This window comes from Taudactylus pleione, unplaced genomic scaffold (assembly GCF_031769625.1).
Source record: "Taudactylus pleione unplaced genomic scaffold, aTauple2 ptg000043l, whole genome shotgun sequence".
Taxonomy (NCBI): Eukaryota; Metazoa; Chordata; class Amphibia; order Anura; family Myobatrachidae; genus Taudactylus; species Taudactylus pleione.
The window spans coordinates 14,893,641-15,033,709 of record NW_028284445.1 but is presented as its reverse complement, the minus strand read 5'-3'; the positions used below and the strand labels follow the sequence as shown (position 1 = coordinate 15,033,709).

Sequence of the window (140,069 nt, the reverse complement as noted above, 5' to 3'; positions counted from 1 at the left end):
AAAATATACCGCTCGCAAATTTACCAAGAATCGAGATGACAATCTCGGGTGAAATGACAGCAAACTCTCTGCCAAATTGAAGTTTTAAACACCCACCTCCAGAGTTGCGAGTTTGCCAGAAACATACACAGATCAGAGTGATTTGTACATATTTCTGTCTGTAAATATTAAAAATAGGGTTAATTTTAAAAAAAAAAAAATGATGTAGGGTCCCCCCCAAAAGCATAACCAGCCCCGGACTTGTCAGCCAGTCCTGGTTCCAAAAATGACAGGGAACAAAACGAGTTTCTGTTCCACCGTAATTTAGGAACCAGCACCTGGCTGCAGGGTCAGTGCTGGCTTTAAATATAGGGGGGGGGATTGCATAGGTGTCCCCCTATATTTAAAACCAGCACCGGACCGGGGTGTACTGCCACAGCCAGGAAACCCTATCACCGGGGCTCCATGGCCAAAGCATTAACATCCCAAGCCGGGCAGGCCAAGCTGGGGATCTCAGGGGAGGTGGGGACCCCCAAGAAGGGGTCCCCCCTCTCACAATACACCAGGCTTGGTCTGAAGCCCGGGGCTCTTCCCCGCTCATCTGGGCTGTGGGTATGGGGGTAATAAAGTGTTAAATAGTAGTATACTATTGTATTTTACAGTGGAACTACAGGTGCCAGCATGCCTGCCCTTTTGCACTTGTGAAACTACAAGTACCAGCACGAGGCTGGCATTCGTACCTCCACTGTAAGATAAATAGTTAAACACACACACCGTATACAGTTAAAGTTTATTACATACACCTATCCCACTCACACATACTTACCTGCTGCCAGATATTCACGTCCCCTTGTCCCATGTAGAAATCTGTTTGGATGTACCTAAAAAAAAAGATCCTATACTCACCTCCATCTTGGCGACGCTCTCCGTGGATGCTACGGAGAGCGGTGCCAGGATGGAGGTGAGTATGGGATCTTTTTTCCAGGGAAATCCGTGAATTCTACATGGGAGAGAAGGACCGAGCGGCTGGTACAGGTAAGTATGAGTGAATGGGTTAGGTGTATGGAATAAAGTTTTATGAGATACGGTGTGTGTATACTGTGGGTTTTTAACTATTTATTTTACAGTGGGGGTACGGGTGCTGGCCGCCAGCTGGCACTGTAGTTCCACAAGTGCAAAAGGGCAGGCATGCTGGCACCTGTAGTTCCACTGTAAAATACAATAGTTTACTACTATTTAACACTTTATTACCCCCTTAACCATAGCCCAGGGGTGCGGGGAAGAGCCCCAAGCCTGGTGATTTGTGAGAGGGGGGACCCCTTCTTGGGGGTCCCACCTCCCCTGAGATCACCAGCTTGGCCTGCCCGGCTTGGGGTGTTAATGCTTTAGCCATGGAGCCCCGGTGATAGGGTTTCCTGGCTGTGGCAGTACACCCCGGTCGGTTTGGGTCCGGTGCTGGTTTTAAATATAGGGGGACCCCTATGCAATTCCCCCCTATATTTAAAACCAGCACTGACCCTGCAGCCAGGTGCTGGTTCCTAAATTACGGTGGAACCCTACTCGCTTTTTTCCCCGTAATTTTTGGAACCAGGACTGGCTGACCAGTCCGGTGCTGGGGATGCTTTTGGAGGGGGACCCTACGTCATCTTTAATAAAAATTAACCCCTCTTTTACAGGTCTAACACACAAGCAGCCTTCACATATCTCACTTATATGTGCAGGCTGCTAGCTCGGGAGAGTTTTGCAGAGAGAAAACACTGCAATCTCGGGTGAGTAATCTCATCTTAACTTGCAACTCGGGAGATATCTCGATCTGCATCACCATCGGAAAACTCACTTTCAGCTACTCACTTCTTAGTAAATTTGCGAGATGAAAAACGGGAAAATCGTCGATGAAAATCGAGATTAAAAAAAACAACGCTTGATCAAACTCAAATCTTAGTAAATTTACCCCTAGGACTCAGTACTGGTCAATAAGTCACATCATTACTACATAGGTATTAAACTGCTCACACACACACAGCAATTTTAGTTCATTTAGGCTGGTCACACACTGGCAACAAGAAATTGCCAGTGACGCTGCATGTGAAATGCAGCCATGTTTAACGTGTGGTGGTAAGCGTACTTGCACTTCAAGTTGGAGGAGATGGATCAATAGGTTAAACCACAAATACAAAACTTTGCCACCACTCTTGACCTCATTTGAATATATGGTCATTGGAGCTAATAGGTTCCATTCCCCAACAATTTACTCGCTTTTATTAGTATTAAATACAAATCCAATAAAAGCATTATTTTTGGAAAGTGTGGACTGAGAGCTCATTGGCATCAAATGTGTTTGCCCTACTTTCTGTAGTTAATCCTATAATTACCCGGATTCCGTCTACTTTTTCAATAACTGTACAAGCTGTTCATATATAAAACAAGAGTGTTTAAGCCTGTTACTTCTCAGTATTGCAGTGATTCTTTCCATCAAGGCATTAGATATAGGGCCTTTAAGGGGTGTGGAAGAGGTGGGCTGGAGGCAAAGTGAAAGGGGCTTCTGTTGGCTGCTGCGCGCGTGTGCACCTACCATTACTGTTTTCACTCTGCATTTTGGAATTATGTGATTTGTCCTGTATATGTATATGGGTTACGGGGATGATTGATTCTGTATGATCTGAATGGTTGATCCGCTTGTTAGTGATTCTGGAGATCAGCTTGCTGTAAAATGCCTGGGAATATGTAAGGTGCCATAGTGAGCTGGGGAAGAAAATCTGTGTTTATGTTAATATTTTATTGAAAAAAAATTTCTATACAATACACATAAACAGTGGCGTAACTAGGGCGGGGCAACCGGGGCATGTGCCCTGGGCAGGCCCACCAAAGGGGTGCACCGCTGACCAGGTCAGTGTACTCGGCGGGGAGTCCACTACTGAACATCCCGCCGGGTGTTTACTTACTTTGCTTTCATTGCTCCGGACCATTCAGAGGTGGGTGGAGAGCGTGGGACAGGTAGCCGGACATCACTAGGAGGTGTGGAGGTTTAGTCTGGTATCGTGCCTCCAGCTCCCTCCATAGTAAGTAGTGCTGGCGCCAGAATGGGGCTGACAGGTGGCATGACAAACGCTCCAAACTGGCCATGTGATGTAACGCGGACCGCAGTGAAGAGGACTCTGACGAACTGGATCTTTCCTGCAATTTTATTGTGCACTGCATTCAGGAAATCTTATCTCCCGACCGAGAAGATGAATGCCGCCCAAAAGGAGAAGCTGTGCCCCTGACAGTTGCCCAAAAAAGGACAGGACAGTGGAATGCAGAGTAGCAATGTAAGTGAAGAGGAAAGGGGTGAAGGTAGTTGGGGAAAGTGGCAAGAATTAATTAAATATTTAAATATTTCTATATGGGGGGCAGGTGGCATAGATTATTTGCAGGGTGGCAGGTGGCCCAGATTAATTATACGGGTGAAGGCAGTAGGCAGATTTATGCAGGTGGCACAGATTAATTATATGGGGGGAGGCAGGTGGCACAGATTAGTTTTACGAGAGAGGTAGACAGGTGGCCCAGCACTGCAGCACCCTGGAGACTACGGAGAGGTAAGTAATAAGTATAAATATATATTGGTGCAGGGTTTGCAGTGTAGGACCCCCTGGACTAAGGGGCCCGTGTGCACCGCACACCCATTTTAGATATGTCATTGCTACTACAGGTTGAGTCTCCTATATCCAAAATGCTGGGGGTAGGGCCGTAGCTAGTGTGGTGCGGTCGGTGCCTCCATCCCTGCAATTATGGTAATCATGTCTCCTGTATGCATTACTTATCCGAGCTGCATTGTACAACGCAGCATCGGATAATCTGCGGGAACATCGGCCGGATATGTGACCCGTGGGGTCACACAAGCTGGCTGCCGCAGATGAGAGAAAGAGGCCAGGAAATGTCCGTCAGCCAACAGAGATCCTGGTTTCTTCCCTCCCCCTCCCCCCCAATGGCGGTGACATGTCTCCCTTTCAGGAACAGAGGCTATCGCCGCCCCCTCCCCCCACAAATTGCAGCAGACTGCCAATCACTTACAGTCTGCTGCCGCTATGCGTGCGAACATGCAGGACCCGTACTGCACATGTGCAGTGCAGGTCAGGCGCCTGCGCAGATAGCGTGCACTGCTGAATCAGGCCCTCAGGGTGTGTTTATTTGCCTAAAAATGTAAGAGTTTTTTAAGAAGTTTTCAAGGGGCTCCATTTTGTTTTATTTGCCCTGGGCGCCTTCAACCCTAGTCATACCTCTGCGCATAAAATACAAAGACTTTGGCTTCACAACATCTTTTTGAAGTACAGTTTACAGCTGGTGCAGGATACAAAGATGCTTTTGCCTTGTGACAATATTCTGTGGCGCACTGTGACAAATGTATTAACAGTGTTTAGTTTGCTTGGTTTAATGCTCTTATGAATATTCATGATTAGCACCTACTATTGATATTGAATTTATTCATGTTAACATTGTGAAAACGTACTAAATTTAAGTCGCCCTTTTTCCTGTAACACAAATATTAAAGATCTAATCGTTAGGGGTGAGCGGGTTCGGATTTCTGAAATCCGAACCCCCCCGATCCGAGGCCGATCCGAGTCAGGCTCGACTTTTCCCGCCTGACTCAGATCTGAAATCGAGGCAAAACTTCATCATCCCGCCTTCCGAGACTCACGGGTTTTGGATCCTATATAAGGTACCTGCGTCAGCGCCATTTTCTCACTCGGCTGTGGACAGTGAAGAGGGAGGGTGGGAGTTAGGGCTGGCTGGGCTGTGTAGCGTAGTGCAGAGTAGTGTTCTGCTGTGCTGTGCTGCGCTGCTGTTGTCCACTACTTCAAAGTCCATAGGGGCTGGCTGTGTTGTGCTGTACTGCTGTTGTTAATAGGGGCTGTGTCCACTACTTCAAAGTCCATAGGGGCTGGCTGGACTGTGTTGTGCAGTCAGTACTCCATAGGGGCTGTGTCCACTCCAAAGTCCTGTGCAGTGTCCCAGTCCTAAAGGGGTGCTGTAGTGTTGTCCAGGGGGTGCTCTGTCCATCAGGGGTGCTCCCCCCAAGTGCTAAAAAAAGAATATTTTTTGTGTGTTTGTGAATTGTGTGCGCAGTAGCCGCACGTGCATCAACAAAGTAGTGCCAAGCGTGCGCCTGTGTCATAAGTAAAGGGCCGGCTGGCTTGACCATTAAAGGGTGCTGTAACCCCCAAAGTACACTCCAGTCCAAACCAAAAAAAAAATTATTTTCTGTGTTTGTGAATTGTGTGCGCAGTAGCCGCACATGCATCAACAAAGTAGTGCCAAGCGTGCGCCTGTGTCATAAGTAAAGGGCCGGCTGGCTTGACCGTTAAAGGGTGCTGTAACCCCCAAAGTACACTCCAGTCCAAACCAAAAAAAAAATTATTTTCTGTGTTTGTGAAATGTGTGCGCAGTAGCCGCACGTGCATCAACAAAGTAGTGCCAAGCGTGCGCCTGTGTCATAAGTAAAGGGCCGGCTGGCTTGACCGTTAAAGGGTGCTGTAACCCCCAAAGTACACTCCATTCCAAACCAAAAAAAAAATTATTTTCTGTGTTTGTGAATTGTGTGCGCAGTAGCCGCACGTGCATCAACAAAGTAGTGCCAAGCGTGCGCCTGTGTCATAAGTAAAGGGCCGGCTGGCTTGACCGTTAAAGGGTGCTGTAACCCCCAAAGTACACTCCAGTCCAAACCAAAACAAAAATTATTTTCTGTGTTTGTGAATTGTGTGCGCAGTAGCCGCACGTGCATCAACAAAGTAGTGCCAAGCATGCGCCTGTGTCATAAATAAAGGGCCGGCTGGCTTGACCATTAAAGGGTGCTGTAATCCCCAAAGTACACTCCAGTCCAAACCAAAAAAAAAATTATTTTCTGTGTTTGTGAATTGTGTGCACTGTGGCTGCACGTGCATCAACAAAGGAGCAGCGCCAAGCGTGCGCCTGTATCCCATAAGTAAAGAGCCGGCTGGCTCATTTCTTAAAGGGTGGTGTAACCCACAAAGTGCACTAATCTCCAGCGAAAATGAAAAAATATTTTCTGTGTTTGCGTGCGCTTTAGCCGCACGTATATATCAATATAACATAAATGGAGGACCAAACTTTCTCCGATAAAAATAAAATAGGGAAAGATCAAGAACCACTTCCTCCTAGTGCTGTTGCTGCTGCTGGGAGTTGTTCATCATCCAAGAGAGGAAGTAGGAACATCACTACTTTTACTAAACAATTGACCCTCCAACAGTCCCTAGCGATGAGGATGAAGTACGACAGCAGTCATCCTGAAGCAAAACGTATAACTGAGGCCTTGACTGCTATGTTGGTGTTAGACGTGCGTCCGGTATCCGCCATTAGTGCAGTGGGATTTAGACAATTGATGGAGGTAGTGTGTCCCCGGTTCCAAATCCCGTCTAGATTCCACCTGCATCCTCAAAGCAGCAGCGACAAGCGTGCGTCTGTCTGTTAAAGGGTGGTGACACCCTCAAAGTGTGCTACACAAACAATTAAAATATTGTTCTTTTTTTTTCGGTCTTTGTGAAATGTGTGGGCTGTAGCCGCACCTGCATCCTTAAAGCAGCAGCGACAAGCGTGCGTCTGTCTGTTAAAGGGTGGTGACACCCTCAAAGTGTGCTACACAAACAATAAAAATATTGTTCTTTTTTTTTCTGTCTTTGTGAATTGTGTGGGCTGTAGCCGCACTTGCATCCTCAAAGCAGCAGCGACAAGCGTGCGTCTGTCTGTTAAAGGGTGGTGTAACTCTCAAAGTGCTCCAAAAAATAAAAAACTATTTTTTTAATGTGTTTGTGACTTGTGTGCGATGTAGCCGCACTTGCATCCTCAAAGCAGCAGCGACAAGCGTGCGTCTGTCTGTTAAAGGGTGGTGACACCCTCAAAGTGTGCTACACAAACAATAAAAATATTGTTCTTTTTTTTTCTGTCTTTGTGAATTGTGTGGGCTGTAGCCGCACTTGCATCCTCAATGCAGCAGCGACAAGCGTGCGTCTGTCTGTTAAAGGGTGGTGACACCCTCAAAGTGTGCTACACAAACAATAAAAATATTGTTCTTTTTTTTTCTGTCTTTGTGAATTGTGTGGGCTGTAGCCGCACTTGCATCCTCAAAGCAGCAGCGACAAGCGTGCGTCTGTCTGTTAAAGGGTGGTGTAACTCTCAAAGTACTCCAAAAAATAAAAAACTATTTTTTTAATGTGTTTGTGACTTGTGTGCGATGTAGCCGCACTTGCATCCTCAAAGCAGCAGCGACAAGCGTGCGTCTGTCTGTTAAAGGATTACATCGGTGACAGCATCCAAGTAGGCATGTCAGACAGTCCATACCTGTACTGGCAGGAAAAAGAAGCAATTTGGAGGTCCCTGTACAAACTGGCTCTATTTTAGTTGCCCCCCCTCCAGTGTGTACTCCGAAAGAGTGTTTAGTGCAGCCGGGAACCTTGTCAGCGAAAGGCGTAGGAGGTTGCTTCCACAAAATGTGGAGAAGATGATGTTCATAAAATTAATTATCAACTCTTCCAGGGAGACCAGCCTCCAGAACGTACAGAGGGACCTGTGGTTGTGGATTCCAGCGGGGACGAATTAATACTCTGTGAGGATGAGGATGTACACAACACTGAAGAGGGTGAGGAGTCGGTGGATGAGGACGACATCTTGCCTCCGTAGAGCCAGTTTGTGCAGGGACAGATTAATTGCCAGCTTGTTTTGTGGGGGCCCAAACGAACCAATCATTTCAGCCACAGTCGTGTGGCAGACCCTGGCGCTGAAATGTTTGGTTTGTTAAAGTGTGCATGTCCTGTTTATACAACATAAGGGTGGGTGGGAGGGCCCAAGGACAATTCCATCTTGCACCTCTTTTTTTTCTTTGCATTATGTATAGTTTGGGGCCTAGTTTTTCAAACTGCCATCCTGTCTGCCACTGCAGTGCCACTCCTAGATGGACCACGTGTTTGTGCCGCCCACTCGTATCTCTTAGCATAGTCATCCAGCTACCTCGATGCAACCTTTTGGACATAAAAACACTATTGTGAGGTGTGAGGTGTTCAGAATAGACTGGAAATGAGTGGAAATTAAGGTTATTGAGGTTATTAATAGCATAGGAGCAGAAAAACCCACAAATTCTGTGATTTTAGCTGTTTTTATGCTTTTTTTCAAAAAAATACAGATCCAAAACACAAAACCCAGAACCCAAAACACGGAAGGGTGGTTTTGGCAAAACCAATCCAGATCCAAAACACGAAGAAAGATCCAGATCCAAAACACGAAAAGTGGCCGGTGCACACCCCTACTAATCGTACATTCATCCTTAGCCAGCACGATTACTGAAAAGTCAATGCCTCACCATTACTCACCTTCTTCAAGGAACTCACCATAAATTGTACCGCAGGCGTCTTCTCTGGGACTTACACTGCAACTAGTTGTGACCGCTATTAATGCTTCTGAAGAGCGTGTGTTCATACCTCCCAACTGTTCCGATGTACTGTAGGTGACAGTCCAGTTTGGAGGCTATGTGTCCCTCCATCCCGATCGAAACAGCTTTGTTCAACTCTTTATCGGCCTCTTAACTTTTCACAAAACTAATTTTTCGTAAACGCAGTTAATTGATATATAGAGATTAAGAATTCTGTATTTAATGGAATATTCTTGCCATATTCCATGTCTCACTGTACCTATCCCTGATATCTCATAGTTAGTTGTTAGATAGTTGTTATGGACTGGGATTTTTGTGGACCTGGGGTGGAAACAGAAGTGGAAGCAGGAACAGATTTAAATTGGAAAGTTGGTTGTTTTATATGGATCTTAGTAGACATGAAAATATACAGATAGTAACTAGAGTCCCAATGTAAATAAATTTAGAACCGGGGTATGTGGATGATATGTCACTGTAGTGGGAGAGAACAAAGTCAATGTCCAGAAAAGTGGCAGAGATGTTTGTAGTGAGATCCAGAAATTATGCAAATATGGCTGAATGAGATATCCTGATATCCTGTAGAATGACTTGAATGAGATATCCTGATATGCTGTAGAATGACTTGAATGAGATATCCTGTTGAATGGCTGAACGAGGGGTTAACGACAGGTTCAGGACACAGGAGCGGGTGACAGAGCAGTCACCACCAGACTGGAGGCTGTGGGACTGGTCAGAGCGGTGCTGGGAGATCTGTGGTAGCCGATTAGCTGACAGGAGGCAAAGGTAGCACCGGAGCAAGAACAAGGCTTAGGAGCACAGGGAACTCTCTCACAGCAAGCTGTAAAACTCGTTGCACTAGCAACTACAGGGAGCTCCAAACCCCCTATAGTACCCAACAGCAGAGCATGAGTGGCTGGGAGAGATCACCTGATGCATCAAGATAGGCTCACTATGTCACATGCCCTGAGGCAAGATGGCTGCACCCAGACACCCGCAGCAGGATATTGCTGATAGCCTTACCCCTGCCAGCAGGATCCACAGACATCAGATCCCCGCGCGCACCCAGCACCAGTCTCCAAGTACCAGCTCCCCCGCCGGAAGGGCCATGCCCCAGCGTCTGCACTGGTAAGCACCGCAGGCTCCTGGGAAGAGATAACCTGGTCGTGACAGTGGTGCCCTATGTTGTGTGATGTATCCCTGTACAGGCATTTCAGACCGCCTCCAATAACCATAAGTTATACTTGCCGGGAGAAGCCTGGAGAAGAGACACTGCTGGCCACTTAGGGGGGAGGGGACTGGTCCCTTAGTCATTAGGCACTGCCCCTTCACGGCAAACTTCCACAAATCGCGGGACCATAAGGGGGCGGGGGCTAAATGATGCATTTTCGCTTCATTTAGCCCCATCCCCTCCATACGGAGCCACGATTTCCGGCAATTATCTCCACATCCTGCCCACACTTTTCCGGGGTTGCGGGGGGGCTACCCGAAAATTCGGGAGCCTCCTGTAACTTCCGGGAGAGTAGGTAAGTATGCCATAACTATTAATGTGAGATATCCTGCTACGATTGTAGAGATTTCACAAAACGGATTTGAGCGCAACTCTAAATTGGCCCCAATTTGTCCATTTTAACATTGAATTACTGATTATCTTAAAATTAAAAAACCACTCCTGAAATAAGCTACCCCTCACTCTGCATATCTTCGCAGTGAGACTGCGTGCGTAATCGCTATTGCAATCGCAGTTGCGATCCGTACTGAATCAGGCCCTCTGTACGGACACAATCGGGACGCATGGGGGTTGCACATTAGACGCATGTGCAGTAGCAAAAAATCGCCACATGCATCCGACATCGGCAGTGCGTCCGACTCAGGACCAGCCGCTTAGCTCAGTGCACGCAATGCAGGGGTAATTATGTCTAACTTGCATTAAGCGTCGCGTCTGCCACTTTTAATTAGGAGTAAACCCAGCTAGGAGGTGCAATCTTCCACCTGTTTTGTGTTTAAAGCTGTCCAGTATTTCTGTGATACATGTAAGGGCAGCCAGCATTTTCTCTGCATGCAAAAAATATTGCATTTGCACCATACTTGCAAACTCTCCCTGATTGTCAGGGAGACTCCCTGAAATAGTAGCAATCTCCCTGATTCTACCTTACCCCAATTGCTGAATCACATCATTGTGGCCACACCCCGTGCCTCATAATGCCGGTAACCTCGGCATTATGTAGCGAGAGCGTGGCCTTGGTGATGCAATCATGCCCCCCGCTCCGCCTCTAATAAAACATGACGTCAACACCACGCCTTCCCCACCCACTATGCAAACCTGGCTGGCCCAGCTGGAATGTGGGCAAGCTTGGGTAGATTGCATAGTGTGTATGCACTATATAGTTTGTCTGGGAGGTCAAGGGAAATCAGGACGATAATTGCATTGTTTGCTGATCGTCTTGTGTACCCAGCTTAACTGAGCCACAACTGCTGCTTTGGGCTCCTTTACATTTGGATGTAAGTTAACTTTATGACACACCTCTCAGGCAGAACAGTACAAGTCTATTTTAAAGCTGTGCTTATAGGCATTGCATTCACAATCTCCCTGAAATGCTTTTTCAAAAGTAGGCATGTATGAGTTGCACTCCTTGGGACATATTCAATTGGGCGCAAGGTGAAAAACCCAATTTTGGATTACCGCGGGTATGCAAGCTCCCGATACCCGTGGTATCCAATAAAAAGAAAGTGGTCACGGGGTTTTCAGCTCTGAAAACCCTGCGTCGCGTAAAACATAAAATAAAAAATATACACTTACCTGCCCGAGGGTCTCAAGTGGCCTCCACGGCTTCTCAGGTGGCCTCCCTTCTATCTTCTCACTGGGAAGAGGGCTGCTGGGAGTCCCGGGGGCTGCTGGGAGGCTCCAGTGGCTGCATTGAGGCACAAGGTCTGCTGAGAGATGTAGTTCATCCAACGCCTGTTACAGTGGAGCATACTTACACTGGGTGGTCTCACACACGCACTCATGCACACTTACAAATATTCACAAACACTCATATAACAAATAAGTTGAAATCTGGCGCAATAAACTGTGTCAGCCCAATCCTATTCCTTTAAGCCTGCCCAATCAGGTAAGATAGTGATATATATAGGTTTAGGGATAAGGTCTAAGGCGATACAGACATATACATCGAATAAAACAAAGCAATTCAAACCAAAAGGTTGTCAAGACGACTTCTCCCTTTTATTCAGATCAACTCCAATATGCGAAATATGAAAAAATAAACAAACAAAAAGGAAACATATGTGAAGTACTGCTAAAAATACACAGATGGATATATTCCCCTTGTGTTTGAGGAAGATGAAGATATTGAAGATATTCCTTCAATCTAGGGATGTGCAGGCTCGGATTTACTCGGTTCTTATCGCCACTTTACCGCAAATTCGGATTTATTATATTGGCTATCCAAAACACATGATAGGCGATAGCCAATAAAATGCCGTTTTGAGATCCGAGTAAAACCGAGCCTGCACATCCCTGCTTCAATCCAAAGTGTATATCGATCAGAACAGAAAAGGACCTCACCACCACTAATTCTATAGATAGGCGTACCATAAACTCACTTAAGGAGTGTGTGGGAAATGTGTGTAAAGGTTTCTTTCCATATATTTCACCGTGTAACACTAAAGGACGTAATAATAGAACGTACCCCAACTCATGTAAATAGCGGTTGGGATCCACATGTAAAGGTATCTTTAAACTTCTTGATATGATTATTTAACATAATCAATGTAGAAAATCAACAATACTTTATTCCAAGCAGCATATATTAAAAACATAAAACTGATAGGCACAATCAAAAGAGGATGTCAATATCCACATCAGGAGTCCAAAGTCAGTTATAAACCTTTCAGACATGCCGAGAATCCCGAGAATATGGCCTGCCTCAGCCAAATTCCCGGGTTGCCGCTATGAATACCGTTTAGTCACTATTTAGTGCTGCAAGTCGCTTAATGGTGCATACACACGGTCAGATTTTTCCTTCAGATATGAACGATAACGATTTAAAAATCGTTCAGTCGTTCATATCTGAAGGAAAATCTGACATATCTGACATGCCTGAACGATGGACGATCAACGATGCGCGTTCCCGAATGTCAGATAACGATATCTGACATCTGATGTGTTTGCAGTCAGACTTGGACGATTCCATTCATTTTAATGCAGTCAAAAATCGTTTAATCGTTCAAATCGTTCAAAACTTTGGTAAAATCGTTCAAATCGTTCAATCGTTCATCTGACAAATCTGACAAATCTGACCGTGTGTATGCTCCATAACAAAGAATTGCTTTCCAATCCAATCGTGTGGTTCCAAAGCACAAAAAAGTAATTTATGTAAAAAGGGGTAACACAATGTAAGATTTAACAATTAGAGTAAAAAGCAATAAAATAGCAAAGCCGATACATACGTGTGCGCACTGGTCCCGGTATACAGTCATCAGTCCTGAAGTCTGTGGGAGCAAGAAGATGTGTGTACACTGAGGTCAGGACACAGCCTATATACTTTACAGGTTTCAGAGTTAACAAAGGGACAAATTGACAGGTTCTCATTGGTTCTTGCTTTTGGTCAATTTGGTCATTGGTCAGTTCATACGGTGTCATCAGGAGTATGGCTCAATTCTCCAATGGTCACATTGTGTAGCTTTCCGCCGAACAACTGGTTAAAACTGGCTACAACACTGCATACAAGTTATAACATTCTATTCAATAACTCCCTATCATTCATTACCAGCGGACGCATGATGCGACTTCTTTGCCAATAGAAACGGATGTCTGCAAATAAACAGGGATTTAGGGCCTGATTCAGAGCTGAACGCTCTGACCAGAGCGCTCGCTCTGAATCAGGGCCCTCCTACCTTATTTTGGAGCGTCCTCATGGACGCTCGCATAGCTGTGGGTTACCACCCACAGCTATAGCGAGCGTCCATGATGATGGTCGCGATGGTCTTGACCATCGGGCTTGCGACGGAGAACCTGCGGTAGGGTCTTGCTGCCACAAGCCCTGGAGTGATTTTGGCTCTATCAGAGCCAAAATCACTCCCACTGACATCACTAGTGATGTTAGTGGGGCCGGCTTGAGACGGTAGGCGTTCCCATGGGAACGCCTCCGTCTGGCAGGCACGCCCCCGGCACGCCCACCAAAGGGGGCGTGCTGTCAATCAACATCGACAGCACGCCCCCTTTGGTGCGAGAACCGGAGCGATGGAGAACCCGTCGCTCTCCGGGTCTCGCGCATGCGCACGACGGAGCTCCCTCCGTCGTGCGCATGCGCAGTGGGGGACATCGACCCACTTGCGAGCGTACTGTCGCTCACGAGCGGGTCTGAATGACCCCCTTAGTACGATACCAAACATGACATGTGCACTGTATTCTGAACCTTAGATCTCTTTTAAGTACATCTTACACCATAATTATTAGCTAACAAATACCTTTAATAACACTGATTATTATCTATAATGTGTGGGAACCATTTTATATGTATGCGTTCGCATATGTACGTCTGTGTATTGAAATAGCAAATGTGCGTCTATGTGAATGTGCATATGAGCGTCTGTGTGTATATATGTATATGTTATGTGCGTCAGTATATGTGTTGTGAATTTGCATTTGTGCGCATTGGATTGCACCAACGCAAAGTAGCGTCCTAGTAATACGTCATCAGACCATAAACGACTATATCGTCAGATAATAATTGTAAAGCGATCGTATCCAATTATTTGACTTTGACACCACGTATGTCTGAAAGGTACCTACCCGGGAACACGTTCCCGGGTAGCGAATCCTTCAATCGACCAGGAAATTACCCTGCTTATATCTGAATGGTACTACCCGGGAATTTACTACTCCCGGGCTGCACCAAGCAGCTTTTACATTGATTTGGCAGCGCAGAGCGTCCTATAGGACGCTCATCGCTGCTGCTAACCAGCCCCAGCGCCGGACACCGGGGACACCCGCCAGCGGGTCTCTGCCACAGCGGGCCGCCCGCACTCCCGCTGGACCACCAGGGCACATTTAAATAGTTTAATAAAAAGATAAAATGCCTGTAGTGATTGCTCGGCTGCCTGCATGATGATGATGACATCATCAGCGGTAGCCGGAGAGGGGATAGGCTAGGAAGGGCAGAGGAGAGGCAGGTAATATTAAAAACTAAAAAACCCGGCTTATGTCTGAAAGGGGTCTACCTGGGAATTTCCCCAGGTAGACGCTGTAGTGTGAAAGGGGGGTCTCGACCAAATACCCGGGAATTTGCACAGGAGAATTTCTCCTGTGCAAATTCCCGGGTCTGAGCAGTAAATTTCCCGGGTCGTATGTCTGAAAGGGGTATTACAGATGGAAAAATGAGGCAATAATAGCAATATGTCCACTTCATACATGCCTACTCTCCCGATTTGGTCAGGAGCATTCCCAAAATCGGGTGCTGCTCCCGGCCCACCGGAAAAGTCGGCATGTCTTCCGGCCCCTCCAGTCCTGCCCGCAATACTTACCCAAACACCCGCAGCGGGGGGGCTGATGACACGATTCTCACATGAATCGCGTCATCATGACCCTGCCCCCTGCTCCACAATGTCGGAAATCTCTGCATTGTGTAATGGGGGCGGGGCCAAAATGATGTAAGTGGCTCCGCCCCTAGCCCCACCCCAAACGGCACGTCTTGTCTCGGCCCCGCCTCCCTGCTAAGCCGACCTGGCTGCTCTCTCCCGGAAGGGGCAGCCAGGATATCGGCAAGTATGGTCCACTTGCAGGTAAACAGGTCCAGACTTAAACCTGCATCAGATTTATTGCATACCTCCAAAATAAAAGTCCAAGGGGTCTATTTACTAAGCAGTGTTAGGAGAAGTGAAAACTGAAGAGTGATAAGGTGTCAGCCAATCAGCTCCCAACTGCTATTTTTCAAACACAGCCTGTGAGATGGCAGTTGGGAGCTGATTGGCTGGCACCTTATCTCATTTTACTCTTCACTTTTCACTTCTCCTAACACTGCTTAGTAAATAGACCCCCAAGTCTCTGTGATTGTCATAAGGCAGCCCACAGTTCTCAGCACCAACGCCGTTTCGATCCTCAGTGGATCTTTATCAATGTGTGATTAGAGAGTGGGCTAATACTGATATTTATACCTCATAACCGGAAGTGATGTAACAAGACCATATCTGCAACGCATTGTGGAAAAAATGAATTAAAATAAACAATACCTTTTTTAAGAACTTCTTTTAAAGAACATGCACTCACAAATAAAACATAATATCCCTATAAAGCATCCACCAAGGGACCTACAGTTGGGCGCATAAAAAGGGACTGAAGTAGGGTATACGGGAATACGAACTGGAAGTTCTGCGTTCCATGTGCTTTCCAGAGCTTCCGGAAATGTACACACTCTATTGATAGCCGCACAAGCAGCATTCACAGTGGGAACTGTAATTCAGCCCCACCTTAAGGACACGGACAGGAAACCATGCGTTCCACACGCATTCCGCCTACCGGAAGTGTACTAAGCTAGGACACTCCTGTATCTACAAGACGTGAACCGGAAATTACGCATTCCATATGCGTTCCACCTACTGGAAGTGTGCTGCATTTTAGTACTCTGGTGGTTATGATCAACAAGAGTAAAGTTCTGCCATAATTAAAACTAGACTGGATAGGTTCATTATAGTTGGGCAGAGCAAATAACCGCATATAGGGGTATTCAATATGGGAGCGAAAACTCAGTTTTTGCGTTAATATCGCACCTATGACGTCATTAACGCAGGTTTTGCTTTTACACTGTATTCAATTTCAAAGACTTTTCGCAGGTTCGAAAAGTCTTTGAAAAAAAACGGGGATGACTTTTCACAACTGAATAGGTGGCGAAAAAAAGTGTACAAATGGGGGATTAGGGGTGCAGGCTTAAAAAAAATAGCCTGCACCCCTGGGAATGACATTTTAAAAATAACTGTCCAAAAAAAATAGGGACACCCCAAAAAATGTATTTAAAAATTGGGGTAAAAAAAAAAATGGGAAAAAAGTGTTTAAAAATAGGGAAGTAGGTTCAGGGCTATTCTGCAAGTATGCGGCAGGTGTATTGTAGAATAGGCTATTAGCGGCAGGTGCATAGTTGCAAAATTTTTAAAAACTTACTTTAGGGACATAAAAATATGCTAGTACCCATTTTCATGTACCCCAAATTTAATGGGACCACTTAAAAAAACGAAAAAAATAACCAAAGTGTTCTTCTGCAACACTTCTTGAATGTCGTGAAAAAAACACCTGCTGCGGCTATTTAAATCCCCGACTTTCATTTGCAGGCTAAAACGAGGGGTACCCATAGTGATCCCCCATGTTTTTACAACTTTAGGGGGGGTCCTACAATTTTTTTAAGGAATATTTCGTAACTTTATGCAAATCCCACTTCGCAGGCTCCCGTTTTCGTTAGTTTCATATTTAATACGGGGATAAGCGGGCGCGCGCCCGATACTTTATCCCAGGTAAAAGCTCCGATATGAAACGTAAACTTCGACAGCGAAGTTTACGTTTCATATTGAATTCCCCTCATAGTGTATATACCAAATTAGAATTACTTTATAAAGTGCATGCGTGCAATTAAAATCCATATCTAAATAAATACAATAGTAAAATTCAAAACCGATGTACAAATAAAAATACATTCATAAAATAATGAATTGCATAATTTATATAAAAGGTAATAAAATGTATAAATAAAATTCTAATTTAAAATCCATTTTAAATCAAAGTCTGAATTAAGACCTTTCCGGTATCAAACTCTTCAATTTAAAAATCCACTGCATTTCACACCTAGCTAAGTTCCCTTCCACATCACGATCTCTCCAGTTGGATTTAACTTGTTGTATAGCTATAAATTTCACAATATTAGATGTGGAGCACAGTGTTCTGATAAGGTATGTGTAGTAAGGCCTTTTTTAATATTTCGTATGTGCTCTGCTATTCGTGTTTTTAAAGCTCTAGCTGTTCTACCGATATATACCAGGCCACAGTCACATTCTATAAGGTATATTACATTTGTTGTATGACATGTAATAAAGTATTTTATCTCACACACTGACATACTCACCGCTGCTGCAGGAGACCGGGTCCCGACGCTGGATGCAGAAGACAGCTCTTCAGAAGGTGAGTATTACTGACTAATTAAGCTAATGGGAAACTTCCAATTGCTTAATTAGTCATTAGGAGGGGTGCCGCTGGGGTCTCTGAGCATTTTACCTAAAATTATGGATTTTAGGAAAAATTGGTCGTGCTCTGGAGGTGCTAAAAAAAACCAAAACCTCCCGGTGCTCAAAAAATCAAAAACCCTGCACGGAATTGAATAGCAAAAATCCAGCACCTGCAGGCAAAACGGGGTGCGGAGTTTTTGCTATTCTCGCCCCCAATTGAATATGCCCCCTTGCATCGCTACATGGTTAGACCAGGTGCAAATTGGCTGAATTTGAACTCTAAATGAAGCCCCATAGTAAATAAATATCATTACATATGTTGGCACCTTTAAAGGACAACCTCCAGCAAACGCACCCAGGTGATTTTATACCTAGTATAATGTTACACACTTGTGTGATTCTTATTGTATTGTCCTTGTGTAACAGGATAGGGGATATGCCTTACATACTCTAGGGCTGTGCACTTCATGGACACTGCCAATCTGATACACTCAATTGTAGGGACAGAGGAAAACACAATCATCCAGTGACAGGAAGTTCCAAACAAGTACATGAACTGCTACATTCAGGTAACTGCAAAAAAAGGAGAAAATACATAGGACGCGAGTTTATCACGGCACCTATGTCTTTTCAGGAGAACTATCCTATTATTTCAATCGAAATAATAGGATAGGGTGAAAAAAAACATCAGCGAAAATCGGCGAAAAATCCCCGATCGCGGGGATCAATTAGCGCCTGAACAATGTTCGGGGCTAATTGGATACCGCTCTTATTCCTTTTGATTTAATAGATGGGAGAAAAAAGGAAATCCTGCACTTAATTATTGTGCTTTGTTTAATAGAAGAGCAGGTGATACAGTGTAACATTACTAATTCCTATACAGACAATGGCAATGTATCCAGTGGTAAGCCGCACATTCACTAGGCGACGGCGGCATGACAGTACGATTACAACATTGTAATCGTACCGTCGTTGCTATTCCAGAGGAGTGCCTACACTGAATGATTGATGGTTCAGTGTAGGCACATCAATCATCTCTGAACACAATGCGATATTTTACCCGATTCCAACACATTGGCTGATTGTGAGCACATCGCTATGTCTGTGGCCAATAGCGATGTGTTCACGATCAGCCGATGTGTACGATTTGTGTACGATTTCCCTTGAAACTCTCCCCGGCAGCTCTGCACACGATCTCCACACGATCTGCACACAATTTGGTGTCCAATCTTCATACGATCTCTCCTGCAGTCAGACTTTCACAGTGCATCGCCTCCTAGATTGTCAGATCTGCCCTACTGCACGGCAGATCTGATGATGCGATGTACGACCAGCGGGGACTCACGATTTACTCAGGATTTGCCCATATTTTACACGATCTGTCGTTCCAATGTGTTGGAATCGGCCAGATTGGGTAAAATATCACTATGTGTGTGGCCAGCATGAGTCTGCACATGGGCCCTCTTCTCTCTTCAAAGTGCCCATGGTGTCTGTGTTTATTTTTTTCTTTTACACTATATTTACTAACTTTTCTTTGTTAATCTTTAACACCATATATACCCCCTCCCCCAAATAAGTGTTTCAATTCTGACATTTTAAATGCACAAGTGCAATACTAAAGCTGGGTACACACGTAAACATTTTCTGTCCAACCATCCAACTAGTTGATTGGTTGGAATGAAAATCTGGTAATGTGTGGGAGTAAATGATGATCAGTAATTTGCTCCGAAATGCCAGAAAACAGATGAAAATGGTCGTTCAGACAAGTTTGTTAAATGTTCGATCTAAATAATTTGTTCAAACAACAGTTTTTGTCCATTTTCCGGCGTTTGGGGAGCAAATTGCTGATTGTCATTTGCTTTCATCCCTTACCAGATTTTCACTCCCATCAACTAGTTGGATAGTTGGGACAGAAAATCTTTACGTGTGTATGCACCTTTACACTGTATGGAGTGACCCCAGTACTTACACTGTATGGAGTGACCCCAGTACTTACACTGTATGGAGTGACCCCAGTACTTACACTGTATGGAGTGACCCCAGCACTTATGGTGCATACACACGGTCAGATTTTTCTTCAGATCTGAACTATAACTATTTTAAAAATCGTTCATATCTGAAAGAAAAATCCGACATGTGTGCAACAATGAACGATGAGCATTCCCGTTTGTCAGATAATGATATCTGACATCAGATGTGTTTGCAGTCAGTTTTGTATGATTTCCATTAATTTTAATAATGGAGCATACACACGGTCAGATTTGTCAGAAGAACGACTGAACGATTTTACCAAAGTTTTGGACGATTTTAACGATTTTTGACTGCATTAAAATGAATGGAATCGTCCAAGTCTGACTGCAAACCCATCAGATGTCAGATATCGTTATCTGACAAACGGGAACGCGCATCGTTGATCGTCCATCGTTCAGGCATGTCAGATATGAACGATTTTCCTTCAGATATGAACGACTGAACGATTTTTAAATCGTTATCGTTCATATCTGAAGGAAAAATCTGATCGTGTGTATGCACCATATGGAGCGTACACACGGTCAGATTTGTCAGACTTACGACTGAACGATTAAACGATTTGGACGATTTGACCAAAGTTTTGAACGATTTGGACGATTTGAACGATTGAACGATTTTTACCTGCATTAAAATGAATGGAATCGTCCAAGTCTGACTGCAAACCCATCAGATGTCAGATATCGTTATCTGACAAACGGGAACGCGCATCGTTGATCGTCCATCGTTCAGGCATGTCAGATATGAACGATTTTTCATCAGATATGAACGACTGAACGATTTTTAAATCGTTATCGTCCATATCTGAAGAAAAAATCTGATCGTGTGTATGCACCAATAGGCTGAAATCGTTCAATCGTGTGCAGATCGTTCAATCGTCCAGTTGTTCATCTGACATATTTGACCGTGTGTATGTACCTTTACACTGTCTGGAGTGACCCCAGGGACAGAAGCCTAAATATACTTCCCTGCACTTACATGTATGGAGTGGCCCGTGCGCTTAAGTTGTATTAAGTGGCCTCATCACTTACACTTTATGAAGTGAGTGGCTCCTGCACTTACATGTGTGGAGTGGCACCAGGGCTTTCACTTTATAGTGGCCCCAACGCTTATACTTTATGAAGTGAGTGGCCCCTGCACTTACATGTGTGGAGTAGCCCCAACGGTTACATTACCCAGATATGCCCGAGCACACACAGTTCATGGAGTGGCCCCAGCCAGCGTTTACACTGTATGGAGCGAGTGAGTGTCCCCAGCACTTGCACTGAATGGAGTGAGGGGCCCCAGCACATACATGTGTAATGAGGACAGGTGTCTGTGCCCTGCACGTGAAACGCATGTTGGTCATTTCTGACACCACTGTGTCTCATTCATGTGACAATACTAAAACGACTCTACAGATGCTGCCGGTGACGCCAGAGCAGCCTTTATGACGTCAGAATAAGTGACTGTTCGAAGCGAACGGGGAGGAGGTGACAGGAGAGGCGGACGCTGAGGGCAGCAGGCTCCCCGCGCGGCACCGCCTGTTACTTGTTGTTGCCGGAAAACCCCCGCAGCGCAGCGCAGATAAGTGAGGACTGACAGTGAGAGCTGTTGTTGACTGGAGCGAGCAGGAGGAGGCCGCAGCTCCCAGCATTCCCCGGGCCGCGCAGGCGCAGAAGAACTCAGCGACCTCAGGAAGAGGAACATAGGAAAACAGCAGCAGGGACTGTGCTGCCTGCCTGGGAGAGCCGGAGCACAGGAGGGGGCGCACAGACAGCAGCAGCCCGGGCCCTCCTCCTTCTCCTCCCGCTGGTGACCAGTGCATAGGCCCGGGGCCGGACTGCCCCTGTCACACGGGAGCCTCCCCCCATGCTGGCGCCCAGCACCGAGGCAGGAACAGCTGTACCGCGGCCATGAACACTGGTCTGACCCCGAACCCCACGGTAGTGGCGGCGGCCCCGCTGGGTCCCGTGGGGGTGCCCGGGGTGAAGCTGAAGTTCTGCCGCTACTACGCCAAGGATAAGACCTGCTTCTACGGGGACGAGTGCCAGTTCCTGCACGAGGATCCGCTGGGCATCCATGGCAGCAGCAGCCTGTCCGGGTACCCGCCGCCCGTGCTGCCAATCACCCCTGTGGGCAAGAAGGTGGAGCTGGGGGGGCTGGTGGACGGCCAGCGCCTGACCAGTAAGTATGGGGAGGCCCTGGCAAGGGGGGGGTCTCTGCCACTGTCTCGGTTACATAACAGCCTGGCATCTCCAGGTGCATGCACAGTAACACTCCTGTCCTATGCATCAGGTGGCAGGGCACGCTGGGACTTGTAGTTCCTCACAGCTCCTGACAGTCACTGCACCTGTTTCTTGTCACTAGTGTCAGCCAGCTCTCCTCCTGAGTGTTTATATATACAGGGAGGGCAGGCAGGGGAAGTGGGGAATGGGAGTGTCTTCTCGCATATATAGGCTCTATGTAACTTGTGCTAATGTTACCAAGGCCAGTGTTGCCATTTGTGTCAGCAATGCTAGGATAATAGAAGGACTTCTAAAATAAAAGAACACCGTTTTAATGCTCACAGCGGAAAATATGGTGGAGGGGTTTGTGAGATGCTCCTGCTATAGATGACAGTGGGGTAGATAGTCATACGTGCACTTATTAATGTGACCTGAGTTGGGATGGTAAGTCACTGGATATACTATACTGGTGGTCCCGGGGTCCGAACCCGTCCTTAGAGCCTTCACTTGAAGCCCACAGCTCTCCCTGATATTTGTTTGTTATGGATGGTAAAACTAGTTTGAAAGGACATCTGATTATGGTACAAACCTCTTTCCTTGATTAAATATATTAACTTAACTTGCTAGTGAGATGAAAAGTAATGTACTGCCCTTTTAAAAGGTTAGTGGGCCGCATGTTTCACTTAGTAGATCTGTGAATGGTAAGTTGCAAGCTCTCCAGAAGCTTTTCTCTGAAGAATAGCACCAAGCTTATGTAAAACATTGAGTACAAGCAATGAGACGTTATGAATTATATTTCAGGGTATGTGTGTGTGTATGTGTGTGTGTGTGTATATATATATATATATATATATATATATATATATATATACTCACAGCACGGCAGTGTGACATTAGAGATGTTTGGTTCTACTCAATACTTTTTGACAAATTACCTCAAGTTTGGAATTACTTTATTGGCTATCCAAAACACATGGAAGCCTGATAGCCAATTAGATGCCATTTTTCAGATTCAAAAGTAACAAAGTAGAACCAAACTGCTCATTTCTACTTTTAATGCTCTATAAAACAAACTCCCCACAGACTTTGTAGTCTTAAGGTGCCCATCTACTAGCAGACATGAAAACGACTGCACGATTACAATATTGTAATCGTACAGTCGTTTGGCAGTCTGTGATAAGCCAAAACTGAACAAGCATGCGTTCAGTGCAGGCTCATCAATCATCTGGAAACATGCTTATCCTGACGATATCGTCAGATTGTCCAGCATGTTTGCACGATGATAGATGTCTTAAATGACCAGCGGGCACGTGCATCGCTGGTCGTTTAAGACATTTTTGCAAGTGATTTGCAAACTATTTATTAACGATATCGTTATCGTTCAATCGCTCACATAGTCTAGTGGATGGGCACCTTTACACCTAGTTCCACTGTAGAGATCTTCCCATCACTATACATTCTGGCTTGGGTCTCTTTGGCAACCCTGGTTCGTGTAGAGCCAGCAACCTATCTGTCTGTGACTAGCAGAGTGATAGGTTAAAAGTTAAAAACCTGAAAAGCAGTAAAAGGCCCCATGTGATAGTCCAGATGCAATCACAACAAGCTGAGGACTAAGATAAGCTTGTGGTGTACAGAAGCTCCAGTTGGGAACCTGTGTATTCTTTAAAAATAATATTTTCTTGCATTTGATTGCACATATAGGGTCTCATTCAGACCCGGTCGCAAGCGCTGAGCGCTCGCAACCGGGTCGATGGTTAGGCCCTGGGCACGCACAGCGGCCACACTGCGCGTGCACAAGCCCTGGAGCGAGAGAGAAACTCTCTCGCTCCGGAGCTCACTACAAAAGGGCCGGCTGTCGATGTTACTCGACAGCTCGGCCCGTTTTGTAGGCAGGGTGGGGGGGGGTGGTTTCACAAACTGAGGCGTTTCTTAAGGAACGCCTTCCGTTCAGTGGGCGGCCGCATTGACATAACCAGTGATGTTAGTGGGGAGCTTCCTGCTGGGGCTTGCGGTTGCCGAGACCCAACCTTAGGGTCTCGTCGCAAGCCACGATGGTCTTGACCATCACCCTGGTCGGTCGCTAAGCCATGGGTGGTAACCCACAGCTTAGCTAGCGACCAGGAGGCCGCACTGCTCCGTACAAGCGGCCACACTCATTCAGAGCGACTGCTTGCATTTTGCGACCGCCTCTGAATGAGGGCCATAGTCCTACATCCGCCTGTGTATTCTCAGTTTTCATTGGATGCCATGTAACTTACAGCCAATCGCAAGATATCTCTTGTGGTCCCTCATTTCTGACTTGTTGAAAGCGCTTAGCCAGTCATAGTTTAGCTTGAATGTGTTAAATAAAAATACAACAGACAAATCTCCTATATAATCTGTAAACTGAATTTCTCCTTTGTAATTGCAAGTAGTCTCCTAGGAGCAACAACTACAGACTACAAAGGAGCCCCATAGGTCTTCACTCAAGCTAGTTTTAATGGCAAAAGTTAGATTTACTAAGCTATGGTTTCAAGCCTGTAATAATAAATGCAAGGCCTACCATGTTTTGCATTTAAACTTTTTTTTTATTCAATTTTAAATGACTGTGTTCAAACCAGAGAATCGGTGGCTTGCAAAAGCCGCTGCCTAAGTAATTCTTATCCCAAGCGTTAAGCCGCATTTCGCAACTATAGATTAACAAAATTTCAACTGTGCCATATTCTGCAGTTTACTGTGGAATTTTGGGCTTTTGTGTATCCGGTCCTACCTTAGCCCCATCAGATAACAATTTATTAACATTTATCTATAAATTCTCTTTACATTTCAGAACAAACACCTTAATAAAACTAAACTGTAATAACAGACAGGAAAAGTGGTAAGAGGGCCCTACTTGCAAGTTTACAATCTACAGGGAAATAGGCGTTTGGTAAATTAAGTGCCATATATTGCAAGGAGGAAACTTATCAAATCTTCCAAAGGGTGCAGAAGTTGCCAATAGCAATTAGTCAAAGTTTACCTATCATTTTATAGAATGTAATTGATAAAGGCTTGCTAAAAACTGATTTGGGCAACAGTAATTCTCCACTCTTAATAAGGTTTGATGCATCTGTCTCCTAAGTGAGACATATTGCTTGCACCCACAACAATGGAGGAAAAGGCGTAGGCTGGGGACACACCTAAACGACCGGCAATCGTGCCGATGTTCAGGGCGATTTGCCTTCACCCTGGACATCGCATGATTGCCGGTACACACTGCACAATTTAATGAACGACAGAACGATTACTTGTTCCGTCCTTCATTAATATGTATGGCACCGCCTGCGATATCGCGTGATTGGCTGTGATGCACAGTCAAATCACACAATAACGCATGCGACCAGCGGGAGCTTTCAGTTGTACATACACACTAGGCGATATACAGCATTTGTCGTGCCGATACGCCAAATCGTACTGATATCGTCCTGGTGTGTATGCACCCTTAGTGGGGCTGTGTGATTCACTTGGAGGATTTTTGAATATAGAGGGAGAGTAAATGTTGTGGGTACTGTGTAGTAATAATTTGGTTTCTGTAATTTGCAAAGCTTGCCTAAAGAGCTGAGGTTTCATGGACCGATTGGAGGAAAGTGCTGTACTAGAAAGGGAATTCAACAGAGTGGGTGCTGCCTACAGTAATCCCTGTAATTGGGAATTAAGAGCAGGTAATGAGTGTGGGTGTGCAGTGCTTTGGCAGAACGGAGTGATTAAGTCGGGAGATGTTTGGAGAAGAGATGTATGTTGATGCAGTTTGGTTCCTGTCTTTGGGCCTGATTCAGAGATGGAAGCAGATCACATAGCCGCTGCGTCTTTGTACACTGCGGCTGCGAGATAATATGCTAATGCCGCATTAGGCGTCTTGTGTGAATAGATGCCTCCCACTGGCTTCTCTGATCTGTTGCTGCGTCCTCGGACGCAGCATCGGATCATCTGCGTGAATATCGGTCCTCCGAGTAATTTTCGGGTTACTCCAGATGGCCGCGATATTCATGCTGCTGGAACCAGTGAAGCTGTCTCCAAGGACGTCCAGAAAATGGCCCCGTTTTCTGTAATGCTACCTGTCGCCACCCTCCAACGCCAGCAGCATGTCACTCATGTTGCAGCTTTTGGGGCACTGCGATTGACCTCTCTGCCCTGAATCTGCACATGCGCAGATCTAAAAACATCGGAGATGTACGTAAACCTGATGTTTGGCCCTTGGTATGTTGGAAGTATTTTTATTTTGTGTTAATCAAATACAGACAATCAATGCAGGGTCTTGCGGGGAAGCTCTAGAAGAATGTTTTGCAGGGGAAATTGATCAGCTGCGTTCAGAATTGGAAGGATCGCAATCCCAGGTTTCAAGACCTGGCAATTTTGGCCTCAAATCCCGGGGTTCCACCGATCCCAATCCCAGGAATGGCCTTGCTAGTGCCAAAGTTTTGGGCCACTTTTAGGGCTGTATAATATATATTTTATATAGTTATGTTCTCTACCACATAGTGAAATAAATGTAACTATAAAAAATACTAAGTTTCTGAGACAGAAGAGCTCTAAGATCCATACTCACAGCTTGCTTGTGAGATTGTCACACCCCACTTGTGATATACAATGATTACTCCAGTTGTCTTCCAAGCAATGTGTCTAATTTTTTCATTCTAAAGGGCCTATCCATTTATCTCCATTTATCTCTAATGGGACGTTACACATGCGGAAACTCTAGGGCCCATTCATTATTAGGGACTCGATGGAGCTGCCTAATATTGAGCAAACTCTGAAAACTGAAAGTTTGTGGAGTTTGTCTGCAGTAATCATGGGTTCTCGTAGCTACGCTCCTTCCTAAGGGAAGGAGCTCCAGGTTGCAAAGAGGTATCCCATCAGATTCCTTTGGCCGTGCACATGTGTGACCTCAGGTCTCGAATGCACACTGGGCAGGATTGGCAGAGAAGTGTCATTCCCTATGTAGCAGTGTTAGGGATTGTGGGGACAACTGATTTTCACATCAACTGTCCCTGCACCCGAGCAATGATGAATTGGTCCGGTAGTTAAGTATCTACCGCCACAACTCGCGGCGTGTTGGGCACTTAATTATCGGTGCCTGATAATGAATAGGCCCCTAAGTGATGATCAGCATTGTACACTGTAGTTAAATAGTTAATTATTATCACGGAGACTTGTTAGTCCGTAGGCTGACAGTGGTCATCATCTGCATGTCTTACCATAGCCGCTGTTGATGATGTGATTGGTTTTGTTCAGATTGCCAGGCAGCTATAGAATATATTTTCATCATAGATGTAAAGGACGCGTTAAACTCACTTTTTTTTTTTTTTTTTACAACGTGTACTAGGGTGCGAGAGCATACAAAATCGCATGTTCCTTGTGTTCCTACAACTCGCACTGTACAAACTCGCATCCAGATGTTTCCCCATGGAAAACGTACAACTCGGCCATTGTATTAGTGTGAGTTTTTAACTCACACAAAATTACATAACTAAAACTCGCAAAATAATAGACCTGCTTCAGGCTATCGAGTTTGGCCTGAGCAGGTGCGAGTTAAGCTACCTACACACTCTACAATTATTGGGCCGAGAACTAAAATCTCGGCTTCAAATTCCCAATATGGAGCAGTGTGCGCATTCTCAATAATCTGCTCATATTTCCTATGTTCTCCTGTCACCTTGTCATCATCCTCGTGGGTGAACATATGCAATATCAGTGTGGTGTGGTGAAAACTCGCTAGCTCCTGTGGAAAAATTGCATAAAGTGTAGCACAGATATTGGGGCTTTCAATTTTCCGAAAAATTGTCCCGTTCCTTGTCCCGATCTGACAGTGTGTAGCTAGCTTTAGGCAGAAGCATGCACAGATCAGTGAGATCCCCCCCCTTTCATTATGTGCTGCATGGATGGTGTAATAGGGAGGCCAATCCTGGGATTGGGATCGGCGGGATCCTGGGATTTTGGCCTAAAAATGGCCGGGATTGAATCCCTGGGTTGGAAGCTTACTTTCCCGATCCCTGAATTGGCTATAAAGGTTTTTTTTTAGATGCCTGGCAGTACTGAGCACCTCCAGTAGAGTACTCAGACGCTGCATGGCTCCCCCTTTCCCCGGCTGTGCGCACTGCTCAGCGTGGTGTGAGGACACTGGTCACGCTGCGCAGCCCTGGCCCAGCTGGACCGCCCACCAACCTCTCTACAGGACGCCGCCGCTGCTGCCAAAACCCCTGACGGTAAGTCACTGTGAGGGCTAGGCGGGGGAAATTTTTTTTTTTTTTTTTTTATTAACCAACCCAATCCCGGGATTAAGGTGTGGTTTTTTTTTTTTTTTGTTTTCTATCTTGAATCCCGGGATTGAAAAAAAGCCTCGGGATTGGCCTCCCCATGTTGTAATGATTAGCACTACTGCCTTACAGCTCTAAGGTCTTGGGTTCAACTTCCACCACGGCCCTAACTCTGTGGAGGTTATATATTTTCCCCATGCTTGCATGGTTTTCCTCCAGGTACTCCAATTTCTTCCAACAATGCAAAAATATACTGAAAGGCTAATTGGCTCCTTACAAAAATTAACCGTAGTGTGTGAACATGTGGTAGGGAATATAGATTGTAAGCTCCACTACTGGGCCAGGGACTGATGTCACTGGCCAAATATTCTCTGTAAAGCGCTGCGGGAATATATATGCACTATATAAGTAACTGGTAACAAATTTATGGTGGTAAATTTTGGATAAAGCAGGTATGGATCTAACACAGAGACATTTATGTTCGTAGTAATCTGACTCAAGAACATGTAGCATACCTCCTAACATCGAGCAATAGTAATTTGGGGGCATGGCCATGTCCTAGTAGGTGTGGCCACAGTAGCCATTTTATCGCGTAAAAACTTTTTTTTTTTTTTAAGGGAATTCCTGATCGTAGAACAGTTTCTTGAAATTGGTTGTGAGGTACAATATAGTTAGGTGCTAGAATGGATCTAACCTCAAAGTGTCAGAACATTTATTTGAATGGAATTCTTTAAAAACAGAGCAGAAACAATCGATTTTACATTGCCTACAAAGTCCCAACCAATCAGCTCCTAACTGCCATGTCACAGGCTGTTTGAAAAATGACAGGAGCTGATTGGTTGGGACTTTATCTCCGTTCATTTTATATCCATCCAAGGCTAAAGCTGCCCATACACGGTGCAATTTTTATTTTTTATATTTTTTTTGTACGATTGCGATCGATTGTTACGATCAAGTCGTGCACATCGTGCGTTTTTTATGTCCGTTGCCGATGCTCGTCCCTGCCATCGTTGAGCTGGATCTTAGATCTTATGGCAAAATCGTAAGATTGTGATCTATCATGTACAATGTGGTACATATGCATATGGGGATCGTAACAATCAATCGTACACCATTTTCACCACATTGTATGTAGAATTTCAAGGGAAGAAGTTCAAGGGCAATCGTACAACACATCTTAACAGCAACTCGCACAGTGTATGGCCGGCATTAGTAAATAGACCCCTAACTATCATTTACATGGAGGGCAAAGCACTCCGTATTTATCTGTATCAGCAGTGAACTGGCAGTAAAGGTAAACTCCACTTTACTCGTGTCTCTATTCCAGGGGTTCCCAACCACGGTCCTCAAGGCACACTAACAGTCAAGGTTTTAGGGATAGCCATACTTGAACACAAGTGACTTAATTAGTACCTCAGTTATATTGATTTAACCATCTGTGCACATCCATGGATATCACTAAATCCAGGACTGTTATACCCCTTTTACACCAAAGCAAAAACCTGGGTTTTTGCAGGGTCTACCCGGGTTGCAGCTCAGTGTAAAAGGGTCCCTGAAAAATAACCTGGGTCAAGTGACCCTGCAATCCAACCCAGGTAGCTACCAGGGTTGGACCCAGGATGGACCCAGGTAATGGTGCAGTGTAAACGGTGCAACCCAGGTTATCTGATCTGGATCATGCCTAAAATGAGCGGATTGGTGGTTGCGGAGCATTCACCTCCCACTTTTTATGACCTCACAGGTTTAGCAGGGCAGACCTGAGTTCAGTGTGAACAGAGCTGACCTGGGAGTAACCCAGATCAAAGATGCAGTGTAAATGGGGTCTGACCAGGGTTGGAACCATGTCCAAAAACCCAGGTTGGACCTGGGTTTTTGGTGGAAAAGAGGTATAAGTGTGCCTTGAGGACCGAGGTTGGGAATCACTGCTCTATTCAGTAGCTTATGATCACTAACACAATACATTTTGAGGCTCTATTTTTTTTTTAAGAGGACCTATTGTTTCTGAGGCAAAGTGCCTTGAGCAGTTGTCATGCTCGCACTCGGCAGCTTCTTCCTATGTCAGTTTCCTGCCGGGAATGAGGATAAGTTAGTCTTTAGCTGGGTACACGCCAGGCCCACGAGGCGGCCATTTGGTCGACCACTCTTAATGATTGGTATGTGCATACACACTTGTCAATCGTTCGGCCGATGTGTTTGCACTGACATCACAACTGGGCTGGCATTTAAATTTGCCCCCCCCAGGTGAGGTGTCAGTCATAAGCGGTCCCTGCAACAAGTGTACGGGCGGTCGACAGTTCACCCGTACACACAGCCAGACGTGCCGATATATCCATGATATTTCTGCTGTGCTGCAGGGCAGATGCAATATGTTTGTGTACACCCCCGCTGATGCTCTACAGATCTATCACCCGTTCAATGGAATGGGCGATATATCTGTCAGTGTGTACCCAGCATTAAGTTGACATACAGCATAGACATAGAAAATTGAGATCTCTCATGCTGTCTCCCTATTAGAGGCAGCAATGGGGAAGTCTTTTAAGGTCACGTAGTGTTCACTCTAGCTCCGGCGGCAGACAGTGCGCCGGAACTAGAGAGGGCACTTCCGCGTGACAAAGTTGGTGTCTATAAGACTCGTTCCCTTTTCGTCTCTCTTGGGGGCGTACCTGGCACTTACGGACATGCCGGGCAGCCCCAAGCGCTGCTGACAGGTAGAATAGATGCCAGGCGCCTGCGCCCAGCGTCTATTCACCGGCGGTGACCGGGTCACCACACATTTCCCCACCCGCGGGACACTGCAACCCGCGGTTGTAGACAGCGCCTGCAGGCTGTCTTAGCGGGGCACTACGCGGTGAGGGCAGGGCGCAGCGCCCCGCTAAAACAGCCTAGCGGGAACGCTATCATGCATAGTGCTCATGGTACTATGTTGAACAGTCTTTATAATCCAAATGATAGATCCTCTTTAATCGATAATGAAATGTCTCAAATAAAAAAAAAAAATGCAGAAGTATTTTTCTTGATTGGCTTATTAGTAATGTTTGTATTTGTGCTTCCTTAATTTTTACATTTCCTTTTGGCTTTCATTTCCTTTACACTTCTTATATGTAGACTATGCGCAATATATATTCATAAAACGAGGGGCAAATAATATTATCCACAGATTGAGCCATGTGGTCTGTTCTCCTGAGTGAAGTGCCCAGAGATATTCAATTACAGGTCCACATTCAACCCAAGAGCAGCCACCAGTCAGCAATTAACTCTTATCACCTCTGGAGGCTTCTCATTGGTTGGGTGTGGATAATTTAATCTTCCTCCACCCACTTTCTAGTGTTAAACTAAAGCTGGGCATCCATTATACAAATTTTTGTCAGATAGCTGCCCAATCTGGCTGGTTGGAATGAAAACCTGGTAATGTATGGGAGCAAATGACAATCGTCCATGTGCTCACAAACACTGGAAAATAGCCAAAACTGGTTGTTCAGAAAAATTGGTTAAAGCACACACATGTAACCAATTTGAAATTCTTTTTTTTTTTTTTGTCCTTTTTTTCAGTGTTTAAAACCATATGATCAACTGTCATTTGCTCCCATAGATTACCAGGTTTTCATTCCAACCGGACAGATATCTGACAGAAAATTGTGTAGTGGATGGCCAGCTTTAAGGGGCCTATCCATTAGCAGATAAATTTGAACGATTAAAAATGCGCACTCCCGCGGCCGACAAATTGGGTCTTTTGTCTCTCCAACATGTTGGTCAATTATCGTTTATCGCTGACAGATATTAGAAATATCTGTCGCGGTGAACGACAAACAAATTTTTAATGAAAATGAATAGAAACATTAAAAAAAATCCACTCCCAGAATGTCATGCAATATCGTTCGTAAAAATCTGTCATGTACATGACAGATATCTGTCACAGCAGCCCCAGGAATTTTCAAAAGATAAAGCTTTTGTCTTTCAGAAAGATCTGCTAATGGATAGGCCCCTTTACTTATTGTTATGTACATTAGTTAATTTCAATTTGCAGGGTTTTTTTTTTTTTTTTACTGACTTGTTGCACTTTTTGTGCTCAGATAGCAGGAGTTATTTAATTAGCCCGTTAAGGTAAGACTCAATCTCGGACAATGTCTGAAAAGTGGGCAACCGCACCTTGCTGCCACTAAAAAGGTAATCTTGTGCTCACACCCCATTTCGTTGAATAATTACTAATGTTGGGTTTGAGTGATTCCTGGGGAGGTGCGCAGCCGTACCTCGCAGCGGCACATTGCAGAGAATTTTACTCCTCATCTGTGTTTTAAACTTGGATGGACTTCCTCATTTAGGGCGACATTTACAGATGTATAAACTAAATTGTGTCCATGATACATTTATATTATATTTTCCTTTTTTATTTATTTTTAAATAATGAAGTTTTAGATTTTTAAGTTAAGATATATAAATAGAAAGACAAAAGATAAAGAGAAAATATTTTCAAAATTAAAAAAGTTCCATTGAGCATTGAATCAGTATGTTTTGACCGCTGGATGCGAGCCCGGCTGTTCAAATCCCGACGCCGGCAGCCCGACGGAGGAGATCCTGACGGCGGAGGTACGTTTACTATTCCTAACCCTCTTTCCATCCTTGGCATCTAAGGGGGAATTCAGTTACTGTGCCGCTGAGCATTGCCGCGATGCTTCACTGAACACACAGGCCAGATTCAGTACTGCCCTCATGAAGCGTTTTCCTGCTTGTCTCTATGGGGTGCGAGGCAAAACTGGCGATGTCCTCATCTGGGATGGCACACCGTGGGCCTGAATCAAACCCGCTCGCGAGCGCTGAGCGTCACAAGCGGGTCGATGGCGACCCAGTCCACATGCACGAGACCCGGATAGTGACGGGCAAACCGTCGCTTCGGGTCTCGTACCAAAGGGGGCATGCTGTCGATGATGAGTGACAGCACGCCCCCTTTGGTGGGCGTGCCGGGGGCATGGCTGCCCAGACGGATTCGTTCCCATGGTAACGCCTAATGTCTGGGGTCGGCCCCACTGACATCACAAGTGATGTCAGTGGGAGTGCTTTCGGCTCTGTTTGAGCCGAAAGCACTCTAGGGCTTGCGGCAACGAGACCCTACCACAAGGGTCTCGTCGCAAGCCCGATGGTCTTGACCATCGCGACTATCTTCCTGGCCGCTCGCTATAGCTGTGGGTGGTCACCCACAGCTATGCGAGCGGCCAGGAGGCCGCTCTGTCAGAGTGTCCGGCTCTGAATCAGGCCCCGTGTCCATTGTGTTGTATTGAATTATGCCACTAAAGTTATTTCCAAATAGTCCCAGTGTATTTAGCAAAAGTGTCATTTATTTAAATGTATTAGAATACAATTGGCAAAGCAAATGGTTATGAAGTTTGTCTCTAGGTGAGTCGTTTCTGATATAACGTGGATATCTAATTCTATGATTCCCATGACAGGTGTATTATTTTGTTTGCATGGAATTTGAATAAAACAAACTTTATTGGCTGTACGGTTGCTGTGATTTTGGCAGTATCTAGCTATTGATTAGCAGCCACATATTTGAAAACCTTGATCAGTTAAAATAAGTGATCTCTTCCAAGTTACTTGATAAGAGATTATTGTCATTTATGAAATTTAGAGCTCTGGGTATTTTTGTTGTACATTTAATTGTACACACAGAGATTTGTATTGCCTTTGTGAAGCCCCTGATAACTGTACAGAAATTTGACTTCACTAATAAGCTTGCAAAGCAATGTTGGTTTACAAGCCATGTTTTCACTTATTAATTTTTGTTTGTGTATGATATTAACTACTTTCATTTTGGAGCAGATGTTACAACAGAAATGTGCTACAGAAATTGTACAAATTGCACTTAGATGAGTCGGAGTGCATATTAATAGACTTTAATGTATATGGCTGTCTCTTTGCATGTGAGGAAAAGCATTGTACACTAATTTGGTAATGACATCGCAATCTTCCCTGTAAAAAATGAAAAAGGTAATTGCAATATTATTGCATTGTACTAGTGTGAGTATTGTCACAATAATTGCATGACTAATGTCATGCAATCATGTACATTCACACGGTCTAGTATGTGATTTTAGAAATGGTCAAGCAGCAAATTGTTTAAAGGGACGTAATGTCAAATATGCTTCACTATGATTGACCTTGGACACGTCTTGTCTAAAGCAGGGGTGAACATTTTAAAGGATATTTTTTTTTTTTTTTACTTAACCAACCCTTACCACAGTTATACTCTGTAATTTAAACTAGAATTTGATTGTGTTACATAGTATAGTTTGTAATCAGTGGACCCCAACAATTAGATTCTCCTAAGAACCATGCTAAATACTGTATAGTCTCACAATGGGTTGGGTATGGGATGCCGTCAGTCAGAATCCCGATGCCAGCATGCCGACAGGATTATGATGCCGACACTTGTCTGTCAGCATCCAAACCCTCCCCACTCACCCTGTCCCTAACCCTCCTTCCCTGGTGCCTAAACCTAACCTCCCCCTCCCCACACAATAAACCTAACTCTTCCCCCTTAGTGCCTAAGCCCAGTACTTTCCATAGGGATTCCGGCGCTGGCATTCCGACTTGTCAGTATTTTCACCGGATCCCTTCATAATGCATAAAAGAATATTTGCACCTTAGCTATACAAAGCAAATCCCTGTGCAATCCCATGTTTTCATGATTCTTTGCCATGGGTCCACTGTTCATTATAAATACATTTAATGTTCCTCTCTGCAAACCAAGCAGCTTGGCAGCTTCCATTAATTATGTGAATGTGCAAAAGAATACAGTTCTCATCACAAAATAATCCCCTGATCATCAGGATTCCTAGAAATGACCTCTTTTTTCTTCTGAAGCAGGCTTCATAATGGTCATCTCCCTGTACTAAGAGAAATGAAGCAAAGAAAATTTGTAAGGAGGATGATTCAGTAAAACTAATTTATTTAGGTAAAATGTGTAGTTCTAAAGGTGCGTACACACACAACGATGTAAGTAATGAACGATTTTCGTTCAGTTTTTACCTTGAAAAAGTGAACGAAAATCGTTTTACAAAGTAGTTGGTTTTACTGTACATAATAAACTATTTTCTGTGTGTTTGAAGGAAAAAAGTTGCAACTTCTATTGAAAATCGTTCAGTTGGCCAGTCTGACTGAACTACAAACGTGAACGCACATGAAGGATAATCGTTCATAGTTTATCGTTTTACACTGAAAGATTTTTTCAACGATTGAACGATAACGACGTCGTTATAGTTAAATCGTTAAAAAAATCGTTACATGTGTATGCACCTTAATGACTTTATCCCAAATTGGATGTATATAGATGTGTACACATAACGCGTGAGTGCCTTGCGACTGTAGAGATGAGCGTCCTTTCCTGCAGCTTTGTTCCCTAAAATGCGTCTCTTTCGCAAAGTGATAGGAATAGGACACACAAGCGGCTTCTGGTGATTACAATAATATGCGGCATACCTATATTCTGTGTGCGACTGAGGGTGTATCTGCATGCGAAATGCTACGTTAGATTGTCAGCGGCTGTGACACTGTAATGTAGCCTGTTGCATGCAGATACAGTTGCACACAGAATATAGGCATGCTGCATTTAATTGAAATCAATAGAAGCTGCTTGTGTGTACTATTCGCATCGCTTTGCCAATAAGATGCATTTTAATGGAAAAAAGTTGCACGAAAAGAAGCTCAGTGCTACTGAGTCGCTGAAGGGCCGTTTCTAGCACAAGGAGGTTAGATGTATACGGACACATCTGTATTAAAATAAGTTTTCTAAAATGAGTTGGGTTCTGTAACCCCTATGTGTAGAGGTTTGCCTTATTGGGGGTTCTACACCTCTCCTGGCATCTCCCACCATCTATGCTTACTCCTCCTTTATCCTGCCTGTTGCAATTAGAAAGCAGTCAATGGTCATTGCCCAGCAAGTCTTTCCATTTTGTTAGATGAAGGGTCTGTTTGGAATTTAAAAATAAGAGCCCAGGTTGTGGATAATTCCAGCAGCCATTCTTTGTAGGCCACAGCTGGGTACTGGTCTTCACCTCTTGTAGTTCTTGGTGCTTGTCCTGCTTTATGGAACTTACATGGTGGATGCTGAGAACAGGAGGCTGATACTGTGGTTATGTGACACATGACTTGATGTCAAACCTCCGCCCATGGACTGGTAGGGGTGACCATAACTGTATCCGATGACCGCCTCAAATCAGTATATTTGCCATAGAATTCAAAGAGCCTAATAGCGGCTGACAGCAACAGAATGACGGCAGAGCGGGTTTCATCACTTTCAGTTGGGACATAGTTAATGCAGACTGGACAACCTCCTGTAACTACGTTGTGCTTATTTTATTTCCTGTTCTTGTTTCCTTCTCCAGTTCCTGGAATAGATGGAGGTGCTTTATCCGATACCAGCCTAACCGATTCCTACTTCAGCACCAGTTTTATTGGAATGAATGGGTTTGGAAGCCCTGCAGAAGCAAGCTATCCTCGGATGCAGGTAACCCTATGATAAAGTGCGATATTATCCCTAATGGGTTCCTGGCTTTATATGGTATATTTTTATTTTCATTAAAGTACGTTCTATTGGAGGAATGGTTTTAGAGAGAACTTTTGGAATTTCCTCCTAATCCTGCATCATTTTCACCTAAATAAAATGTATATAATAATATAATATTTTTAAGAAATTTTAACTGAAAATTCCATAAATCATGATGTAAAATAAATAGCGTGTGTTCTCTGTAATACTACTTCCCATGTGACTATTCCTATAGTCACAGTGCAGATATAGGAAATGCAATGGGACAGTGTTGGAAAAGATTAGCCTATTATTTGAAATAAAGTATTTATTACATAGGGGGGAATTCCATTCTGCGTTAAGGATGTAATGTCCCGTTCCAGAACGATAGATCGCGTCCGCCAGCTTTGAATGTTTCCCTCTTACACTATAGAGATGCAAGGAAATACTTGCGATGTCGGCAGTACAGCTAATGGCCGATATGTGCGTGATGCCCGGCTTCACATCACTTTGAATTGAATCTGACCCATAGTGTATTTTATGCATGGTCGTCCAAATGATGGATAACCGTATGTAACAATCAAATGACATACAGAACTTATGCCTGTAAGTAAATGTTATGTAGCTTAGTACAATGATCGTTATTGACCGGAAGAGATACTTGCTGTTTGTCTGTACAATGATACTCCGAGGGTAGAAATTGGCAAAAACGCAGCAAAATGTTGCACATGCCAAGTTCCGGCGACACAATCTTGAGTGAAGTAATGACATTCCGCACTGTAGTTGTAAATTAGCATTTTATGGTGTTTATAGTATATTAGGTGTGATAGCGATAGTGTCAGTTCATTCTGCTCTGTGTTTTGCCGTTGGTGTGTAGTTTTGGAAATGTTTGTGTGGCACAAAATATTCTAGGAAGTACGCTTAACGAAATACTTCATATTCCTCCGTCAAAATGTAAAGGGGAAAAAGAAAAAATCTCATGCCTATATAAGGAACAAATGATTTTGCACACATTATCATCCAAACTAGCAATAATTCAGATATAAACGTCTACGTTTTATTCCGTTCAACACATCCAAGTGTATATTCTATATAACCTTTATCATTTGAACCAAAATTTATCTTAAAATGAATGGGAAAAAATTGGCTGTTGACCCTTCCATATGTTGGTGTGTGTAATGTAGACACGTAACCCAAGTGGCTTGTGATTTATGAGCATGATTAAAGGCCGGATTCTATCAGGTTTGAAAAGTCGTGTTTGGCGAAAAGCAGTCAGTGATGCGATCTTTATGCTCATACCAGCGTATCGCGCTATTCAGTTCCCGGAGTATTGCGAAAACTCCATAGGCAGAAACCGGCGAAAAGTTTTCTCCACCTCCCAGAGAGTGAAAAAAATTAGCAAAATCCCTATTTTCGGCTAAAATGTGGGGACTTGGTTCAGAACCCTTTATACATAAACCCCCCCCCCCAATGACTAATTGGGCTAATAAAAAAAGTATTAGCTTATTTCCCCCTATTATTGACATTTCATTTTTGGGTTGAAAAGGTGTAGGGAAATTAGTTTGAAGTACTGGGTCAGGTATTTTGGGGTCTGTATAGATGGGACAGATGTTTTTAGGATTACAGGTGGCCGCAGCAGGTGTATTTTATCATTTTTTAAAGCTGCACTTTATAGACACACAAATATACTAGCACCCATTTTATTGTACCCCCGATTTAACTACAACTGTTTTTTTCCAAAATAAATTGCTTTATATCTCTTTTCAGCACTTATATGTATATTTGCATAACAGCCATTTCACACAATTTAAGAACCTAAAATACTTTTATTAGGGCTATTAATACACTTCTATATTGATTTCCAGTGTCAGTTAGGCTTTTTATGGAGTACAGACTGATTTCCCCAAAATATGCCGCACTTTTCACTAGATCCGCAGTTTTCGCGCACATGCGTTTTCACCTGTTTTGCAATTGAATAGGGGAAAAACGGGAGCACGCATTGAGGAAGTACGCGAAAAGATCGCATCAAAACTGGCGAATGAGGCGATTTTCGCCGATCGCACCTAATTGAATTAGGCCCTTAGTCGTCAAACAGGTTTGTGTGTGTTATGCTGGATGTAAATTGGTGTTACATTGAAAACTATCTAACCCACCCACAACTGGTGTAAAAGCGGATGAATTTTTATATAAGATGGAATTGGTTTACAATAATTTATCCTAGCGCTCTTTAAGAGCGGTATCCATTTAGCCCCGAACGTATGTGTAAATGGTTAATCCGAAACTAAACTGATCAAAGTGTGGTAGAAAGCAACAAGGAAACTACTTTCCAGTGACTATCCACGCTTATTTGGTACATAATGGCCCTAGTTAGAATTTTTGTTCTTCATGGCAAATGTAAAAGGTTTAAAAATTTTACTCCTATTATCTAATCTTAAAATGAATGTTTGAAAGCATAAAACATTGATTTGTTCCACACCTACAAACTTGTATCTTTATGGTGTGTTATGTTTTGCATACAACTTATGCTGCCCATCCACTAGGCGATTATACCTAGCGATGGAGTGATAACGGCTGTCGTTATCGCTTGGTAATCGCCTGCAAATCGGGCAGTAAAAGGTTAAAAACGACCAGCGATGCGCGCGCCCGCTGGTCATTTTTAAAATCTATCATCGCCCGAACATGACTGTCAACCTGACCGCCGTCAGGTTGCCATGTTCGGGGACGATTGATCTGCATACACCGAACGTCTGAGCGTTCAGTGTATGCACTTCACCCCGCGGTAGATGATGGCGACGTAATCGTGCCGTCGTCCCCCGTTAAATGGATGGGCAGCATTAGAAATTAACATTGTATTATAGAAAATCCCACAAGAGTGGTTTCTTTATTAGCTGGCGGTAGCTGTCATTTTAATTGTCTGCTTATGAAAGACAGTGACGCATAAATTAAGTCTTTTAAGCAGTGACCATTCCCAGCTTGGCCTTAGTCTCCGTGCTTTGGTTTTTCTCTGATAAAAGTGTAATTCTGACTGCTTTACAGTATATTTATGGTACATACCGTTATATACAACTTTATAAATAAATAGTAAAATATTTTGAATATGGGCCAGGAAATGAAATCAATTTGCCTGGAAAGGTGGACGTTAGTCTCTTGCGAGCGCAAAATATCAGACACCATGACTGCACCTGTTGTTATGTCTAAATGTATTTCTGAAACAATAAAAATGTAAATGTATCTATAACCAGAGATGTGTACTAGTGCCCGCTACTAAATGTAGATAGGAGTTTCTAGTAAGGGAAGGTAATCATCAATACATAATGTATTTGTGGACACAGGATGCTATTTCTTCATTATAATGCACCGTTGTGCCTGGTGGTTGAAAATAATATATATTCATGAAATTGTATCGGCATTTGTCATTTCAAAATAGAATCTATTGGGTTACAAAACTTCTAATCTGGGTCATTTCTTGCTGTGCACAGTTTGCTGCTGTTTATATAGTGTATAGCACACGCTTCCCAACTGTATTGAGTTTAGTGCGATCGACTTAACTTGCGAGCCTCTAAAGAGGCAGAGTTTGGCCCCATAGTGCGCAGGTTTGGGTGGAGTTTGGTTGATCAGATGAACCTACTAAACCTAAAATTATACTGAATTTAGTTGTGGTTTGATGAAGTTGTTTAATGAATAGAGGGGAATGTGCACAGAGCAGTTACAATTGCCTTTGCAGGGCATCACTGAACTTCTGCTTGCTGCTCATTGTAGTGTCTAGCAATTGGTTGGTTTCTGAATGAGAAATTAGAATGGACATTTCATGGACCAGTTTTGAAAATGTATTTACCTTTCTTCCATATTCTGCTGCAAGTGTTGCACACGTCACTGACCTAATCTGGCTTCAAGTGTTTCCAGCCCTACCCCAAATACATCACCCCGCAGAATAACCAGATCACAATCGTCGTCTGTGCATATCATAAAAATGCTATTAGATGTGAAGCGAATGCAGAACTCGAAGGGTGAGCTGCAGGAGCTTTGCCCTCTATTTGCCCAAAATTTAATCTCCAACCTCAGTGCCATTGTGCTCTTCTTGGATGCAGGTTGTATCTACTTAAAACTAGTTTAAATACTGATGGAGCTGGGTCACCGCTGGGAAATGGTTAAAAGTATCAAAGGTCACAGAACTGTGCCCAGGATTTGCTCAGGAGGCCGATCATGAGAGCCCAGTATAGCATCTTTCCCAGCTCACTCTGTACAGACTGGCAGAATCCTGCAGCAGAAAATGACAAATGTCTAATTTACAGCACAGATGGTGTAATGGTTAGCATTACTGCCTCACAGCACTGAGGTCATGGGTTCGATTCCCACCATGGCCCTACCTGTGCAGAGTTTCTATATTCTCCCTGTGCTTGCGTGGGTTTCCTTCGTGTACTCCGGTTTCCTCCCACACTCCAAAAATATACTGGTAGGTTAATTGGCTCCCAATACAAATTAACCCTAGTGTGTAAGTGCATGTACATTTGTTAGGGAACATAGATTGTAAGCTCCACTGGGGTGGGGACTGATGTGAATGGTCAAATATTCTATGCAAAGCGCTGCAGAATGTGTGCGCTATACAAATAACTGGTAATAAATAAATTTTAGTTTTTTTGTAACCATGAATAAGTGTGATTTTGACAATTGTTTGGTATAAATAAAATATACAGAAGTTTTTTTTTTTTTTTTTTTTTCATTTTGTTGTAAATGTTTTAATATATTGTAACCATCCTTTTAAATTTATTTTTTTATTTTTTATTTTTTTGTAGCGTATGACAAACAGCAGCAGTTCCCCAAGCCTTCTGAATGACAGTGCCAAGCCATACACAGGCCACGGTGAGAGAGAATGTAGCTGCTTGGGTCGAAGTAATGTTAAAACTAGAGTAATAGAAAATACCAGAGGCCTACTGAGCATAGGGTTACGCTATGAAGCGTTATAGTGGTAAAGTTTTTATGTATATGATAATTTGATGCTTTTGGGATGTCACCTCCTTCTTTTTTTATTTATTTGATACTAAAAATGGACCTTGTTCAGATGACTTACTCACACTGTGCTTTCCATGTGTCTGTGGCACATTCGATGCAAGCTGTAACCTTCCCTTGATGAACATAACTTAATTGGCTGTAGGAATCTAAGAACCGTGTAAAGAATTTACCAACAAAACAGAGGAACATTCAGAGTGAGAGCTGGACTTGCCACACAGTGAGATAACAGGACCTGCTGCATCCATGGTCCATACAGAATTTACCCAGGATGCTCCCGTGCTGTTGACATGTTTCTTAATTTCTGCCATGTCAGTTATGCTGCACTTAAAGCGAAAATGAAACCGATCATGAGAAAATGGAAAGCACCTATATATACAAGGACTTAGAGGTTTCGTGACATTCGCTAAACGCACACCTAAACATAATGCATTAGTGAATGAAGGTTTACACAGATAATGAAAAAAGGGGTTTCACAGAGGGATGTGTTGTACTAGTATACAGGTGATCTCATCTGGGTTGTAAATGAGTAAATTGGTACCATAGCATGATACTGATTCAGGTTTTGGACACTACCATTGTGTTTCTTTCTCCTAGTTCAGTCAAGAGGAAGGAATATTAAATTCTCTTTTTTTTATTCAGGTTCCATAGGGTCCACAGGAACTACCTTGGGGTATGTGGTTGGAGTGATCCAGGCACCAAACGGTCAAAGCTTTAGCTCCTAGAATGCACTGGTCCTCCTCCATATATACCCCGCCCCTAGCCACAGGCATTGTTTTTTTTATATTATTATATATTAAATTGTATTGTTGTTATTTACTACTACTTCAGTTCATACAATTTGGATACCTTTTTTATTGTACAATTTTTGATGCCACAACTGCAAAGCCATCTGCAGGTGCTCCTCCAAGCCCCCCATACTTGTCAGCGGGTCTTTTCTCTGACCGTGTGCCATGACTGTGCCTGTAGGAATGGATACCAACTCAACCTAACTCTTTTTAGAGCTAGATAGGGCTGAGACTTTCTTTTACATAACAGGGACAAAGTGTACACTCTAACGAAGGACAATTTGCTAGAGATTTGTGTGTGGCTCCAAAGAAGTTGGCATGTCAAGAATGATTGATTCGAGGTCTGTTATATTTTCGGTTTTTCCCAGAAATCCATTTGGCAGGTGACTGCATTCAGCCCTGTCTGCTGACTTCTACACTCCATGTTTGTGGCTGTGTTGGAAACACTTAATTTAGAGCAGGTTTATACCATTTATGTTCAATATTTGACTATTGTTCACACCTCTTATGTAACGGTGTGGCGGTGCCCTTCATGTTCAGATGTAATTGAAACTAAGACGGTTATGAAAGAAGAGACCTGTTGCTGTAACACCGCCTAAGCAGGAGATTTATCAATGTTTGGAGAGAGCTTTATGGGATATTTACTAAAGCTTAGAGAGATAAATTGCCAACCAATCAGCTACAAGCTGTCATCTTAAAGGCTGTGTGTTAAAAATTACAGTTAGGAGCTGATTGGTTGGTACTTCATCTCTTTCTGAGTTTTAGTATATATCTCCTTAAATGTTTCAAATGGTTATTTGCACACGTGATTAAACTTTGCAATGTTGTAACCATATAATTTTGTACTTTTTTAGATCCTTTAGGCTCTCCAGCCTCCAATCTCTTTAATGACTTTGCTGGCCTCAGCATTTCTCAAAGACGAAAGGTAGGCTACATTCATCATTATTTCTTTTTATATCATATGTTTGGTTTTAGTGTTCTGGCTAGAACACAGGTTCTCAAATTCGGTCCTCAGGACCCCAAACAGTGTGTGTTTATAAGGTCTCCTTACAGAATCACAAGTGAAATAATTAGCTCCACCTGTGGACCTTATAAAATGTGTCAGTGAGTAATGACTACACCTGTGCACCTACTAAGTTAACTGGAAAATGTGAACTGTGTGGGGTCCTGAGGACTGAGTTTGAGAAGCACTATTCTAATGTATTCCATTGTGAGATTATTAATAGAATCTTTATAGAAGAGGACTACTTATTTAATACGATTACATATGTAATATGAAAATATGCTGTTTAATGTTTTACGAATGTATTGCATTTTATAAAAAAAAAAAAGGCCAATAGCTCATTGCCACTATTTATATACACTATACACATGGACAGGTCATGTATGTTGAACAAACGTATAGCTATAGTTTTGTAGACTGCAGATTGCAAGAAAAAGCACAGCCTTACACCTTGTATACAGAATCATTGTGGTGGCCATTGTAGTCCCTTTTTTAAAGAGAGTAAGTAAAAGTGGTTACCTCCAGAATGCAGAACCATAGAGTGCCATAATGAAATGATGGGTGGATATGTCCACATCCCTTTTGGCTCCTTGGCTTTTTCAATATAAAATAAGAAACTGGTAGGTGTGAGCTGGGAGTCTGTAACTACCTGTTACTGGGTTTGTGAAATGAGTCCTATGAAGGAGATATCTTTTGTTTTTAGCTTGGTATAATGTAAGAGGTGACATCACCAATACGTGTGGGTTTTAAAAACATGACTGGATTTGAATAGCCTCTGCTCTCGAAAGCTGGCCCCGCATGCTGTGAAAGTGCAGGTGTGGTGGTCTACAGAGCATCTTCAGTGATCTATAATGAGCCATCGTGATCAGTAGGATCTTTTTTGGACATGATGGATTCAGATGCGGTTGGTGGATGATCTTTTAACTGCACTAACAGGCTGTATGAAGGCAAAGTTATCCAGCTACAAAACTCCAAGAGTTCGACAAAAATAATCTGATGTGGTCAAACTGAATGCTCCCGATCCTGTCACTAAGGTCACGGCCGGTGTCTGGTCACCTTAAGTTTCCCTGGCGTAGGCACCAAATGTATTGGGAAACTCCAAGCCACCAGCTCAGTTGGGGGAGGGGTATTAAACACTGCTCCTGCTTGGATTAGCCACTTGTTCTGACTATATTCTATACCAGTTTGAATCTGCAACTTCTTTTTTGCTGCTGTCGCAGATCTCTCTGTCTGTCTCTCCTTGCAGATGGTGTGTAGCAAATGTATGCCTTATGGAACTATTGTCTTCTCTCTTATGAAAATAAGACATTGACACTGAAGTCATTTGTGAACTGTTCAGCTTCACATTAGTGCAGCAGCGCAGAGGAGTCAGAACAGAATAGCAGTCAATGTCAGATCTAGTAATTGTAATTTGCAGTGATCGTGGGTTGAAAGCTCTGACAATCCTTCCTCAGAAGGAGCCACCAGTTGGAGAGCGCAGATCTGAGGGGGGTGTTTTGCTCTTCATAAACTTACATTAAAAAAAAAAGGAATATTGGATTTTAGAAAGTATATATTATTGTTATATAGCAGGTTAACTAGACTCCTTCCCGTGTGTATACATCATTTGTAATTGAACATTTAAAATGCCTATTTAATGACCTAATACAAGTAATTTTACTGTGATGCAACCAAACTGCCACTGTTAGCGTTGATCAGTAGAATATATGATCATATTATTGTTTCTCTGATGTTCTGTATTAATATTACCGGAACACACATGATAACGTGTGCAGAGGATGTAAGTGTTGTAACCTTTTCTAGTGATTGTTTGCTATGGGTTATAGCAGTTTCCTGTGTGGCAGTTGTCAGCAATGCCCTGGTTAGTGTTCCCAGCTCAGAAAGCAGAATTCACCAATAGCATAATATGTACTAAGGGCTTGATTCAGATTTGGGAATAGGGTAAGAGAGAGCACGTAACTCTCTACCTGGAAAAACAATGTTGCGATGCAAGAAGTGCAAATACATACATTTTATTTTTCCCAAATCTGAATCTGGCCTAAAATGTGACTTACAGTAAACAATGTAAAACATGCAGACACCGAGCGCTTAACCACATGCCCAATTCCTCTTGTTTTGTCTGCTTAGCTCATTCATAGGTGCAGGCTGGCATCCCAGTTTCCTGAATTGTCCCTAGAAAATCCATCTGCTCATAGTATGGTAGGATTGCTGGGCTGAATGGAAGTGCACATGGTGGGAAGCTGGATACTGTCACTGCAAAGTACCCCTCTCCCACCACTTTTACACTTTTACACCCAGTGCTTTTTATTTTCTGTGTAAGTGAGGGGACATCAGGAATGTCGTTATTACATGGGTCCCTTTTGTGGTTTTGAAAGTCTTCATTACATTGGTAAAAATGCTGTTTGTCTTATTACATGCACATGACAGGAGCAAGATGTGTCCACTAATTGAGGACAATTCTCTTTGCATGGAGAAAAATACTCTGTGGTCCTGCAAAATAAGGATTGTGCAGTGAAATGAAATATCTGCTTCTTTTGAATCGCATTTAAATTATCTATTCCACACCACCTGACTATTGCATGTTATACAGTCAGGTGCATAAATATTGGGACATTGACAGAATTTTCATATTTTGGCCTCTATTCACCACCACAATGGCTTTGAAATGAAACAAACAAGATGTGCTTTAACTGCAGACTTTCAGATTTAATTTGAGGGTAATTACCTCCACATGGCACTATAAGGATCAGCACCTCCTCATAATGCTGACTCCCTTCATGCCTCCAAACTGCAAGCAAAAAATATGGTAGTTGCTCAATCAGCTTAATGACATACTACAGGTGCTTTTAAAGGGCGGGGTTTACACTGAACTACAGAAAAAAGGAATTTGCCCTCCAGCTGCTGATCCTTATAGTGCCATATGGTGGTTTTTTGGGGTACCTCCAAGGTAAGTTTGCTCTCAGTTCATACATGTACTGTTATCATGCAGTACACCAATTTTGTAATTATATGACTCAGTGGGTGCTACTATTATGTAGCAATTATTTTGGGGTGAGCGTTTGGGAGTGGGGTCCTCGGGGTTGTTCTGGCTGGACCTTTCTCATGGCATCACCACTTAATTCACATAGAATATTATTTCACTTCTCTAATCGTTTGTATATTATTTATGTAATTTTAATTCTTTTACATTTCATTAACACTTATTGATTTATCTTTACACATCTATCCTTTACACTTAACTATCACCTTTTTTTCCCCTTTTCGTGTGATACCCTGGGGATGGTCCTTGGCTGGAATTTTTTTGGGGTGCCTTGCTTCTCGAACGTGAACCCCTTAATGTTAGGGACGCTGGTATAGAGAAGCCTTGACGTTGGCCCAGCGCTTATTCATATATTTGCAAATGTATGTAACCAATACCTCTGAATTTCTATTATTATGTAGGATTCAAGTATTTTTGATTTAGCTGCAGTGTGCTGGAGGACAAATTACTTGTTTCTGTAACGCATGGACATCACCAGACGCTTGGTTTCATCCCTGGTGATGCTCTGCCAGGCTTCTACTGCAAATGTCTTCAGTTCCTGCTTGTTCTTGGGGCATTTTCCCTTCAGTTTTGTCTTCTTCATCAAGTGAAATGCATGCTCAATCAGATTCAGGTCAGGGGATTGACTTGGCCATTGCATAACATTCCACTTTTTAGCCTTAAACTCTTTGGTTGCTTTTGCAGTATGCTTCGGGTCATTGTCCATCTGCACTGTGAAGCGCCGTCCAACGAGTTCTGAAGCATTTGACTGAATATGAGCATATAATATTGCCCGAAACACTTCAGAATTCATTCTGCTGCTTTTGTCAGCAGTCACACCATCAATAAATACAAGGCAACCAGTTCCATTGGCAGCCATACATGCCCACGCCATGACACTACCACCACCATGCTTCACTGATGAGGTGGTATGTTTTGGATCATGAGCAGTTCCTTTCCTTCTCCATACTCTTCTCTTCCCATCACTCTGGTACAAGTTGATCTTTGTCTCATCTGTCCATAGGATGTTGTTCCAGAACTGTAATGGCTTTTTTAGATATTGTTTGGCAAACTCTAATCTGGTCTTCCTGTTTTTGAGGCTCACCAATGGTTTACATCTTGTGGTGAACCCTCTTTATTCAGTCTTGTGAAGTCTTCTCTTGATTGTTGACTTTGACACATATACACCTACCTCCTGGAGAGTGTTCTTGATTTGGCCAACTGTTGTGAAGGGATTTTTCTTCACCAGGGAAATAATTCTTCTGTCATCCACCACAGTTGTTTTCCGTGGTCTTTTGGTGTTGCTGAGCTCTCCGGTGCGTTTTTTCTTTCTTTTTAAGAATGTTCCGAACAGTTGATTTGGCCACACCTAATGTTTTTGCTATCTCTCTGATTTGTTTGTTTTGATTTTTCAGCCTAATGATGGCTTGCTTCACTAATAGTGTCAGCTCTTTGGATCTCATATTGAGAGTCGACAGCAACTGATTCCAAATGCAAATGTCACACCTAGAAACAACTCCAGACCTTTTACCTGCTTAATTGATAATGAAATAACGAGGGAATAGCCCACACCTGTCCATGAAATAGCTTTTGAGTTGATAGTCCCATTACTTTTGGCCCCTTAAAAAGTGGGAGGCACATATAGAAACGGTTGTAATTCCTACACCGTTCACCTGATTTGGATGTAATTACCCTCAAATTAAATCTGAAAGTGCAGTTAAAGCACATCTTGTTTGTTTAATTTCAAAGCCATTGTGGTGGTGAATAGAGGCCAAAATATGAAAATTCTGTCAATGTCCCAATATTTATGCACCTGACTATACTGTGCTCCATTATTCACCTTGGGGTCATTCCATGCCAAATCCTCACAGCTTCCAACCCTATCGTCTTAGATTTTCATGAAATTTGGTAAGGTGATAGACGGCACAAAGTAATGTTCATATGTAAAATTTTAGCCCTCAGTGATGCACTGTGTTCATGCAACAAAAAATTTAAAATTTATGCTTGTAAGGTCAACTAAAACGAATAGTAACTTTGCTTTTAATTGCAGTAGAACTTTCATGTCGGTCTTGTTTTAAAGTTAAGGGACCATAGTTTTCATAAAAAAATTAGTTTTTTATTTAAATATTGACTTTTACATTTCAATGTCACATGATTTGACCTTCAATATCTAAAAAAAACAAAGTTTGTATTTGAGTGTACAGCATACTTTATGTTTAAAAAAATTAATCTCTTTGGTTTCATTTTGGGAACAGGAGTAAAAAAAATATTAAGTTACAGCAGTTGAACACTTCCTGCAATAACCATGCAACTGCCAAGTTCAGACTAGTCTTATAGTTAGTGGTGGGTAGTTCACAAATGATTAGTTAAAAATGAAGTAATCTTCAACGTGAACTAGCTGATATATAGTTCACAGCTCTGGCAAAGATTAGTTCATCAGGAATTAAAACAAGTGGGAGGAGTTAGACACAGTGAGAGCGAGAGAAAACAGCGGCTCCATTAGGCATGAGTCAGTATTGCTAAACGACCACAGGTGGCAATGCTGTACTCAGACTTTGTGAGGACTCTGTTGAACTAGTTTGTCATGGTGACATAGGAGTCATTCTCCTGGCATATTGCTCAGTACTTCATTTAGGCCAGTGGATCATGTAGTTCAAAAGTCACATGATACATTTCGGTCAGCTGAGTGCTGCATGCTATATACTGTAGTTCTGTTTATTCCACAAGACACAGGGGCATATTCAATTAGCCGCGGGAGTTGGCCCGTGACTAATTGCCAGCCAAAAGTCCCACGGCATGGGGAATAGTTATTCAATTAATAGCTTTTTCCCTGCATCTTTAAATCGGGACTTGCGTGGGTGCACGCAGACTTCTGGCCTTGCAAGCTGCCTGGACCTGGCCAGGCTGCGGGAAGCTTTAGCACCTGCAACCTGGCCGAAGGGACTACCATTGCGACTGGTGGTCGCAATTGTTCGGTTGGCGACTCCAGACTGCAACCATGCAGATTGCAGCGCTGGGATCACGCAGATGCAGCAAGGAGGTGTGTGACACCTCCTTCTGCATTTGCATTTTAAATGAACAGAATTGCACAGTTGTTTGTGTGCGTCTGTGCAATTCCGTCCATCTCTGAATCAGGCCCCTAGTCCCCAATCCACCCAAGGTCAGTCCATGCCCCCCACCCTTGGTTTGTCCCCACAAATCCTTGTGCTGCTTCATAAAACACCAATGCATTAGTGTATATTGTATAAGCACTGCACTTGGTATATGTCATGAATTTTTACCTTTGTTAGGTGCTTATGTAATCGGGTGCGTGCTATATTTTTAAAGGCGAAAACTGCTTGGTTTTGCCTTTAAAAATTGATTATAATGTGTCAGCGCTTAGCATGAGTGGTAACCCCTATTAAGATGTTATGTCAGTGAACCAATCACTCTACAGATGTGGCATGTAATAGTCTCAACAGGTAGTGGAAGAAAATAATGTGTATTTATTACCTTTTAAAACAATGGAGTCACAATGCTCCTAGGTAAGTGATATTGATCAGTGTTATGCTACTGATGTATATCAAGAAAAATGTCTCTTATACAAAAAAAATAAAATAAATCATCACGTCCCTGAGGAAGGCAGCAGAGGCCGCGACGCATTGGACCATTCATATGCATACCCTGCATCATATTTATTGTTCCCTATACTTCACCTCAGGCCCTGTATCACATCACCTGATACCGCACCTAATCTCGCGGTACCACGCTACCCGGAAGTGACTGGTGTCACTCACAGCATACCGCACAGCAGACAGAGTGTGTAACCAGGCACACACTCTGCCTTCTATCACTGGCAGCCCTACCGCACACACATACCATCCACGGGCAGACCAGAGTGACCAGCGGCAGATGGCCGGGGACCACACGATTGGACGAGAGCACGGGACCCAGAAGTCTCGCAGCCACTGGGGATTAACACCAAGGCCAACACAGGAGTGTGTAACGAGGCACCCACTCCCTGGCAGAAAGAGGAGCAACCTACTGCAGGGTCCACGGTCCTCAAGGCACACTAACAGTCCAGGTTTTAAGGATAGCCACAGTTGAGCACAGGTGACTTAATTAGTACCTTAGTTTTTTTTATTTAACCATCTGTGCTTTAGCATGGATATCACTAAAACCAGGACTGTTGGTGTGCCTTGAGGACCGAGGTTGGGAATCGCTGACTTACTGGCTAAAACCCACCGAGTCACACAGAGACCACAGCACCAGCGCCTTAGGACTGAATATTGTAAGCAAACGGACCGGAGGGCTCGGGACGCCGCCCCTCCAGAGCGTTTCACCCCCTTAATTTGACACTGGACTAATTTATATTATACCTTCCCTATTGGATTTCCTTTCTCATGGACTGCAATTTATTATTATTTTTTCCTTTTTTTTATACTTCTTTTTTTTTTGTTTTCTTTTTGTATGAGATTTTTTTTTTTCTTGATATATATCAGTAGCATAACACTGATCAGTATCACTTACCCAGGAGCATAGTGACTCCATTGTTTTAAAGGTAATAAATACACATTATTTTCTTCCACTACCTGTGTGAGACTTACATGCCACATCTGTAGAGTGATTGGTTCACTGACATAACATCTTAATAGGGGTTACTATTCATGCGAAGCGCAGACACATTATAATCAATTTCTAAGCACTACAAGAGGTTTGGGTCATCTCTGGTGTCAGCAGCTAACAAGCACATATCCAAGAGAGAGCGCAGGTTCTTAGTCTAGCTTTTCCCTTTAAAATGATTACTGCTTTAAAAATACAGGAAGATTTGCAGGAGTTCCTGCAGCGGTTGCAGCTAGCACCCTATTACATAAGCCCTATTAGTGTCTCATTATAAATCTATGACCGTGTGATATTGTACAGGCATAGAGTGGAATAAGTGCAGGTGAAATGCCACTACTGTTGCATATATAAGGTAATATAATAATAAAGTAAATTATAGTCTTATTTTAAAGTAGTATGCTTGGTTAATCTAATGTTACAGCTTTTGTGTGATATTGTGAAGAGTCAGAAGAGGCTGACATTATACTCTACAAGGTTACCGCGCTCCTTTTTACTTCTCTGTACGGTTCTGTTCACTCTTGAAGAGATAACTTGAACATTTGGCTGGAGAACAAAGTGTTATTGTCAGAATGTACTTCTCTCTGTGAAATGACTAGTTTTACCCATATACAAGATACCGCAACGCATCCTTGGCGATATTGGACTTGAAATAAATAAAATTTGTAAAATTTTGTGTTGATTAGTTTTATTAGGGAAATGTTTGTGTATGGGTTTGGACAGTGGAAAGTTACCTGCAGTTAGGGCTTCTTAATATTGTTTAATAAATTTATCTCGAGAGATCAAGCATACTTATGCAGAAAAGGAGACCTATAGTATGGCACCTGTATTAGAGAGAGAGAGAGAGGAAATCACTTAATTAATACTGTCGGGACTTGGTTCAGAACCCCTGGAACATGCACCCCCCCCATCCTAATGATTAATTAGGCCATTATTCATTATTAGCTGTATTTGTCCAATAGTTACATATCCTATTTCGGGTGTTTTTCTGCAAAGTGCAGTTTAATGTGTTAAAATATGGAGGGCAGGTATATGGGGGCATTGTACCGTAGGGACTGGTGTTTTTAACCTTGCAGACAGGGGAGTTACAAGTATTTTTTCACAATTTTTTTAAAAATGGCTTCAAATGACACATTCAATTTATAGGGATTTTTATGAACTACAAATTAAACTGCAGCATTTATTTGCTTGAAAACAATATGCCAACATCAGCCATTTAAACCATTTTAAGAGCCCCAAATATTTTTCTCTTGCCCTCTAATAGACATCTATACTATTATCCGATAATGTGTTTTGGAATACAGGTTGATTTCCCCCTTATATATATTTTTTGTTTCCCACACTTCTCACTGCTATTAACTGTCAAAATCACTGCGCGTGGATTTTCCATTTGAATGAGAAGCGGGAGCACGCATCGACGCGGTAATTGGAATTACCGCGCAATAGGTGCGTTCATTCCATCCGCAGTAAAAAAAATAAATTAATTCAATCATTAGGCCTATTTTGGATAATTGAATATGCCCCTATATGTCCAGTGGGAACTTTGAACTTGAATGTTTTTCCTTCTTGCAAGACTTAAAAAAACAAAACAAAACCAAAACAACCAAGAACAAACTATTAGTATGTCTAATGGAGCATACACAAGGCCAGATTTGTCAATTTGTCAGATGAACGATTTTACCAAAGATTTGAATGATTTTTGACTGCATTAAAACGAATGGAATCGTCCAAGTCTGACTGCAAACACATCAGATGTCAGATATCGTTATCTGACCATCGAGAACGCGCATCCTTCAAATCGTTCATCTGACAGATATGTCAGATTTTCCTTCAGATATGAACGATTGAATTATTTTTGAAATCGTTATCGTTCAGATCTGAAGAAAAATCTGACCGTGGGTATGCACCGTAAGGTGTGTACCCACTAGGCGATAGAGGAATGACCGTCTGATTACAACATTGTAATCGTACAGTCGTTCCTCATAATGTGCAGTGCCTACACTAAACTATGTCGTTCAGTGCAGGCACCCTCCCTCATCCCCGAACATGCCCAATCTGTTACTATCGGCCGATTGACCAGCATGTTGAAGCGATGATTGATGTCGGAAACGACCAGCGGGAGCGCACATCGCTGTTCGTTTCCGACATTATAGTGCACGACTAATGAGCGATTGACCGATTACGATGTCCTAATCGTTCAGTCGCTCATTTAAATCGCCCAGTTGATACATGGCGTAACACTCCTAGCTGGAATCTTTAATACATGTCTTCTATTTTCAGGCTCCAAATCCTACTGCCAGCGAGTTTATTCCCAAAGGAGGATCCACTTCACGATTGAGTAATATGTCCCAGTCCAACATGTCTGCCTTCTCTCAAGCGTTATTCTCCCATCCATCTATGGGAGGTCCTGCTGCAGCTGGTCTTGCTCCAGGTAACAATACCCACTGTTTGTTTGGGCAAATTGATGGCGCAATAGAATGAAACAGGTTGGCTTTGTTGCACCATATGCAGCATCTGTTTTTATGAAAGTAAACCGTATTTTAATGTGTAAATTGACCACTTATTATTATTTAAGCTTTGTATTTAATTTGTTCTTCACTAAAGCACATTTTATTCTTTATCTTTTATCTGATCTTTTATCGCTCCCGGTCACTGTAGGACAACTATGGAGGGGGAATATATAATTTATGCCTTGTTAGTTAATGGGCCGTCATCAGCTCCTCCTTCTGCTGTGGGAGAGGTTATCCGGTTGTCTGATCGACAATACGTACATCGACTCCATTGAGGTCGACAAACTATAGATTGACCGCACCTCTATATCGACAAACACGAGATCGATACGGACACTACATATGATCGAAACATAGCATACCGACAATATGAAGATCGACAGCACACATGAAAGACATAATAAAAGATCGAAACTAAATAGGTCATCAGTTAATACATATAAATAGGTTGACAGTTAATAGATCGACTAATCCAAGTTTGACACCAAATAGTTCGACAGTTGATCGACAGATAAAAGATTGACACTTTTCTTTTAGACAAAAAGGTATACATATCCTACACGCTGCCCGCTAATAGCGCATCCCCGACGCTACTTTCAACCGTGGCACTACAGGTCCCAGCCAGCCCTTTCACCCATGCAAGTGCTCCTGGCAATGCTAGCCCCAACTTACACCTTGCAGGCCTTGTCCCTAATAGGTCTCAATAGGAGCTCTGCACCCTTTGTACACCCCCCTTGATGCTAACTGTGTCAAAAACCGATAAAAAAAAAAAAACACAACAGACACCACAAAAAGCACTTTGAAAAAGTGGGTGAAAAATTTCAAAGTAGGGGTACAACTTCAAAAACTAGCGAAATAGTCTTTGGAGGGGTCTGCAAGTATGGGGGAGGTGTGTTTATTTATTTTTTTAATTTATATTGCAGGTGCTTGCTGCGTTTTTTTGGTGCACTTTAAAGCTTGATTTTAGTGATTTTGAGCTATGCTTGCACCCATTTTCATGTACCCCAAATTTTGATAGATTTGATTTCGATCTGTTATGTCTATTTGTGTGGTGTCGATCTATTAACTGTCAATCTATTATATGTCTACCTATTTGGTTTCGAACTTGGAACATTGTCTAACTATTGTCGGTCTACGTTGTGTCGCCCTTATATACCTTTCATTCTTACATCACTATATAAAAGCGAAAATTTGTCCTTCTGTCTTTCTATACCAGGGATGGGGAACCTCCTGCCGGGGGGCCTTATAAGGCCCTCGGAATCATTTGGTCTGGCCCTCTGAACTTTTTTCTGCTAGCCTCATTTGGCTAGCAGGGTGCCCAGAATGGCACACTGCAGCCAGAATTTATGCTGCAGTGCCACCTGGAGCATCCTTAGGATGCTTCAGACGGTCACACCGCTGCCCTTACAGCTCCCTGGAGCATCCGGGCATTGCTGTAATCACCAGAGATTGTGGACCCGTCTCCTTGTGAGGTCTCGCGGAGGGGACATGGCCTGAACCAGTCCCGCAAATATGGTATTTATGTATATATGTGTGTCTGTGTCTCTTTCTTTCTTTCTTTCTTTCTTTCTTTCTTTCTTTCTTTCTTTCCTTCCTTCCTTCCTTCCTTCCTTCCTTCCTTCCTTCCTTCCTTCCTTTCCTTCCTTTCCTTCCTTTCCTTCCTTTCCTTCCTTTCCTTCCTTTCCTTCCTTTCCTTCCTTTCCTTTCCTTCCTTTCCTTCCTTTCCTTCCTTTCCTTCCTTTCCTTCCTTCCTTCCTTCCTTCCTTCCTTCCTTCCTTCCTTCCTTCCTTCCTTCCTTCCTTCCTTCCTTCCTTCCTTCCTTCCTTCCTTCCTTCCTTCCTTCCTTCCCTCCCTCCCGCAGAAAAAAGGTTCCCCACACCTGTTCTATACAAATCCACAGTTTACAAGCGAAGATTGTGAAATTTTACATACGAGCGTATTAATACACGGCGGAGGCAACTAAAAAATGTTTAAATACAAATTAATTACTGTTAATTTCTAATTAAAAAAACACAATTTTTGCTGTACGCTCATTGTGGGGCCTCACGGCATATGGGTAGGGCCTCTGAGCAAGCGTTTTGTGTTGTCATGTTTTGTCATGATCTTAATGTTTATTATCGAAGACAGTTTTAGCAGGCTTTGCCAGCATTCTCTGCTATCTAACTATACCAAATTACGCAACAACATTGACTTCTTTCTTCGAACTGTGTCAAAATGATGACTTTGCAAGGACCCTGCTGTACTGTGAGCTGCCAAAATATTACACATGGAATGCTTCTCAAAGTTTTTATGCGCAGAAAACGGGGAGTCGCTGTAGATGGTCATCCTGCAACAGAAGCTCTTGCCCGTATTTACACTGTACATCTGACAAATTTTGAATGCTTCTATCTCCGAAGTTTGCTTTACACCGTTACAGGTCCTACTTCCTTCGAAGACCTTAGGACTGTTGATGGGGAAGTTTGTCACACTTTTCGTGCGGCCTGGATAGGAGAGGTTTGTTGAGGGATGATGTCTAAACAAACATTCTTAAAATCCTGGGCAACAACAGGTACTCCAGCTAGTATTCGATATATTCAAGGAAAACACAAATGCATATATACATCCGCACACTCCATATAGTTTTACATTATAGGCCCCATTAAGGTATTATCATTAAATTATAATCACATTGGGGGTGCTGCCAAATGACCAGAATAAGTAGCAAATGTATTAGAGGAAAAGAAAAAAAGGCTTGTCTTCTATATGGGGCACATTGGATGTATGAAAAATAAAGTCAAATTCCCTACCGCGTGTCTTCGTTCATAAATTGTTTAATTAAAACATTCCATATGGAACCAGTATATTTTATTTGAACCCTGTATTCAGTAGTAGAGGGAGGGGGAGTTGGACCAGGAAAAAAAAAAAAAGGGGAGGGGGGGGAGAGAAATGTGGATTGGTGATTATTAGAATCACCTCCAAATCACTAGCTGCTATATTGAAGAGACACACTCTAGATTGGATAAGATGCAGGGGGCTCCCTCCTTTCACTTCAAGTGCGTTCTATATCACTCCTAGCCTGCAATGGATTGGAAATTGTCATAGGTATACACATCAGTATCAAAACACCTGTTCAGTTAAATAGTAATATCCTTTAAATGGACCCCGCAATGTCCTGTAGCTGGACCTATACCCCCAAGGAAGTTTTGATATGGCTATTGTTGGTAGTTACAATATTGAAATGGGCTCTCAAGCCCCACAGCATCCAGTCCAAAATAGATTAGACATTTTCAGCGGTATAAACCCCGATATCAACACCTCGTTAACCCTTCCCACCTAGGTAATTGTTATGGGGTGGTGATAGTAAGTAATCTGTATCCTCAGTTATGTGTGGGCAATGTTCAGACTCTGGTTGCTATCTGTTCTTATTGAGCTAAAAACTGAGAGTTCATACATAATATAACATCATGTTGCCAATCACAGTGAATTAGAAACTCTATGGCACATATACTATCTCACTCTGCAGCGTCCTATTATTTAATGTGTTTCAACAGAGATTTAAGTGTAACTCATTGAATACATTGTAACATGAGCCTCACATTCAGTAGCGTCCTGTAACTGGACATATTCCCCTAGCAATAAATTAGCACCTACTCAGTTACATCCTTGGTGTGGATGAACTCTCATACTCTAGTGTCCCGTAACTAGACATGAGCTCCCAAAATAATTATTGTATTATATATGAGGCTTTTACTGCCAATCATAATATACGATGGGCTCTCATGCCCTGCAGTGTTCCGATTCTGAACGTGTACCACAGAAAATGTATTGGTTGCACTTGTACAAATTGATTTACAGCATCATTATTTGAAATGAAAAGCGCACACGGTGGGCGTGCCGACGCGTGTTTCGCTTGTAGCTTTTTCAAGGCAAAAGCAATAAAAGCCCCATAATACAATTATTTTGGGAGCTCGTGTCCAGTTACAGGACACTGTAGAGTATGCGAGTTCATCCAATCTAGAGTGCATCTGTTCAATATAGCCGCTAGTGATTTGGAGATGATTCCAATAATCCCCATTTCTTCCCCCCCCCCACCACACACTTTTTTTTTTTTTTTTTTTCCCTAGTCCAACTCCCCGTCCCTTCTCACTCTACTCTACTACTGAATACAGGGTTCAAATAAAACATACTGTTCTATATGGAATGTTTCAATGAATAAATTTAATGAATGAAGACACGCAGGGAATTTCTTTGATTTTTATTTTTTACCTTTTCATAGTAATGTCAAACATAAGCACTCTAACTATATCTTAACATATATTTTGCTGTATTAGGTTCCAATAGGAACAATTTTAATGCATATCAAATAATTATTTTTTAATATTCATAAATCCAATGTGCGCCATATAGACAAGCCTTTTTTCTTTTCCTCTAATATTCGATATATTACATATCGTTCTAATGTCCCATTCGACTATATTACTGTCTGACTATACTGCCGATCTATACTTTGTCTATCTAAACTACACGTCGAAATAACGTTGTCGACCATTTAATCTAATGATCCACACCCGTGGGAGCGTTAGAATGACCACACACAGAGAGGAATAATGGATCTTGATGATCCACATCCTGCACAGGATGCACATTAATGTTTGTACAGTGGCAGGAACTGTAGCATCCATGGTACTCAAAAAATGTGCCCTGCCCTTTTTCAAAGTTTATAAAATGGACTAGTCTATACACTAGTGGTTCCCAAAGCTCGTCCTCAAGGCCAGGAGTGTAGCGAGGGTGGCTCCAGTGGACCACCGGCTCCGGCCAGGGCGCTGGAGATTATCCATCCAATGAAGTGCTGAGCGTGAAACACAAGAGATCGGTGCTTCCAGACGGGGGCCAGGGTGTGGATGGAGAGGTGCTTGTGGTTCCGCCCACACCACGACCGCAGTATGGACGCATAGATCTCTTGTATGTACTCTGGGCTCAGCTCATCAGCAGGTGATCTCCTGATTTAAGGGGGAATATCTGTGTGTGTGAAGTGAGGGGAGCTTTAAGTGGAAGAGCTGTGTGTGCCTGGGTTGGTTTGTGTGAGGAAAGGAGATCTTTGTGAAGGAGAGAACTGTGTGGGTGAGGAGAAGATCTGAGTTAGGGGGGAGCACTGTGTTTATAAGGGGAGGTGAGCTGTGGTGGGGTCTGAATGAGGGGGGGATCGTTTGTGTGTGTCTGAGGAGAGGAGATATGTGTGAGAAGGGGGAAGATTTGAGTGAGTGGGGAGAGCTGTGTGAGAAAATTATTAGCGTGTATGTATGTATGTATATATGTATATATGTGTGTGTGTGTGTGTGTGTGTGTGTGTGTCTCATTAATATGGAGCCCCTAGGCGGTATTTTGCGTAGGGCCCTGTGGGATCTTAATCTGGCTCTGGACTGAACAGAAGGGTGGAGCCACAGGCAATAACCAAGAGAGAGGAGGAGGCAGTGCTCTCCCATCATCACCCCCGGCTTTTCCTCTTTTCCACCACCTCTGAGGTGGGTACTACCTATCACCCTGGCGTCAGCCGGCCCGGTTTGCACAGAGGAGAGAACATGGCAGCTGGGTCATGGCACCCGTGACTGAGAGAAACCTGAGCGGTGAGTATGGTGAGGTCACACCTGACTGCTCTGCCACCAAATGCCAACTGTGTGGCATAACTTGAATTGTGGGCACAACTGTGTGGTTTATTTTTACTTTGTGGAATTACTTTAGTGGGTTGGAATATATCTAGCCCTCCATGTCCCAGTTTGATACTGCCCCAAATATTTATTTTTATTTCCCTTTAATTTGCCCCTACATGCTGGACACCCCCCCTACCTGCCACAGTTGGGGGGTGGGGGTGCGTAAGTACACACATGTTCCAGGCACCATGGTTACATACTACACCCCTGCTCAAGACACCCAAACAGTCCAGGTTTTAAGGATATCCATTGTAAGCACAGATGGTTAAATTAAAAATAACTGAGGTACTAATTAATTCACATGTGCTCAATCATGCATTACCTTAAAACCTGGAGCGTTAGGGTGCCTTGAGGACCGAGTTTGGGAACCACTAATATACACGAATTCTATGCATCCCAGATTATTCTCAGTTTGGCAGCTTTTATGCTGCACAATGGCTGCTAGTATACATACCTAGGCGTTTTCCGTCTCCATCCTCACTAATTATATTCCATGTAATATATAGGCAACACAATGATTGAGTCTGCCTCCTACAGCATCCACACCCATTTTTATCGCCCACAGCTTATCCATCTCCAACTTATTGATCTGATCATTGTCAAAACAATAACTTTAGGGGCGCTAAGGCACTCCTGCTGTATTTCCCCTGATGCCAGAACTCTTAGTTCTAATTGAGTGTGGCTTTAATATCCGCTTACATGTAAGCTGCAGTTAGAGACGGATAACAATAGAGGTAATAGTGTTAGTGTGCCACTGTCTATTTTATGTAGTGCCTTCAGCACTCTCAAACCAGGGCATGAGATGATCCCGGTTTGAACTTTTATCTTGAACTTTGACAATAGAATAAACCACATTTTTATTCATATGCTTGTTCAAATACTGTTTTTAATGCATGGATGGAAAGTTCACCTGAAAACAATATCAGTCTTTTAAATCTTTTCTGTATGATTAGTTTACCTGACTTCTAAAGAAAGTTGTATAAACCTTTGTGACGTACAGACCACCACAACTTCCCAACTATTGTTATAGTTTTTCATTAACGGACATTTTTAAAGGGTGAGAATAGGTCACTTATTGTTGGAAGCTGTATTCCTATTTGCCCTTCATTCATTCTATTTGATATATGAATGTTTTTAAGTTGTACTGGCTAATAAAATTGGATGAAGTTGTCAGTCTTGTGTTTTGGGTGTCTGCTATGGAAGCTGGTATAGATCTAGATTTCACATCTTATGTGCTTTTCCTTCTGTAATACACTAGAAAATCCATTCATTGTCTCTCAGTCCATGGATGTGGGCATAATTTGCTCTTAGCCATAAAATAGTGGTATGAAGCACTTTGAGCCCTCGTGTAAAATTCCAAGCCATATTCTAGAGGTGTTCTCTATTCTCAAAATAACTTTCTACTCTTAGAACATCTTGTTTTTGTGTAATGTTAATCTATTATTTAATATACTGAACTCCTCACTTCTCCTTTTCTGGACCCACAATGACATTACCTATATGAAAGTGATATAAGAAGTGAAATTTGTGTTCTCTTTGGAAACTGCTGGCAGATTTCTCTAGTAGCTTCAGGTTTATTTATTTTTTTGTATGTATTTTAATTAACTATATGTATATTTAATTTATGAGCTGTATATGACACAATATTTTTTTTTATTTATTTTTTTAATGCTGACAATTTTATAATTTCTTTATATATTTCAAAGTATTGGCTTTTCTTTATTTTATTTTTTAGGTTGTGTTCCCTGAACTAAATATGTTTGCATTATCTGTTACATGATGGTTGTATAATAAGGATACATCTTATGTATTTTCCCTACAAATGATCATTTATTTTCATTCTAGAAATAAAGCAACATGGTTTTTTTTTATCTTTGTTTTTAAGTTCTTAAATATATCAGTATTTAACACATTTAAACATAAGTTTGTTTAACCTCCTTTCATTCTAATGGGTTAATGATTGTTTTGATGTCGAGGTATATTTTGGGTACTAGCTTCTTGTAACCTGCAGGTGTCATCAGTGTACTTTTGCTGTTTATGAAAAGAGTTTACAATATTAAGATGGTCTGCTACAAAAAAACTTTTAGTAAAATAATAAAGCAATTTTAAACCACCTAATCATTTTGATGCATTTTGAACTTACAAAAAGTTTGATATTAGGAAACTTTTATATTTTTTACCTTTTTAAAAGACCCCTAATCCTAAATTGTAGATTAGTATATTGAAGTTTTCAATGTTTCACATTTTCTTAAAAAAACATTTCCCAGGGTAGGGGGACCTAGACATTGTGCAGCTGGACGTTTCTGTGCACTGGATGAAAGTGTGAACACGTCTCTTTTGAGACTGATGGTAGATGCCAACGAAGCACTGGGAATCCGCTTAGCAGGTGTGAGGGAGTAGTATCCAAGAGTAGCAGAAGGTACTCTAAGCAGATTGGCGTCTCAGGGTGACCTACAACCTTCCTTGTTATCTAGGTATTGGCAAGTGGTGAAGCTTGCCAGGACGTATTAGTGGCTGGCATTTGGGTACCCCACCTAATATTGCACGGTTGCTCTCCAAGCTTCTCACACACCAGGCTTTGTTCGTTCCCATCCTCCATGGTTGGTCTTAACCAGGGGTAGCCAACCCGGTCCTTGAGAGCTAATCACTGTTCAGTTAAGTGTTTTTTTTGTTTTTTTTTTAAATGTGGAAATCTTGTTTTCCATTAAGGTAGGTTGCAATCGGATCCAATGAAGACATGATATGAAAAGGGTACTCCGGAGCAGCCAGCGGAATCAATGGGTTTTTCCCCGCACACTAGCCCGTTTTGGTGTGTTTTTTTTCGCGGACTTTACCTCGCAGCTCCAAGGTTCAATCCGACTACAGGGACATCCCCGCTAATTGAATGAATAGGTCCGACGAAGCAATTAGCCGCATAGTGCTAATTGAATATCCCCCTAATGCTGGGCATACACTATGCAATTATCTGTCCCATCTGGCTGGTTGGAATGAAAACCTGGTAATGTATGGGAGCAAATAACAAGAGAAATTTGCTCCCAAACACTAGAAAACGGACCAGATTTTCCTTCCCACCAGACAGATTGGACAGATATCTGACAGATAATTGTAGAGTGTATGCCCAGCATTAGCCATCTCCTGTTCTGTTTAGTGATACATAAATTCTTTCACAGTAAATCTTGCTTTTAAAACCTGGGGCCTGATGTACAGAGTAGAGAATATTCATCCACGGGCAGCTTAGGTCAGATGTCTTCGGTATCCATACTCCCTTAAAATGTTGCAGCAACCAATCTAATGTATTCTATTTTTAAAGATCCTAATGAACTACTTTGTGGATACTTTTCTGTATCAATCTTAATTTTATATTCACATTGATCTGTCTGTTTGAGACATACAAATTTGTACGGCAGTAAAACCATGCTTGGGATGGCACCTGTCAGCTTGTTAGCAATACCTGCAGCTGTACAGGAACCCCTGGGGACTGAGGTATTTCATGTGCTCTGACCTAAGACTACACGTTCTGTTCCATCTCGGGTTTGAAGTGTTTGTAAACATCTTATGGGAAGTTTCCACTAGTTGAATGAGGGAAAACACCTATAAATTATTATAAATAAAGGCCCACTTATTGCCCTCACCCATTCTGATATTTGTGAACTTGAAAGGTTTAATACATAAGAACTTTATCAGAGAGTCCGTTAACTATTCCTACAATTTCATTTGGTTTTCTACAACATTTGGAGGATGTCACTGTTTGATATTAATATGTGATAGGCTGTGTATTACACAGCTGAATATTAAGCATTACATAGCTCAGTTACACCTCTGTAGCCGGTTGCCATGTTAGGAGGGAGTTGATTTTGTAACACAGCAGACACAGTGCAACTAGCAGATTGTTAGGCTCGCTTTGTATAAATGCTCTCAGCAGATTGCTTTGTTCTTACCGGTGACGTTACAGCTTTTTGACCTGTGTCCGATCCCATTAAGACAATGTCTTAAAGATATGTTAGGATCTCTTCAGCTGTCTAATAGTGGGGATTAGAAATGAAGGAAGCAGAGATTCCACTTTTGTGCAGATTATATTTTGCAGCAGCAGGGGTTACTTGGCAGAGGCGCCAAGCTCCGGTGACAGTCGTAGTTATGCTTTTGTTTGGCCGTTCTGCAGAATGTCATCCAGCACTGCTTGTGCAAATTTACTCTCCAATGACATTTCTACTCTTTAAAATGTAAATTAGAACTGCATTAAGTTATCTCCCAGGGACAGCTTCCAGTGCCTCATATCTACTTTCATATTGTACTCTAGTTCAGTCTTGCATTTTGTATACTGTGAGCAATATAGCAGTAAGTGATATCTGTATATCGAACATGTATTTGTGTATATACGGTACACCTATAGATTTCAAATGAAATACCGTATAGTACAAGCACTCTATAATGTTTTGACACAAGCTCTGTTTTTATGTCTGTTCTAGGGATGTCCCTATCAGCTGGGTCTTCCCCACTTCATTCCCCTAAAATTACACCTCACACCTCTCCTTCTCCAAGGCGAAGAAGCCACACACCAAACCCAGCCACTTACATGGTGCCCACTAGTGCCTCAACGCCGGTGACCAATTCCGTTTCCCAGCCCCCTTCTGCTGGACAGATTATTCAAAAAGAGACTGTAGGCGGAACCACCTACTTCTATACCGACACCACTCCAGCGCCGCTCACAGGAATGGTACGTGGGTGGAATGACCCTGAGACGTGGAAACCCGTCTGCAAAGCTCTGAGAAATATTTACCGTAACTTTTACTATAGAAAATCTGCATACATTACTAATGCCTGTTCCTGTTGTTTCACCTGTATTAATCTACTTGAAGTCTGACTTCATGTAAACTCCATGTTGGCTGCTTTTGGCTAACCACTTTGCTTTGTTCCATGAGTTACAGTAATTTTATGAACTTTTTGTATCAACTTTTTTTTCTCTCTTACTCCCTGCCAAAGGTTTTCCCAAATTATCATCTTTACCCCCCTACTGCTCCTCATGTTGCTTACATGCAGCCAAAGGCGAATGCACCTTCCTTCTTCATGGCTGATGAGCTCAGACAGGTATGTTCCAAGATCTTTAACCTGTATTTGTTTGAAGTGACTTTCCACCTTCAGATTACTTGCCTTATTTATTGCCCCCTTTGCAATCTTTGTAAATGATTGCTTTTTCCATGTGCTTTCTAGCCATGTATATATAATATATGCCCAGATTTTTTATATTGTGGACCAAGGTTAGAGTTGACCCCGTTCCTTGGGTGACAGGTTTCAGGCGGCGCAGCGCTGTGAATTTCCGCAACTTGTCTTAAAGCGCCTAGGCCGCCCACTTCACTGGGAAAGTGGGCGAGATAGGTAAGAATGAACCAGGGCCAGTGTGCACCTTAATGTCCTGAGATGTTTTTTTTTAAGAGTTGTAGGGCTAGATGTAATATCATTCTTATGTTTGTTCTTGATACTTAATTAATTTCCACAATTTCCTATATTGCGCTATAAATCTGAAGTTTTTTTGATGTTCCAGCCAGACCCTTTTGGGCTGATGCAATTCTGAGTGATGTACGGTCGCGATGTGCAGCTGCACATATCACTCTGAATTATGGTAACGCAACTTGAGTCCTTTTCAAAGTAAAATAAGTGATGTTGGCGCATTGCTTTGACCCCTTGTAATTGAATCTGCACCTTTTTAAAGCATTTTATTTTAAAGTTTGATAGGTGACCATTAAAATCATACAAAATTGTTGAAGGTTGAACGTTTTTTTTTTTTTGTTTGTTTTTTAACACGCTGTGGTTTATTAAATGAAGTTTACTTTGTTCAAATGTTCTGTAAAGTGTATGCCCCTTGTCTATTTTAAAGTGACCCTGTTTCCTATATAGATTCCCTTTTTAAAGGGAATCCATTGATTACAATTTAATACTGCTCTGCTAGCAAGTTACTTTTGCCCTGGAAAGGTAACTAGTAGACTAAAATAAACCAGTGCCACCTAGTCCAAAGTTATACTAAATTGTGTTTTTATATTTGCGTAGTGTAAACCACAGTAACAGTTTGAATAAAGTATACAACCTCGGAGTTCCTTTGCTTTTACGTGGCAGGAAAGAGTCTAAGCAACAAATTGCTTGCTGTGAGTTATAGATAACGTTTGTGCGTTAGACTTGGATTGCTACTAGATTACATTGGCTCAATTAAAGCAAATTGCTGTTCTTTATGGTACGTTACCCTAAACTGCCTCATAGATATCTACTATACTAAAAATCTAACTTCTTTAATATTATAATCCAGAACATGGGCACTCGCCAATACAGTATAGCTTTTAACAGGTGCTTATTTAATAGTAACTCACAGATACATCGCAGGTGTAGTCAACGTTTCAGTCCCATCTTGACCTTTGTCAAGACATCGCATCCAATTCACAGAACCTCCAAATGAACACCAGCTACTTCTTTAATAGGTAGATTGTATTCCCAACATTGACCTCATACAACGCCTCTGTGCCAGATAAATGTATGTTTGCAGCCCTACCATGGTAGCTGCTGCTCTCCTACAGCTGGTGGCCATTTATACAGTGCATCTGGAAAGTATTCACAGCGCTTCACTTTTTCCACATTTTGTTACAGCCTTATTCCAAAATGGACTAAATTAATTTTCTGTCCTCAAAATTCTACACACAATACCCCATAATGACCACGTGTAAAAAAAATTTTTTGAGATTTTTGCAAATTTCATTAAAAAAAGAAACAAAAATCACATGTACATAAGTATTCACAGCCTTTGCTCAATACTATGTTGATGCACCTTTGGCAGCAATTACAGCCTCAAGTCTTTTTGAATATGATGCCACAAGCTTGGCACACCTATCTTTGGGCAGTTTCGCCCATTCCTCTTTGCAGCACCTCTCAAGCTCCATCAGGTTGGATGGGAAGCATCGGTGTACAGCCGTCTTCAGATCTCTCCAGAGATGTTCAATTGGGCTCTGGCTGGGCCACTCAAGGACATTCACAGAGTTGTCCTGAAGCCACTCCTTTGATAACTTGGCTGTGTGCTTAGGGTCGTTGCCCTGCTAAAAGCTGAACCATCGCCCCAGTCTGAGGTCAAGAGCGCTCTGGAGCAGGTTTTCATCCAGGATATCTCTGTACATTGCTGCATTCATCTTTCCCTCTATCCTGACTAGTCTCCCAGTTCCTGCTGCTGAAAAACATCCACACAGCATGATGCTGCTGCCACCACCATGCTTCACTATAGGGATGGTATTGGCCTGGTGATGAGCGGTGCCTGGTTTCCTCCAAACATAACACCTGGCATTCACGCCAAAGAGTTCAATCTTTGTCTCATCAGACAAGATAAGTTTGTTTCTCATGGTCAGAATCATTCAGGTGCATTTTGGCAAACTCCAGGTGGGCTGCCATGTGCTTTTTACTAAGGAGTGGCTTCCGTCTGGCCACTCTGCCATACAGGCCTGATTGGTGGATTGCTGCAGAGATGGTTGTCCTTCTGGAAGGTTCTTCTCTCTCCACAGAGAAATGCTGTAGCTCTGACAGAGTGAACTTTGGGTTCTTGGTCACCTCCCTGACTAGGGCCCTTCTTCCACGATCGCTCAGTTTAGACGGCCGGCCAACTGTAGGAAGAGTCCTGGTGGTTCCAAACTTCTTCCATTTACGGATGATGGAGGCCACTGTGCTCATTGGGACCTTCAAAGCAGCCGATATTTTTCTGTACCCTTCCCCAGATTTGTGCCTCGAGACAATCCTGTCTCATAGGTCTACAAGACAATTCCTTGGACTTCATGCTTGGTTTGTGCTCTGACATGCACTGTCAAGTGTGGGACCTTATATAGTCAGGTGTATGCCTTTCAAAATCATGTCCAATCAACTGAACTTACCACAGGTAGACTCCAATTAAGCTGTAGGAACATATCAAGAATGATCAGTGGAAACCGGATGCACCGGAGTTCAATTTTGAGCTTCATGGCAAAGGCTGTGAATACTTATATACTATTTTTGTTTGTTTGTTTTGGTTTTTTTTTAATTAAATTTGCAAAAATCTCAAAACTTTTTACCCGTTGTCATTATGGGGTATTGTGTGTAGAGGACAAAAATCAATTTAGTCCAATTTGGAATAAGGCTGTAACATAACAAAATGTGGAAAAAGTGAAGCACTGTGAATACTTTTCGGATGCACTGTATCTGTGAGATCGGTTTCTCATTGTAGCATTTATTAGGACATTCCTTCTCTTACTAATCTACTTCATAAAAGGTTTATTTAAACTTTCTATGTTTCCCCTAGGAGTTGATAAACCGGCATTTAATAACGATGGCTCAGATGGATCAAGCAGATATGCCCGGTAAGTTGTTTGCTTTGGTCTTGCCTGTGTGCGCTTATCACTTCGGAATAAATATGATGATGGTATGGAAATTTCCCATGCGGTGAACATTGCCTTCAGAGTGTTAAAGTGGGTATAACGTATACAATATATTGACCGATCTTGCAATCCTGAAAAGTATCGCTGATAGCGACTTTTTGCCAGTTGGAAACTTATCTCCGTATGCAATTCCATTCGCTTTTCGCGTAAATGCTATGTAATATGCGAAAGACAATTGCCACTGAATAGCAAGAGAAAAGTGCAACATTTTTGTTTTTGGGTACAAATGTGGGGAAACCACTCAGAACCCTTAGGACAGCCCCCAATGGACAACTGCGTCGAAAAAACTTAAGAACACCCCAAAAAAGTACTTTGAATTTGGGGACTAAAAAGCACAAAGTGTGGGACGCAAACTAGCGAAATAAGGTTCTGGGGGTGCTCTAAGAAGGGGGTCAAGTGTTTTGGGGATTGCTGGTGCTTTTATAAGGGTGGAAATTCGCTATTTTTAAAACTGCACTGTAGAGACATTAAAATAAGCTTGCACCCATTTTCAGGTACCCCAAATTTGCCAGGACTACTTATTTTCTCCAAAAAATACTGCTTTATGTCATTCTTCACCACTAGTGCAAAGACGATAATTAGTGGCAATTGTGCAAACTTAAGTACCCCAAACAGTTGTATTACAGATTATCGGGCACTGCTGCATTGATCACCAATGTTTCTGCATCTTTTTGGGGGGTTCAGGCTGATTTCCCTGATTCTGACACTTTTTTTAGTCTTTTCTGACTTCATGTCTCCGTTTTCGCGTCTCTTGGAATTGAATAGGGCGAATCGCGGGTACGCGCACGATAAGTTTCCGCAGCTAAAATATGCTATGTAGGCAAAGTCCGGCATGCGAAACTCGATCGCGTACGCAAAACGAATTGAATATGGTCCTAAAACTGTAAAGGCGGAGTTTGGGAATCTCTGCTATAGTGGGTAATCACCAACTCATTGATTTGGTGAACTGTCTGGTTGCATCTGCCCATCTGATATGCTGCACGGATAAATGGGATGATGCCACGTACATGCCGTAACATTACCCCTCTAACAATAGGTTGTGTCATCGTATTGTGTAGTGTGCACAAAGACACGATATATATTGTTACATCGTACCGGACAGTCGCTAGATTGGCGCGTTGTTCATGTGTCTACCCAATTTTACACTAATCCCTGAACGATCTATGAAAGGATATACTTTCGCATCAAGTCACTCTGCAATAAGTAGCATTAGTGCAGTTCGGGGTCTCTCTGCCACATGAAGTACAGTTCTTCTGATATTGAGTTCATGTTTTTTCTAGTTTCATGTGTTTTTTTTTTTTTTTTCTTTTTTCTGTCCTATTTTGTTACTAGTACTGAGTTCTACATAACAGGATTACAAAATACCATTTAAATTACTTAATTTTTTTCCCGACCTCTTGTTGTGACAATAAGCACTGCTACCCTGTACTGGAATAGGTGTGATGGGACTATTCAGCCAGGAGTTTACGTGAACAGAAACTTGTAAACGCTCTGTACATAACGGGAATTTAACACATTCCCTAGGTTCAGAGGTGTATAACTTGCCTCTGAGATTAAGTGTGACCTTGGCCATGAATGTTCTTGCTGTAATGTTGCTCTTATTTGATTCTAGCTGTACCTGCAGATGTGGATAGCTACCACAGCCTCTTCCCCCTGGAACCTCTGCCTCCCCCCAACCGAATACACAAATCCAGCAACTTCGGGTACATTACATCATGCTACAAGGCTGTCAATAGTAAAGATGACCTGACCTACTGCCTGCGAAGAGTTCATGGTGAGATTGCATGATAATTTAACCTGCATTACACTTTGTTATAAACATGTTAACATGACATTTTGGGACAAGATATTCTAAAGAACAAATTATCTCTCGGGCATTGTCTAAAATACAAGCTAGCTAAACAGTAAAGTGTAAAGCAATGCAATGTTGTTCTAACTTTTGGATATCTTCCATCCTAGTATAGATGCATTTCCTCCCAGACTGCTGTTCTTATAACCTTTTTAGATGGACTTTTTTTCAATGGAAATGACATTAAAAATGCAGAGGATGCTGGGTTTAGTCTGCTGCATTCAATTGGGGATTTTGTCTACTCCAAAATGCATGCTAGGGATGTATAAAGGCGCAAGTTTACATGTACAGCATTCCTCGTATCGGTTTCTTTCGTGAAATCTCTTTTTGTCATTCCTGCAGGCTTCCGTCTGGTAAACACAAAATGCATGTCTTTGGTTGACACGTGGAAAAAAATCCAGCACTCAAATATTGTTACCTTAAGGGAAATGTTTACAACCAAAGCATTTGGAGAACATTGTAAGTGAACTGCTGTATGGAAATCGCACAGAAAAAAAAAATGTCCCTAGGCCGCCTGTGCTGGGGTAGTTGGAGTCCATTAGAAACCTATTTAATGGTTTTGAAATTGATGCTTTGTGTAGTGCCCACAATGACCTGAGACTGTATTGCTGGCAGCTAGCATAAAGAAGCTGGTTCTAGGGGCTTTGAGAGAGACCCCCAGCGTGAATACATACTGTAGGCTTATTGTATTTTTCTAACCCCAAAAACTGAGAGGAAAAAAAAAAAATGTACACATACCTGACACAAACTAAATCCTTCTTATAATATACGTAAATAAGATAACATTTTACCCCTATGCCTTTTTCATTGTGGACCTCCCACATGCCTCTTTCTGTTAATCCCAGCCGCAGTCTCTTTGCTGTGTCTCTTTAAAATCTGGTTCTAGTTGTGGAAGGCCAGCTTGCAGAAATAACACAGAACTATGTGCTAGTAAGCTACGATTCCCATAGCCTGTTGCAAACATGCACCCTGTATCAGCACCGAACACTTTCCCTCCCCATGGCATAATCACAAGGATACCTGTAGCCTTGCTGACCTAAGCTTGTGGTTGAATCCTAAACCACCAATGCCTGCGAAAAAGTTGAAACAAATAGGTGATGAGGGTGAGAAGCTGTGACACTGTAACGTAGCATTTTGCATGCAGATGTAGTTGTACACAGAACATAGGCATGCCACATATTTTAATCGGCAGAGGCTGATTGTGCATTCTTTTCACACCGTTGTGCGAAAAAGATGCGCGAAAAGACGCTCAGTGCCACCGAGTCACGCCACTGCATGGCGTGACTGGAAGGGCTGTTTAACGCGCAAGGAGGCTAGATGTATGTGGACACATCTCTATCTCCATTTACATGCTGTATTTCTCAGTCTTGCCATTCTACTATAGATGAAATAGAAGTTTAATACTATGGGTAATAAGGGTAATAAAGAAAAGCTTATTTCATTTTGCAATAGTCAGTGCTCATTAGATAAATGGTGGGGTCTATTAGTCGCAGACCTCTTTAGATTGATGTTGAGTTTTGATCCCTTTTATTTTCTCTTTTATTAAAGCCTTGGTTTTTGCATACGATTTCCATGCTGGAGCAGAAACCATGATGAGCCGGCATTTTAACGATCCGAGTGCAGATGCTTATTTTACTAAAAGAAAGTGGGGTAAGCGTGGTTCCCTTGTGACACTTATCTGCTACAATCTCTGCTGGCATTGTATTATGTTCACCTGTAATGTATCATTTTTACAGCTGCACAGATGTGTCCAACTTATGCTGGCCATACACGCTACAATTATCGGAGCGATCCGCCTGATATCGGCGGATCGCCCCCGATAATTGTAGCGTGTGTGAGGGCGACCGAGGGTTAAATATTGCTCGGTCGGGCATGCAGGATTGTCCAGCATGCCCGTCCGATGCGATATTTACCCGGTAACTGTCGGCCGCATCGGGCAGTGTATGCCCAGCGCGGCCGTCAAACAGTCATTTCCTGTGTTCCTTCCTACGGAAGGAACAGGGAAATGTCTCCTCCTCCGAGGGCGGAGCGCGGATGTCGGGCTATACACTGTGAGATTTCTGTCTGTGTATGCCGGCGACATCTGCGGCTGGCAGCCGGCCAGATAAAATGTCTGTCGGTCTGACAGACATTGTATCTGGCTGTGTATGCCCAGCATTACAAAGATATTGTCCTTCATTGTATATCATTGAAGTCAATTATTATTATTATTATTATTATTATTATTAATAAAAAAAACAAAACATTTTTTTATTTATTATTGTTTGGTCTACTATCCATAGGTATAAGTCATATATATTTATTGATTTATTCCGTATGGGAGTTGTGCTGAGGTTTAACGGTGCTGACATTGTTTAAAATAAGATTGCTGTGAAACCTAATGAGGAAGCCGATCTTCAACGCTAGGAAAGCCTGATAACACTGTTATAGTCACACTCTGCACCCAGCTCTGTTACTGTGTCACTGTAAGTGGCTCAGATACAACTTGCCCCAGCGTAACTATTAGATCACTGATGATTGTAATGTGGAACTAGCTGGGAGAACCTCTATTGGGTTCCCTTTGCATACATAACATTTTCTTGGTAGCAGTGGGGTTGTGAACTGCGCACTAATCCTAGTCAGGGAATGGGGGAGACTACCTAAGGGTAGACTATTTACTGAGAAACCTACACTTTCTGCATTATAGGGTTATAGTCTATAAGTAATTTTAGTAGTCGATACGAGAAAGATATATTGGTCAAAATTTAGTTCACATTATTTTAGTTGTATTGACGAAGAATGGCATCTACCTGACTGGATCACACCACGCATTGACCAACTAGTACAGATCACAGTACACGCCATGGCAATGGCCTCCACCTGACTACTACAGGTCACCGCCCACACCATGGCAATGGCCTCCACCTGACTACTGCAGACCACAGCACACACCATGGCAATAATATCTACATTCTTGTTCCATTGTAGTGAAGTTATAGTACATGATTGAGTTAGAAGCGCACATTGTTATCAAACGTGTAGTTATTTGTTAAAAATGACACCTGCTAATGGTAATTTCTATAACGCTGACTTTTCTTCTCTCCACAGGGGACACAAGCTTTAGAAAGTGGGTATAGACTGAAGTAGGAGTTCGGGTACCAAACCGTTAACCTTTTTCTCTCAGCAGCCCAGTCTCCTTCTCCCCTATACCCCGTCCAAAGTCCCAGGCTGGCCAGTTGAATGCAGCCTCATCTTTTAATTTAATTTAATTTATTTTCATATTTAGAATGAGCAGTGCTAGGCGTCCCAAAGGTAGCCAGCGCTGCTGCTCCACCATCCTCCTGCACTGGCAAGTGTCAACTTCTTTGGCCGGGCCCTCTGCAATACACCGGGGAGCCACATCGTAAACCAAAGGATAGGCAAGAGCTGCTCCCTTCTTGCAGAGAGCCACATGGCAGCGGCTATCGCAGTCCATTTGGGAGACCACTGGCAGTGTTGACAACTGGCATCCAAGCCGCCTGGTACCTCCACTAGACTACCAGGGTAGCAGGCAATGGGGCATTTCTTAAGAGGTGGCCATTGCCCTGAGGGTCTATGTAAGAAGGGGAGGTAAGTGCTCTGTTAGCTTCTCTCCCGCCCCTTGACGCATTCCCTCTTAGTAGACTTTCTGCCATAAGGTGTTTCCTCCTCTCGCCTCCCTCACAGAGATGCTAAGCGGCCACTTTCCGCAGTGCAACCTGCAGCTAGTCTCTGGAGAGTAGCATGGGCTCCTGGCCTTCCTGTATACCTCCTCCTCACAGGTTATACAGAAAGCTCCTTCCTGCTTAGTGGGTTTTGGATTGCTGAGCACTTACTGCCCAATTTTACCTGAATTGAATATTCCTGTGTGCATGTAATTGTGTTAGAAGTACAGTTTATTTCTCATGTCTCCTGTTCTCTAATTCGTTCTGTTTGACTTTATTCTATTGTCTGACCTTTTTTCCTTTTCAAATAGTTTAGAGTGCCAATTGCTGCAGGGTTTTAGAATATCTTCTGCAAAGCCCCACTTGTGGTGAGGTCATATTCATTACACTACCCCTAATTGCACACTATAGTTTACTTCGTTTGTGTGTGGGGACTGCCCTGAATTGCTGTTCCATGTCTTCCTAGAACAAGGCACCCAGGGATGAGGGTGCTCCTGTGTTTCCTAACTACAGGACTTGTACCACTGTACTTTCTCCTAAGGCTCCGGACCATGATGGACTCTGTGTCCAGTGTTTCGCAGCTTTACAACAAGGTGGTCAGTTGGCCACACGTTCCAACCAGGTACTAAATTGGCTACCTCTCTCTCAAAGGTAATGTTGCAATTGGTTAATAAACTGACAACCACCGGGCCCGGTCCCCCTACTAGTATCCTTACAGGGGCCCAACTGTTCCCAGTTGCGCTGTCTCGGGGTACTTTTCATCCAGCTGCCTTACAACTGCCTTGGATGCAATACTTTTCGCAGTGAGTGCAAGGTTTAGCGCAGGTTTCCGCATCTTTCCAGGAGATGCTTGACAGGGACCACACTTCCAAGCACAGACCCTCCAGGTGAGATAGTTCTACGTCCCTGTCCGGTTATGATTCAGACTCTGAGGTTTCCTCCATCCATTAGGATGATCTGTCCAATGCTTAAGATGACAAGACCTCTTTCGCAGATAGATGTAACTGCCCTGATTAATGCAGTTAAAGCTGTCCTCCACGTCAAGGACTATGAGCAGGCTCCTAAGTCTAGCGTTCCAGTGTTCAAGCGATAGGAGTCCCTTAAGGATCTGAAAGATAGGAAGTTGGAATCTTCCCTCAAGGGAATTTATTCACATGCAGATGCCATCGCATGTCCAGCCATAGCGTCCGCTTGGGTGGCTAAAGCCTTCAGGGGTTGGGCAGACTCCCTTCAAGAGGGCCTCAGCTATGATACCCATAGGTATTGTTAGTGGAGCACATCAGAAAGACTGCCTCTTATCTTGGCGAGGCAGCAATAGACACTGATGTCCTAGCCTCCAAGGTGTCATCATCTTCGGTCTCTGCTAGGCAAGCTTCCTGGCGAGTTGACTCAGAATCTAAGAAGGCCATGGAGGCACTTCCGTATTCTGGGTACATTCTCTTTCGTCCAGATTTGGATAAGGTGGCGGTGTTCAAGATGGCTTTCCTCCCTTCAGCAGCCTTTAGGTCGCGAACATCTAATTTTCATCCACAGGGAAAAGTCAAGGGCCACCCTTTCCCAAGGTTTCAGGTTTACTCATCCAAGCCCTGAGCTAAACAGCCCTGGTCTACCAGATTCCCTGCCACTAAGCATACTGATAAGCCTGCCGCTTGACGGCACAGGCCTCCACCTGAGGATCCCACTGTGGGAGGCTGACTTATGCTGTTCTCAATGACCTGGATGATGACCACATCAGACTCCTGGGTACGAGGTGTTGTCTCCCTGGGCTACGCCCTAACCTTTCAGGAGCAGCCTCCGAACTAAATTGTTTTTCCCTGGCAAATAAGAAGCACTGTGAGAGTCTGTTGGCCTCCAAAGTAATTGTTCCAGTTGGTCTGTCTCAGAGAGGCAAATGTTTTTATGCCAACCTTGGGCGTTGCCTTTTGGTGTTTCAACAGCTTCACAAAAGTCATGGCGGTCATTGCAGCTCATTTGCGATGCAGGGGTATTAGGATTCTACCTTTTTTCTAGATGACCTGATCCACGCCCGTTCACCGGAGGTCCTCTGAACACATACTTCACATTATAGATCTCCTCTAGTCCCACGAATGGTTCATAAATTGGAAGATATCCTCCCTGACTCCATCACAGGTGATGTACCATCGGGGGGCCTTGCTGGATTTTAAGGTTCAGCGGGTCTTCCTCCCACCAGAAAAGCTTTGGGATCTACAGGCCAGGATTTGTAAGTTCTTAAGTCATCGCCGCGTGTCAAAACACTCCTGGGCTTTCTTGTCTCCACCTTCGACATGGTGGAATATGCCCAGTTTCACTCCTGACCTCTTCAGATGGGACTTGTTGCACCGAGACAGAACCTCCATCAGCAGCTCAAGACACAAACTGTCATCCTCTTGTGGTGGCTTCAAGCATCCCACTTAGACTAGGGATGCCCCTTTTGGATTCAGAACTGGGTCCTCCTCACCACCGATGCAAGTCTTCGGGTGTAGGGGGCTTTAACCTGTCCTTTCAGATACGATGGATGGCTTCAGAGAGCTGGCTACCAATCAATATTTTGGAACTCCGAGCGGTCTTCAGAGCTCTCTACCTAGCTCTGCCGCTCCTCCAGCATTGTTCAGTCCAGCTACAATCCAACAACGTGACAGTCATCGCCTACATGAACCATCAGGATGGCACTCGCAGTTGCAGCGCCATGAAGTAGGCGAGTCTCATTCTCATTTGGGTAGAGTGTCATGTTCGGGCTCTGTCAGCGGTATTCATCCTCGGAGTTCACAATTGGAAAGCAGACTTCCTCAGCCGGCAGGACGTTCACTCAGTGATTCGGGAGCCCTTCTGGTGGACTTAATGTTTCAGTGGACTGTTGATCTTACCTTCCAATCTCGCTAATTCTGCAAGTTGAAGTTTGAAGGCGGCACCGTGATCGTGGTATCTACCTATTGGCCACGCCGAGCTTGGTACGCCGATTTCCCAGGCCTCTCCATCGATGCCCCGCTGCGTCTTCCTCTGCAACTGGAACTTCTCTCCCAGCCCGTGCTTCCATCCAGGTCTGGCCTGCCTCGATGAGAGTGAAGGGGTTCTCCAGATCGGTCATTTGTACCAAGCTGAATGCCTTTTAAACCTCCTTCTGCAAGGTTTTATCACCAGGTCTGGCAAACTTACTTTGCCTTGTGATCAGCCAGGGGGTTTAACCCCAGATCATTTGGACTCTTGCAGGTCCTCTCCTTTCTGCAGGCGGGTTTGGATTTCCCTGTCCAAGGTCCAAGTTTCCGCCCTTTCTGTCCTCTTTCAGAGGCAGATTGCCCTGATGCCTGATGAATGGACTTTCCTGTAAGGTGTCCTCCCAAGTTCAGTCTCCGTTTGTTCCTCCGGTTGCTCTATGAAACTTGTCTTCAATCGTCACCCTTTGAGCCCTTGGACTCTGTGGACATTCGCTGGGAAACGTGAAAGACTGTCTTCCTGCTTACCATAGCATCAGGCCGTCAGGTGTCTGAATTGAGCGCGTTGTCTTGTTGCACCCCATTTTTGGTCTTTCACTTGAACCAGGCCATTCTTCGGACACTATTCGGCTTCCTGAGGCTTCCCGATTTCACATCACCGAGGCAATCGTGCTCCCGACCTTTCAAACCTCTGATTCTTCACCGGAGGAGGCCTCTTTGGATGTCTTGAGTGCCCTCTGGATATACAGTGCATCCGGAAAGTATTCACAACGCTTCACTTTTCCACAGTTTGTTACAGCCTTATTCCAAAATGGAATAAATTCATTTTTGTCCTCCAAAATTCTACACACAATACCCCATAATGACAACGTGTAAAGTTTTTTTTTTTTTTGTTTTTGTTTTTTTTTTAGATGTTTGCGAATTGAATAAAATAAAAAAAAACAAGAAATCACTTGTACATAAGTATTCACAACGTTTGCTCAATACTATGTTGATGCACCTTTGGCAGCAATTACAGCCTCAAGTCTTTTTGAATATGATGCCACAAGCTTGGCACACCTATCTATGGGCAGTTTCGCCCATTCCTCTTTTCAGAACCTCTCAAGCTCCATCAAGTTGGATGGGAAGCATCGGTGTACAGCCGTCTTCAGATCTCTCCAGAGATGTTCATTTGGGCTCTGGCTGGGCCATTCAAGGACATTCACAGAGTTGTCCTGAAGCCACTCCTTTGATATCTTGGCTGTGTGCTTAGGGTTGTTGCCCTGCTAAAAGCTGAACCATCGCCCCAGTCTGAGGTCAAGAGCGCTCTGGAGCAGGTTTTCATCCAGGATGTCTCTGTACATTGCTGTATTCATCTTTCCCTCTATCCTGACTAGTCTCCCAGTTCCTGCTGCTGAAAAACATCCCCACAGCATGATGCTGCTGCCACCACCATGCTTCACTGTAGGGATGGTATTGGCCTGGTGATGAGCGGTGCCTGGTTTCCTCCAAACATAACACCTGGCATTCACGCCAAAGAGTTCAATATTTATCTCATCAGACGAGATAAGTTTGTCAGAACCTCTGAAGCTCCATCAAGTTGGATGGGAAGAGTCGGTGCACAGCCATTTTCAGATCTCTCCAGAGATGTTCAATTGGATTAAAGTCTGGGCTCTGGCTGGGCCACTCAAGGACATTCACAGTTGTCCTGAAGCCACTCCTTTGATATCTTGGCTGTGTGCTTAGGGTCGTTGTCCTGCTGAAAGATGAACTGTCGCCCCAGTCTGAGGTCAAGAGCGCTCTGGAGCAGGTTTTCATCCAGGCTGTTTCTGTACATTGCTGCATTCATCTTTCCCTCTATCCTGACTAGTCTCCCAGTTCCTGCTGCTGAAAACCATCCCCACAGCATGATGCTGCCACCACCATGCTTCACTGTAGGGATGGTATTGGTCTGGTGATGAGCGGTGCCTGGTTTGCTCCAAACATAATGCCTGGCATTCACGCCAAAGAGTTCAATCTTTGTCTCATCAGACCAGAGAGTCCTTCAGGTGCATTTTGGCAAACTCCAGGTGGGCTGCCGTGTGCTTTTTACTAAGGAGCGGCTTCTGTCTGGCCACTCTAATATACAGGCCTGATTGGTGGATTGCTGCAGAGATGGTTGTCCTTCTGGAAGGTTCTCCCCTCTCCACAGAGGAATGCTGTAGCTCCGACAAAGTGACCATTTGGTTCTTGGTCACCTCCTTAACTAGGGCCCTTCTCCCCTGATCGCTCAGTTTAGATGGCCAGCCAACTCTAGGAAGAGTCCTGGTAGTTCAGAACTTCTTCCATTAACAGATGATGGAGGCCACTGTGCTCATTGGGACCTTCACAGCAGCAGATCTTTTTCTGTACCCTTCCCCAGATTTGTGCCTCGAGACAATCCTGTCTCATAGGTCTACAAGACAATTCCTTGTACTTCATGCTTGGTTTGTGCTCTGACATGCACTGTCAAGTGTGGGACCTTATATAGTCAGGTGTATGCCTTTCAAAATCATGTCCAATCAACTGAACTTACCACAGGTGGTCTCCAATTAAGCTGTAGGCACATCTCAAGGATGATCAGTGGAAACAGGATGCACCTGAGCTCAATTTTGAGCTTCATGGCAAAGGCCGTGAATACTTATGTACATGTGATCTCTTAATGTGTTTGTTGTTGTTTGTTTGGTTTTTTTTTTATTAAATTTGCAAAAATCTCAAACTTTTTACACCTTGTCATTATGGGTTATTGTGTTTAGAATTTTGAGGAAAAAAATCAATTTATTCCATTTTGGAATAAGGCTGTAACATAACATAAAATGTTGAAAAAGTTAAGCGTTGTGAATACTTTCCGGATGCACTGTATGTGAACGGACCAGGGCTCTCCGTAAGACTGACTCCCTTTTTTTGTCCTCTAAGACTTTCACAAGTGGTGCTGGCCAGCTATCAAGCAGACTTTGGCCAGATTGCTCTCTTTAACCTGTCACTACAGTACTTCTTGGGCCGCTCGACGTGGCACCTTTGCATAGCACCTTTCTAAGGCAGCCTCATCATCCTCTCCACATACACTACCAATCAAAATTTTGTGGACACCTTCTCATTTAATGGTTTTTGTTTAAATTATTTTCAGCATAGTAGATTAATACTGAATACATCAAAACTATGAAAACACACATGGAATTATGTTGTAAACACAAGTGTTAAACAAATAAAAATGTTTTATATTTTAGATTCCTCAAAGTAGCCCCCTTTTTCTTTGACAGCTTTGCACACTCTTGGCATTCTCTCAATCTGCTTCATGAGGTAGTCTAATGGAATGGTTTTCCAACAGTCTTGAAGGAGTTCCCAGAGGTGCTGAGCACTTGTTGGCTGCTTTTCCTTCACACTGCGGTCCAACTTATCCCAAACCAGCTCAATTGGGTTTAGGGTGGGTGATTGTGAAGGCCAGGTCATTTGACGCAGCACTCCATCACTTTCCTCCTTGGTCAAGTAGCCCTTACATAGCTTGGAGGTGTGTTTGAGGTCATTGTCTTGTTGAAAAACAAATGATGGTCCCAGTAAGCGCACACCAGATGGGATGGGATGGCATGGCATGGCGCTGCAGAATGCTGTGGTAGCCATGCTGGTTAAGTGTGCCTTGAATTTTAAATAAATCACCAACAGTGTCACCCAGCAAAGCACCCCCACACCATCACACCTCCTCCATACTTCACATTGGGAACCACAAATGCAGAAACCATTCGCTCACCTTCTCTGCGTCTCACAAAGACACAGCGGTTTGAACCAAAAATCTCAAATTTGGACTCATCAGACCAAAGTACAGATTTCCACTGGTCTAATGTCCATTCCTTGTGTTTCTTGGCCCAAACAATTCTCTTCTTCTTGTCGTTCATACTCGGTAGTGGCTTCTTCGCAGCAATACGACCACGAAGGCCTGATTCACGCAGTCTCCTCTGAACAGTTGATGTTGAGATTTGCCTGCTACTTGAACTCTGTGAAGACTTTGTGGTCTCTAATCTGAGGTGCTGCTAAGTAGCGGTTTCTGAGGCTGGTAACTCTAATGAACTTCTCCTCTGCAGCAGAGGTAACTCTTGGTCTTCCTTTCCTGGGTCCGTCCTCATGAGAGCCAGTTTCATCATAGCGTTTGATGGTTTTTGCAACTGCACTTGAGGATACATTCAAAGTTCTTGAAATTTTCCATATCGACTGACCTTCATGTCATAAAGTAATGATGAACTGTTGTTTCTCTTTACTGAGTTGAGTAGTTGGTGCCATAATGTGGATTACAACAGTAGTCAAATAGTGGTGTCCACTGTGTACTAACCCTACCTCTGCACAACACAACTAATGGTCTCAAACACATTAAGAAGGCAAGTAATTCCACAGATTGACTCTTGACAAGGCACACCTGTTAATTCAAAACCATTCCAGGAGACTACCTCCATGAAGCTGATTGAGAGAATGGCAAAAGTGTGCAAAGCTGTCATCCAAGCAAAAGGGGGCTACTTTGAGGAATCTAAAATATAAAACATATTTTGATTTAACACTTTGTAGTTTACAACATAATTCCATATGTGTTCTTTCATAGTTTTTATGTCTTCAGTATTAATCTACTAAGTTGAAAATAATTAAATAAACAAAAACCATTGAATGAGAAGGTGTCCAAACTTTTGACTGGTACTGTATGTTTCTTAAATTCTGTTCATTTGATATCTCCCCTTCTGCTGATGAAACTTTTCGGTGAAGGGTTCTCAGCGCAGCTCAGGAGCGTCCCTTCCCTTAGAGGGGACAGATTTGAGTCGTCCCACTGTCTAAAGCCTGTCTGCTATGGAGAGAAGAAGAAAAATAAATTTGTTCTTACCAGATTAAATACTATTCTTTGATATCCATAGGGGACACAGGTCAAACACCCTCACACACCTGGCTTGCTGGGTTCTTGCTCTGCTTCCAGTTCTCCTGTCAGTCTCTTCTGGGTGTGTGGACCTGTGTGCGTGCCGGTTCCTTCTTTTTCTCGCTCCTGCCTTGCTTTTGCTAACTTAAGTGGCCTGGCTGGGTGTGGGGTATAGGAGAGAAGGAACCTGGGCTGCTGGGAGAAAAAGATTAACTGTTTGGTGCCCGGTCTCTTACCCCAGCCTATACCCACTGTCTAAAGCATGTGTCCCCTATGGATGTCAAAGAAAATGATTTAACCATTTAAGAACATAAATCTTTTTAGTGAATACAAAGCATTGATTTACTGAACATATTGCTGCATTATACAAATATTAGACCATTATTTGTAATTAATATTTTTGTCTAGTGATAGACACAAACCATTGTACTTTGTAACACTATTTAAACATTGTTTACTTGCTGCAGGCCAACACGACGGTCCATTGCCACGTCAACATGCCGGATTGCTACCAGAGTCCCTCATTTGGGCTTACATTGTCCAGTTGAGCTCAGCATTACGAACTATTCACACAGCTGGCCTTGCATGTCGTGTAATGGATCCAACTAAGATTCTCATTACTGGCAAAACAAGGTATCATCGCTAGCTTCTTGCTCAGGATTAGTAAATTTTCTGGCAAACCTTTTTAGAATCTATAGGATGTATTCTTTATTTTGTTGGTCTTTCACTTCTCCCTAAATAAGGACACTTCTCTGTCTCCGAAATACCTATTACAGAAATGATTTAAGTCAACAGTGCGTACGTGTTCTAGTATTGCAGCCTTGTACGTGCTATTACATTGTACTTCGCAAGATGGTTGTGATTAGTTATTTATTTTTATTTTGTTTTAATTTTTTTAGTAGCACTCCCCGTGGCTCCCATATATCCCATGTTCCAACTTAATGATATTACATTATTTCTCTTATTGTCATAGTTAAATCGTTTTACTTATTTTTTATTTTTTTGTAGGCTACATGTCAACTGTGTTGGAATATTTGATGTTTTAACCTATGATGGCGCACAGAGTAACCCTATGGCTTTAATGCCCCAGTACCAGGTAAGACCTAGGAATAAATTAGAGCAATAAGAAGACACAATTCATAACACATACATTGCCTAATCTGCTTCTATTTCTGCCCAGAAATGCTGCAGTATTTGCACCTGGTATTGTGTAGTCTTATGGGGGCTTGGAATAACCATGATGCCCGATGATGAGCCGATCAAAATTGATCGCAACACCATTGAGCGTGTTGGTAATGGGGAATGGAAGTTGACTGCTCCATGTCTGTGAGAGGGCTCATCGTCCAATCTCGGCAACAGATTGAGTATTGCGTCCTACTGGGAGTGATGTCATATACTTATGTTGTGTGTTGGCCAATTGTGTATGGATTCTGCTGTCTCCCAGCACTTGTACAGAGCACCCAGATTGGCCTTCACTGTATTTATATTGCGCCAGGCTAATCTAGCCAATAGTGTACTGGCTTCAGCCGACTTTACGGGCAGAAACTTGATATGCTAGTCTTTAGGCTGTTTTTGTTTGTTTTTTTGGGGTGTGGGGCGTGCAAGTAGGGCACCTCCATATAGCATAGTTAGTGTCTCTGGATATCTTAACCGCATTGCTAATTGTTGCATTATTCAGTGGAGGCAAGGTCCTTCCTCCCAGGGCCATTTTTAACAAGATAATGGCACTGCTGCCCCCTCTGCTAAATATACATTTGTGTGGGGGTTTTTTGTTTGTTTTTTGTATTAATGTCAGTAACACAGGACCTGATTCAGAGAAGAAAACTATGCCACTGTTTCAGCAGTTGAGCTGTTATCTGCTCATGTTTATGATTCACGCTGCACATACATCTTAGGGCCTGATTCAGCTTTGGTAATAGAGCAAGTAACTCTGCATCTTGGTAAAACCATGCTGCACTGCAGCTGGGCAAGATGTAGAATGTGCATTGAGACTTAAGGTGCTTACACACAGTACGATTAAAATGCACGATATGAACTATAACTGTATCGATCATATCGTTATCGTGCATTTTTCGGTGCCTCCAACCCACCAACGACCTGCGATGCACGGGTACATATGGACGATGACCGTGCATGCAGGCCAACCAGGTTACTATAGGAACCCGCGATTGTTGATCGCGGGTCGCTAGCCGTCGGTGGTGATGTGCTGGATTATCGATCATCCAGCGCACTCGGGAGATCGTTCAACGATATCGTTATAGTTGACGATCGTCCCGTGTGTATGTACCATTAGATTTGGGAGGGTTGTGTCTAAACTGACATCTAAATTGCAGAATAAAAATAAAGCTGTGCATCTTTTGTAGGCTACGTGAAAAAGCAGCCAGTATTTACCCCACATGCAAAAATTCTTTATGTATTTGCCCCTCCCCCCCCTTACAATTCCAACATGGTCTGTCCAGGTTCACAATTACTTGCTATATCTTACTCTGTTCCCAAAGCTGAATCAGACCCTTAGTTCATTACCGTAGTCGCAAGTAGCAAATTTTACTCGAGTGAATGACAGTTAAGGGCTGTCCAGGGGTGGTAAAGTGGTGTGCCGCCAAAAAGGCAAGCGTGTTGCAACATTTTCGGGGGTGCCTACGTCTGCGATCCTGTGCGCACAAAACATAGCTCAGGTGTCTCAATTTAGGCGGTCATTCTGCGCAACCATAGGGTTACTCAGGAGGCCGATTATGGAAGGATCTGCGTATGCACACAAAATCACAACAGCAATAGCGTTCTTCTCTGAATCAGGACCACAGTGCAGCCTAATTATCTACCATCAAAAGATAGTAAGATACATCGCTAATATGAGGTGAGTACAATTGGATGATGTATTGTAACCAGATGAAGTTGTGCTGACATTTAATATATATAAATTAAACAATAACATTCAAGTATGTAAATATCACATTAATTCACGTTAAAAACATGTAAAGGCCAATCGATGGATATGCTACCCCTGCTCTGAGGTTATAATGCACATTGGATATAACTGTCAGTGGCTTATTCCTCTGACTCCTTCATAATGACAGTGGAAGAAATGAATTCCAATTGGATTAGGCTCTAACCAACTCGCGATATACAGGGGTCCAGTTTTTATGGCGGAGCTCTATAATGTCCCTTGGAGTGGTGAAACTGTGTAGTCCCAATGGATTTCTTAGAAGCGACTGTAAAGATCCATCTGTCACTTGGTAAATGTCCAATCGGAGGTTGTATAGTCCACTGAGTCTGATTGAGGAAATAGAGCCAGCCATGGTAAAAATGGAAATCCGGATGTGTGTAAAGGGGTGAGCAGAATTAATGTGATATTTACATACATGTATGTTGTTGTTGTGAAAATTATATATATATATATATATATATATATATATATATATATATATATAAATTTATTTATTGACCACACTTCATCTGGTTACAATACATCATCCAATTGTACTCCCCTCATGTTAGCGCTGTATCTTACTATCTTTTGAGCATCTTTCCTATTGAGTGTGACTACACTCACATATTACAGCTGCTGTGGGAATAGTGCCCATTAAAGCGCCTGTTGTGAAGATTTCTTCATACATTTCTTTATTTAATTATCTACCATGCATTCCATCAGCCATATTAGTGGCAGTGGAGGTATCGGATGTGATCTCACAGCTGCATAGTGGTGTCGGGGGGAAAGAGTGCCATTGCATTAAGTCACATAATAAGCAAATCTTTAATGGGTATAATGGAAAATAAAACTCTTGCTTTAATTATACCATATGTTCTGGTTTAAGCGAGTGATGGAGAAATAAATTCATGCCCTATAATCTGGATCTATTAGCACATGTAATAATCCTGGTCTAATACTTGTTTGTTCCCTCCAGCAAGCAGACCTGATCTCATTAGGGAAAGTTGTGCTGGCACTGTCCTGCAACTCTCTGGCGGGAATTCAGCGGGAGAACCTGCAGAAAGCAATGGAACTTGTGAACATCAACTATTCCTCGGACTTAAAAAATCTCATCTTGTAAGACCTGTCCGCTAGATGAAATGTTGCCAGCAGTAACTGATCTGCATTTTGTGACTATACTTTAATCCAAGGACTCTTTCTAGTTCTTACCAGTGCGATTTCTAATCCTGTGATCATTCCCTCTGAATGATAAAGCATAGAACATCCAGATCAGAGTGTGTGTCTGTGTGTGTGTCTTTTTTTTTTTTTTTTTTTTTTTTTTTTTTTTTTCACGTTAAGGAAACTACATCTAATCTTTGGTGACATGAAATATGAAGTGTAAATGCCTTTTTGTTCCGCTTGGAAACTTTAAAAGGGAAGTAGAATATTTCATGCAAGTTCTGTATTTCAAATTGCCGCCTACACTCTTTGAAACTGAAGAGTTTCATGCAAACCAGTAAACTGCATCACAGAATGTAAGGTTATACATATATATTTCTATTTTTTTTTTCATTATGTTAAAATTGGACCGCTCTTTAGGTGCTTTGTGCGTTTTATGTTGTTGCATTGAGAAGTCCCTTGTGCTCCAGGATTGAGCATTGTGTCCAGCACACATCTCTCTGACTTTTAACCAGTCCACGTAGTAATATAGCTGTGTACTCTGGATGAGCAGTGTAGTCTGTCGGGAAGCAATTGGGAAGCCGGCTGCCGGTATATAGACTGTCTTATCCCGGCAAGGGTGAAATGCCGGGCGTCTGGATGTAGACGACTGCATTTCCCCGACGCCGGGAGACCGGCGCCCGGCATCACGATCGTAGTGATGCCGGGCGCCGCGAGCGGACAGCCGCGGGGGGGGGGAGAGTTAGGTTTAGGGCTCCCGGGGGGGACTTAGGGTTAGGCACCCCCCCGGGAGGGTTAGGCTTAGGCTAGGGGGAGGGAGGGTTAGGGTTAGGCACCCCCGGGGGGGACTTGGGGTTAGGCACCCCCCTGGGGGACTTAGGTTTAGGCAGCGGGGAAGGGGGTGGTTAGGGTTAGGCACTTGGGGGGGAAGTTAGGGTTAGGCACCCCTAAGGAGGGTTAGGGGGGTTAGGTTAGTGGATACCTACCTATCCACGATCGGGATTTCCAGCGCTGTCGGGCTTCCGCTGCTCCTGTCGGGCTGACGCTGACGGGAATCGAACCGCCGGCCATGCGGCCGACGGTATATCATACCCATTCCAGTCTGTCAGCCGTACTTGGTTTTCAAGCTGACCTTCCTGTCATACTGCATTGTGCTTGTTCCCAAACAATGTTACCCTTCGTGTTCTAGATCCGACTGCTGTGCATTTGAATGCAGCTTGTCTGAGAAAGCATGGTCTCTCCTAGGCTAAAGCGATTCCAAGGCTACCATGATTTTGTTGCTAACTACAGTACATGTGTAAAAGGCAACAGGACCCGGTCACAGGTCTGCTTTAACTAAAGTCAGATGGGTTGTTAACTGCCTTTCTTATAATGTAATATTAGGTTTAAATGCACGCCAAAAGTCTAATGTACAGCCATATCTCTGTTTTTAAATGCACAGATACTTGCTGACAGACCAAAACCGCTTGCGTAGTGTAAACGACATCATGCCGATGATTGGTGCTAGGTTTTATACTCAGTTGGATGCTGCACAGATGCGCAATGATGTCATAGAGGAGGACCTTGCAAAGGTAAATTGGTAAATCACTATAATATCAGGTCTATGAAATGGGGAACATGTCATTCCTATATAAATCGCTAACACAGGAGGATATTTTTGTTTTGTTTCTGTGTTGTAGAACACACAGATGAAAACACACTCCAATGCCCTTTTCTAAAGGGGCCCATACATCAAGTGGCCGATTTGCAGATTCACAATCTGTATTTCCGATGGTCTGCAAAGTCAAATATTTTAGAAATCCCCGACTTGCCGATTCCGATAATTTTATTTTTTTTTGGTCCGAATCGAGGATTTCCAACGTCTTGGACTTTGCGGCCTTCGGCAAAACGGAGCATTGTGCCGATAGATCGTTGCTGTATTGCCCCTTTTACTCTTGGGGGTGTTGGTGTAATTTTTTTTTTTTTTCCTTTTTTGTTTTTATAAAGTTGCTTCTAGTTCTGTGTTTTTGTCTTTATACAACAAATCTAGCTATGGAAAAAAGTGAGAAAAATGTGTACTAAAATTACCTTAAGGGCTTTTTACATAGAAAAAGTGGTTTCCTTATGTTCAGAGTCTGTCAATGAGTTAATTGAATTCCGCTAAATGAAATTCAATCGACTCGCACAATGACTAACATTCTAGGTTCTGTCAGGTTAATAGAGATTTTTACATATAATTTTGTAAATGTTACATGATGGCTTTTCTTTTCATATCTCATTGACTTGTCTGTTTTGTATGCATTTATTCTTTAGCTGTAAATTACTGTATATGTATATCAAATAGTATTTTAAATTGAGTCGTCCTTTGTAAGTTGACCTTCATACATATTTTTAATTCTTTTTCTATGACTTTGCTAAATTCTGTATCCATCACACACACTGTCCGCCTTTTTAGAATCGATTGGCAGTTGCTGATGTAAATATATAATATATATATATATATATATATATATAATATATATATATATATATATATATATATATATTTTTTTTTTTTTTTTAATTAATGATTGTGATGTTTAAATGATTTTTTTTTTATATGTTTATCCATGTTAATTATGTAACGCTTTTCCCCCCACAAGTCATTGTTTGTGTTTTTTGTTTTTTTTCTGTAGGAAGTGCAGAATGGACGATTGTTCAGGCTCCTGGCAAAGTTGGGAACAATAAATGAGAGACCAGAGTAAGAGATGCATTATGTGACTATTTGGTTTTTTGTATCTACCAGCTTCTCAACCAGGGTCCGCACCGTTTTGTGACTTTACTTTAATGTAGGTTTTTCCTTATTTGTCTAGTGACCATTACATCTGCTATCCTCATCCTCTGTAGCGAGGCCAATAGATGTCATGACCTCCCTAGATCACTGAGCTTTGAGTGCCAGTAACAGGGCTGATGCAGGGTTTGACATAAATATAAAGTAATAAATTTGGTAGCATTTTGGAAAATTGCAATTTACTAAACAAGGAAAGTTTTAAAAGATTTACAATTGACCTAAAAACTCTTGGCACCAGAAGTAAATTTTTTTTAGTGCATTTCCCCTGTTCCTGAACTTGCAGGATGATGACTGCAACAATCGCCGGTGTCCACTACACATTTTTAAGTTCTATTACTGTTGCTACATTGAAATGACTTTATATAAGGCTTAATGACTAAACTTCTAGAGTGTTTCAGTTTGTGAACTTGGAAACACTTTTTTTTTTTTTGACTTTGTTTCTGTACCCTCTCCTGGGCACGGAGAGCAATCATAGTGTTTCCAATTAGCAATTGCCTTTTTTATGATCTGGCCTGAAAGCATTTATCCTTAACTTCTTGCAAGTTCTCACAGCTTTTCAGCTTCATTGGGCAGAGGAACGCAGTGGGTTCATCGTGGAGCAACAATAGATCAGTAAGGGCCCTGACTTCGCTTGGGCAATACAGCGTGCACTATGGGGCCTGTAACTTGGCACGTGGACAAAACTATATTGCACTGCAGGTCGGGGTGATTTAAAATTTGCAGAGAGATTTAAGGTGACCACTTACAGATCTGAAAACGACTGCACGATTACGACACTGTAATCGTGCAGTTGTTTGTCAGTCTGTGATGAGTCTGCACTGAACGAGCAGTCGTTCAGTGCAGGGTCATCAATCATCTGCAAACATGCTGAACCTGACAATATCGTCAGGTTGTCCAGCATGTTTGCACAATGATGGATGTCTAAACGACCAACGCATCTCTGGTCGTTTTAGACATTTTTGCAAACGATTGAACGATAAGGATCGTTCAATCGCTCAACCTAGTCATCTAGTGGATGAGCACCTTTAGATTTGAGTGGGACATGTCCAAACCCAAATCTAAATTGCAGTCTAAAAATAAAGCTGTCCAAACAGCAATGTACTACATGCAAAAGCATCCAGAATTTACCCTGCATGTAAAATAAATACATGTATTTGCATCCCTTGCACAGCAACATTGATTGTTACAGGTCAAGGTACTTTTTTTTTTTTTGCTTTACTCCCAGTTGAAATATCCATACCTATATGCCTATGGTGTCTGCTGTGTGGGGGAAGCATAGGAAAATTTTAAATAAAGACAATATATGTATATAAAACATATATATATATTAAATTATTTAATAAAACCCCTGTGTATTTCATAAAACAGAGCAATGTTGAGACTATTTTAGCAAACTGACCGTACATTAAAGCGGATAAAGGTTATATTAGTGACTGTGTTTAAAATGTGTGTGTGTGTGTGTGTGTGTGTGTGTGTGTGTGTGTGTGTATATATATATATATATATATATATATATATATATATATATATACATAATGTGTGTGTATATATATGTATTTTTGTTTAATAAGCTGGATCTGTAACTTTTCCCAGTGTGTGGTTTTTATTTTATTTATTTTTTCCTCTTCAGATTCCAAAAAGACCCTGCATGGTCGGAAACGGGGGACAGATATTTGCTAAAACTCTTTAGGGATCATCTTTTCCATCAGGTGACAGAGGCAGGTACTCCCTGGATTGACCTCAGTCATATTGTATCTTGTCTTAACAAGGTAAGGCATGCAGTGTGCTGTATGGCTAGTATCTGTATGTTGCTCTGTTTCCACCTTAAGTTAAAGCAAAGCAAATTGTTTTGTTTGCCTATATGATCTTCTTCTGCCCACATCACCATTTACTGTACATTCTATTTTCCTTGTCTCTTTCTAGTTAGATGCTGGCGTGCCGGAGAAAATCAGCCTCCTTTCCAGAGATGAGAAGAGTGCGCTTGTGGTAACTTACAGTGATCTCAAACGCTGCTGTGAAAATACGTTTCAGGAACTGATTGCAGCCGCAAACGGACAGTTGTAGTATTTGCTGAAAGCATGCAGGACATTGCTGAGAAAGTAAACCAATAGCAAATTGCACTACAGCTGAGTTGTCATTGTCATCTCATTTCACAATTGGGAATCAACGGGAGATGAGCAAAGCTGCTTGCACTTCAGTCAGGTACACTGTTACTTGAAAGGAAGAATGGTATTTTCAGTTAACCGCGAGCTAACGCTGCCAATGGAGGCTTAATCTGTGAAGAATTTTATTTTAAATCTAGGAACACCATCAGGTGCATGATGTTCCGGTTTTATTTTTTTCCACTTGTATGCACTACTTTTTAATTTGAAGACTTTCTGACATTTAAGGGAAAACTTTTTTTTTTTTTTCTTTTAAGAACCTTTTTTTTCCAGGGGCACGGTGTCATCTATATTGCAAGTTGTGCATAGCTTGTGTCCTGATAGTGTACATGGACCAGATAGTGGAATAATTCCATAAAAACTGCAATTATTTTTTTTTTTATTTTTTTTTTACCCTCCATAGAAATGTGCTGTATGCAAACTGTCAATCAACAGACTGGTTTGTGAAGGTGTATAGGAACAAATCAAAGGATCGTCCACTTCTACCATTTAAAAGGAATCAGTGTTTAACTAGGTCACCGTGCACGATTACCTTCAACAAGCTGCAATTTTTTTATCTATTAAAAAAAAAAAAAAAAAACACAACCAGCGCCTTTTGCAAAATGCTGTACATTTGTTTTCTGCTTTATACATTTATGCAATTGTTTTCAAATTGTTTTGTTGCGTCAATTGCCACAATTTTTTTTTCAGGAATACAGAATTGAAACCTTTTTATTATCCTTCTGTTAGAACCATAACTTTACTAGGGTACGTTACACTGGATACAGAGACACTGTTAAGACTAACTGAATGCAACAGTATACTGGTGCCAGGATAATTTGTGGGAAGGTCCGGCTTGGCCCCTCATTAGGATTTTTTTAGTTTGTGTCTGAACCTCTCCTCCATCCACCACACCCCACCCCTTTGTCTTACAAATATAGTTTAACGCTGTGGCGCCAATTACTCAGTGAATTTCTAGCTAAATAACAAAACTTATGTTAAAAACTGCCAAATATATAGGATTTTTTTTGGGGGGGATGGGTGTGGTCATAGAAGAGGCGTTACCTCCTTATCACTGAACATACACACATATTTGCTGATTGTTCTATTCCATGAAAAACTGAGCAAAATGCAGATGCCCCCTACCCCTCCAATAAATAAAAAAATACTTTTTAGGTGTTTCACCATGTCTTTTAATGATTCACAATCAGTTGTCCTTTATTCTATGCTTAAAAAAAAAAAATCCAACAAGTCCTTTAGATTGGAGGAGAGAGACCTTTTTTGTTTCAAAAAGTCTGGCAACCTAAACCACCATTAAAACATTTACGTGAAATGTGGAATGATTTAGGCCATGATCAGCGTGTGGAAGCAACATATGTTGCATTTGTTTTTATTATTTTGTTTTTGGTTTACTGAATCAAAATGACCACCATGAAAGCTTCCCACAAATGCTATTCTTTTTGATAATACTGAACTTATTGCCATTATTAAGGGGAATTTCGAGCAAGAATTGTCTTTTATCATTCGCTTGTGTATATTAGAGAAAGCAGCTGTTTTTTTATGTTTTTGACAAATCATATTACAATTTTTTGTACAAAACCGAAGTTATTGTATTATACAAACAGATGTGCTTAATTTATAAGCAGACTGCATTTTTTTTTTTTTTTTTTTTAAGGAGGGTAGCATGGGGAGCTGCAGGCGGGCATGAGTGTGCAAACATACAGGGTCTTTATTTTCTATTTGTTCTGCAAGTTCTTTGTTTTTAGTTTTTCCTATTAATACTGGAAGGGATGGAAGCTCTAAATCATAGGTACATCTGGCATTCTCTAAAATACGGGGATCATGGATATTTGGCTTAGTACTCCTATTTGTTTTTCCTTTTTGGGACCAATGTTTTTGTGGAAAGCAAAATGGTAGATAAAAGGGTTTTCAATGTTAATTGACCAGCATACAACTTGCAATATTATATCTATATATAAAAAAAAACAACTAAAAAAAAAAAAACAACAACAAACTCATTTGGATCCTGCTACCAGTTACATTTTTTTTTTTTCAGGCCATACACTAATCTCAGGATTTCTTAAAAAAATAAAAAAATAAAAAGAAAGAAAAATGGTAATCCAGTACATGCATGCACTTTTATTTTAAGTTGCGATCTTTTCAATATTTTCAAAAAAATGTAAAGGGGTTTTATGGTTTTGCACAGATATTTTAGGGGGGAGGTCACAACACCATTAACTTTATTCCTTTTGTTAATGGTTTTATGCTCACAAAGGGTAACCAAACCTGTATAAAAAACCCAGACATGCATCCCCAGGATATCTTACAATGGGATACAAGAACATCTTACTTTTACAGCAGAGATAAAAGCACAGAGAAAATAAATCATGTGAGTTATTTTACATATATGTACACTTGTAACACTTTTGTTTTCTGCCTTGTAAATATTACATAAGGGTACATATTCTTATTTGCCCAGGCATCCACTCTGTATTATCAGTGACTTCCCTGTCACCTGTATGTTAAGTTTTAGTGTCATGATCCCCAAATGCTACCCATCTTTTATTGATTTATTATATTTTTTTTTTTCTGTCAGTTTTCATGTGTACAGCAGTATTTTTTAATAAAGGATACAAGAAATAATCTGAGGCTTTTGTGTTAATACTGTCTATGTAGCTTGGTACGAAGAAGATGCTTTCTTTTTAGGGCTTGCTCGAGGGCAATTCAAGGGGAGTAGCTGCACGAGGAAACCACCCCATATGGGTCATAGTGTAGGCGCTGCCGGGATCCTGGACCGATCAAGACCAGTGGCAATCGCAGCACCAGCCGCACCTCCAGTTGTAAGTACAGGCCTTGGGCTCTTCTGGGTGGCTCAGATGCCACCCGGGCTGTAATCTACAGAGATATCTTATATCCTGCAACGTACGCCACATTGCCGACCCGTCTACACAGTGCTTTCGCTCTGCAGTGACTTAAGCTGGCCACACATCTAAAGATTTTCTGTCCAACCAGCCAACTAGTTGATTGGTTGGAATGAAAATCTGGTAAGGTATAAAAGCAAATGACAATCAGCAATTTGCTCCCAAACGCTGGAAAATGGACAAACTGAACAAATTGTTGTTTGTTAAATGTTTTATCTACACAAACTTGTGTGAACGACCATTTTGTATCTGTTTTCTGGCATTTAGGAGCAAATTGCTGATCATCATTTACTCCCATATGTTACCAGATTTTCAGTCCAACCAATTAACTAGTTGGCTGGTTGAACAGAATCTTTAGATGTGTGGCCAGCTTTAGTCGCTGCAGCTACTGCCGGGTGCCGGTGCACCCTCAGCTGAGGGACTGAGAGCTCCTCTGCTACCGACAAGTCCCAAGTATTTTTTTTTTAAGTTTTTTGTCCCTGTGGGGGTTTTATAGGGCCAATGTGTTTTATGTGTTCCTGTGGGGGACTGTGTGTGTATTTTTTTTTCCCATGGGGGATTGTGCATGTTTGTCACCACATGGGGAAAAAAAAATCTAGCGATGTATGTGTTTTTATAATAATAGTAGTAACTATTGATATAGTTGGATGAGTGGCACTCCAAAATTTCTCACATGGGGTGCTAGTAGACCTGGAGCTTGCCCTGCTTCTTTTATCAGAACATGCTTGTGCCATCTGTGCTCTTGTCATAGGGAATAAAGATTTTGGAGGAGTTCTGTAGGGAAACTTTATGGAATACATTGTTAGTGTTGAATACTTCTACGAATAGCCATATTTGCATAGCGATCATTTATAGTCTAATTCACAGAATATGTACAGTACAAGGTGAAAACAACACTTCAATCTTATATCCTACAGATATACTCCCACAATATACCCATGGGTCATTTTAAACATTAGTACATACCTCCTGATTTTGTGGTGCTGGTCCCATGCTTTCAATTATCAGTACTATGTCCTGATTCAGGTAAAGTTGTAAGTTTTGTCCCAGTGTTTGATTTGTTTTAATAACATGGCCCTGATGTGGTGTTTCTTCGGAAGAAAAAGGGGCTGGCACTGCATGGTGTGTCTCTCTGGCTCGAGTATTAGATACAATGGGTAGGAACATTTATAAAATTTGTACATTTAAATAATAAAAGTTTGTATGGAAGAGTTGTGTGTTACCAGATATGCTTATTTATAAACTGTTAAGATCCTCAGCCAGAATCTCAGTACGGGTTTTGAACAGAGAATGGATGGGGGCAATGTAATGAGGTTCGATTTTATGAAAAAGCCAATTTTTCGGCGATATTTGTCATGAATTTAAAGTTGCAATTTTTTCTTTTTTTTTTTTTTTTTTTAAAAGGAACAGCCAGGTAGGTTTCACCAAAAAAAAAAAATGTCCCATTCAATACAGCAGATAAAGTGGACCCTATTACGTTCCCTCTGGAGTGCCAGTACGACTACTGTTTAGTGCAACTTTCCACAATTCATTCTTAACCACTTAACTGACGAATTCTTTTTCCAAAAACCGCTCCAAAATTGTCGGTTTCTTTTATGATTGAATTAGAACATAATTTTAAACTTATCCATCACTATTTTATTTGAAAAAAATATTTTATTTAAAACCCAGTATACCATAAAAATAGCAATTTTTATGTTATACTGTAGTGATGGCTATTGACAGTTGTACCATCGATGGTTCAACCATCGTTAGAAACCATCAATTGTTTAGCGATTGGGCAACATCTGTGTAGACCACAACTGTCGATGTTTCCTAAACATCGATTGAGGGCTACCATCGGTGGTCAAACATTGATGGTCACCAGCAATGGCAAACCACTTGGTTTCCAAACATCGATGGTTTGACTGAAAACATCGATGGTCGTTAGATATCGCCTGTGATTAGGGATGGCTATATATATATATATATATATATATATATATATATATACACACACCGTGTTTCCCCGATCATAAGACACTGTCTTATTTATTTATTTTTTGCTTAAAAAAAACACCATAGGGCTTATTTTCGGGGTAGGTCTTATATTAATTAATATTGACAGCAGTGCCCCTTATGCAGGCCCCCCCCTTGCAGAAGTGCCCCTTATGCAGGCCCCCCCCTTGCAGAAGTGCCCCTTATGCAGGCCCCCCCCTTGCAGAAGTGCCCCTTATGCAGGCCCCCCCCCTTGCAGAAGTGCCCCTTATGCAGGCCACCACTTGCAGGCCCCCTTGTAGAAGTGCCCCTTATGCATCCCCCCCCCCTTGCAGGCCCCTTGTAGAAGTGCCGCTTATGCAGAGCCCCCCCTGTAGCAGCCTCTCTTATTGCAGTGGACTTACCTGACCCGCCGCCGTCCGGGATGTCGCTCTCACCTGCGCGCTGACTGGATCTAACATAATCCAGCAGGCGCGGCCGCACAGGATCCTCAGCGCGCGTGTGACGTCATGACGTCACCCGCGCACTGCATGACTGGGAACGCTGGTCTCTGCAGCGTTCCCAGCTCAAAATGAGTTCAGGTAGGTCTTATTTTCGGGGTAGGGCTTAATTTGGACCGGGTTACAGAATTAAGGGTAGGTCTTATTATCGGGGAAACACGGTGTGTGTGTATATATATATATATATATATATATATATATATATATATATATATATATATATATATATATATATATAATCCAAAGAAAATCAGCGGCACTTGGAGCTTTTGCAAAAGGTTTGTTTAATGTTTACCCAAACACATGTCACCAACGTTTCGGGGCACAAAGGGGCGCTGTGCCCCGAAACGTTGGTGACATGTGTTTGGGTACACATTAAACAAACCTTTTGCAAAAGCACCAAGTGCCGCTGATTTTCTTTGGATTATAACTTTTGTGCAGGAGGCACTGGAGTACTTGAATGTGAGCTTAGCAGAGTGCCGGTCCGGTGGAGTAATAAATAATAAATATATATATATATATATATATATATATATATATATATATATATATATATATATATATATATACACACACACACACACGTATGTGTGTGTAAGCAGGAGCAGTAATATATATATATATATAATATATATATATATCTGCTCCTGCTTGCACACACGTGTGTGTGTGTGTGTGTGTGTGTTCGATATATACATATATATCGAACATATATATATTGTACAAATATATATATATATATATATACATACACACTGCTTCTGCTTACACACACACGTGTGTGTGTAATATATATATATCTTACACACACGTGTGTGTATATGTATGTGTATATAATATATATATATATATACACACACACACGTGTGTGTGTGTGTGTAAGCAGGAGCAATATATATATATATATATATATATATATATATGTTCGATATATACATATATATATTCATCAGACATATATATATATATATATATACTGCTGCTTACACACACGTGTGTGTGTGTGTGTATATTTATATTTATTTTAGTGCTATTTTTATATTTTGCCCGATCACTGTGGCCAGCAGTGATCGGGACACATGGGGAGTTGGGGAGGTGGAGCTGTGGCCGGGAAGGAGTGGGAGGGGCTGCTGGGGTACATAGCTGCAGCTACCAGAGCCGCTGCTGACTGCACAGTGATCACGAGCCGCAGTGGGGGCGTCTCCCGCTAGTGGCCCGGCTACATAGCAGCAGCAGCAGCGGCGGCGGCTACCAGAGCCGCCGCTACTGCCTATTACTGAAATGGCTGCCTGATCACTGCTGGCCACAGTGATTGGGTCGCAGCAGCGGCTACATGAGCCGTGGCTGCTGCTTCTAGGGGGGTGCCGCCGGGGCCCGATCACTGTGGCCAGCAGTGATCAGGCCACAAAGGAGGAGGAGGCGCAGGTGTAGAGGGACCGGCAGGTCCCTCTGAGATGGGTGGCTGCTGTGTTTCTCTGACTGGTCGTATCAGATACGACTGTGCCAGGCAAGTGGTTAAAGGCTAATTTTACCCAAAACAGAAAAAAATCGTTTGACTACAGTTTTGGAAATGTAAAAACAGACTATCTTGAGTACAGCCCTCAGATTTTTGGGGTCACCAGCAATTGCGTCTACTGGCGCCTGCTCAATGAATCTGGCAGGCGCCGGGACCTGCACATGTACGATGTACGGTGCCGCGCATGCTCACGCCCAACACCAGCTTCTCGGAGCTGCCTTGTTTGCAGCCCGAGAAGTCCTGTAGGGCTGCCCGAAAGGCAGAGCAGCGGCTTCCACTCGAAGCAGCACTCTGCTGATTGTAGCCCGGACTGGCAGTCCCAGGGGGAGGAGACACCTCCCCCTGGCTGCCTGTCTTCAGTGTGATTGGCAGGTGGCGCTTCCAATAGGAATCCACCTCCAGTCCGTGACTGCACTGGCTCACTGAACAGTGGAGGATTTTACTGAGGGGGCTGCAGCCTGGTCCCCCAGTGCCTATCATTCCCAAGCCTAATATTCCCCTGTCGAGATTCTTCACCACCTGGAGTGGAATTCTCCCATTTATCCAAGGAGCAAGTTTACAGTGTATGAGTCTATGACCGTCCCATGAACAGTTTTGTGGACTTGGAGACTGCATTTAAAACGACATGGGGCATAATCCTTTTACTAGTGGGTTGCCTTGCCCGTGGGGTACGAGCAGATTTAAATGTTAACTGCTGCTCACAGGTTGAATAGCTCGAGCTGCTTTACCAGAGAGACCAGACTACGCACTCAACATAGTGTTAATTGAATATGTGCCCATGCGTGAGGCAGATATATTTCATTTTCATCCACCCGGGGTGATGCCATTACTTCTGGGTTATGCGCAGTGAGGTGTGGAGTTGGACACAAACTAATTAAAACTGTTTCCCACCCCCTATATAACCCCTTCCCTTCCACCAGAACCTCAGGCTTTTTTTTTTAGTTCCTTGGAGTAAGGCACTAGCTAGGGCCTAGCTTTTAGTTGGGTTTAATTTCTTTATTTTGATGTTTGGTTTGGGTGCTTAGTTCCTGGTGTCAAGCACTAGCAGAGTGGGAATAAGATAGAATAGAGGTTTGTGTGAATCCTGTATGCCACTCTAAATATGGCCCTTGGGAGAGTCACCAAACTACATGGATCCCTGGATCTCTCTCTCCATACCAGACACACATCTGAGGGGGCAAAAGAAAAGGTAAGCTTTATACATTGTATGTAAAAGACCTTGTTGCCATATCTACTGCATGCCGCTTTTAGGCAGAGTGGCCAAGCATGTTATTACTCAGCTGTAGGGCCGGCGTGTCTCTCCTCCCCGGGCTTCTACAGAACCTGCCGCTTGCAAAGACCCTCTGGAGGACCGCCGGCTGGTATTACAGAGCAGCAACTTGCTGCCGGCTTTGTGGGTGAGAGAGGCTTATTGAACGCCCCCAGGATGTGGCGCCTCTGCACGTGCGCTGTCTGTAATGTCATCAGTATGTGCCGTGGTATCATTAGAGGTCTCCGGATGGAAACGCTAGAGGCTAGGATGACGTCGGGTGTCCTGAATGAAGCAGGACGAGGGCGTGCCTGGCCACACCTCCCCCAGATATTTCAGTATCGGCAGCTCACGCGACTTCAGAGCCAAGCACAAACTGGGTGAGAGCTGCTGGAGTTCTGCTGGGAGGAGACTCACTGCAGATTACAGGGGGATGGCTGTATATTAACAGATAAGCGGTTTAACTGGTATTACTTCTTTTCGGTATTAACCTGGTGATCTACAGTCAGGTGCATAAATATTGGGACATTGACAGAATTTTCATATTTTGTCCTCTATTCACCACCACAATGGCTTTGAAATGAAACAAACAAGATGTGCTTTAACTGCAGACTTTAAGATTTAATTTGAGGGTAATTACATCCAAATCAGGTGAACAGTGTAGGAATTACAACTGTTTCTATATGTGCCTCACACTTTTTAAGGAGCCAAAAGTAATGGGACTATCAACTCAAAAGCTATTCATGGACAGGTGTGGGCTATTCCCTCGTTATTTCATTATCAATTAAGTAGGTAAAAGGTCTGGACTTGATTCCAGGTGTGACATTTGCATTTGGAATCAGGTGCTGTCGACTCTCAATATGAGGTCCAAAGAGCTGTCACTATCAGTGAAGCAAGCCATCATGAGGCTGAAAAATCAATAAAACCCATCAGAGAGATGGCAAAAACATTAGGTGTGGCCAAATCAACTGTTTGGAACATTCTTAAAAAGAACGCATCGGAGAGCTCCGCAACACCAAAAGACCCGGAAGACCACGGAAAACAACTGTGGTGGATGACAGAAGAATTATTTCCCTGGTGAAGAAAAACCCCTTCACAACAGTTGGCCAAATCAAGAACACTCTCCAGGAGGTAGGTGTATATGTGTCAAAGTCAACAATCAAGAGAAGACTTCACAAGAGTGAATATAGAGGGTTCACCACAAGATGTAAACCATTGGTGAGCCTCAAAAACAGGAAGACTAGATTAGAGTTTGCAAAACAACATCTAAAAGCCATTATAGTTCTGGAACAACATCCTATGGACAGATGAGACAAAGATCAACTTGTACCAGAGTGATGGGAAGAGAAGAGTATGGAGAAGGAAAGGAACTGCTCATGATCCAAAACATACCACCTCATCAGTGAAGCATGGTGGTGGTAGTGTCATGGCGTGGGCATGTATGGCTGCCAATGGAACTGGTTCCCTTGTATTTATTGATAATGTGACTGCTGACAAAAGCGGCAGAATGAATTCTGAAGTATTTCAGGCAATATTTTATGCTCATATTCAGTCCAATGCTTCAGAACTCATTGGACAGTGCTTCACAGTGCAGATGGACAATGACCCGAAGCATACTGCAAAAGCAACCAAAGAGTTTTTTAAGGCTAAAAAGTGGAATGTTATGCAATGGCCAAGTCAATCCCCTGACCTGAATCCGATTGAGCATGCATTTCACTTGATGAAGGAAAAATGCCCCAAGAACAAGCGGGAACTGAAGACATTTGCAGTAGATGCCTGGCAGAGCATCACCAGGGATGAAACCCAGCGTCTGGTGATGTCTATGCGTTCCAGACTTCAGGCTGTAATTGCCTGCAAAGGATTTGCAACAAAGTATTAAAAAGTGAAAGTTAGATTTAGGATTGTTTAGTTTATCCCATTACTTTTGGCCCCTTAAAAAGTGGGAGGCACATATAGAAACCGTTGTAATTCCTACACCGTTCACCTGATTTGGATGTAATTACCCTCAAATTAAATCTGAAAGTTTGCAGTTAAAGCACATCTTTGTTTCATTTCAAAGCCATTGTGGTGGTGAATAGAGGCCAAAATATGAAAATTCTGTCAATGTCCCAATATTTATGCACCTGACTGTATATAGATCTTATAATATGGTGATGCGTGTGCACCTTTTACTGCACTGTTTCTCAGGAATCTAGGCAGTAACATACAGGGGTATACTGAAGATTATTATTTGCCTTTGTTTTTTTCGCAAGTGAATATGGACTTCAAGCAGTATGGGGAGTTTTGCATTTGAAAGGTGAATTAGAGACTTATTTAGCCCCTTCTTTGTTTTTTTTGTTTTTTCTATTCAAACAGTGCTACACTTTTTCCAGAGGAATTTAGGTAGTTATCTGTGTTTGTTAGAGTTGTCTTTCTCTCTCGGTATAGACAAGCCAGACAAGGGTTCCAAAAAAACAGGGATCAGTCACTTTTTATACTTTAATACAAAATGTGCAAAAAAATTGGCAAAAGTTACGGACCCAGGGTGCGCTTTATGCTGGTTGTTCGCAGAGGGATTCATTACGGGGAGGTTCGGCTGAACAGTCGGTGATTCCTGATTGGGACAAGTCTTTGGTTGAGGCCATAGCCACTAAAAGACGTTTAGGCCGTTCCTCAGTGGATCTTCCTGGAGAAGAGGCTTCAGCTACCAGGAAGAAGGGGAATTGGATTATGACTGGGAAGACTCCTCAAACTTGGAGGATGACTCCCATTGTGACTCAGGAGTTTGTATGTTGATAGATGCGGTCAGGTAGACTTTACATCTACAGGAAATGGCTATTCCAGTAACTAGTTACATGTTTCTTCTTACGTTTTAAAGAAAGAAACTGATCTGTTTTCCCAGAATTTTCACATTTTGAGGAAATATTAAAAGAAGCCTGGTTAAAACCTGATTCCAAATTTCATATTCCGAAAAAATTTAAGTATCTTTATCCTTTTTCTGAAGAGGATAGCAAGCTTTGGAAAATTCCACCCATGATGGATGCTCCTATAGCTAGGTTGGTCAGGAATACTGTTATTCTCACAACATAGTCTGTAATGGTGCATAAACATGGTCAAATGAATGATTTTACCAACTATTTGAACAAATTCAGACCGTATTAAAATGAATGGAATCGTCCAAATCTGACAGCAAACACTTCAGATGTCAGATATCGTTATCTGACAAACGGGAACGCACATCGTTCATCATTGCAGTCACACATGTCAGATTTTCTTTCAGATATGAACGATTTTTACAATCGTTATCGTTCAGATCTGACAGAAAATCTGACTGTGTGTATGCACCATAGCTCCTAAAGATCCTATGGATAGGTAGAATGAGACTGTGTACTTAAATCTAACCTATATAGGTGATGCTTTAATAGATAGTATTCAGGTACAGTCTCATATATTGACTTTGGCCATTTCTGCTAGGCATTCGCTATGGTTTAAAACATGGAAGGCAGACATAGAATCCAAGCATGCTTTAGAGGCATTGCCTTTTGAAGGAGGTTTTTTTTGTTTGGTCCAGAATTAACAAATTATTTCTCAGGTCACAGTAGGTCCTTACCTTCCTGTAACAACACCAAAACCAAATCCCCTAGTTTTTGTTCCCTTTGGACTTAAGACAGGGGAAGCTTTCAGGCATTCTGGGGTATACCTAGGGGTCCTTGGAGAAGGAACTTCAGGGGACGTGAAGCCAGCAGGTCAATCTGCAGGACTGGGATCCATCCTCTGGTGGGAGGCTGCTTACTCAAATTCTGGGGAACTTGGATTCAATCCAACCCGGATTTTTGACTAAGTTAACTAGTAACCAGGGGTTACATTTTAGATTTGGAGGGTCCTGGTCCAGAAAGATTCCTTTCCACTCACCTCCCTGTGAATGGTTGCAGAGAGGTGGCTTTCATACAGGCAATTTCTGCGCTTTCCGATTTCTGAGTAATGGTTCCGGTATTACAGCAAGGCCTGGGTTCTACCCCAGTCTTTTCTTGGTAGACAAACCATATGGGTCATTTCATCTTATTGTCAACCTCAGGGGGTTAAATGCTTATCTCCATTTGGAAAAATTAAAGATGAAGTCCATAAGGTCAGTCATTGTTCCATGGAGGAAGAGTAATTTCTGGCCTCCATAGATACCAAGGATGCCTACCTCCATATTCCTGTATGGAGGGGTCATCAACATCTTCTGCAGTTTGCAGTGTGGCATTGGCATTTTCAGTTGCAGGCTCTGCCATTCGGTTTGGCCACCGCTCCCAGAGTCTGTACAAAGGTTATGGCACACATGATCTCCCTACTCAGGAGTGGGGGGATAAATGTGTTGGCTTATGTGGATGATTTGTTGCTAAGGGCACCCTCAATAGCCCTATTGCAACAACATCATCAGATTACCTTTAGGCTTGCTCCAGAGATTTGGCTGGATCATTAATTTTCCCAAATCCAAATTAATTCCATCTCGGAGGATGGTATTTTTGGATCTTCTCTTCAACACCCAGTGTCACAAAGTGTTTCTTCTGCAGGCAAAGATTCAGGATCTTTAATCCAAGATAAGGACCATTTTACAGATGTCTCGTATCTCAGTCCTCAGGGCTATGTAGCTACTGGGAAAAATGGTGGCTTCATTCAAAGCTGTTCCTTTCACCAGATTTCATGCCTGACCACTGCAAAACCAATTGCTTCATCGATGGGTGAAGCCAGACCCTCAGTTAAGCAGGCAGATGTTCAGATTATCTCTGCAGACCCAACAGTCACTTCTTTGGTGGCTACAGGTTGCAAATCTGAACAGGGGTTGCCAATTGTCAGTAAAACATTGGATCATTGTCCCAATAGATGCCAGCCTAACAGGCTGGGGGGCAGTGGTTCTAGACAGGCACCTACAGGGTCTTTTTGTCTGTCCAGGAATCTTCTCTTTCCATAAATATACTGGAATTAAAGGCGATTAAGTATACATTGATTCAGGCTCAATTCCATCTAAGGAGCTTACCAGTGCGAATCCAATCAGACCATGCCATGGCAGTTGCTTATATAAACTAACAGGATGGCCCACGCAGCTGGCAAACAATGAGGGTGAGGGAGGTTTCTTACATCCTTCATTGGGCAGAAAATTGGGTTCCTGCTATTTCAGCAATTTACATTCCAAGGGTGGACAACTGTGAGGCAGGCTTCTTAAGTCTCCACAGTGTGCATCCAGGGGAATGGTAATTACACGTGAGTTGTTGTTTGCTGAAATAGTTTTCAGATATCTCCAGACCTAGATCTAATGGCTTCCCGTCTCCACAAGAAACTTCCAAGGTATGGAACTTGGGCCCGGGATCCTCAGGCATCTATGGTGTATGCCATGACAGTACCTTGGGTGTTCCAGCTGGGATACATCTTTCCTCCTCTGGTAATGTTACCAAACGTAATTCAGAGCTTTCCTTCAGTGGCACGGCCGGTCACTCTGGTGGCTCCAGACTTGCCGCGTTGTCATTGGTACACAGTTCTTCAGAACTTGCTGGTAGATGTTCCACTTCATCTGCCCCTGGTCCAGATCTGTTTCTTCAGGGTCCATGTCCTCACCCCGATTTGCCCATTTGGCTTTGACGGAATGGTTCTTTAATTCAATATCTTGAGGGCCAAAGGGTTTTCAGAATCTGTGAATATAGGCTCGCAAACCAATCACTTCCCAGATTTATCATTGTATATGGAAGATATATATTTCTTTGGGTGAACGACACAAGTTGGATCTTTCAGGTTTGAACTTGTGCCATTCACACAGAGTGTCTGTCTTGTATCTTGTCTTTTCTGCAAGAGAAGTTGGTTATGGGTCTTAGATTGTCCTCTCTTAAGCGACAAATTTTAATTCCTAACGATCCTGTTTCAGAGGAAATTGGCCTCCATTCCTGAAGTTCAAACCTTCTTGCAGGAGGATCTTCGCATATAGCCTCCTTATGTCCTGCCGGTTTCTCCTTTTGGGACTTTAATTTAGTTTTGTAGGCACTTCAAAAGGCACTGTTTGAGCCTTTGGAATCTGTACAATTGCAATCTCACTTTGAAGGTTGTTTTTTTCTTTTGGTCATTGCCTCTGCCAGAAGGGTATCGGACTTGGCAGCTCTTTCTTGTAAATCTCGGCTTCTCATTTATCATGAGGATAGGGTTGTGTTGCGCACTAAACCTTCCTTTCTTTCGAAGGTGGTATCTGCTTTCCACATTAACCAGGATATTGTCCTTCCAGCTTTTCGCCAGGATTCAGTGACAAGTGAAGCTTCTCCTAGAGCACTGTTGTATGTGGTACGTGCGCATTTACTTGCAGCGTACTGCATCTTTGAGGCATACAGCTTCCCTGTTGGTGTTGATTGATGCACATCAAATGTGACTGTTCCGGCTTCAATTCGGAACCATTCGACCCTGTGCTGTCAGGGATTCTTGGGCTGTACAGCATGGTGCCTTGGCTGAGTAGCTGTGCAAAGCAGCTACCTGGTCATCCGTACACACTGTTATGAAATGTTATCGCTTCCATACATTTGGAGCGAGGGATGCCAGTGATGGGCAGAAATTCTTCGTGTGTTCCGTTCCAACGCTCCCCCCCCTCACCCCTTAATTGGCTTGCTTTGGTATATCCCATATATCTCAGAAGTAATGGCATCCCACTGTAAATCTCTTCCTTGGAGTGCATCTGGGGCATACTGCGGGATCCCTCCCTTGTTTGGTTTCATACTAGATACCTGATGGTTTCTGGCTTCGCAGTTCTTCCGTGGGTATTTCTCTGGCTTTGTTAAACATAGACTGAGGTTCTGGTGGAAGGGGAGGGGTTATATAGGCAATGGGAGCCGGTTTTAATTAGTAAGTGTCCGACGCCACACCTCACTACGAATAACCAGAAGTAATGGCATCCTCCAGGTGGATTCCAAGGAAGAGAGATTTTTACGGTGAGTGAAAATCAAATTTTATGCAAACTAAGTGTCAGATGTGAGGTCAACACAGCCTGGAACCTAGTCTAATCAATTACTCCAAATGATGATGCTGTAGCTTCCTGTTTAGAGGAAATTGCCACCCCTCCTTGTTACACTGTGTGTGGTTTTTGTATTGTTTTGTAACAGGAAGTGCTGCAAAAATGGACAATTATTATTCATCTCCACCAATCTAGTGGAGATGTGATTTTATGTTTATTTCCAGTTGAATAAGGAAACATATTACTGGCAATTAGAGCTTGCATGTTTATCTTTTATTGTTTGCAAGGAACCGTGGAGCTTTTTTTAATAGAATCGTTAGTATGGTATTGATGGTTCGGTTATAAGAACCATCATTCGGTTATATGGTGGTTCAGATAGATATATTTATCTATCTATTTATATTTTACACCGACCTGATTAAGCCAACAAAATATGTATGCTGTTGTATTTGTAATTTTTTAGGGGTGTATCCCAAATGTATTGTATTATTGGATAATTATGTGGCCAATAATCCCAATGTTTCAGATTACAAATTGTCTATGACAGCATACATAATCATTGTCGACATTCAGAATGTCGACACTAATGCCGAATGGTACTGAATGTTAATTCCTTTCATAATGTCGGCATGTTCAGAATGTCAGTATTATGCATGTCTATTAAGAACTGATCAGCGTTGGGCTGCCGTTCGGGTTAGATAGTAGTATCGACATTCGCACCATTGGCATGTATAATGTCAACATGTTGACATTGTGTCACTGTCGACAAAGCAATTATCCACACGACAACTGTCGACATTCAGTCCATGACGATATCGTATGCCACACCCTATATCCCTGTTCTGCAAGATATATAAAGTCAATTATTGGTGACTGCAGATACACAATGGTCACAGGACTATGGTACCAGGCAGTGACCAATAGATGAAACATTTGTATTTATTTTATTTTTTTAATAAACTGTAGCTTCTGACTCTTTGAAAAAGTAAGTTGAATTAAAAAAAAAAAAAAATTTAAAAGGTTTATACATTTTAATGTAAACCCTTTGTACACACATCTAATTCTGGTGTGACTGATTAACACATTATAAATGTGTGACCCTCTGACTGTGAAGTTAGAACAAATTCTACATCAGCCTATGTGGTAACAATATTCTGCAACACAAGAAGTGATATTAGCATTGGGTTGTGAATATTATATGCCTATATTGTTAATGGGCACCTGTTGTCTATGTTCAATGGAGGCTGATATTTTATGGAACAGACCAAGAATATCATGTTGGCAAAACTAAAGGGACATGAAGTACTTACTCAGGGCCTGGTTCAGCAAGAAACGCACTCTAGCAGGCGCACGCACCTGTCCGCTGTGAGAATATGCTAATCAGTGCATATGCACAGAGACCACAACACAAGATGCAGGCGCCCAGCCCCATATTAAGTCGCCCATCTCCCTTTACTCACAGCCTGATCAGTACGCAAGATCGCGTAAACATCGGTAACATTGAGAACCATCGGACTCATACTCACAATAGTGGTTGACCTGACCTGCCGCAGGATTTTGTCTGCTTCCCGTGTACAGCTTACGGTATGGCTGCATATGCCGCTGCACTGCCTTAATTATGCACGCCCCTATAACATCATCCCAACCCACAGGCACGTCTGCGTTCGCCCCCCCCCCCATCACCACCCACAAACGGCACTTCATGTCAATCAATGTTGGAAGGGAAAGTGTGCACACTGTGTGTAGTCTGCGTACCATAACCCAGTCGCAGTGGCTAGTTCGCACATGTGCAGTGCGAAGTAATCAACCGACTGCGTGCGTTCTCTCCTTTGCATACCTTGCTAAATCAGGCCCTCAGTGACTAGTAGTAGCTTTTTTCAATATCAATTGAACTAAAAAAAAATAAATCTGTGTTGTTTACAGACAGTTTATAACATGTTACCGTGGTAGGCTATCATTTGCCTTTACTTTGTGAAGTCAAATGTAACTGGTCTTGGTGCTTTTCAGTTTTGTTTTTTTTGTATTTTGCCTGGTGAACCTTTTATTATAGTCTGCAGGTAGCGCTGTTCTGGGTTATGACTGTACAGTATATATTCATGTACAGTAAGAGAAACTCAGTCACAAACTGTAACTAATTAATTATGCACCCCACAGCATTGGTAACACCACTGTTTTTGAATTAGTAGGAATAGAACTAGACTTATGTTTCCCAACGCCAGTCCTCAGAGAACTGTAACAGTGCATGTTTTCCAAGGTCTCTTCATACAATCACAAGTGAAATAATGGGTACCACTTGTTCAGCTTTTAAAATGTCATTCAGTAAGGAGTACACCTCTGCTCAAGCAGTGGACTATGAAAAATGTGCTGTTAGGATTCCCCAAGGACTAGAGTTGGGAAACACTGACCTAGACCATTGTGCACCTTTTGAAACCTGCTGTAATGCCTTAAATGATTTAAACCACAGGTTCTCAAACTCTGTCCTCAGGACCCCAAACAGTGCATATTTTCCAGGTCTCCCCACAGAATCACAAGTGAAATAATTAGCTCCATCTGTGGATCTTTTAAAATGTGTCAGTGAGTAATGACTACACCTGTGCAGCTGCAGGGTGACCTGGAAAACGTGACCTGTGTGGGGTCCCGAGGACCGAGTTTGAGAACCTCTGATTGAAACTAAGAAAAAAAACATGGATGTGTCGTAGTTTTAGAGTCATCTTGCACACCCAGTAGCGGCTCCAGGCACGGGCAAGCCGGTCCGTCGCCCGAAACGTTACTGTTTCTGGAGGGCACAGGAAACTCCCACCTCCCTCCCAGCGCTATAGTACATATTTAAGCTCAGGGGGAGGGAGCGGAGGAGGGAAGGGGCGGTAACACAGGACGGCACTGTGCACATCAAATGTATCATCCAGTGCTGTCTCATTTGTCTCCATTCTAATATAACGTTCCTTTAGCATCTGCGGCTTTTGGTTTACAAATAGGGCAAACGATTTGTCCATGCAGAAGAAAGAAAATACTGGTGGGGTTTTCTGTTAATGAAAACAGGTCTTGTACCCTCTTCAGTGAGTTGCTAGTTAGCTACAGGGCTATGTTACATTAAACACACATGGTGAACAGTGTGTCTCTATCTAGTCTGCTCTGTGAACATCATCACATGTCTCCAACTGTGAATGAACCTTCCTGCCGCAGCGTGAATTCTACATTATGAATATTTCTCATGACTTCATAAAGCTTCCGATCCCACGCAGTGATCCAGAAAATGCAATAAGCCTGGGAGATCTTAAAGCAGAAATTGCCCAGATAGAACTAAAGTGTTTGGCTACCATACATTTCCTTTATCAGGGTTTATAATTGAGACATATACAATGAAGTCATCCAGTTCAGGTCATGCACACAATGTGGGTAAATGCAATTTGTCCTCATTAATAGCAGCATTTCTGTCAGTGACATCACTGGAGTGTTATGCACAGATTATCTTTGTAGAATTCTTCCCATTCCATGTAAAGTGAGACTCTGCTTCCATAATAAAAGATCTCTGGCGAGTTGTACTATGCTACGCCTCTTGTAAAAACACCTCTTTATGGTCCCGTCACATATGTGCATTGGAAATGGGTAAAGTGCAAGAAAACGAATACACACTTTAACACATTTTCAATTCGTTTTTCAAGCACGTTGTGTCCATGCATGAGAAATAGCCCATGCTACATTATAACATTGTAGAATAGTTATGCATTCACAAACTCAACATATGATGTCAACACATGGAAAATGTTGAGATGTTTAAACAATATATCAACATGTTTAAAATGTTGACACTATGGTTAAATTGTGAACATGATGACATTATGGCAATGTTGACATTTACATGTTGACATTTACTCTATTGAAGTTCGTTATATATAGTTGATATGATAACTGCCGACCTGACATTTGTATACTGTAGAATGTATTGGAAGGTGGTAAGCTCATATCAAATATTTCCTGTTGTTTTTTATTCTGATAACCAGCCCTAGACCTTTAAGCCTCGGCTGGGAGTGAAAAATACAGACTCTTCACTAATCAGTACTAGGCTGAACCAGCGGGGTCTGATGACACTATGACAGGAAAGCGTGGTGTGGGGTCACCCTGCCTTAGTGTCAACCAGCCCTAGCCTGGTCGCCCCAAAGCTAGAATACCGCATCAGGTATATGGAGAAGAGCACAGGGCTTTAAGCCCATGACTAGTCCTTAGGGAGGACATCCCCACAGCCCTAGAGAGGGTTGGATATGAAATACTGGTGGCTGAATAATCAATGGGTGAAGATCCCGTCAGGGGTGGTGAATACCCAAACCCCACCCCTAACCATAACCTCCCCGTGTGGTGCCTAATCCCCTCCTCACCACAGCCTAACCCTAATCCCCCAGGGGTCCCTAAACCTAGCCCTCCCACCCCCTTACCGTCATTCAGGATGTCGGCTGTTGGGATTTCGGCGTCAGGCTAAAGATAAGCATTGGGCTTTCGACGCCTATATTTAATCCCGAATCCTTTCAACGTCATTATTCTGCCGGCCGGCATTCCGGACACTAGTAAATTAACTACATCCCCCTTAGAGACTACCTATGTTTTGGTTTACAAACCAACTCTTTCTCAAGGTCCTCTACCCCATATAAGCTTAACTTCTCTGTTTTCCTAATAGTATACTGTACTGCAGTAACATAGTAACAGTGCGGATAGCAGCATACCGCTTCAGCTGTGAATTTGTAAGACAGAAGGAAGAATGGGAGAGAAAGTATTCTCTTCACTTTCTTATAAACCTCAGTGTGCACATCCCTCAGTCTGATTTTACTAAAAAGCAGTAGCTATGCTGTACTTTTGTTATGATGACTGATCCTCAGTGTAAGCTGTTATATTTGTCAAATTCCCTGGGCTAAAGTTTCGCTATGTTCTCCTGCAGGTTATTGTACAATGGGCCTCATTCAGAGATGGACGCTTTGTATTGAACAATACATATGGATTCTGCGCTTCTACATAAATATGGATTGCAATATGGCAGAGAATGAAAAGGTCAAAAACTTGATCTTAAACAATGTACATTGAATAACAAATAGAATTAAACGGAAAAAAAAAATTATATAAAAAAAATTACAAATATTTCAATAAAATTACAATGAATATAAACATGCAATATCAGACATCCATACTTATAAATAAGAACATATAGTAGTCTTATCTCAAGCACCTGCTGCAAATGTCTCAAATGAATAGCTTTGTGTGGATAATAGTGACTGAGGTGCATTGAATTGTCTCTGTGTGAAAGTAGATAGTCAGCTTTTGGCACCTTGGTTTAGGGAAAAAAATGTCACTTGCAGCTGAAAATCCTGCTAAGGATATATCTATCCTGTTTCCAGGGTAGTATCAGAAATATCTCTCTGTGTGGTGAGTCAGCCGCTGTTATTGTCTTACTTGGGCCTGTATGAAAACACAGGTCCCAGCGCTCCTGCTGCACCTACGGCTGCTGCGTGCGCACAGTCCTGCGGTCTAGCAATCAAAATAGCCGCTCACTTGTGGCTGGCTATAGGTAAGTAAATGAGATCCGGATGAAGTAGCCAATATATAAGCCAGTTAGGCAGCAAGCGGTGCAGGAGTCTCTTTAGCAGATGACACAATGGAGATCCAAAACAGCGTGATAAATGCTTAATTCAGCAGGTCAGTCTTTCAGGATGTCAGTATATGGGGTATATTCTCTGACATGTTTCGCCACCTCTTCAGTGTTATCCTCATCCTCACAGAGTATTAATTCGTCCCCACTTGAATCCACCACCACAGGTCCCTCTGTACTTTCTGGAGGCTGGTCTCCCTGGAAGAATTGATAATTCATTTTGGTGAACATCATCTTCTCCACATTTTGGGGAAGCAACCTCCTACGCCTTTCACTGACAAGGTTCCCGGCTGCGCTAAAAACTCTTTCGGAGTCCACACTGGGGGGGGAGCAACTTAGGTAAAATAGAGCATGTCAGAAATTGTTGCCAGGTCCTTCAGTCCAGACCAGATGTCCAAACTTGGTCCTGCCTGCCCTGCATCACCGCCAGCAGGTTACTTAGGATATCTAAGTTGTTTCCTGGCAGCCCCAGTTGTGGGAGAAAATGAAGAAGGAGCTGTTGACGTGTCACGTTCTGCTTCAGCTGACGGTGTTTTCACCAGCAGGTCTTTGCACCTCTGCAGGCTTGTGTCCACCAGAAAGAGAGACACCACGTAGGCTTTAAACCTTGGATCGAGCATGGTGGCCAAAATGTAGTGGTCTGATTTCAAAAGATTGACCACCCTCGAATCCTGGCAAAGCAAATGAAGGGCTTCATCCACAAGTCCCACATACTGAGGGGAATTGCTCCGTCTTAGCTCCTCCTTCACTTTCTCCAGCTGCTTCTGCAAAAGCCTGATGAGGGGAATGACCTGACTCAAGCTGGCAGTGTGTGAACTGACTTCACGTGTGGCAAGTTCGAAGGGCTGGAGAACATTGCACAACACGGAAATCATACTCTGCTTGAGTCAGGTGCATACACCTTCCTTTGCATATGTCACAGATGGATGTATAGGCTTGAATGGCCTTTTGCTGCTCCTCCATCCTCTGAAGCATATAGAGGGTTGAGTTCCACTGCGTCACAACCTCTTCCTTCAGGTGATGGCAGGGCAGGTTCAAGAGTGTTTGCTAGCGCTCGAGTCTTCGGCACGCAGTGGCTGAATGGCGAAAGTGGGCAGAAATTTTTCGGCCCACCCATAGAATCTCCTGCACGCCCTTGTCGTTTTTCTGAAAATTCTGCACCACCAAATTTATTGTGTGAGCAAAACATGGGACGTGCTGGAATTTGCCCAGATGTAATGCCCGCACAATATTGGTGGCATTGTCAGATATCACAAATCCCCAGGAGTGTTTAAGTGGGGTAAGCCATTGGGCAATGATTTCCCTAAGTTTCTCTAAGAGGTTGTCAGCAGTGTGCCTCTTACTGAAACAGGTGATACACAGCGTAGCCTGCCTTGGAACAAGCTGGCATTTCTGAGATGCTGCTGTAGGTGCTGCATAAGGCGATACATCTACCCAGTGGGCTGTCACAGTCATATAGTCCTTAGTCTGCCCTGTTTCACTTGTCCACATGTCTGTGGTTAAGTGGACATTGGGTACAACTGCATTTGTTAGGACACTGAGGACACTTTTTCTGACGTCTCTGTACATTCTCGGTATCGCCTGCCTAGTGAAGTGGAATCTACATGGGATTTGGTACCAGGGACACACTACCTCCATCAATTGTCTAAATCCCACTGCACTAATGGCGGATACCGGATGCACGTCTAAAACCAACATAGCCTCAGTTATCTGCTTTGCAACAGGATGACTGCTGTCGTACTTCATCCTCCTCGCTAAGGACTGTTGGAGGGTCAATTGCTTAGTAAAAGAAGTAGTGGTGTTCCTACTTCCTCTCTGGGATGATGAATGACTCCAAGCAGCAACAGCAGCAGTGGCAGCAGTAGGCGTAGCAATGCAGGATCCTCCAGAGGAATCCCGGATAGGAGAGTCAGTCATGCCAGTGACATGGCCTGCAGAACTACTTCCGATCCTGACTGAGGAGGAAATTGATGAGGAGGGAGTTGACGGTGTGGTTTGCAGGCGCTTGGATACAACAGGACAAAGGGATTTATGTGTCCCTGGACTGCTTATGGTCTTTGCTACAGTTTCTCAACTTGACAGTAACTTTTTATTAACGCGCTGCAGGTGATGTATAAGGGAGGATGTTCCTAGGTGGTTAACGTCCCCTACCCCTACTTATTTCACCTTTTACATATGGTACATATGGCAAGACAGTTGTCCGGATTTGGATAGAAATATTTCCAGACCAAAGACGTGGAATGTTTGGTCTTCTGCCCAGCCATGACCATGCTGGGCTTTTTCATCCCACGGACAACTGTCTCCCCCGGAGCCTGATTTAAACAAACCACATCACCATCAGAAACCTCCTCGTCAACTTCCTCCTCAGCGCCAGCTACACCCATATCCTCATCCTGTTGTACTTCAACAGTGACATCTTCAATTTGAATATCAGCAACTGGACTGTGAGTGCTCCTTCCAGCACTTGCAGAGGGCGTGCAAATAGTGGATGGAGCCACCTCTTCCCGTCCAATGTTGGGAAGGTCAGGCAACGCAACCGCCACCACACTTGGACTCTCCTTGGGGATTTGTGATATCTTCTTAGAAGAACGCACAGTTCTTTGCTGTGCTTTTGCCAGCTTAACTCTATTAATTTTTCTGGGAGGAGGAGGGCTTCCATTGTCATGTGAAGCTGAACCACTAGTCATGAACATAGGGAAGGACCTTAGCCATTCCTTGCCACTCCGTGTCATAAATGGCATATTGGCAAGTTTGCGTTTCTCCTCAGACGATTTTATTTTTTAAGGTCATTTTACTGAACTTTAGCTTTTTGGATTTTACATGCCCTCTACTATGGCCAGTGGCGTAACTAGGGTATTTGGAGCCCAGGGCAAATTTGAAAAGGGAGCCCCCACCACCACCCCGATATGTGTGCGCCGAAAAAAATGGTCGTGGTCACTTAAAAATGGAGCGTGTCAACATGACACACCCCTTTATTTTCACGCTGAACATTCCTATCCATATGCACCTTAACCCCAGTAGTACCCCTTATACAGTACCCCCAGTATGCAGTTGTGGTCCCTCTTATGCAGGCCCATAGTAGTGCCCCTTATACAGTATCCCCAGTAGTGGTCCCCCTTATACAGCCCCCAATTAGTTCCCCTTACTCAGTGCCCCCAGTAGTTGTCCCCCCAAATGCAGTGCCCTATGTAGTGTTCCCCCTTATGCAGTGCCCCCAGTAGTGGTATCCCCTTATGCAGTGCCCTTTATATAGTGCCCCCAGTAGTAGTCCCCCCCCCTTATGCAGTGCCCTTTATATAGTGCCCCCAGCAGTAGTCCCCCCCATGCAGGTTTCCCAGTAGTGGTCCCCCTTATGCAGGTGCCCCCAGTAGTGGTCCCCCTGATGCAGGCTCCCAGTAGTGACCCCCCTATCCAGTGGTCCCTGTAGTGGTCCTTCCTGTTATTGCCCCCAGTTGTGGTCCCCCCAGTGCAGTGCCCCTAGTACAGTGTTGGCTAACCTTGACACTCCAGCTGTTGTGAAACCCTGCATGCCCTGCCACAGTTTTAGCATGCCCTAATAGCAAAACTGTAGCAGTGCATGCTGGGTTATGTAGTTCCATAACAGCTGGAGTGTCAAGGTTAGCCAACACTGCCCTAGTAGTAGGCCCCTTTTATAATGCCCCCAGTAGTAGTTCCCCCCCCACCCAAGTAGTGGTCCCCAGTTGAGGTTCCCCCTCCCAATTAAGTGCCCCCTGTAATAGCCCCCCCCAGTAGAGGTCCTCCCAATAATGGTGCCCCCAGTAATAGCCCCCACCCCAGTAGAGGTCCTCCTAATAATGGTGCCCCCAGTAATAGCCCCCCCCAGTAGAGGTCCTCCTAATAATGGTGCCCCCAGTAATATGTGGAAAAGGGGGGCCCTAGACTGCACACCCTGAAAATATATGTAATGGGAGGTGCTACCTATGGAGACTATTGTTGCAAACATACAAAAAAGATTTACAGATGCACAACTCCAACATTACTCATTATATATAATACATTTTGCAATAGCATTTTGCAAATAATAAAAGAGGTTTTGGCATAATCATGGCCATGGTTATGGGCCTACCCACCGCGCCCAGGTAACCTCTGAGGGTAGGTCCCTAACATACTGGGGTTGAAATCCAGAGCGCAGGACACCCCCAAACCAGCCCAGCTGAGCCACCCCAGGGCATCGCTCCAATAAGTATTTATACTGGAGTGCAGCTATGGATTGATTTTTGGGGCGTGGGTCTCCTGGATTGCTTTGGTTGGGCTGCTTCAGGGCATCGCATTATATACACATTTTTCTTTTCTTTCACTTTTAGCACTTCCATTGTTTGTTCAATATATATGTATTATTTTCACATCTTTATTTCTCACCTCCCTACATGCAGCAGCTGCTGCTCTTATCTATCCTACACCTTTTTACACTCCACCTTTCCTTATTGGAGCGATGCCCTGGGGTGGCTCAGCTGGGCTGGTTTGGGGGTGTCCTGCGCTCTGGATTTCAACCCCAGTATGTTAGGGACCTACCCTCAGAGGTTACCTGGGCACGGTGGGTAGGCCCATAACCATGGCCATGATTATGCCAAAACCTCTTTTATTATTTGCAAAATGCTATTGCAAAATGTATTATATATAATGAGTAATGTTGGAGTTGTGTATCTGTAAATCTTTTTTGTATGTTTGCCCCCAGTAATAGCCCCCCCAGTAGAGGTCCTCCTAATAATGGTGCCCCCAGTAATAGCCCCCCCAGTAGAGGTCCTGCTAATAATGGTGCCCCCAGTAGTAGCCCCCCCCGTTGTGCCCCCACCCCAGTAGAGGTCCCCCCAGTGGTGCTGACAGGTTTTTAAAAATATATATATAAAAACATACTTACCTGAATCCATGCTGCTGCTGCTCCTCCAGTCAGCAACGCCGCCACCACCCACCAGTCCTCCCGGGCTGGCGCGCTCAGCATAATGGGACAGACATCATGACGTCTGTCCCATTACCCACTGCAGGAGCCGGACGGAAGTCCGGCTCTTGCAGTGGGTGCTGCAGCAGTCAATGAGAGTCTATCTGACTCTCATTGGCTGCTGTTTAACACACGCATCGCTGCCAGCGCTGGCGGCGATGCGTGTGTTATGCACAGCCTGAGCCCGCCTCCTGGCGCTATTGGGCAAGCGCTCAGGGGGAGGGAAAAGTAAAAAAAGTTTTTGTTTTTTTTTGACGGGCACACAGGACAGCACCTGTAATGTAAGAATAAGAAGGGCAGCGGCCTACACCGTCACAACACACAGGACAGCCCCTGTAATGTAAGAATAAGAAGGGCAGCGGCCTACACCGTGACAACACACAGGACAGCACCTGTAATGTAAGAATAAGAAGGGCAGCGGCCTACACCGTGACAACACACAGGACAGCCCCTGTAATGTAAGAATAAGAAGGGCAGCGGCCTACACCACAACACACAGGACAGCCCCTGTAATGTAAGAATAAGAAGGGCAGCGGCCTACACCACAACACACAGGACAGCACCTGTAATGTAAGAATAAGAAGGGCAGCGGCCTACACCGTGACAACACACAGGACAGCACCTGTAATGTAAGAATAAGAAGGGCAGCGGCCTACACCGTGACAACACACAGGACAGCACCTGTAAAAGTTTTTTGTTTTTTAAGAAGGGCAGGCAGCGGCCTAAACCGTGACAACACACAGAACAGCACCTGTAAACGTTTTTTTTTTTTTTTTTAAGGGCAGCGTACCCCTGCACCACACAGAACAGCCCCTGTAAAAATTATTTAGATTTTTGGGCAGCAGCCCCTTGACAGACAGGAGCACAGCACCCCTGCGCAGCTACGCCAATGACAGGTGTGGCTAACACGCACACAAAATTTTTTTTTTTTTGGGGGGAAAACTGGGGGTGAACCCCTGAAAGAGGCAGCAACCCCTTGACAGACAACAGCACAGCATCCCTGCGCAGCTATGCCAATGACAGGTGTAACAGGCACACAGAAAAATATTTTTTTTGGACAGCACAGCACTACAGCCAGCCCCTATGGTCAGCGTCAGGAACAGCTCCCAGCTCGCTCCCTCTTCACAATAACTAGCCCCTATGTATGTAGTATTGTATATATGGAGTGCACTTGGATTGGACAACAGTAGCCAGCCAGCAAGCCAGCCCCTATGGTCAGTGTTAGCAACAGCTCCCAGCTCCCTCCCTCTTAACAGTAGCCAGCCAGTCCAGTATGTAATGTATATATTATACAGCAAGTGACAGTGTGTGTAACACAAGTAATAAACAACAGATCCAGATCCAAGCTCCCTCCCTCTGCACGCTCACAGCCAAAATGAAAAATGGCGGCGATCGCGGGACCTTTTATAGAGTCCAAAACCCGCGAGAATCCGACAGCAGGATGATGATGTTTTGAATCAATTTCAGTTCTGAGCTAAGCGGGAAAACCCGAGCCTGACTCGGTACCCATCTCGGCTCGGGGGGATTCGGATTTCGGAAATCCGAACACGCTCATCCCTACTAATAACATGAGTTATTCTGGGAAGCAGAGAGGGTATATGGGAAATGGCAAAATGTGTTTTTTTAACACTTTTTGATGTGTAGTTAGAAAAACTGACCACTAGGGGGAATACAATGCATAATTTATATTGGGTTTTCTCAAACTTGGTGTCCTGTTTCCCCTTCATGATGTATGTTTAAAAATTACACTTTTGTATTGTATCACTAATCTAATTTCTCTGACACACACATTTATTGGTAAATGCATACTCAAAATGTATTGCTGAATATCTATCTACACATGGCTCAGTATACTGTTGTCAGCTATATCCTATACAAGAACTCTTTTTATTAAATAAAACAAACATCATTTTCCCACAGCAATTACAGTATACTTGCTATTAAAACATTTGGGGTGTGGAGGGGGAGTAAGTTTTATGCACACATTATTATTCTACCAATCACATTTGTCGCTAATGATGATGTATTGTACTGGCTGAGATGGCTCCACAGGCACCTGCTGTAATCCTAAATACCCCAAGTAGCTGGCTATTTTGGAGTTTCTCGTGGCCTCTGTGCTTCTGTGATGTTCCTGTCTTGTTCTTGACAATGACCGTTCGCTATAAACTACTTCTCTATCGCCATGTATGGCCTAAACACTGCTTTGTGGCACGTCTCAGTTCAACACTTTTCCCAAGTGACCATGATTTATTTTATTAATATGGCATTGCATATACAATGCCTTGCAAAAGTATTCACCCTCCTTGGCTTTTTACCTTTTTTGTTACATTACAACCTGTAGTAGTTTTTTTTTTATCTGAATTTTATGTGATGGGTCTGCACAAAATAGTCTCATTTGGTGAAGTGAAATGTGAAAAATATACATAAAAAAGAATCTTTATAAATAAAATTCAGAAAATTGGCATATGCATATGTAATCACCCCCTTTTCTATGAAGCCCCTCAAAAGTTCTGGTACAACCAATTACCTTCAGAAGTCACATAATTAGTGAAATGAAGTCCACCTGTGTGAAATCTAAGTGTCACATGATCTGTCAGTATAAACACACCTTTTCTGAAAGGCCCCAGAGGCTGCAACAGCACTAAGCAAGAGGCATCACACCATGAAGACCAAGGAGCTCTCCAAACAAGTCAGGGACAAAGTTGTTGAGAAGTACAATTCTGGGTTGGGTTATAAAAAATATCCAAATCTTTGATGATGCCCCGGAGCACCATCAAATACATCATCATCAAATGGAAAGAACATGGTACCACAACAAACCTGCCAAGAGAGGGCTGCCCACCAAAACTCACAGACCGGGCAAGGAGGGCATTAATCAGAGAGGCAGCACAGAGACCAAAGGTAACCCTGAAGGTGCTGCAGAGTTCCACAGCAGAGACTGGTGTATCTGTGCATGTGACCAAAATCAGCTATACACTCCATAGAGCTGGGCTTTATGGAAGAGTGGCCAGAAACAAGCCATTAGTGATAAAAATAAGAAGACCCGATTAGAAATTTGCCAAAAGGCATGTGGGCGACTCCCCAAATGTATGGAGGAAGGTGCTCTGGTCAGATGAGACTAAAATTTTACTTTTCGGCCACCAAGGAAACGCTATGTCTTGCGCAAACCCAACACATTCCATCACTCCAAGAACACCATCCCCACAGAGAAACATGGTGGTGGCAGCATCATGCTGTGGGGATGTTTTTCAGCAGCAGAGACTGGGAAACTGAGGGAAAGATGGATGGTGCTAAACACAGGGATATTCTTGAGCAAAACCTGTTTCAGTCTGCCTGTGATTTGAGACTGGGACGGAGGTTCACCTTCCAGCAGGACAATGACCCGAAGCATACTGCTAAAGCAACACTCGAGTGGTTTAAGGGAAAACATTGAAAATGTGTTGGAATGGCCTAGTCAAAGCTCAGATCTCAATCCAATTGAGAATCTGTGGTCAGACTTGAAGATTGCTGTTCACAAGCGGAAACCATCCAACATGAAGGAGCTGGAGCAGTTTTGCCTTGAGGTTAGGGATGTGCGCCGGATCATTTTTGCCGGATTTGGATTTGGTTCTAATTCGTCGTCCGGCTTTGGATTTGGATTTGCCAAACTGCGGTGACTGGATTTGGATTTGGATTTTTTGCAAAAATTGCCAAAAAAAGATCAAATCACATAAATTGGTCTTTTTTTTTCTTCCTAGAGTGTTAGTAACCTCAATAACATTCATTTCCAGTCATTTACAATCAATTTAGACCACCTCACAGCTTAAATTATTGTTTTCATCATTATTGACCAAAGGTCGCAGTGAGCTAACTGGTTACCAAGCGTCAGAGCAGCGGCGCAGTGGCACAGACGCCCAGTAAGGTCACGGAGCTTGTATACACACAGTGGGCTTATGCCCTGTCATGGAGCTTGTATAATACACACAATGGGCTTATGCCCTTTCACGTAGCTTGTATAATACACTCAGTGAGCTTATGCCCTTTCACGGAGCTTGTATAATACACTCAGTGGGCTTATGCCCTTTCATTGAGCTTGTATACACACAGTGGGCTTATGCCCTGTCACGGAGCTTGTATAATACACTCAGTGGGCTTATGCCCTGTCACGGAGCTGGCATACACACAGTGGGCTTATGCCCTTTCACGGAGCTTGTATACACACAGGGCTTATGCCCTGTCACGGAGCTTGTATAATACACACAGTGGGCTATGCCCTTTCACAGAGCTTGTATACACTATACACTCAGTGGGCTTGTTATGCCCAGTCACGGAGCACACACAGTGGGCTATGCCCTGTCACGGGGCTTGTATAATACACACAGTGGGCTATGCTTTTTCACGGAGCTTGTATACACTATACACTCAGTGGGCTTGTTATGCCCAGTCACAGAGCAAACACAGTGGGCTTAAGTCACAGCCAGCGGCAAGAAGAACACTGCCTACTCTCTCTAGTCTCACTTTCTCTACCTAACACTGTCACTACACTAACACTTACTACGCGTGACCGCCCAGCCTCCTCAGTCACGCGAAATGGCGCCAACGGCCGGGCGCCGCACCTTTTATAGAGGCCGAATGTCACCCGTGTCTTGCGAGGTCTCGCGAGAAACCGACGCTGGCTGGGTGACGTTCGGCCTCGAGGTGGAATCCGAGTCAGGCGGGAACACCCGAACTTGCGTTCGGGTGGACTCGGATTCCACCTGTTCGGAGCCGTTCCGATTCTTCAGAATCCAAACTGCTCATCTCTACTTGCGGTATGGGCAAACATCCCAGGGGCAAGATGTGGCAAGCTCATAGAGACATCCAAAGCGACTGGCAGCTGTAATTGCCACAAAAGGTGGCTTGACAAAGTACTGACGTTAGGGGGGTGAATAGTTATGCACGCTGAAGTTTTCTGTTATGTTGTCCTAAATGTTGTTTGAATGAAATGATGCACACCTTCAAACAATCCATTTTAATTCCAGATTGTGAGGCAACAAAGCATGAAAAATGTATGCATGCACCTATTTAGCTGGTAATAACAGTCCTTGATTATGGAAGCACGTTGTTTTTCTTTTGCAGCCATCCTACTCCTTGTATCTGTCTCTTTAGCGCATTTTCCTTCATTAGTGTCCAGGTGTATAGCAAAGGTGGTTCCAGTGGAGCACGGGCTCCGGGCGCCAAAATGGACAGAGGGCGCCATTCAGGTTTCCGGAATTCATGAGGTGCTGCATAGTAGGATGTCCTTCTGTTAGTTTTATCTCAGTTTGTTTGCTCTATATCCTAAATAAGTTACTGATCTGAGATCCGTTTCTACATTTCATGCTCCCTTAAGCTGCTCAGATTGTCTCCCCTTCGGCCCTCCCTCCTCTGTGATCATCTGTCACCTCCCCTTTCCTGTCACACTGATTACATTCACTTCTCACCTCTTTAATTCCCTCCCCTATCTACCATGGAATCATCGCTTTGCCCCTCTCCTCTCCTTTTCTTATTGGCTTCTGTCACCGGCCCTCCCCTCTCCTTTTCTTATTGGCAGGTTGGGGTTTAAAAAAGAAGTCACTGCTTTGCTTTGTAAAGTAATGAGGTGCTCCTAGGCATGACCACACAGTGTTATTTGAATGGCCTTTAAAAAATACTGAATTCTGAGACCTGAAATAATGGTATTAGACAGAACATGACATGGTTAGTAGTACTCACATTAATATAGGTGCAATGTATATTTGCGAAGTAGGTGCATAGCTAATAAGGGAGGTTCCCATAGGTGTTCCCACTCCAGTGAAAGCTGCTTGGGGCAGTAATTGCAGTAATAAGCTGTGCACCCTGTGGAATATCACTCTAGCACATGTATTCTGTCAATTTAAGTTATATGATCAGAATATATAATACAACTTGCTCTATTGATTAATAACAATGATTCAAAGGAGATAAAAGTGAGATCCTAGGTGCTATACATAAATAAAGCAGTGCCAAAGGAGCTACCCCTTACTGTCAGACAATGCATCACCGAAGCATTCTATTCCCCCAATGGGACCTCAATGCCCAGCGTGATACTGCCACTGTTTGCTGATTTTGTCTTCATTTCAGTATTCCCCCTGCAGGCTGGCCATACCCCGCTGACACAGTTGAGTACAGGGAGGGGGGGAGAGGTGGTGGTACTCTATGCCATGCACTTTCTCCAGGCACCATGGTTCCACGCTACTCCTCTGTTGGTATCTTGTATAGAGCTTCCTATTTGTTGCTGATAGTTGTGCCGTAATGCAATCTGCATGTCCCTAAAGATTTGATTTGAAATTATTAAATGTTTCTATCTTTCAATACTTAGGGAGACAGTGGGGCTGACAGTGTAGGGGGGGTGTACACATCCATGTGGCACTGGCCACGTCCGCACAGCACAGCTACTACCATTCTCAGTATAGGCCCTAGAACATTTTCAGTCTCAGGCCCATGTGGTCCTTTTTGTCATCCCTCAGGGATTTTTTGAAATGTGTACCGGTGTCTTGTGTCTCAACCACTGTTCTGTGACATGTAGATGTAATGATGGAATTTCTGACATCCCACTACTATAGCCAACATTTCTTTGTCAGTATCTGCTATTCATCTGTGTTGGTGTCGCCCATGTGACACACAGACTATGGCTTGCTTTAGGGAAGGCTAATTCGTGTCCTGTTTGTGATGCATCCACTTGGAGGTTTGCATCACATTCAACCCTGTTTTAGCCATACACCTATCTCATACACTTTTGTTTAATTAAAATATTTCCTGTGCAGATGTGAATTCAAATAGTTTGAGTGTAAGTCTGCACCTCCCAAATGGTAATTTACAGCTTACTCCATCCTCCACATAGTGCCAGTATCTATACTGGTCAGCAGGAACACTTAAGAATGTTTGTTTGTCCTGCCAGTATCTATGAGAAGTCATCTAATCTGGATAGTGCCAAGAGCTCTTTCACTGTAATCTGATTTAGGTCTCTTGGATGTATGCAGGTTCTGAGTATATTACGGTGGGGTCATAACTGGCAGTACCCTAGAATTGTTTAGTTTTTTCTGTCCCGGGCCATATTCAATTAGAAGCGAAAAGCCACGATCGGTGAAAAACATTCGCCAATGCGATGTTTTCGCCACTTTTCAAAGTATTGCCCTATTCAATTCCAGGACGTTTTTGCATGTGTGAAAACTCTATAGGCAAAAACGGGCAAAAAAGTTTCTCCACCCAGAGGCAGGAGAAAATATGTGCATAATCCCTATTTTTGAGTAAATATGTAGGGACTTGGGGTCTGATTCAGATCCCCTTGCAAGCGCACAGTGCTCACAAGCGGGTCGATGGTCCCCCACTGCGCAGGCGCTGCCTCTGGCGTGCGCATGCGCGAGACCCGTCCAGCGACGGCAGCTCCGTCACTACGGGTCTCGCTACAAGACAGGGCGGCTATCGATGTTAATTGACTGCTCGCCCCGTTTTGAAGGCAGCGAGCGGCTCTAAATCAGGCGCTTGGTTCAGAACCCTTTGGGAACTCCCCCTAATGACTAATTAGTAAAAAAAAAAAAATTTATCTTACTACCCCCTAAAAAAGGCACTTAATTTTTTTGGGGAAAGTGTAAAAAGTGTTTGCAAATGGGTTTTAAGTATTGGGTCGGGTATTTTGGGGTGCTGTATGGATGGGACAGGTGTTTTTAGGATTACAGGAGGCTGCAGCAGGTGTATTTTTAAAATCTGCACTTTACAGACACACAAATATACTAGTACCCATTTACATGTACCACCAATTTAACTACAGCAATTATTTTTCACAAAAGAAATAGCTTTACATAATTTTTCAACACTTATGCAAATATGAATATAACAGCCCTTTGACTCAATATAAGATCCCTAATTACTTTTATTAGGGCTATTAATACACTTCCATATTGATTCCCTGGGTCAGTTAGGCTTTTTAGGGGCAGTGGTGGGCTGGGCCATGGGGGCAGGGTGCCATGTGCTCCCCAGGCCGCTCTATTGCTGAGAGTCAGGGGCCACCTCCTCAGGCAGCAAAGAGGCTCTGGTGGCCATGGAAAGGGGGTAACAATAGACCCCGCGGTGACATGGGGCCTGCAGATTCCGTGCGGACTGCTGTCCGCATGGAGTCTGCTGAAAACGTCCCTCCAAATATGGCCGCCGCCTAGGAGGAGACAGATGCTAGAGGTCCTACTTGACCTCTAGCGTCTGTCAGGGAGGTCATAGCAATACCCAGAGGTGCCGGGAACGCTGGTGCAACCTGAAGAAGATGGCATAACTACGGCCCTCATTGTGGCTTGGGGGCACCGGGAGCCATTGCTACGCCATTGCAACTGTGAATGCTGGCCTCTGAAGTGATCGGAGGATAAGAAAGCCTCCAATCACTTCAGAGGCCAACGCTCCCAGTGAAGCAGTGCCCGGGTGATGTCATGACGTCACCCTGGACGTGAAGAGCCTGCGCGGCCGCGCCTGCTTGATCAAGTTAGATCCAGTTAGCACGGCAGCAGGAGCGACAGACAGTCTGGATGATAGCTGCGAGAAGTAAGGAAAGTACTGGGATTAGGTAAGTACTGGCGATGGGAAACAACTACAGGGGCACAGCATATTGGCACAACTACAGGGGGCACCTCATATGGGCTCAACTACAGGGGGCATGGCATATATGCTCAACTACAGGGCGCACTGCATACACAACTACAGGGGGCCCTGCATAAAGGGCACTACTACAGAGGGCATTGCATAAGGGGCACTACAACAGGGGGCATTACATAAGGGGCATTACAAAAGGTGGTATTGTAAAAGGAGCACTGCTACAGGGGGCATTGCATAAGGGGCACTACAACAGGGGGCATTGCATAAGGGGCACTGCTACAGGGAGCATTGCATAAGGGGACCTGCTACAGGGGGCATTGCATAAGGTGCACTTCTACAGGGGGCATTGTTTAAGGGGCACTGCTACAGGGGGCATTGAATAAGGGGCATTGCTACAGGGGGCATTTCATAAGGGGCACTGCTACAGGGGACACAACTACAGGTGGACTACTACAGGGGGCACTGTATAAGGGGCACTAACTTGATACACAGTTTACAGGTTATACACTTTGTTACCAATAATCTGGTTCTATACGGACATAGAAACTATGCAACCTGTCTTGAGCTAAGGTGACAGACTGGCAAAAGTGGAGAGGAGGGTTGGATAAGTAGATCTTTCAGGGTGGGATGTAATGGGCATTACTGTGTGGCAAAATGTGTAAGGGGCATTACTGTCTGGCACAGCGTGCTATTAGGGGTACACATAATGTGTTATAAGGGGCATTGCTGTGTGGCATTGTATTATAAGGGACATAATGTGTAAGGGGCATTACTGTGTGGCATGTGTTGTAAGGGGCATTACGGTGTGGCATAATGTGTTATAGGGGCATTACGGCATGGCATAATTTGATATCAGGGCATTACTGTGTGACATTATGTGTTATACATGGCATTATTGTGCAGCATAATGTGTAAGGGGCATTACGGTGTGGCATATTGCGTTATAGGGGCATTAAGGTCTGGCATAATTTGTTTTATAAGGGAAGTACTTAGTGTGTCATAATGTGTAAGAGACATTACTGTATCATGAAACCACACACCTTAAACATTGGCTTTGGGTGTGTTTGTTTTATGGGGGAGGGCAAAATTTATAGTTACGCCACTATGTAGAAAGCTGCATCTTCTCCTGTGAAACCCCTGACAAAGACTCCTAATAATGAGCATGAGACCCCTGGCAACGAGCATGAGATTTTTTCTATTTCCACAATACTGTAATTGGCATAATGTTAAACCACCTTTGTACGGGCTGCTGCTCATGGGCCAATGCTGTGTGCTTGCCCCCCGGTCTTAAGTTTGCCAGACAGTCCCTGCTTATGGGGGTACAGACTGATTTCCCCAAAAGAAACTGTCCTTTTCGCTAGTTTTGCTAATCGCTGCATTTGCACATATGTGTTTTCGCCTGTTTTGCAATTGAATAGGGCGAAAAGGGAAACAGTATGATTTACCGCCGGACCCATGCCCGGCGGTTGGAATCCCGATAGCGGCATCCCGGCATAGGAGGAAATCCTGATCGTCCGAAGGTAAATATCAACTAACCTATTTCTACCCCCTAACCCTCCCTTAGGGGTGCCTAACCCTAACCTTCCCCCCAGTGCCTAACCCTAATCCCCCTTCTAAGTGCCTAAACCTAACCACCCCTTCCCCGCCGCCTAAACCCAAGTCCCCCGTGGGAGTGCCTAACCCTAAGTCCCTCCCGGGGGTGCCTAACACTAACCCCCCCTTCCCCTAGCCTAAACCTAACCTTCCGGGGGGGGTGCCTAACCCTAAGTCCTCCCCGGGAACCCTAAACCTAACCACTCCCCCTCCAGCGGCTATCCGCACTCGGTACCCGGCGTCCCTTCGACCAGGATGCCGGGCGTCAGGCTCCCGGCGTAAGTCTAGTGACAGGCGTCGGCATATCGACGCCTGTCTTTAGACCCTTGCGGGATATGACAGTCGGGAAGCCGGCTGTCGGGATTAGGTGCGCCGGCTTCCCGACTGCATACCGCGAAAAGCGGGAGCACGCATTGTGTAAGTAGGCAAAAACTTCGCTTCAAAACAGGCGAATGAGGCGAAAACATTGTTTTGAGGCCTGTGCAACTGTGATGTTTTGAGATCTCATGTGCAGATCATCTTCTGCAAGATCGCTTGCAATGCCCATACAGCACAGCCTGATTGACAGGCTGCAGTCGATTGGGGGAAGAGCACTTAAATAATAACTTAATAAGCACTTAATTGCGCATCTATAAGATGTAATTAGCAGCAATGTTAAAGGATGTAGGTTAGTAGTGAGATTTTACCATCCATTTGTGGTATATTAGGCTTAGTAGACCTGAGGTTACCTTGTGTGCGGGTCCTACTCGCCACTACTGTTGGAGTGCGTCTGTATTAATAGCTGTGGGGGTGCGGAGGTCCATGTGAACACATAGGGCCTGATTCAGCAAGGAACGCAATGCTGCGTTCGCACGCACTCAGCCGATGTTTGCAAGCTGCGCATGCATATAAGACGCAGTGAGCGAACTACCTATTGCGATGGGAACTGCGTTTGCAGAGGCTATGCAGACCCAGAGCACAGTAATTGACAGGAAGTGCCGTTTGTGGGAGTGGTCGGGCAAACGCAGGCATGCCTGTGCATTTGGACGGCGTTTCAGGGATGTGCATAATTAAGCCCTTGCGCCGGCTGACGCAGCCTGAGGTCTAGTTTCACACAGAAAGTCTCGCTATGTCTGCGGGAGGGGAGGGTTAATCACTATTGTGCGTATGGGTCCAATGGTTCTCCATGTTACCGATGTTTACGCTGTCTTACCAGGCATAGAGGACGCATGTAAAGGGAAGTAGGTAGTATTATGAGGTACTTGGCGTCTGCTTATTCTGTGGCGATTGCTGTGCATATGCATTCATTAGCTTATTCTCGCAGCGGCCGATTGCATGAATCCACATCCGTGCGTTCCTTGCTGAATCAGGCCCTTAGTCCTCCAAGAGATATCTGTGGGCGAGCTGAATAGAGCAGAGACGGTCACCTAGATTACAGTAGCTGATGAAATCGTTGTCCTGACCTGCTCATGAAACCTACCAGTTAGCAGCTTAAACGACTCTCACTGGCACATTGCAACAGTTTTTCTTTTCTCAGCCTTGCTCCTCAGCATAAAAGAGTGTAAGCTCCGGCTCCGTCTGGTGCATGCGCGAGACCCGGATAGCGACGGGCAAACCGTCACTCCTGGTCTCGTACCAAAGGGGACGTGCTGTCGATGTTGAGTGACAACACGCCCCCTTTGGCTGGGGGCGTGGCTGCCCAGATGGAGGCATTCCCATGGGAACGCCTACCGTCTGGGGCCGGCCCCACTGACTTGACAAGTGATCAGGGCCGGCCCTAGCCCAAATTTTTTGGTAAGCGAGTAGGTTTTTTGGCGCCCTCCCTATGCAGTGCCCGCGGTAGTGGTCCCCCCTGTGCAGTGCCCCTTGTGCCCCCATTAGTAAGCTTATACAGTGCCCCCAGTAGTAGTCCCCCCTCTTGTAGTGCCCCTAGTAGTCCCCCCTTGTAGTAGTCCCCCCATTGTTGTGCCCCCAGTGGAGGTTCCCCCCCCATGTAGTGCCCCCAGTAGTAGTCCCCCCCAGTAGTAATCCTCCCTTCAAGTGCCCCCAGTAGTATCCCCCCTTCAAGTGCCCCCAGTAGTAGTGCCCCCAATAGTAATCCCCCCTTCAAGTGCCCCCAGTAGTCCCCCCTTCTAGTGCCCCCAGTAGTAATCCCCCCTTCAAGTGCCCCAGTTGTAATCCTCCCTTCTAGTGCCCCCTGTAATCCCCCTTCAAGTTCCCCGAGTAGTAATCCCCCCTTCAAGTACCCCCAGTAGTAATCCCCCCTTCAAGTACCCCCAGTAGTAATCCCCCCTTCAAGTGCCCCAGTAGTAATCCCCCCTTCCTGTGCCCCCAGTAGTAATCCCCCCTTCAAGTGCCCCCAGTAGTAATCCCCCCCTTCAAGTGCCCCCAGTAGTAATCCCCCCTTCAAGTACCCCCAGTAGTAATCCCCCCTTCAAGTGCCCCCAGTAGTAATCCCCCCTTCAAGTGCCCCCAGTAGTAATCCCCCCTTGTAGCCCCCCCAGTAGAGACACACGTTATAAAAAACAAAACAAAAAAACACTTACCTGAACCCCCCGCTCCTGCTCCCGCCACCGATATCTGCTACTCCCGACCATTCTCCAGGGCCGCTTTGCATTATGGGAGAGACGTCGTCATGACGATGTCTCTCCCATTACCCACTGCGGGAGCCGGAAGATGGCTCCCGCAGTGGGAGCTACAGCAGCCGATGAGAGTCTGACAGACTCTCATCAGCTGCTGAAACAAACACACAGTTGCCGGCTCCCGCGGCTGTGTGTTTGGCACTGTGTAGCGCTGACCAAACTCCGTCCGGTCAGCGCTACACGCGTGGTGCAGACTGTGTCACAGAGACACAGTCTGCACCACTGTAAGCCACTGAAATCTGCATGGTCGCGGCCGCGGCGCCCTTCACTACGTGGCGCCTTACGCGGCCGCGTACCATGCGTAACCATAGAACCGGCCCTGCAAGTGATGTCAGTGGGGGAGCTTTCGGCTCTGTTAGAGGTGAAAGCTCTCTGGGGCTTGCGGCAACGAGAGCCTACCACAAGGGTCTCGTCGTAAGCCCGACGGTAGCGAAGGTCATGACCATCGCGACCATCTTCCTGGCCGCTCACTATAGCTGTGGGCGGTCACCCACAGCTATGCGAGCGGCCAGGAGGACGCTCTAAAAAAACAGAAGGCCGCCCCTGATTCAGAGCGAGCGCTCTGTCAGAGCGTCCGGCTCTGAATCAGGCCCTTTATTAGAACCTATGTGTAGACTCCTGCTCTATACCATTTTCGAATGGTAGATTTATGCCAAACCAAGAATCACAAACTGTTTATTGGAGGTGCTTAGGAAGAATGCACACATTTATTTTTCATTTTAGAATCACAAAAAAGTGAATTTAAAGTTTTTTGTTTTTTTTAGGGGGGGTGGTTAGTAGATTTTTTTTAATTTTTACCTGTTACAGGTGGGATAAGCAAACTAATGCAATTTTCTGAAAATACTGTGGGCCGGATTCAGACCCGCTCGTGAGGGCATAGCGCTCGCAAGCAGGTCGATGGTGGGGTACTGCGCACGCATGGCGCGCGCATGCGTAAGCCCCGGTGCGAGAGAGAAATTCTCTCGCGCCTGTTGATGTTGATCGACAGCTCGCCCCATTTTGTAGGCGGGGCGGGGGGTGGCTACACAAACGGAGGCGTTCCCGAAGGAACGCCTGCCATTTGTGGGAGGCACCACTGACATCACCAGTGATGTCAGTGGAGAGCTTCCTGCTCTGTTAGAGCAGAAAGCTTTCTGGGGCTTGCGACAGACGAGACCCTACCACAAGGGTCTTGTCGCAAGCCCCGATGGTCGCGATGATCGCAACTAACCTGGCCGCCCGCAAAAGCTGTGGGTGGTCACCCACAGCTTATCGAGCGGCCAGGAGGCCGCACCAAAAAAAAACAATTCTCTTAAAGATCGTCCGGCTCTGAATCAGGCCCTGTGTCTTCTGAAAAAAAAAGGCACATTTGGCGCAGGTACAGCATAAAAAATACCTTATATGTTGGAATGTCAAAAGTCAGAAACTTGCCAAGACAAGCTTAGTGACAAAGGAGTTTAAAATTGTAGATTAACTTTTTATATATTTTATTAGGGAGTATATTCTGCATTTACTTTGCATTTTGAATACCATTTTGAATACCTGTTCTTCCAAAAACTATTTATGTAGAACTTAATGGGAGATGTATCAATGCTTGGAAAGGTAAAGTACTAATCAATCCGCTCCCAACTCTAATTCTTTCAAAAACATCCTGTAAACCAGTGGTTCCCAAACTGTGCGCCGTGGCACCCTGGGGTGCCTTGGGTGCCTTTGGACACTTGCAGGGGTGCCTCTGGTTGGTGGTCCAGCACCAAATCAAATTATTTATGGGCACTCTAATGTAAATTTATGAACAAACAGAAGTGCAAACCTGTCCACCTCCACATAACGGAACCTAAGGGTGACAGGTGAGCACAATTTACTTCACTTTACTATTTTTCTGAATTTCTCAATAATAAACTTAAATTTAGGGGTGCCGTGAACACAATGCTAATACTCTAGGGCATCATGGTTCATCAAAGTTTGGGAACCAGTGCTGTAAATAGTTAGGAGCTGATTGGTTGGTACTTTCTCTCATGGTTTGATACATCTCCCTCTTAATCCTTAATGTTGCTTCAAACTTATTATTCAAGTGAAATTCAAGATCAGTACCATAGTTTAAATATTTGGCTAAGGTTTGTCTTGCCCTTTTTAAAGGTCTATTTTAATGTAGCAAACCTGCCCAATATATCGTCTTTTTCTGCATGTAGTTATAAGTATATGATGTTACTCTATATAAGATTTTACACAGCAGGTTCAGGCAGCAGTAAAATGTATCCATCGAAATCAAAAATATTCTTGTTGCAAGAGTATATTGTGTATTGTATTTTGTTGGTAAATCACATACTGATACAATGGCCAATAGTTGTCTTGTCTAATGTGCGCTATGGGTATGTGAATACTTTATGATGGTTGATGCCTTTTGAGTAATGGTTTAAGTATATTCCTAATTTTCATTATTTAACAATAAATTGTTTAAGCTTACAAAAGCTTATTTATTAAATATGTTTAGACTGAATTATATATAGTTGCCAGACAAAATCACAAATACAACTATATTACTATACAATACATACATCCATTTGGAGATCCAAGAGCTTATATGTCGTCATCCTATGTAAAACACACAGAATTCAGTATCGAGAAAAATATCATCAATGTATGTTGGAGCTGAAGCCCAGAGGCATTTGTGACCTAGGCTATATATTACACAGGTCTGTGATGAAAAAGCTTTTTTAACGAATTTATGTGATACTTATAGATTTTTGGTTTCTGAACACGAAAATGACTCCCGAATTTACATATCACATCATGTTTTTCTGCAAAACGTGTATTTATTAATAAGTAATTTTTTTCATATTCTTTAAAGTAATAAATATATTCTGCCAACATTTATTATAAAACATTGTCTTAAATGAATTCAGGCGGTAGTATAGAACGTTGCAATTCAGTTCTCGTCATAAAACTTCCCCCCAGTGCCAGATTAAGGTCCACATGGTCCTGGAGCTGAAATTTACAAAGGGCCTAAACCCCATTGTCGAAGCTGAATAATTGGCTAAGACAAGTTCAGGTTAAAATGTAATCGCGGCGACGCCATCTTGCGACTGGCCGCAAGACGCCATCTTGAAAATGAGATCGCAAGACGCCATTTTGCGAATGGCCGCCTAAGCGCCATTTTAGATAAACTCACATTTTTGTACATGTGGCGATAATACTAATAGCACCATGCGATTGCATTTTTCATAATTTCCCATATGCACATTAATACACACATTGCGCTGTTAACTAGTCGCATATTAGCGAATGCATAGGACTTTGTATGAAACCGCTGTTTTATTAGCTTTATGCACACGCAACTTCCCCGAGTTAACTAGCGTCCTTATTTCAAAACCTGAATACCCACACATTACATATTCACACATAAGGTTCAATAAGCTCTAAAGTATATGATTTAAGTTGGTTCAGTTAGTTTAAATGCTGAGAAATAAAGATATTTGATAACTAAGGTATTTTACATGCTAAACAAGTCATGTTTGGAGTTGTACTGATGCGTATCCTTTTTACAGTATTCCGGTGTTATCGGTGGGGAGATCGCTTCATGCATTCCCGAGTTATGGATCGCAGAGCCTACAAGCAACAAAATGGATATTTTAGAAACAACTGTTAGGATGCTACGAGAGGCGTGAAGAGGAAGACCCCAGCTGTTAGAGGCAGGGAGAGTCTGTTTGAACCAGCCTGTTAAATGTGCTGTAACAGATGCTTCACCCCTGAGAACCAATGGTATCATTAACAGACTTCCCTATTGTCCTGTATATTCTGGGGGGGTATAAATATGAGTGCTGGTTCTGGGTCTTCGTGCTGAATGCTGAATGACAAGGGGTCTCTTGCTGATGCCTATCTCTGGGTCCGGAAGCGCCTGCGTATGTATACTGTACTTGCGGTCTGTATAATTTCCTTTTGCGCCTAAATTGTGTCTTGATCAATTGCATGTAACTGTCTGAACTTTTACCTGAATATCACTTGTGCTTTGGAACCACAAATTCCACGTCTTAAGCTGGTCGCAAACTAGACCAACTTACATCCAACCAGCCAACTTGTTGATTGGTTGGAATGAAAATCTGGTAAGGAATGGGAGTAACTTATGATCAGCTATTTGCTCCTAAATGCCAGAAAACAGAAGAAAATGGTCATCAGACAAGTTTGTTAAATGTTTGATCTAAACAATTTGTTCAAACAACAGTTTCTGACCATTTTCTGGCATTTGGGAGCAAATTACTGATTGTTATTTGCTTTCATCCCTTACCAGATTTTCATTCCAACCAATCAACTAGTTGGATGGTTGGATGCAAGTTGGTCTAGTGTGTGGCCAGCTTAAGTCTTTATTTATGGTATGACTGCGTACGCAAATTAGCGTCATCCTTAGAAGGTATAGGCAGGACATTAGAAGGTATAGGAAGGTGTGTATAAGGTTCTGATCCAGTATCGTTAGTTGGGGGTTCGTAGTGAAGTCACTTACCTGCTCACACGGTACATACGGTCATCGATATTTCAGCAAAGGGTGGAGTGGCCACATGCAGGGTTTGCCTGCAACCGCTTTGTGCTGAAAGATCGCTATCCGTCTCCGTGTGAATCAAGGGAGCTGACTAGAATCCAGGGACAAGAGAGGAAAAAGTGTGTTTTCCTCTGTTGCTAGAACCTTACGTTTAAAGTGGTGTCGCAGTACTGAGTACGCGACTAAGTCGCAGGTTTGCGCATAGCAAAAAAAGACGCACTTTTGTGTAAGCAGTTAAAAAGCCATTATACGGTTGTGTGGTAGTCGCATTATTGTGTATGCGACTGGTCGCACAATAGCGTATACGTACTTCCGGTTGTGCTGCCACATATTTGAACAAAGCCATTGAGGTTTTAATTTTTTTCTATTTCCAATATCTGGGTTAACGTGTATTTTTCTGCGCAGGAAAAAAGTGTGTAACAGTGAATACTTGTTGAACAAAGTTAAGGGTATCGTATGATCCTTAAGGGCTAGGTGCAAGGGTTAGCCTAGCCGCTCGGTAAGCAGCTTTACCGTTCTATACACAGTAGCAGGTGTACATGTTGTCTTTGTTGTAGAGAGGTGCGTGAGAGTAGCCGACATATAAACTCTCATAGGTGTGGAAGTTGCCTTACTAAATCTTATCCGGGTGTGGAAGTTGCCTTTTTCAAATCTTATCCAGGTGTGGAAGTTGCCTTACTAAATCTTATCCAGGTGTGTGGGCACCGCCGACTTAAATTGTCCACAGGTAAGTGAAAGTGTCTTGATTGTCTTTCACCGGCTTAAATCTTTATTGAAAAGCGTAGGAGTTGTCTCAGAATGGGAGCCACACAAACAGTAGAGATGTTAGGCAATGATGTGCTGCTATTTGAGGCGCCGATCGGATCGGCCCGTCGTATCGTGCATACCAAGTACGGTACTTATGCAATAAGGTATTGTGATTTATGGTTTAATATGACGAGGAAGAGTGTTAGACCGTTTCCCAGAATTGGTAGTTTTGATAAAAATGTGTTAGACAATGTCCGGGATCACATCAGTTTGATGTGCTCCCGAGAGAAAAAGGTTAAATATTTTGAATGTTTAAAACTGTGGCAGCATGAAGGGGATGCGTGGCTTAACAATGTGCAAACGACGCAAACTAGCGTCGCAAGCACATTGTCAGAAAATACATCCGTGACACTAAATTGCAATACGGGCGAGCCGCAAAATGGCGCGCACGTGCGACAAGGTAGCGTCGTGGGGAGTATTTCCAGCAGTTCACGCTCCCCTCCCCCACCTTATGTGGATGGAGGTGCAAGTACAGTAACCAAAAATATCCATAAAAATTTAACAAGCAACTTGTACCCTCTCAAGCAATTATAAAGAAAATGTTCATGATGTGGATGATGAGCCTATTGTAACGTCTGCCATTTCCCATGCTGTGCAGATGATAGATGCTGCATCACCACAATCACGAGTGGTGCCGCCATCTCCATCGGTAACAGCAAGGGAAGTGTTAATGCCCTCTGCACCCGTAGAGGAAGTTGTTCATACCATACGCAGCAGCAGCAGACTAAACCCCCAGCCAGGTAACCAGGTCAAAGGTAGCAGCGCTACCGGTCTGCATCCTATTCGGACAATAACTGTTCCAAATGGAAATGCAGACGCAAACGGTATAGTGCCCATGAGGGAAGTAGTAATACATTGTCCTTGGACAAGAGCAGAACTAAATTCCATCATAAATGATTTCCCTGATCCCAAAAATGAATTAGCAAAATGTCAAAGATTTTTGAGGAATTTGGGTAGTTCACATGAACCCACTAATAAGATTGGCATGTGGTGTTAAGGGCCTGTCTGGCACGCAATACCGACGTGACAAAATTTATCACGGATTGTGTATTGGATGATGACGTTCCCTTAACAGACCAAGTAAACCAAGGTAACATTTCCCGCATTGTAACTCAATTGGGTATATATCTTCCAGTAGTAGTTAACTGGAACAAAATTTTCACCATTAAGCAGAAAGAGAGTGAGACTGCAGAAGATTACTGCGATCGGGCTCTGCAGGCTATCACCCAGTACACTGGGATAGAGGATATTAAAGATAGCACTCACCACAGGGGGATGATAGTTACGGTACTTGTGGACGGTCTGAAAGAGAGTTTAAAAACTCAGGTTCAGACCTCACAGCCTGGCTGGCGGGGACTTACAATAGATACCCTCATAGAAACCGCCATTGAACATGATAAGAACATCTCCAAAAAGAGAGAAGCCCAGAGCGAGAAACTAATGGCTGTCAGTATACAAGCTCTGGAGGGAATGACGGTAACATCACAGCCAATAGACACACTTGCACTTGCACACACACTCACCTCTGAACAAGTATGTGCTCTCACTAACCCCACTCAACAACAAACACAACTCTATCCCACTAACCCGATGCAACCACAGGTCCCAGGCTATCCACCAACTTCTTATCCCCCACAATACCCTTACCCTCCCTATCCTTACCCATATCCACCACCTTTACCCTCTGCGCAAACCTCACAACACCACATGTCTTCACCCGAAACACGAACCTGTTTTAACTGTAAACAAACAGGACACTTAAGTAGAAACTGTACAGTAAAAGGAGTACGGATCCCACATCAGGGAAGACCTAGATATCCCCATAAGGGATATGCACAGAGGCCAGCAAATGTTCAGCAGGCACCAGCTCCAATTGTAGCCGTAAATGCTTTATTGGAGAATGGTAGCCAACGCTAGGGGTCAGGTCATACCTGTAGTCTACAGATGGTCAGGTTAACGGGAAGTACTAGGGAAGAACCGGTCATGATGGTTGATGTAGCTGGTACTGAATAACCTTTTCTTGTAGACACAGGGGCGACCAGGTCGGTGATAAAATCTCCCATTAATTTGCAGGTGACCGAGATAGTACCAACAATGGGTGTAACAGGTAAAGTGGAACATTATCCTTTAACAAAGTCCACAGAGGTTACTATTGGGCCGTTGCAAACCAGGCATTCTTTTCTCCTGGCTGCTGCGGCTCCTACTAACCTACTGGGCAGAGACTTGTTATGTAAGATGGGATGTGTTATATATTGCACCCCTGATGGTGTATTTTTAGATATCCCAGAGAGAATGGAATACGAGGTGCGGGATATGTTAGACACTCCTCAAAGGATAATGTATCACTCTACAGTTTTAAATGAAACTCCATCACAGGTAGATGAAATGTTGTCCCTAATTCCAGATTCCCTTTGGACTAAAGATGGACAGGACACTGGATTAATGGCAAACGTAAGCCCTGTAATGGTAAGCTCCAAAAATTCCCCAGTACCCACTAAAGCAGGAGGTAGAACTAGGGTTTTTTCCAATAATTGAGCGATTATTGCAACAGGGAATTTTAGTTCGTACAGCTAGTGTAGCCAACAGTCCCATCTTTCCAGTGAAGAAGAGTGGTGGGAGGGGTTATAGGCTGGTACAAGACCTTAGAGATGTTAATAAGGTAGTAGAGAGACAATTCCCTGTAGTGCCGAATCCAGCTGTCATTTTGATGCAAATCCCACCAAATGCAACCCATTTCACTGTCATTGACCTCTGTTCAGCTTTCTTCTCTGTGCCTCTCCATCCTGATTGTCAGTATCTATTCGCATTTACATACAGAGGTTTACAATACACATGGACACGAATACCCCAAGGTTTTATAGACAGCCCCAGTATCTTCTCCCAGGCATTGCATGACTGTTTACAATCTTTTCAACCTGCCAATGGATCTGTTATAATTCAATATCTGGATGATTTATTGCTATGTTCTGACTCGTATATGTCATGTTTGAATGATACTAAACCTTTGTTACTTCATCTCTCACAAACAGGACACAAGGTGGCTAAGGACAAACTACAGCCGTGCCAAACCAGAGTAAAATATTTTTGACACTGCCTATCCCAGGGGATACGACACCTTACAACAGATAGAATCCAGGTCATACAAAACATGACACTGCCGCAGCATCAACAGCAAATTCGTACCTTCTTGGGAATGTGTGGATACTGTAGAATGTGGATACCAGGTTTTTCTATTTTGGCCTTACCTTTACAGGAATTAGTCTCTTCCTCAAAGCCCGATCGTGTCATACACACAGAGGAATCAGCACAGGCTTTCCTCAATCTTAAGGATAGTCTGACAAGAGCTCCTGCATTGGGAATACCTGATTATGAAAAACCTTTTGATTTGTATTGTACGGAAGCCGATGGTTGTGCTGCAGGTGTCCTTACACAAAAACATGGTGATGCCAGTAGGCCCGTAGCATACTACAGTGCCTAAATGGACACGGTAGCAAGATCACTCCCCACCTGTTTGAGAAGTGTAGCAGCTACCGCTTTATTGGTGAGTAAAAGTGAGGATGTAGTATTGGACCATGATATGATTGTCTACACTCCCCATGGTGTATCTGCTCTGTTGAACTCAGCTCAAACCATACACGTCGCCTCGGCTAGGTTCACCAAATGGGAACTAGCTCTTATCGCTCCTGCAAATATTACTGTTAAATGTTGCAGTACGCTGAATCCAGCAACATACCTACCATATGTACAACATGTACATTATGTACAAAGGTTGGAAGGAGAGGAGTTGCTGGCGAGAGGTGAGTTCGGCAGACATAATGATACGCACGATTGTATGACACATCTGAATCAGACCTTTACTGCTAGACCTGACATACATGACACACCTTTAGAGAATGTGGATGTAACTTTTTATATGGATGGGAGTTGTCATAGACAAACAGACACAGGTGAATTATGTACAGGTTATGCTGTCGTAAATGACACAGACATCATAGAAGCTAAACCTCTCGGTCTTCCTCACTTAGCCCAGGTGGCAGAGTTAGTAGCACTGACTAGAGCATGTGAACTGGCAGCAGGCAAATCTGCTAACATTTACACTGACTCGAGGTACGCGTTCGGTGTGGTGCACAATTTTGGGGCTCTATGGCATCTGAGAAATTTTATGACAGCAGTAATTAAATGCAAAGCCCACACATGTGAGGATGACCCGGGGTCACTGGGCAACAACAGAGCTGATGAAGCTGCAAAATGGGCAGCAGGGTTAAAAATGTTTCATCCAACTGAAACAATTATGTCATTTCAAACTATTGATATGCTGAAATTAATTGAGATGCAAAATTTGTGTTCAATTCAGGAAAAATCCATTTGGAAGTCCAAGGGGTGTGGGCAAGAGTCCTCTGGGCTCTGGAGGGACGGACATGGTAAGCCAGTAGCCCCCAAGGCATATTACCCCAGCCTGGCTGAGGCAGCACACGGTCTGACTCACCTGGGTAAACAGGGTATGTGCAAGTTGGTGAGGGCATACTGGTGCGCACCAGGTTTTTCTTCACAAACAGAAAAGATAGCAATGTCCTGTCTGACCTGCTTGAGAAAGAACATAGGGAAAGCGATACCTACCAAACCGTCCCACATTCCACCGACTGATGGACCTTTCCAGGTGATACAAATTGATTTAATCCAATTACCACCCTGCAGGAACCTTAAGTATGTATTAGTGTGCACAGACGTATTTTCTAACTGGGTTGAGGCCTACCCAGCGGCCACTAATACTGCTGCATTTACTGCCAAGAAAATAGTTCAGGAATTTGTATGCAGGTACGGTATCCCTAGAATCATCGAGAGTGATAGGGGTACCCATTTCACAGGTGATGTTTTTCAAAATATGTGTAAGCTGATGGGTATTAATAGCCGACTTCACACCCCCTACCGACCGCAAGCCAGTGCCAAGGTAGAGAGGATGAACGGGACTATTAAAAATAAGCTAAGTAAAATCATGGCAGAGACTGGACTAGGATGGCCAGAAGCGTTACCTTTGGTCCTACATAGCATAAGGACCACTCCTAGACCTCCTCTGAATCTGTCCCCATTTGAAATATTGTTCGATAGACAACCTCATTTGATTATAAGTCCACAGGAAGATCTAAAGGGTAACAACGAGGTAACTGTGAAGTATCTTATATCAATGAGTAAGCAGTTAAAGCAACAGCAGCAGAAACTGAAATTGTTGTCTAATGATATGCCTGAAATGAACTGTCATGATGTTGAACCAGGAGAATATGTAATGATCAGAAATTTCTTGCGTTCAGGTTGTTTGACTGATGGATGGGAAGGTCCGTACCAGGTGCTGCTGACGAGTACTACATCTTTGAAGGTGGCCGAGAGAGATACCTGGGTCCATTCCACTCACTGCAAAAAGGTCAATCAACCGGTGGAGAAATAAGTCGGAGACAAAGCTGATAGTGTGGATCTGTCGCTTGCGAGCTTGTTCCGGGAGGATTCAAAAGGTCGTAGTGAGATACCTGAACTGAGAGAAATTCGCAGGTCTTGTTGTGACAATGGACGGGCCTGCTGTGTTCATTTTCATATTCTCTTTTAGAGTGTTCACCATACTGTTCAGTCCGGGGATATCCAGTGTCTGTGATGGGGGACCGATTGAGGAAACGGGAGCTGATGGCAGTGCTGATGGAGTGGAATCAGGAGGAGTGCAATGCCAATCAGGGGAGTGTCTTTCCAATCTTAGTACTGTTATTGTTAAAAGAGCTGTCATTCCGGATACTCGGGGAAGGTGTGGAGGGTTATCGTCTGAAGATTCCTGTATTTGTGAGCTTTGTGGGTCCCTAGTTGATGAGATCTGTATCCAACCGTGCCAACCTAAATATAATCCGTACTGGAGTGTGTATCCTCTAGAGGATTATCATAGCATGGTAGGCAAAGTGTTAAATCAAACTGATTGCTGGGTGTGTTCACATGTGCCCCAGGGGCAGCATAACATAGGGTTGGTGCCATTTCCGCTGAATATCACGGAAATTTTAGAATTACAAAAAGGGAAAACATTGGATGGAAAATTCCTAACCAGCTCATTTCAAACTCTATCAATTCCAAGTAGATATATCACTTTTGTGTTTAAACATAACCAACCCCAATAAACCTGGGAGTTGGGAAGTGACGGGGAATAATCAGACGATGACCTTCTCACAAAGAGCTGATAATGAG

At 43.4% G+C, this 140,069-nt stretch overlaps 1 protein-coding gene across 1 annotated transcript; it reads left to right on the top strand.

The window, feature by feature from the left end:
- The first annotated feature begins 21,326 nt into the window (after positions 1-21,326).
- Positions 21,327-91,408, top strand: PAN3 (poly(A) specific ribonuclease subunit PAN3). The gene is made up of 18 exons (XM_088460271.1): positions 21,327-21,796; positions 36,488-36,609; positions 41,421-41,487; positions 43,277-43,347; positions 53,324-53,474; positions 63,707-63,954; positions 64,221-64,325; positions 67,537-67,594; positions 69,285-69,446; positions 69,864-69,980; positions 71,070-71,171; positions 81,466-81,631; positions 82,007-82,094; positions 84,901-85,040; positions 86,524-86,653; positions 87,737-87,801; positions 89,522-89,660; positions 89,815-91,408. Exons 1-18 carry the CDS (start codon positions 21,526-21,528, stop codon positions 89,953-89,955), a joined length of 2,343 nt encoding a protein of 780 aa, XP_088316397.1. The 5' UTR covers positions 21,327-21,525; the 3' UTR covers positions 89,956-91,408.
- The last annotated feature ends 48,661 nt before the right edge of the window (positions 91,409-140,069 follow it).

Coding starts and splice junctions, on each gene's coding strand:
- PAN3 (XM_088460271.1), top strand. CDS start 21,526: ATGAACACTGGTCTGACCCCGAACCCCACGGTAGTGGCGGCGGCCCCG. Junction 64,326..67,536: donor TGGCTGATGAGCTCAGACAG/GTATGTTCCAAG, acceptor TGTTTCCCCTAG/GAGTTGATAAACCGGCATTT. Junction 87,802..89,521: donor ACAATAAATGAGAGACCAGA/GTAAGAGATGCA, acceptor TTTCCTCTTCAG/ATTCCAAAAAGACCCTGCAT.